At 41.0% G+C, this 135,361-nt stretch overlaps 7 protein-coding genes and 1 long non-coding RNA gene across 8 annotated transcripts; all 8 read right to left on the reverse strand.

The window, feature by feature from the left end:
* Nucleotides 1-1,070: 1,070 nt before the first annotated feature.
* On the reverse strand, nucleotides 1,071-10,243 carry LOC135786279 (uncharacterized). The gene is made up of 35 exons (XM_065295922.1): nucleotides 10,178-10,243; nucleotides 10,026-10,087; nucleotides 9,776-9,876; nucleotides 9,596-9,659; nucleotides 9,352-9,506; nucleotides 9,116-9,237; nucleotides 8,963-9,024; nucleotides 8,711-8,811; nucleotides 8,559-8,625; nucleotides 8,305-8,459; nucleotides 8,083-8,204; nucleotides 7,934-7,995; nucleotides 7,676-7,776; nucleotides 7,524-7,590; nucleotides 7,270-7,424; nucleotides 7,048-7,169; nucleotides 6,899-6,960; nucleotides 6,639-6,739; nucleotides 6,463-6,529; nucleotides 6,209-6,363; nucleotides 5,963-6,084; nucleotides 5,799-5,860; nucleotides 5,575-5,675; nucleotides 5,414-5,468; nucleotides 5,140-5,312; nucleotides 3,769-3,890; nucleotides 3,609-3,670; nucleotides 3,362-3,465; nucleotides 3,154-3,181; nucleotides 2,882-3,060; nucleotides 2,670-2,791; nucleotides 2,427-2,488; nucleotides 2,207-2,310; nucleotides 1,820-1,968; nucleotides 1,071-1,573 (listed from the first exon to the last, which is right to left on the reverse strand). Exons 1-35 carry the CDS (start codon nucleotides 10,241-10,243, stop codon nucleotides 1,478-1,480), a joined length of 3,510 nt encoding a protein of 1,169 aa, XP_065151994.1. The 3' UTR covers nucleotides 1,071-1,477.
* A 413-nt stretch (nucleotides 10,244-10,656) lies between these two features.
* LOC135786301 (uncharacterized) lies at nucleotides 10,657-11,179 on the reverse strand. The gene is made up of 3 exons (XR_010546935.1): nucleotides 11,117-11,179; nucleotides 10,836-10,936; nucleotides 10,657-10,720 (listed from the first exon to the last, which is right to left on the reverse strand). It is a non-coding gene; the product is annotated as an uncharacterized lncRNA (long non-coding RNA).
* A 63-nt stretch (nucleotides 11,180-11,242) lies between these two features.
* On the reverse strand, nucleotides 11,243-13,352 carry LOC135786278 (uncharacterized). The gene is made up of 10 exons (XM_065295921.1): nucleotides 13,270-13,352; nucleotides 12,988-13,088; nucleotides 12,808-12,871; nucleotides 12,563-12,717; nucleotides 12,328-12,449; nucleotides 12,176-12,237; nucleotides 11,924-12,024; nucleotides 11,740-11,803; nucleotides 11,496-11,650; nucleotides 11,243-11,382 (listed from the first exon to the last, which is right to left on the reverse strand). The coding sequence occupies exons 1-10, from the start codon at nucleotides 13,350-13,352 to the stop codon at nucleotides 11,243-11,245; spliced, it is 1,047 nt and encodes a 348-aa protein (XP_065151993.1).
* Nucleotides 13,353-14,693: 1,341 nt separating this feature from the next.
* On the reverse strand, nucleotides 14,694-29,196 carry LOC135786276 (uncharacterized). The gene is made up of 23 exons (XM_065295920.2): nucleotides 19,500-29,196; nucleotides 19,245-19,308; nucleotides 19,001-19,155; nucleotides 18,766-18,887; nucleotides 18,614-18,675; nucleotides 18,376-18,476; nucleotides 18,196-18,259; nucleotides 17,952-18,106; nucleotides 17,717-17,838; nucleotides 17,568-17,629; nucleotides 17,322-17,422; nucleotides 17,144-17,207; nucleotides 16,900-17,054; nucleotides 16,664-16,785; nucleotides 16,519-16,580; nucleotides 16,240-16,340; nucleotides 16,061-16,124; nucleotides 15,817-15,971; nucleotides 15,582-15,703; nucleotides 15,438-15,499; nucleotides 15,157-15,257; nucleotides 14,977-15,040; nucleotides 14,694-14,886 (listed from the first exon to the last, which is right to left on the reverse strand). The coding sequence occupies exons 1-23, from the start codon at nucleotides 29,194-29,196 to the stop codon at nucleotides 14,694-14,696; spliced, it is 11,970 nt and encodes a 3,989-aa protein (XP_065151992.1).
* A 16,733-nt stretch (nucleotides 29,197-45,929) lies between these two features.
* Nucleotides 45,930-54,517, reverse strand: LOC135786275 (uncharacterized). The gene is made up of 4 exons (XM_073814445.1): nucleotides 54,438-54,517; nucleotides 50,990-51,042; nucleotides 50,023-50,777; nucleotides 45,930-46,043 (listed from the first exon to the last, which is right to left on the reverse strand). The coding sequence occupies exons 1-4, from the start codon at nucleotides 54,464-54,466 to the stop codon at nucleotides 45,930-45,932; spliced, it is 951 nt and encodes a 316-aa protein (XP_073670546.1). The 5' UTR covers nucleotides 54,467-54,517.
* A 16,130-nt stretch (nucleotides 54,518-70,647) lies between these two features.
* Nucleotides 70,648-76,575, reverse strand: LOC141282008 (uncharacterized). Its single transcript, XM_073814184.1, has 20 exons — nucleotides 76,483-76,575; nucleotides 76,333-76,394; nucleotides 76,061-76,161; nucleotides 75,884-75,944; nucleotides 75,653-75,807; nucleotides 75,418-75,539; nucleotides 75,266-75,327; nucleotides 74,980-75,080; nucleotides 74,803-74,857; nucleotides 74,536-74,708; nucleotides 73,275-73,396; nucleotides 73,100-73,161; nucleotides 72,833-72,936; nucleotides 72,626-72,644; nucleotides 72,354-72,532; nucleotides 72,142-72,263; nucleotides 71,895-71,956; nucleotides 71,679-71,782; nucleotides 71,338-71,486; nucleotides 70,648-71,148 (listed from the first exon to the last, which is right to left on the reverse strand). The coding sequence occupies exons 1-20, from the start codon at nucleotides 76,546-76,548 to the stop codon at nucleotides 71,053-71,055; spliced, it is 1,977 nt and encodes a 658-aa protein (XP_073670285.1). The 5' UTR covers nucleotides 76,549-76,575; the 3' UTR covers nucleotides 70,648-71,052.
* A 127-nt stretch (nucleotides 76,576-76,702) lies between these two features.
* LOC135786274 (uncharacterized) lies at nucleotides 76,703-82,872 on the reverse strand. Its single transcript, XM_073814446.1, has 22 exons — nucleotides 82,868-82,872; nucleotides 82,656-82,810; nucleotides 82,421-82,542; nucleotides 82,269-82,330; nucleotides 81,980-82,080; nucleotides 81,783-81,849; nucleotides 81,528-81,682; nucleotides 81,299-81,420; nucleotides 81,146-81,207; nucleotides 80,863-80,963; nucleotides 79,141-79,207; nucleotides 78,887-79,041; nucleotides 78,652-78,773; nucleotides 78,499-78,560; nucleotides 78,212-78,312; nucleotides 78,029-78,095; nucleotides 77,787-77,941; nucleotides 77,552-77,673; nucleotides 77,399-77,460; nucleotides 77,147-77,247; nucleotides 76,967-77,030; nucleotides 76,703-76,877 (listed from the first exon to the last, which is right to left on the reverse strand). The coding sequence occupies exons 1-22, from the start codon at nucleotides 82,870-82,872 to the stop codon at nucleotides 76,703-76,705; spliced, it is 2,205 nt and encodes a 734-aa protein (XP_073670547.1).
* Nucleotides 82,873-86,696: 3,824 nt separating this feature from the next.
* On the reverse strand, nucleotides 86,697-119,135 carry LOC141282056 (uncharacterized). The gene is made up of 20 exons (XM_073814447.1): nucleotides 119,044-119,135; nucleotides 112,324-112,376; nucleotides 98,275-112,083; nucleotides 90,577-98,208; nucleotides 90,357-90,478; nucleotides 90,203-90,264; nucleotides 89,932-90,032; nucleotides 89,748-89,814; nucleotides 89,505-89,659; nucleotides 89,270-89,391; nucleotides 89,117-89,178; nucleotides 88,846-88,946; nucleotides 88,663-88,729; nucleotides 88,420-88,574; nucleotides 88,162-88,306; nucleotides 87,787-87,887; nucleotides 87,332-87,398; nucleotides 87,088-87,242; nucleotides 86,853-86,974; nucleotides 86,697-86,762 (listed from the first exon to the last, which is right to left on the reverse strand). Exons 1-20 carry the CDS (start codon nucleotides 119,070-119,072, stop codon nucleotides 86,697-86,699), a joined length of 23,193 nt encoding a protein of 7,730 aa, XP_073670548.1. The 5' UTR covers nucleotides 119,073-119,135.
* Between the last annotated feature and the right edge of the window lie 16,226 nt (nucleotides 119,136-135,361).

A 135,361-nucleotide genomic window follows, 5' to 3' on the forward strand; every position in this document is an offset into this window, starting at 1 on the left:
TAAGACCCTGGGGAATCCTTGGGAGGAGTGACGTAAGAGGGAATTTGAGCATAAATTGAATATCTTGAAATTAAACAACAGATAAATAAATCACGATAACAAAATCAGTCTTCAGATGTAATATATGTTATTTACAGCAATAATCTGACATTAAATCGATTTGCAGAGATTAATTAATACTTCACCTCTCACGTGACATCATCAACTATGTTTTTTAAGGAGCATTTCACCCATAGAAACATTAATCTTTATTGAAAGTGCGTCATATTTGTAGTCGAAATGTAACATACATTTCGAATTTGTTGCCTATTTGACAGAGAAGATGGGTGTTTGTAGTCTCATCCCCTCAACAAAGATATTGGACTTCCTGCTTTCAATGATGCAAAATTATGATTTTTACATCATTGAAAGAAGGAAGTGCAACACTGAAATCTGTATTTCTCCTGTCTCAGCCGCAACTGAGGAAATTATGCATAACCATTCAAAAACATGACTGGGGTTCTAACTATACAAAGCTTAATGCAAATGGGTGAAGTGTCCCTTAAAACCAACATGGTTCAAACGACGAATGTGCGACAAAGATGGTGGTTTCGGGAAACGCACCCCAGACCTACATTTTGACAAGATGTGTATTTATTACTGTTGGTACACGAATCTGATTAGAATCATTCAGACAGTGCATCGCAGGCCCTTTACATGCCACAACTTAGTTTAAAGTTTTTTATTATATTAATGGGTACACATGCATTGAAAATCTTAACAGTACAAAGTACTCAAAATAAGAGAACTGTACTCAACCTGTTTATTCAACTTTATGTGTGTTCAATGATTTCAGAGTCATTTCAATCCCAGAGCCTTGCAAATGTGCTTAAAATAAGACTTGCTAGTGTTAAACATTCATTTATGTTGGAGATTTTATGTTGGAGAGTTTTTGTTTGTGTGTGTGTGTGTGTGTGTGTGTGTGTGTGTGTGTGTGTGTGTGCGTGCGTGCGTGCGTGCGTGCGTGTGTGGCCACGTTATTGAATGTTTCACACAAAAAAAATGGAATCACATGAAGATAGAGGAAGATATTATTGTAAATAAATAAGTTTAATTTTGTTCACTACATTGAAATATATGACATCAAATAAATTAATTATTAAGAGGAAAAAAATCAACAATAAATATTGTACAAATTACACAAGTATTAAATAAATAATTTAATTTCATTAGACAATACATCTTGGGAAAAATTATATTCAGTAAAATTTTGTGTAAATCCTGTCTGTCCAGCAAAACAGGATGAAAATAAATAGTGCATACTAAAAGCTCAAAGTTAACATGTTCATTACATAATTTAAATAACAACATTAATAATAATCAATGCATAATTAATAATATAAGAATAAGTGATTTCTTAGATATAGTTGTGCTTTACAGTTGCAAATAAAAGATCACTTTTTCTGTACATATTTTTCTTTGTTGTCTCTCAACGCTACTAGAAGATGCTGTGTCGAGTCGTGTACTGTACATTGTATGACTGTCTTCTGTGCCAACGTCGTCTAATTCGTGCACAGCAACCACAAAGCAGACACTAAAGAGAGAGAGAGAGAGAGAGAGAGAGAGAGAGAGAGAGCAAGAAAGAGAGAACATTAGACAATCTTTCTCAGTCAAAAACAATGAACTGTCAAAACTGTGTTTTATGATTAAAACAATCACAGTAAAGTTATTAAGTTATTATTAAATATATATATGTAATAACAACATATAATGTTTTTATTATAAATAGTCACTTCATAGACAATACACATATTTTACATTCTGTCATCAAGAAACTTACACAAAGGAGAATCCAGCAAGGTATAAGCATGATGGCTATAGCACAAGGAACAATTATAGCCACAACCCACGCTGCAGTAGTGCTGTTTTTCGGCCCAGTAGTGTTCACAACAGACGGAAATGTGGTTGTAGCAGTTGTGTTACTGGCTTCTTTAGACCAATGTTTTGGGGGAAAAAGAAATAGTGTTAATAAAAAAAATCAGAAACTCTCAAGGAATAATATAAAAATGCTGGGTTATTTTCAACCCACTATTGGGTCTAAAAAGGAATTAACCGTTGGGTTAAATTACCCCAGAACATTTTCATATTTGGTCCAACGAAAATAATCCAAAAAAATTTTAGAGTGTAAAGAGCTATTAATATTTAAACTGAATGCAGAACAACATACCAATATTAACAGTGATAAGTGCACTGAGAAAAGGACTGGGAAACTTGAAGTCTTTGTCTGAGAAAACATACTCGACATTGGCCTTAATCACAGTGGTATTACCCCTGGGGAAATTCAAAATAAACAGTGTTGAACATTAGGAGATAATTTAAAGTGATCACATCATCATTAATAATACTTGTTCTTTCACATCTCATTAAAATATGAAGTCATGACTTACGTAAAATTGGCGTCTTTGAACACAAATGGAGTGGCATTTGGGTCATTTAGGATCTCGTTCAGCTAAACAGGTTGGCAAAAAACACATTAATATTGTGTATTATTTATGATTATTAAATATGTTAATGATATTTATGATTGTTTTATGCTGGGTTTCATTTAATATATCTTAATTTCATATTGAAATTTAAATTGTACATTATTTCATATGCATTAGCAGTCTTTCAAATACTTTCAAACTTACCAATTTATTTATTGAATCTTGGATTATTTTATATGTGCCGTTCCTGAGTACAAGTTTCTCAGACATGGTGACATTGCTGATTTCAAATCCAAAATTGAGGGCATACGAATTATCAGAAATTTCTTGAAAAAAAAAACAGATCAGACATTAGTGCATGTACAAATCTCTTTATTGTAATATGCAGTTATTGTTTCCTGGTGACACAAACTTACTTATATAGGTGACATTCACAAAGCTCACAGGATCACTGAGTTTTTGTACTGTCAGGTCTCGTTTGCTTCTTAGACGTTTGTCCAGCAGATTGTTGGCTACCTGTAGAACAGCGCTCTCGCTTGGTATGGGGCCTCTCGTTATAAAAACAAGCCGGATGTAAATAATTGCTTTTCCAAGTCTGAAAAAGGTGAATCAAAATAATTTTGAGAAAGAAAATAAACGGAAACAAAGCCAGTTTATTTGAGTATGCAAGTAAACTTTTTGAACTTACACAGTTGGAGTTGGAGTTGTTGTTAAGCCTGTAAAATAAAATTCAGTGTTTGGTGATTATGAAAATAAAAGCTGTTTGTGGAGTATGACATTTAAAACATTTAATTGCAGTTAGGAATGTGTTAAAGTAGTACATGTATTAAATGTTGTGTTGAATTATGTTTAATGTTGCATTCTTAGTACTAAAAAGTTGATTAAATGAGACATACTGTTTTCATTAAGAATTTTCTGGAGAAATGTACTCGGTGACTTGATGTCATTTTTTTGTGAGAGATTGTATTCCAGAACAGCCGTTATCGCAGTCAAATTATTCCTAGAAAAGATACAAAAATAAACTATTGTTAACAAAATAAATAAAAAAGCACTATATTACACAAAAATCTAATGATAAATTGATAATGATGATAATGATAAAAACATTATTTTGATTAATGAGTAAATTTAATCTTGACTTACAAGAATTTGGCCTCATCAAACTGGACTGGATTGGCTAAGGGATCATTTAGGATCTTGTTTAGCTACAAACAAAATAGGAATAATGCAGAAATTAATTGGATTATTCATTCATTTACTTTATGTGGGAACATTTATTGCAGAGAACAATGTCTAAACCCACCAATTCATTTATTTTGTTTTGGATGAGTTTGTAGGTGGTGTTCCTGTTTTCATATTTCGTTGACATTGATACATTGCTGATCACGTATCCAAAGTTAAGGGCATAAGAATGATCAGAAATTCCTGAAAAAATAAAAAAATAGTCAACATTAGTTTTCTATTTTTACTTAGGTAGACCTTCAATATATGTAGTCATTGACAATATTTTGTGCTGTGATGGTCATTATTACTATTACTTTTATGTATTTAACACAAGTAGCCATCTAGCCAAAAATAGTAATTTAGTGAGATTTAAAGGAGCATTTCACCCTTAGAAACATGAATCTTTATTGAAAGTGTGTCATATTTTAGTCGAAATGTAACATACATTTCGAATTTGGTGCCTATTTGACCAAGAAAATTGGTGTTTGTAGTCTCACCCCCTTAACAAAGATATTGGACTTCCTTCTTTCAATGATGCAAAACGATGATTTTTACATCATTGAAAGAAGGAAGTGCAACACTGAAATCTGTATTTCTCCTGTCTTCAGCTGCAACTGAGGAAATGATGCATGACCATTCAAAAACATAACTGGGGTTCTAACTATACAAAGCTTAATGCAAATGGGTGAAGTGTCCCTTTAAGTTGATGCCTACAATTATATGCATCCTTTGTAAATACATGGTCATACACTATTCATACAAAGATTTACATTTCAAGTTGTAAGGATGTTCATGTTTCAATTTTATTTTCATGTTTGGATTTATTAAAGTCTTTCATCTGCATTGAGATCCTGCCTCATCTCATGATTTTGGACAGCACTTTACAAAAATAGCATGAATTTCAATCTCTACTAAGTGTATACGGTATGTAAACATCTTTTCTCATTATTTAAATTCTCTCTTTTAATTTATTCACTACATGTAGCCTATTATTCTGGAGAGATCAGGGCATATATGGATGCCATTTATGATTGAAATTTAGACAGGAGTGGGATTTCTGTTCTGAATTCTATCCGCATGTTCAGTCGATTTGGATGTTTGAATACTTGCAAATGTGTAGCTTTATTAAATAACATAAATTGTTTAAAAGATTGTCTTGAAGTAATATAAAGAATAGTGTGTGTTGGTTGGTTGGTTAGTTAGTTAGTTTGTTTATTCTGAGTAAATCTGAGGTCCCGGAGTAAACCCACACTAACACAGGGCTCCACACTAAAAGGCCAAACAACAGTGTAACAAATTACTGTTGACAGGGAGTATTAAGAAGAGTAATGAGTAATTTATTCATTTATTTTAGTAACAAGCCCAACACTGTTAGCAACACAATGTTTCATTTGAAAGTAATAGAGCAAAAACACAGTTTCCCAAAATAATATATTAATAAAAAACTTACTGTTATAGGAGACATTCACGTTGCTCACAGGTTCACCAAACTGTGTTGCTCTGTCGTCTTGTTTAGTTGTGAGATTTGCATTCAGTATAGAAACCAACTCCATAATTTTACTTTCACTTGGCGTTAGTCCCAATGTTTCAAACACAAGCCGAATGCTAATAAAAGCCGTCCCCCTGTTCAAAAAGAAAAAAAAATGGATGAGGAAATAAAAATACAAAGAGCAAGAACAATAATGATTTCTTTATAAAAAAAAAATAATGAATTACTCTCTTACAGAATTGTTGCATCAGTAGTGGTCTGAGAATTGCTGGCAGAAGGAGTTGTTAGGCCTGAAAACACAAAGTTAGAACTGATGAATGGGAAACAAATAACAAGAAAAGGTAGGAACAATATGCTGTGAAAATTCATTGTTGTATTCTAATAGAATTGACATACTGTTTTGCAAACGAAGCTCGTTTAAGAAACTGACAGGTTGGATGTGATCTGTATCCGTAAAAACAACGTTCATGAAAACCTCAATCTGCTGTTCTTTTGTCCTGATGGAATAAAATGAATGTTAGAACTTTAATCATGATTGTAAAGGTTAATCTGACAGGGTTAAATGGTTCATGGTAAAAAAATGTAAAAAAAAAAAATTAGCTTAAGACTCCATAACTTACGTGACTTTGGAGAGTGTAGCATCAAAAGGAGGTTTAGCAGCATCATTCAGTAGAGTGTTAAGCTATAAGTAAAAAAAAATATTTAAAAAATGAAAACAGAAAACACGAAAACAGACTACAAAACATTATCATTTCTGACCATTGGTCTTGATGTTTATGCTTACCGCAGCATTGATAGTATTCTGAACTTGCTCGGCAGGGTTGCCTTTAGGTACATGACTGTTTGGGGTGCTGAGGTTACTCAGACTAAATTCAAAGATGACCTCGTAGGAGGTGTCCGAAATTTCTGTTTGTATGAAAATATTCATTATGTAAATTGTCCTAGTAGGTAAATAAACTTGTGATTTTTAATATAAGTATAGATAATAAAAAATGTAGAACTTTTAAAAGTTTAAAACGCTTAAACTTACTGTTATAGGTCACATTCAACAGCTTGAGTGATTTATCAAGTTGTGACTCTCTGGAGTCCCTGAGATTTTTGATAGCACTGAGCACATGAGCTTTACTGGGGACTGGAGATGAGGAGTTGAACGTCAATGTGCTCGTCACCACTGCAGAATCAATTCTGAAAAGGGCACCACTTTCATTTAATAAAGTTCAGGGCTTTACATTACAGAAAATGCTTCTTATGCAGTCTTTATGTTAATGTAACATCTACACTCACTGCTGCTCGATAGACGTCACATGGGAGACTTTTGTTGTCAGGGGAGAAATTGTTGTTGGGGTCAGACCTGACAAATCATAAATAAAAAAATTATACATTTTCATAAAAAAACTGCATGTTTTAGCATGTTCCACACTGCTGTTTAGGATGGCTGAAGGTCACCAATATGAACATACCTATCAGTTTATTGAGCTCATTTAGGTAGCTGACAGGTTGTATCTCATCTGTTTCCGTAAAGACATGGTTAATGGAAACCTCAATCTGTTGTTCTTTTGTCCTAATGGAATAAATAAAAAATGTTAGAACTTTAATCTTGTTAGAACAGAGCCGTAAAAACCTGAGTAAAAAGCAAAGGAGAGTATCATGATTGTAGAGGTTTAATGCATGGCAAAAGTTTTATGGTAAATTAAATTAAAAATTCAATTTCAAAGCTTACGTGACTTTGGAGAGTGTAGCAACAAATGGTGGTTTTTGTGGATCATTCAGAAGAGTGTTGAGCTATAAATAAAAATAATTATGAGCGAAAATCGAACAGATTAAAATACTGTGTAATTTCTGACCATTGGTCTTGATGTTTATGCTTACCGCAGCATTGATAGCATTCTGAACTTGCTCGGCAGGGTTGCCTTTGGGCACATGACTGTTTGGGGTGCTGAGGTTACTCAGACTAAATTCAAAGATGAGCTCATAGGAGGTGTCTGAGGTTTCTGTTTGTATAGAAATGTTCATAATGTATTTTGTCCTAGTACGTAAATAAACTTGAGATTTTTAATACAAGAACTTTTAAAAGAAAACAATTAAACTTACTGTTATAGGTCACATTCAACAGCTTGAGTGATTTATCAAGTTGTGACTCTCTGGAGTCCCTGAGCTTTTTGATAGCACTGAGCACCAGAGCTTCACTGGGGACTGGAGATGAGGAGCTGAACGTCAATGTGCTCGTCACCACTGCAGAATCAATTCTGAAAAGGGCACCACTTTCATTTAATACAGTTCAGGGCTTTACATTTATATGACGACTGTATAACAAACATTTTTTGTAATGTAACATCTACACTTACTGCTGCTGGAAAGACGTCACATGGGAGACTTTTGTTGTCAAGGGAGAAATTGTTGTTGGGGTCAGACCTGACAAATCATAAATAAAATATTATAAATTTCATGAAAAATACTGCATGTTTAGGATGGTTGAAGGTCACCAATATGAACATACCCATCAGTTGATTGAGCTCATTTAGGTAGCTGACAGGTTGTATCTCATCTGTTTCCATAAAGACATGGTTCATTGAAACCTCAATCTGCTGTTCTTTTGTCCTAATGGAATAAAATAAATGTTAGAACTTTAACCTTCTTAGAACAGAGACGTAAAACCTGAGTAAAAGGCAAAGGAGAGTATCTTGATTGTAGAGGTTTAATGCAGGGATAAATGTTTTATGGTAAATTAAATTAAAAATGTAATTTCAATGCTTACATGACTTTGGAGATTGTAGCAACAAATGGTGTTTTTTGTGGATCATTCACAAGAGTGTTGAGCTATAAATAAAAATAATGATAAGTGAAAAAAGAACAGATTACAATACAATGTGATTTCTGACCATTGATATTGATGTTTATGCTTACCGCAGCATTGGTAGCATTCTGAAATTGCTCGGCAGGGTTGCCTTTGGGCACATGACTGTTTGGGATGCTGAGGTTACTCAGATTAAATTCAAAGATGAGCTCATAGGAGGTGTCTGAGGTTTCTGTTTGCATAGAAATGTTCATAATGTATTTTGTCCTAGTACGTAAATAAACTTGAGAATTTTAATACAAGAACTTTTAAAAGAAAACGCTTAAACTTACTGTTATAGGTCACATTCAACAGCTTGAGTGATTTATCAAGTTGTGACTCTCTGGAGTCCCTGAGATTTTTGATAGCACTGAGCACCAGAGCTTCACTGGGGACTGGAGATGAGGAGTTGAACGTCAATGTGCTCGTCACCATTGCAGAATCAATTCTGAAAAGGGCACCACTTTCATTTAATACAGTTCAGGGCTTTACATTTACATGATGACTGTATAACAAGGATTTTTAGTAATGTAACATCTACACTCACTGTTGCTCGAAAGACGTCACATGGGAGACTTTTGTTGTCAGGGGAAAAATTGTTGTTGGGGTCAGACCTGACAAATCATAAATAAAAAATTATAAATGTCATGAAAAATACTGCATGTTTAGGATTGCTGAAGGTCACCAATATGAACATACCCATCAGTTTATTGAGCTCATTTAGGAAGCTGACAGGTTGTATCTTATTTCCCTCTTGGAAGATGTAATCCATTTTGCCATGTATTTGGTCTGTTGTGCTCCTATAAGAAGAGAAGCAAAGACTGTTGATATGAGCTTCAGTTTATGAGCTTTTAACAGTTTTTGAAGAGGAGCAGTTTAATAATGTCATAAATTGTGAAATGTCATATCGCATAAGTATCTTTCAGAGACAGAAGTTAGTTTAAATCTTACGTGAAGTTGGATGAGCTGGGTTCAAATTTCACACTGCTTGGATCATTCAGGAGAGTGTTCAGCTGGAGAGGAACAACAAACAATTCACCAAACTCTACAGAAGATTTGCACTGCACCAAAACGTTTTCACTGGGTATGTTTTTGAATGCTTACCACATCGTTGATCATGCCCTGCACTTGCTTGTAAGTGTTGTTTCTAAGCTCTGGGTCTTCTGGCATGCTGATGTTACTCAAGGTAAATGTAAAGAAGACTGCATAGGAGGTGTCTGAGACTTCTGTTTAAAAAAAAATATAGTCAATTTACATTTCCCCAAAGCTTGTAATTTGTTGCTGGTTGAAACGTTACACTGTATGAAGATAGTTTTTCACCTAAAAATGACAACACTTACTTTCATAGCTGACATTCACCAGCTTGACTGTTTCTTTCAGTTGTGAAACTCTGGATTCCAGGAGAATGTTGATAGCACTGAGCACCAAAGCTTCACTGGGGACTGGAGATGAGGAGTTGAACACCAGTTTGCTTGTAACCTCTGCTGAACCAGATCTACAAATGGCACAACTTACTTTTAATACAGTTCAGGGCTTTAGATTTAAATGAAGACTGCATAGCTGATCAATTTCTGTAACACTTACATTTGCTGGAAGGACGTCACAGGGAAGCTACTTGTTGTAAAAGGAGACATTGTAGAACTCAGTCCTGCAAAGTCAGATGGAAACATTAAAACTGAAATCAATTTAATTAAAAATACTGTATGTTTCAGCAATTTTCAAAGTTCACTTTAGAATGGTTTAAGATTGTCAATATGAACGTACCCATCAGTTTATTGAGCTCATTTAGGAAGCTGACAGGTTGTATCTTATTTCCTTCTTGAAAGATGTAATCCATTTTGACATGTATTTGGTCTGATGTGCTCCTATAAGAAGAGCAGCAAAGACTTGATATGAGCTTCAGTTTATGAGTATTTAACAGTTTTTGAAGAGGAGCAGTTTAATAATGTCATAAATCATAAAATGTCATACTGCATAAGTATCTTTCAGAGATAGAAATCAGTTTAAATCTTACGTGAAGTTGGAGGAGCTGGGGTTAAACTTCACACTGTTTGGATCATTCAGAAGAGTGTTCAGCTGCAGGATTAAAAGAAACCATCCATCAAACACTGGAGAAGATTTGCCCTGCAACCAACTTTTTTGCTGTGTAATTTTCTAAATGCTTACCGCCTCATTGATCATGTCCTGTACTTGCTGGTAAGTGTTGTTTCTAAGCTCTGGGTCTTCTGGCATGCTGATGTTACTCAAGGTAAATGTGAAGAAGACTGCATAAGAGGTGTCTGAGGTTTCTGTTTTAAAAAATCAATTTAATTTACATTTTCCCAAAGCTTGTAATCTATTACTGCTTGAAACATTAAAATTGTTTACAGACAGTGTTTCACTTGAAAATGACAACACTTACTTTCATAGCTGACATTCATCAGCTTGACTGTTTCTTTCAGTTGTGAAACTCTGGATTCCAGGAGAATGTTGATAGCACTGAGCACCAAAGCTTCACTGGGGACTGGAGATGAGGAGTTGAACACCAGTTTGCTTGTCACCTCTGCTGAACCAGGTCTACAAATGGCACAACTTACTTTTAATACAGTTCAGGGCTTTAGATTTAAATGAAGACTCCACAAATGATCAATTTCTGAAACACTTACATTGGCTGGAATGATGTCACAGAGAAGCTACTTGTTGTCAATGGAGTTGTTGTAGTACTCAGTCCTGCAAAGCCAGATGAAAACATTAAAGCTGAATTTATTTAATTAAAAATATTGTAGGTTTCAGCAAGTTACAAACTTCAATTTAGAATGGTTTAAGATTGTCAATATGAACATACCCATCAGTTTACGAAGCTCATTTAGGAAACTGATAGGTTGTATCTCAGCTCCATCTTGGAAGGTATAATAAATTTTGCCATGAATTTGGTCTAATGTGCTCCTGAAGGAAAAGCATAAAATACACTTGACTTGAGCTTCAGATGAAGTGTGTTAAACAGTATTATGGACTATTTATGCAAAAAAATCAAGAATTGATTCAATATCCCAAAGTGTCAGAATGCATTTAATAAGACCATAAGCATTAGTATCTTTCAGAGACAGAAGTCAGTTTAAATCTTACGTGAAGTTGGATGAGCTGGGTTCAAACTTCTTACTGCTTGGATCATTCAGAAGAGTGTTCAGCTGCAGAGGAATTACAAACCATCCATCAATCTCTACAGAAGATTTGCATTGCACCCAAACTTATTCACTTCTGAATACTTACCAAATCGTTAATCATGTCCTGCACTTGTTTGTAAGTGTTATTTTTAAGCTCTGGGTCTTCTGGCATGCTGATGTTACTCAATGTAAATGTAAAGAAGACTGCATAGGAGGTGTCTGAGATTTCTGTTTGGAAAGATATATTCAATTTACATTTCCCTAAAGCTTGTAATTTATCGCTGGTTGAAATGTTTATACTGTATGGATATAGTTTTTCACCTAAAAATGACAACACTTACTTTCATAGCTGACATTCATCAGCTTGACTGTTTCTTTCAGATGTGAAACTCTGGATTCCAGGAGAATGTTGATAGCACTGAGCACCAAAGCTTCACTGGGGACTGGAGATGAGGAGTTGAACACCACTTTGCTTGTAACCTCTGCTGAACCAGATCTACAAATGGCATAATTTACTTTTAATACAGTTAAGGACTTTAGATTTAAATGAAGACTGCATAACTGATCAATTTCTGAAACACTTACATTTGTTGGAAGGACGTCATAGGGAAGCTACTTGTTGTAAAAGGAGACATTGTAGAACTCACTCCTGCAAAGCCAGATGGAAACATTAAAACTTGATGAAATTAATTAAATCAAAATTACTGTATGTTTCAGCAATTTTCAAAGTTCACTTTAGAATGGCTTAAGATTGTCAATATGAACGTACCCATCAGTTTACGGAGCTCATTTAGGAAGCTGACAGGTTGTATCTTATTTCCTTCTTGGAAGATGTAATCCATTTTGCCATGTATTTGGTCTGATGTGCTCCTATAAGAAGAGAAGCAAAGACTGTTAATATGAGCTTCAGTTTATGAGTATTTAACAGTTTTTGAAAAGGAGCAGTTTAATAATGTCATAAATCATAAAAAGGCATATTGCATAAGTATATTTCAGAGACAGAAGTCAGTTTAAATCTTACGTGAAGTTGGAGGAGTTGGGTTCAAACTTCACACTGCTTGGATCATTGAGAAGGGTGTTCAGCTGCAAGGGAAAAACAAATCATCCATCAAACTCAGGAGAACATTTGCAGTGCAACCAAACTTTTTACCTGATATTTTTCTAAATGCTTACCGCCTCATTGATCATGTCCTGTACTTGCTGGTAAGTGTTGTTTCTAAACTCTGGGTCTTCTGGCATGCTGATGTTACTCAAGGCAAATGTGAAGAAGACTGCATATGAGGTGTCTGAGATTTCTGTTTGGAAAGATAAATTCAATTTACATTTCACCAAAGCTTGCCATCTATCGCTGGTTGAAACATTCAAACTGTTTACAGACAGTGTTTCACTTGAAAATGACAACACTTACTTTTATTGCTGACATTGACCAGCTTGACTGTTTCTTTCAGTTGTGAAACTCTGGATTCCAGGAGAATGTTGATAGCACTGAGCACCAAAGCTTCACTGGGGACTGGAGATGAGGAGTTGAACACCAGTTTGCTTGTCACCTCTGCTGAACCAGGTCTAAAAATGGCACAACTTACTTTTAATACAGTTCAGGGCTTTAGATTTTAAATGCAGACTCCACAAATGATCAATTTCTGAAACACTTACATTGGCTGGAATGATGTCACAGAGAAGCTACTTGTTGTCAATGGAGTTGTTGTAGTACTCAGTCCTGCAAAGCCAGATGACAACATTAAAACTGAATTTCATTTAATTAAAAATATTGTAGGTTTCAGCAAGTTACAAACTTCAATTTAGAATTGTTTAAGATTGTCAATATGAACATACCCATCAGTTTACGAAGCTCATTTAGGAAACTGACAGGTTGTATCTCAGCTCCATCTTGGAAGGTATAATCCATATTGCCATGAATTTGGTCTAATGTGCTCCTGAAGGAAAAGCATAAAATACACTTGACTTGAGCTTCAGATAAAGTGTGTTAAACAGTATTATGGACTATTTATGCAAAAAAAATCAAGAGTTGATTCAATGTCCCAAAATGTCGGAATGCATTTAATAAGACCATAAGCATGAGTATCTTTCAGAGACAGAAGTCAGTTTAAATCTTACGTGAAGTTGGATGAGCTGGGTTCTAACGTCTTACTGCTTGGATCATTCAGGAGAGTGTTCAGCTGCAGAGCAATTACAAACATTCAATCAAACTCTACAAAAGATTTGCACTGCACCTAAACCTTTTCACTGCTGAATGCTTACCGCCTCATTGATCATGTCCTGTACTTGCTGGTAAGTGTTGTTTCTAAACTCTGGGTCTTCTGGCATGCTGATTTTACTCAAGGCAAATGTGAAGAAGACTGCATATGAGGTGTCTGAGACTTCTGTTTGGAAAGATAAATTCAATTTACATTTCACCAAAGCTTGCCATCTATCGCTGGTTGAAACATTCAAACTGTTTACAGACAGTGTTTCACTTGAAAATGACAACACTTACTTTCATAGCTGACATTGACCAGCTTGACTGTTTCTTTCAGTTGTGAAACTCTGGATTCTAGGAGAATGTTGATAGCACTGAGCACCAAAGCTTCACCGGGGACTGGAGATGAGGAGTTGAACACCAGTTTGCTTGTCACCTCTGCTGAACCAGGTCTAAAAATGGCACAACTTACTTTTAATACAGTTCAGGGCTTTAGATTTAAATGAAGACTCCACAACTGATCAATTTCTGGAATACTTACATTGGCTGGAATGATGTCACAGAGAAGTTATTTGTTGTCAATGGAGTTGTTGTAGTACTCAGTCCTGCAAAGCCAGATGAAAACATTAAAGCTGAATTTATTTAATTAAAAATATTGTAGGTTTCAGCAAGTTACAAACTTCAATTTAGAATGGTTTAAGATTGTCAATATGAACATACCCATCAGTTTACGAAGCTCATTTTGGAAACTGACAGGTTGTATCTCAGCTCCATCTTGGAAGGTATAATCCATATTGCCATGGATTTGGTCTGATGTGCTCCTGAAGGAAAAGCATAAAATACACTTGACTTGAGCTTCAGATAAAGTGTGTTAAACAGTATTATGGACTATTTTGCAAGAAAATTAAGAGTTGATTCAATATCCCAAAATGTCGGAATGCATTTAATAAGACCATAAGCATGAGTATCTTTCAGAGACAGAAGTCAGTTTAAATCTTACGTGAAGTTGGATGAGCTGGGTTCAAACTTCTTACTGCTTGGATCATTCAGAAGAGTGTTCAGCTGCAGAGAAAATAACAAACCATCCATCAAAATCTGGAGAAGATTTGCACTGCAACCAAACCTTTTCACTCCTGAATGCTTACCACATTGTTGATCATGTCCTGCACTTGCTTGAAAGTGTTGTTTTTAAGCTCTGGGTCTTCTGGCATGCTTATGTTACTCAAGGTAAATGTAAAGAAGACTGCATAGGAGGTGTCTGAGATTTCTGTTTGGAAAGATAAATTCAATTTACATTTCACCAAAGCTTGCCATCTATCGCTGGTTGAAACATTCAAACTGTTTACAGACAGTGTTTCACCTGAAAATGACAACACTTACTTTCATAGCTGACATTCATCAGCTTGACTGTTTCTTTCAGTTGTGAAACTCTGGATTCCAGGAGAATGTTGATAGCACTGAGCACCAAAGCTTCACCGGGGACTGGAGATGAGGAGTTGAACACCAGTTTGCTTGTCACCTCTGCTGAACCAGGTCTAAAAATGGTACAACTTACTTTTAATACAGTTCAGGGCTTTAGATTTTAAATGAAGACTCCACAACTGATCAATTTCTGAAACCCTTACATTGGCTGGAATGATGTCACAGAGAAGCTACTTGTTGTCAATGGAGTTGTTGTAGTACTCAGTCCTGCAAAGCCAGATGACAACATTAAAACTGAATTTCATTTAATTAAAAATATTGTAGGTTTCAGCAAGTTACAACCTTCAATTTAGAATGGTTTAAGATTGTCAATATGAACATACCCATCAGTTTACGAAGCTCATTTAGGAAACTGACAGGTTGTATCTCAGCTCCATCTTGGAAGGTATAATCCATATTGCCATGAATTTGGTCTAATGTGCTCCTGAAGGAAAAGCATAAAATACACTTGACTTGAGCTTCAGATAAAGTGTGTTAAACAGTATTATGGACTATTTATGCAAAAAAATCAAGAGTTGATTCAATATCCCAAAATGTCGGAATGCATTTAATAAGATCATAAGCATGAGTATCTTTCAGAGACAGAAGTCAGTTTAAATCTTACGTGAAGTTGGATGAGCTGGGTTCTAACTTCTTACTGCTTGGATCATTCAGAAGAGTGTTTAGCTGCAGAGCAATTACAAACATTCAATCAAACTCTACAAAAGATTTGCACTGCACCTAAACCTTTTCACTGCTGAATGCTTACCGCCTCATTAATCATGTCCTGTACTTGCTGGTAAGTGTTGTTTCTAAACTCTGGGTCTTCTGGCATGCTGATTTTACTCAAGGCAAATGTGAAGAAGACTGCATATGAGGTGTCTGAGACTTCTGTTTGGAAAGATAAATTCAATTTACATTTCACCAAAGCTTGCCATCTATCGCTGGTTGAAACATTCAAACTGTTTACAGACAGTGTTTCACTTGAAAATGACAACACTTACTTTCATAGCTGACATTGACCAGCTTGACTGTTTCTTTCAGTTGTGAAACTCTGGATTCTAGGAGAATGTTGATAGCACTGAGCACCAAAGCTTCACCGGGGACTGGAGATGAGGAGTTGAACACCAGTTTGCTTGTCACCTCTGCTGAACCAGGTCTAAAAATGGCACAACTTACTTTTAATACAGTTCAGGGCTTTAGATTTAAATGAAGACTCCACAACTGATCAATTTCTGGAATACTTACATTGGCTGGAATGATGTCACAGAGAAGTTATTTGTTGTCAATGGAGTTGTTGTAGTACTCAGTCCTGCAAAGCCAGATGAAAACATTAAAGCTGAATTTATTTAATTAAAAATATTGTAGGTTTCAGCAAGTTACAAACTTCAATTTAGAATGGTTTAAGATTGTCAATATGAACATACCCATCAGTTTACGAAGCTCATTTAGGAAACTGACAGGTTGTATCTCAGCTCCATCTTGGAAGGTATAATCCATATTGCCATGGATTTGGTCTGATGTGCTCCTGAAGGAAAAGCATAAATACACTTGACTTGAGCTTCAGATAAAGTGTGTTAAACAGTATTATGGACTATTTTGCAAGAAAATTAAGAGTTGATTCAATATCCCAAAATGTCGGAATGCATTTAATAAGACCATAAGCATGAGTATCTTTCAGAGACAGAAGTCAGTTTAAATCTTACGTGAAGTTGGATGAGCTGGGTTCAAACTTCTTACTGCTTGGATCATTCAGAAGAGTGTTCAGCTGCAGAGAAAATAACAAACCATCCATCAAAATCTGGAGAAGATTTGCACTGCAACCAAACCTTTTCACTCCTGAATGCTTACCACATTGTTGATCATGTCCTGCACTTGCTTGAAAGTGTTGTTTTTAAGCTCTGGGTCTTCTGGCATGCTTATGTTACTCAAGGTAAATGTAAAGAAGACTGCATAGGAGGTGTCTGAGATTTCTGTTTGGAAAGATATATTCAATTTACATTTCCCCCAAAGCTTGTAATTCATTGCTGGTTGAAACGTTTATACTGTATGAAGTTAGTTTTTCACCTAAAAATGACAACACTTACTTTCATAGCTGACATTCATCAGCTTGACTGTTTCTTTCAGTTGTGAAACTCTGGATTCCAGGAGAATGTTGATAGCACTGAGCACCAAAGCTTCACTGGGGACTGAAGATGAGGAGTTGAACACCAGTTTGCTTGTCACCTCTGCTGAACCAGATCTACAAATGGCATATTTTACTTTTAATACAGTTCAGGATTTTAGATTTAAATGAAGACTGCATAACTGATCAATTCCTGTAACACTTACATTTGCTGGAAGGACGTCACAGGGAAGCTACTTGTTGTAAGTGGAGACATTGTAGAACTTACACCTGCAAAGCCAGATGGAAACATTAAAACTGAAATCAATTTAATCAAAATTACTGAATGTTTCAGCAATAATCAAAGTACACTTTAGAATGGCTTAGGATTGTCAATGAACATACCCATCAGTTTACGAAGCTCATTTAGATAACTGACAGGTTGTATCTCAGCTCCATCTTGGAAGGTATAATCCATATTGCCATGGATTTGGTCTGATGTGCTTCTGAAAGAAGAGCAGCAAAGACTGTTGATATGAGCTTCAGTTTATGAGTATTTAACAGTTTTTGAAGAGCAGCAGTTTAATAATGTCATAAATCTTAAAATGTCATATAGTATCTTTCAGAGACAGAAGTCAGATTAATTCTTACATGAAGTTGGAAGAGTTGGGTTCAAACTTCACACTGCTTGGATCATTGAGAAGGGTGTTCAGCTGCAGGGGAAAAAAACATCCATCAAACTTAGGAGAAGATTTGCACTGCAACCAAACTCTTTACCTGATATTTTTATGAATGCTTACCGCATCATTGATCATGTCCTGAACTTGCTTGTAAGTGTTGTTTTTAAGCTCTGAGTCTTCTGGCATGCTGATGTTACTCAAGGTAAATGTAAAGAAGACTGCATAGAAGGTGTCCGAGATTTCTGTTTGGAAAGATATATTCAATTTACATTTCCCCAAAGCTTGTAATTTATCGCTGGTTGAAACGTTTAGACTGTATGAAGATAGTTTTTCACCTGAAAATGACAACACTTACTTTCATAGCTGACATTCATCAGCTTGACTGTTTCTTTCAGTTGTGAAACTCTGGATTCCAGGAGAATGTTGATAGCACTGAGCACCAAAGTTTCACTGGGGACTGGAGATGAGGAGTTGAACACCAGTTTGCTTGTCACCTCTGCTGAACCAAATCTACAAATGGCATAATTTACTTTTAATAAAGTTCAGGAATTTAGATTTAAATGAAGACTGCATAACTGATCAATTTCTGTAACATTTACATTTGCTGGAAGGACGTCACAGGGAAGCTACTTGTTGTAAGTGGAGACATTGTAGAACTCACTCCTGCAAAGCCAGATGAAAACATTAAAACTGAAATCAATTTAATCAAAACCACTGTATGTTGCAGCAATTTTCAAAGTTCACTTTAGAATGGCTTAAGATTGTCAATATGAACATACCCATCAGTTTATTGAGCTCATTTAGGAAGCTGACAGGTTGTATCTTATTTCCCTCTTGAAAGATGTAATCCATTTTGCCATGTATTTGGTCTGGTGTGCTCCTATAAGAAGAGCAGCAAAGACTGTTGATATGAGCTTCAGTTTATGAGAATTTAACAGTTTTTGAAGAGGAGCAGTCATAAATCATAAAAAGGCATATTGCATATCCTTCAGAGACAGAAGTCAGTTTAAATCTTACGTGAAGTTGGAGGAGTTGGGTTCAAACTTCACACTGCTTGGATCATTGAGAAGGGTGTTCAGCTGCAGGGGAAAAACAAATCATCCATCAAACTCAGGAGAAGATTTGCACTGCAACCAAACTCTTTACCTGACATTTTTCTGAATGCTTACCGCATCATTGATCATGTCCTGAACTTGCTTGTAAGTGTTGTTTCTAAACTCTGGGTCTTCTGGCATGCTGATGTTACTCAAGGTAAATGTAAAGAAGACTGCATATGAGGTGTCTGAGATTTCTGTTTGGAAAGATAAATTCAATTTACATTTCCCCAAAACTTGTAATTTATCGCTGGTTGAAACATTTATACTATATGAAGATAGTTTTTCACCTAAAAATGACAACACTTACTCTCATAGCTGACATTCATCAGCTTGACTGTTTCTTTCAGTTGTGAAACTCTGGATTCAAGAAGAATGTTGATAGCACTGAGCACCAAAGCTTCACTGGGGACTGGAGATGAGGAGTTGAACACCAGTTTGCTTGTCACCTCTGCTGAACCAGGTCTACAAATGGCACAACTTACTTTTAATACAGTTCAGGGCTTTAGATTTAAATGAAGACTCCACAACTGATCAATTTCTGAAACACTTACATTGGCTGGATTGATGTCACAGAGAAGCTATTTGTTGTCAATGGAGTTGTTGTAGTACTCAGTCCTGCAAAGCCAGATGAAAACATTAAAACTGAATTTATGTAATTGAAAAAAATATTGTAGGTTTCAGCAAGTTACAAACTTTAGAATTTTTTACCCATCAGTTTACGAATCTCATTTAAAAAAGCAAGAGTTGTGTATGTCTTTGTTTTAGTTGATAAAGTGAGATATGATGATGTTTGCAAAAGGGTGTACCTGTTGCAGAGACAGTTGTGCTTGCCAGATCAGAAGTTGTGATTTTTGGAGTTAGTGTTGTTTTTGTTAAAGCAACTGTTGTAGTTGTTGCTGGAGCATTGGTTGTGATTGTTGGGGCATCAGTTGTGGTTGTTGGAGCATTAGTTTTGGTTGTTTGAGCAACAGTTGTGGTTGTTTGAGCATTAATGGTGGTAATTGGAGCCACAATTGTGGTCAATGGAACAACTCTAGTTGTTAGAGGAACTGTTGTGGTCGTTGGAGCTACAGTTTTATTTGTTGAAGCAACTGTTGGGCTGGTTGGAGCAACTGTTGTGCTGGTTGGTGCAACTGTTGTGCTGGTTGGAGCAACTATTGTGGTTGTTGCAACAGTTGTTGTTGTTGGAGCAACAGTTGTGGTCGTTGGAGCAACAGATGTGCTTGTTGGAAAAACAATTGTGGTTCTTTGAGCAATACTTCTGGTTGTTGAAGGAACTGTTGTGCTGGTTGGAGCAACTAGTGTGCTTTTTGGACCAACTGTTGTGGTCGTTGGAGCAACAATTGTGGTCGTTGGACCAACAGTTGTGGTTGTTTGAGCAACTGTTGTGGTCGTTGGAGGAACTGTTGTGGTAGTTGGAGCAACTGTGGTAGTTGTTGAAGGAACTGTTGTGGTTGTTGGAGCAGCAGTGATGGTCGTTTGAGCAACAGCTGTGGTAGTTGGAGCAATTGTGGTAGTTGTTAGAAGAACTGTTTTGGTCGTTGGAGCAACAGTTATAGTGTTTGGAGCAACAGTTGTGGTCATTTGAGCAGCAGTTGTGGTCATTTGAGCAGCAGCTGTGGTCTTTGGACCAACAGTTGTGGTTATTTGAGCCACTGTTGCGGTTTTTGGAGGAACTGTTGTGGTAGTTGGAGCAACAGTTGTGGTCTTTGGACCAAGAGTTGTTGTTATTTGAGCAACTGTGGTGGTTGTTGAAGCAACTGTTGTGGTAGTTGGAGCAACTGTTGTGGTGTTGGCAGCAACAGTTGTTGTTGTTTGAGCAGTAGTCTTGGTTGTTGGAGGAAAAGTTGTGGTAGTTGGACCAACAGTTGTGGTTGTTTGAGCAACACTTGTGGTTGTTGGAGTAACAGTTGTGGTAGTTGGAGCAACTGTATTAGTTGTTGGAGGAATAGTTGTTGTCGTTGGAGCAACAGTTTTGGTTGTTGGAGCAACAGTTGTGGTCGTTGGAGCAGCAGTTGGGCTCGTTGGAGCAGCAGTTCTGGTCGTTGGAGCAACATTTGTGATAGTTGGAGCAACAGTTGTGGTTGTTTGAGCAACTGTTGTGGTTGTTGGAGTTACAGTTGTGGTAGTTGGAGCAACTGTGGTAGTTTTTGAAGGAACTGTTGTGGTTGTTTGAGCAACTGTTGTGGTTGTTGGGGCAGCAGTTCGGGTCGTTGGAGCAACAGTTGTGGGTGTTGGAGCAACAGTGGTGGTCGTTTGAGCAGCAGCTGTGGTTTTTGGAGCAACAGTTGTGGTTATTTGAGCAGCATTAGTAGTCGTTGGAGCAACAGTTGTGGTAGTTGGAGCAACAGTTGCGGTTGTTTGAGCAACTGTTGTGGTTGTTAGAGTTGCAGTTGTGGTCGTTGGAGCAACTGTGATGGTTGTTGGAACAACTGTTGTGGTCATTGGACCAACTGTGGTGGTGCTTGGAGAAACCGTTGTGGTAGTTGGAGTAACTGTTGTGGTGATGGCAGCAACAGTTGTTGTTGTTGGAGCAACAGTTGTGGTAGTTGGAGCAACAGTTGTGGTTTTTGGACCAACAGTTGTGGTTATTTGAGCAACTGTTGTGGTTGTTGAAGGAAATGTTGTGGTAGTTGGAGTAAGAATTGTTGTTGGAGCAACTGTTTTAGTTTTTGGATGAATAGTTGTGGTCGTTGGAGCAGCAGTTGGGCTTGTTGGAGCAGCAGTTCTGGTCGTTGGAGCAACAGTTCTGATAGTTGGAGCAACAGTTGTGGTTGTTTGAGCAACTGTTGTGGTTGTTGGAGTTACAGTTGTGGTAGTTGGAGCAACTGTGGTAGTTTTTGAAGGAACTGTTGTGGTTGTTGGAGTAACAGTGGTGGTCGTTTGAGCAACAGCTGTGGTTTTTGGACCAGCAGTTGTGGTTTTTTGAGCAGCAGTTGTGGTCGTTGGAGCAACAGTTGTGGTAGTTGGAGCAACAGTTGTGGTTGTTTGAGCAACCTTTGTGATTGTTGGAGTTGCAGTTGTGGTAGTTGGAGCAACTATGGTAGTTGTTGAAGGAACTGTTGTGGTCATTGGGGCTACTGTTGTGGTGCTTGGAGCAACCGTTGTGGTAGTTGGAGAAACTGTTGTGGTGGTGGCAGCAACAGTTGTTGTTGTTTGAGAAGTAGTTGTGGTTGTTGGACCAATAGTTGTTGTTGTTTGAGCAATTGTTGTGGTTGTTGGAGTTACAGTTGTGGTAGTTGGAGCAACTGTGGTAGTTGTTGAAGGAACTGTTGTGGTCGTTGGAGTAAGAGTTGTTTTTGTTGGAGAAACTGTGGTAGTAGTTGGAGGAATAGTTGTGGTCGTTGGACCAACAGTTTTGATTGTTGGGGCAACAGTTTTGGTCGTTGGAACAGCAGCTGTGGTTTTTGGACTAACAGTTGTGGTTATTTGCGCAACTGTTTTGGTTGTTGGAGGAACTGATGAGGTAGTTGGAGTAAGAGTTGTTGTTGTTGGAGCAACTGTTTTAGTTGTTGAAGGAATAGTTGTGGTGGTTGGAGCAACAGTTTTGGTTGTTGGAGCAACAGTTGTGGTTGTTGGAGCAGCAGTTGGGCTCGTTGGAGCAGCAGTTCTGGTTGTTGGAGCAACAGTTGTGGTCATTGGAGCAATTGTGGTGGTCGTTTGAGCAACAGTTGTGGTTGTTTGAGCAACTGTTGTGGTTGTTGGAGTTGCAGTTGTGGTCGTTGGAGCAACAGTTGTGGTCATTGGACCAACTGTGGTGGTGCTTGGAGCAACCGTTGTGGTAGTTGGAGCAACTGTTGTGGTGATGGCAGCAACAGTTGTTGTTGTTGGAGCAACAGTTGTGGTACTTGGAGCAACAGTTGTGGTACTTGGAGCAACAGTTGTGGTTGTTGGACCAACAGTTGTGGTTGTTTGAGTAACTGCTGTGGTTTTTGGACCAACAGTTGTGGTTATTTGAGCAACTGTTGTGATTGTTGGAGTTGCAGTTGTGGTAGTTGGAGCAACTATGGTAGTTGTTGAAGGAACTGTTGTGGTCATTGGGGCTACTGTTGTGGTCGTTGGAGCAACTGTGATGGTTGTTGGAACAACTGTTGTGGTCATTGGACCAACTGTTGTGGTGTTTGGAGCAACCGTTGTGGTAGTTGGAGAAACTGTTGTGGTGGTGGCAGCAACAGTTGTTGTTGTTTGAGCAGGAGTTGTGGTTGTTGGAGCAACAGTTGTGGTAGTTGGACCAACAGTTGTTGTTGTTTGAGCAGTAGTTGTGGTTGTTGGAGCAACAGTTGTGGTAGTTGGACCAACAGTTGTGGTACTGGGACCAACAGTTGTGGTTGTTTGAGCAACTGTTGTGGTTGTTGGAGTTACAGTTGTGGTAGTTGGAGCAACTGTGGTAGTTGTTGAAGGAACTGTTGTGGTCGTTGGAGTAAGAGTTGTTTTTGTTGGAGAAACTGTGGTAGTAGTTGGAGGAACAGTTTTGGTCGTTGGACCAACAGTTTTGATTGTTGGAGCAACAGTTGTGGTTGTTGGAGCAGCAGCTGTGGTTTTTGGAATAACAGTTGTGGTTATTTGCGCAACTGTTGTGGTTGTTGGAGGAACTGATGAGGTAGTTGGAGTAAGAGTTGTTGTTGTTGGAGCAACAGTTTTGGTTGTTGGAGCAACAGTTGTGGTTGTTGGAGCAGCAGTTGGGCTCGTTGGAGCAGCAGTTCTGGTTGTTGGAGCAACAGTTGTGGTCATTGGAGCAATTGTGGTGGTCGTTTGAGCAACAGTTGTGGTTGTTTGAGCAAATGTTGTGGTTGTTGGAGGAACTGTAGTGGTAGTTGAAATAACAGTTGTTGTCGTTGAAGCAACTGTTGTGGTTTTTGGAGGCACTGTAGTGGTAGTTGAAGCAACAGTTTTTGTCGTTGGAGCAACTGTGGTGGTTGTTGGAACAACAGTTGTGGTCATTGGAGCAACAGTTGTGGTTGTTGGAGCAACAGTTGTGGCCATTGGACCAACAGTTGTGGTCATTTGAGCAGCAGCTGTGGTCTTTGGACCAACATTTGTGGTTTTTTGAGCTATTGTTGTGTTTGTTGGAGGAACTGTTGGGGTCGATGGAGCAACTGTGGTAGTTGTAGAATGAACTGTTGTGGTCGTTGGAGCAACTGTTGTGGTGGTTGGAGCAACAGTTGTGGTCGTTTGAGTAGCAGTTGTGGTCGTTGGAGCAACAGTTGTGGTCGTTGGACCAACCGTTGTGGTTGTTTTAGCAACTGTTGCGGTGGTTGGAGGAACTGTTGTGGTAGTTGGAGGAACTGTTGTGGTAGTAGGAGCAACTGTGGTAGTTGTTGGAGGAACTGTTGTGGTTGTTGGACCAACATTTGTTGTTGTTTGAGAAACTGTTGTGGTTGTTGGAGGAACTGTTGTTGTCGTTGGAGCAACTGTGGTGGTTGTTGGAACAACAGTTGTGGTTGTTTTTGCAACTGTTGTGGTGGTTAGAGCAGCAGTTGTGGTTGTTGGAGCAACAGTTGTCATCGTTGGAGCAACTGTGGTCGTAAAGGCAACTGTTGTGATCGTTGGAGCAGCAGTTGTGGATGTTGGAGCAACAGTTGTGGTTGTTTGATCAACTTTTGTTGTCGTTGGAGCAACTTTGGTTGTGGTTGGAGCAACTGTTGTGGTTGTTGGAGTAACAGTTGTCCTGGTTGTTGAAGGAACTGTTGTGGTCATTGGTGCTACAGTTGTGGTCGTTGGAGCAACAGTTGTGGACGTTAGAGCAACTGTGGTGGTTGGGGCAACTGTTGTAGTCGTTGAAGCAACAGTTGTGGTTGTTGGAACAACAGTTGTGGTCGTTGGAACAACTGTGGTGGTCGTTGGTGTAACAGTTGTGGTTGTTGGAGCAACAGTTGTGGTCGTTGGAGCAACTGTGGTGGTGGAAGGAGCAATGGTTGTGGTTGTTGGAGTAACAGTTGTTGTCGTTGGAGCAACTGTGGTTGTTGGGGCAACTGTTGTGGTCGTAAAAGCAGCAGTTGTGGTTGTTGGAGCAACTGTGGTGGTTGGAGCAACGGTTGTGGTCGTTGGAGCAACAGTTGTGGTTGTTGGAGGAACTGTTGTGGTCGTTGTTGCTATAGTTGTGGTCGTTGGAGCAACAGTTGTTGTTGTTGGAGCAACTGTGGTGGTTGGGGCAACTGTTGTGGTCGATAGAGCAGCAGTTGTGGTTGTTGGAGCAACAGTTGTGGTCGTTGGAGCGACAGTTGTGGTTGTTGGTATAACGGTGGTGGTGGTTGGAGCAACAGTGGTGGTTGGTAGAGCAACAGTTGTCGTCGTTGGAGCAACAGTAGTGGTTGGGGCAACTGTTGTAGTCGTTGGAGCAGCAGTTTTGGTTGTTGGAGCAACTGTGGTGGTCGTTGGTGTAACAGCTGTGGTTGTTTGAGCAAATGTGGTGGTGGCTTTAGCAACTGTTGTGGTTGTTGGAGCAACAGTTGTGGTTGTTGGAGCAACTGTGGTGGTGGTTGGAACAACTGTGGTGGTGGTTGGAGCAACCGTGGTGGTCGTTGGAGCAGCAGTTGTGGTTGTTTGAGCAAATGTGGTGGTTGTTTGAGGAACTGTTGTGGTCGTTCGTGCTATAGTTGTGGTCATTGGAGCAACAGTTGTTGTTGTTGGAGCAACTGTGGTGGTTGGAGCAACGGTTGTGGTCGTTGCAGCAACAGTTGTGGTCGTTGGAGCAACAGTTGTGGTTGTTGGAGGAACTGTTGTGGTCGTTGGTGCTATAGTTGTAGTCGTTGGAGCAACAGTTGTTGTTTTTGGAGCAACTGTGGTGGTTGGGGCAACTGTTGTGGTCGATGGAGCAGCAGTTGTGGTTGTTGGAGCAACAGTTGTGGTCGTTGGAGCGACAGTTGTGGTTGTTGGAATAACTGTGGTGGTGGTTGGAGCAACAGTGGTGGTTGATGGAGCAACAGTTGTCGTTGTTGGAGCAACTGTGGTGGTTGGTGCAACTGTTGTGGTCGTTGGAGCAGCAGTTTTGGTTGTTGGAGCAACTGTGGTGGTCGTTGGAGCAACTGTGGTGGTCGTTGGTGTAACAGTTGTGGTTGTTGGAGCAACAGTTGTGGTCATTGGAGCAAGAGCTGTGGTCGTTGGAGCAACTGTGGTGGTGGTTGGAGCAACCGTAGTCATAATTGGAGCAACAGTTGTCGTTGTTGGAGCAACTGTGGTGGTTGGGGCAACTGTTGTGGTCGTTGGAGCAGCAGTTGTGGCTGTTGGAGCACCTGTGGTGGTTGGGGCACCGGTTGTGGTCGTTGGAGCAGTAGTTGTGCTTGTTGAAGCAACTGTGGTGGTGGATGGAGCAACTGTGGTGGTTGTTGCAGCAACAGTTGTTGTCGTTGGAGCAACAGTGGTCTTTGGTGCTACAGTTGTAGTCGTTGGAGCAACAGTTTTGGTTGTTAGAGCAACTGTGGTGGTTGGGGCAACTGTTGTAGTCGTTGGCGCAGCACTTGTGGTTGTTGGAGCAACAGTTGTGGATGTTTGAGCAACTGTGGTGGTGGTTGGAGCAACTGTGGTGGTGGTTGGAGCAACTGTTGTGGTTGTTGGAGCAACTGTGTTGGTTGTGGAAACTGTTGTGGTGGTTGGAGCAGCAGTTGTGGTTGTTTGAGCAACAGTTGTGGTCGTTGGAGCAGAAGTTGTGGTTGTTGTAGCAACTGTGGTGGTTGGGGCAACGGTTGTGGTTGTTGGAGCAACTGTGGTGGTGGTTGGAGCAACTGTGGTGGTGGTTGGAGCAACTGTGGTGGTGGTTGGGGCAGCAGTTGTGGATGTTGGAGCAACAGTTGTCATTGTTGGAGCAACTGTGGTGGTGGTTGGAGCAACAGTTGTGGTTGTTGGAGCAACAGTTGTGGTTGTTGGAGCAACGGTTGTGGTCATTGAAGCAAAAGTTGTGGTTGTTGGAGGAACTGTTGTGGTCGTTGGTGCTATAGTTGTGGCCGTTGAAGCAACAGTTGTGGTTGTTAGAGCAACTGTGGTGGTTGGGGCAACTGTTGTAGTCGTTGGAACAGCAGTTGTGGTTGTTGGAGCAACAGTTGTGGTTTTTTGACCAACTGTTGTGGTGGTTGGAGCAACTGTGGTGGTGGTTGGAGCAACAGTTGTAGATGTTGGAGGAACTTTGGTAGTCGTTGGTGCTTCAGTTGTGGTCGTTGGAGCAACAGTTGTTGTCGTTGGAGCAAATGTGGTGGTGTTTGGAGCAACCGTGGTGGTTGTTGGAGCAACAGTGTTCATTGTTGAAGCAACTTTGGTGGTTGGGGCAACAGTTGTGGTCGTTGGAGCAACTGTGGTGGTGGTTGGAGCAACCGTGGTGGTTGTTGGAGCAACAGTTGTCGTTGTTGGAGCAACTGTGGTTGTTGGGGCAACTGTTGTGGTCGTTGGAGCAGCAGTTGTGGTTGTGGTTGTTGGAGCAACAACTGTGGTCGTTGGAACAACTGTGGTGGTGGTCGGAGCAACCGTAGTGGTTGTTGGAGCAACATTTATTGTCGTTGGAGCAACTGTGGTGGTTGGGGCACCTGTGGTGGTCGTTGGTGAAACAGTTGAGGTCGTTGCAGCAACTGTGGTGGTCGTTGGTGTAACAGTTGTGATTGTTGGAGCAACAGTTGTGGTTGTTGGAGCAACAGTTGTGGTTGGGGCAACTGTTGTGGTTGTTGGAGCAGCAGTTGTGGTTGTTGAAGCAACTGTGGTGGTTGGGGCAACGGTTGTGGTTGTTGGAACAGCAGTTGTGGCTGTTGGAGCAACAGTTGTGGTTGTTTGAGCAATAGGGGTGGTGGTTGGAGCAACTGTGGTGGTGGTTGGAGCAGCAGTTTTGGTCGTTGGAGCAACAGTTGTGATTGGGGCAACTGTTGTGGTGGTTGGAGCAGCAGTTTTGGTTGTTGGAGGAACTGTGGTGGTTGGGCCAACAGTTGTGGTCATTGGAGCAACAGTTGTGGTTGTTTGAGCAACAGTGATGGTGGTTGGAGCAACTGTGGTGGTGGTTGGAGCAGCAGTTGTGGTCGTTGGAGCAACTGTGGTGGTTGGGGCAACTGTTGTGGTCGTTGGAGCAGCAGTTGTGGTTGTTGGAGCAACTTTGGTGGTTGGGGCAACGGTTGTGGTCGTTGGAGCAGCAGTTGTGGTTGTTGGAGAAACAGTTGTGGTTGCTTGAGCAACAGTGGTGGTGGTTGGAGCAACTGTGGTGGTGGTTGGAGCAACTGTGGTGGTGGTTGGAGCAGCAGTTGTGGTTGTTGGAGCAACTGTGGTGGTTGGGGCAACGGTTGTGGTCGTTAGAGCAGCAGTTGTGGTTGTTGGAGCAACAGTTGTGGTTACTTGAGCAACAGTGGTGGTGGTTGGAGCAACTGTGGTGGTGGTTGGAGCAACTGTGGTGGTGGTTGGGGCAGCAGTTGTGGATATTGGAGCAACAGTTGTCATTGTTGGAGCAACTGTGGTGGTGGTTGGAGCAACAGTTGTGGTTGTTGGAGCAACAGTTGTGGTTGTTGTAGCAACGGTTGTGGTCATTGAAGCAAAAGTTGTGGTTGTTGGAGGAACTGTTGTGGTCGTTGGTGCTATAATTGTGGCCGTTGAAGCAACAGTTGTGATTGTTAGAGCAACTGTGGTGGTTGGGGCAACTGTTGTAGTCGTTGGAACAGCAGTTGTGGTTGTTGGAGCAACAGTTGTGGTTTTTTGACCAACTGTTGTGGTGGTTGGAGCAACTGTGGTGGTGGTTGGAGCAACAGTTGTAGATGTTGGAGGAACTTTGGTGGTCGTTGGTGCTTCAGTTGTGGTCGTTGGAGCAACAGTTGTTGTTGTTGGAGCAAATGTGGTGGTGTTTGGAGCAACCGTGGTGGTTGTTGGAGCAACAGTGGTCATTGTTGGAGCAACTTTGGTGGTTGGGGCAACAGTTGTGGTCGTTGGAGCAACTGTGGTGGTGGTTGGAGCAACCGTGGTGGTTGTTGGAGCAACTGTGGTTGTTGGGGCAACTGTTGTGGTCGTTGGAGCAGCAGTTGTGGTTGTGGTTGTTGGAGCAACAACTGTGGTCGTTGGAACAACTGTGGTGGTGGTCGGAGCAACCGTAGTGGTTGTTGGAGCAACATTTATTGTCGTTGGAGCAACTGTGGTGGTTGGGGCACCTGTGGTGGTCGTTGGTGAAACAGTTGAGGTCGTTGCAGCAACTGTGGTGGTCGTTGGTGTAACAGTTGTGGTTGTTGGAGCAACAGTTGTGGTCGTTGGAGCAACAGTTGTGGTTGGGGCAACTGTTGTGGTTGTTGGAGCAGCAGTTGTGGTTGTTGAAGCAACTGTGGTGGTTGGGGCAACGGTTGTGGTTGTTGGAGCAGCAGTTGTGGCTGTTGGAGCAACAGTTGTGGTTGTTTGAGCAATAGGGGTGGTGGTTGGAGCAACTGTGGTGGTGGTTGGAGCAGCAGTTTTGGTCGTTGGAGCAACAGTTGTGATTGGGGCAACTGTTGTGGTGGTTGGAGCAGCAGTTTTGGTTGTTGGAGGAACTGTGGTGGTTGGGGCAACAGTTGTGGTCATTGGAGCAACAGTTGTGGTTGTTTGAGCAACAGTGATGGTGGTTGGAGCAACTGTGGTGGTGGTTGGAGCAGCAGTTGTGGTCGTTGGAGCAACTGTGGTGGTTGGGGCAACTGTTGTGGTCGTTGGAGCAGCAGTTGTGGTTGTTGGAGCAACAGTTGTGGTTGCTTGAGCAACAGTGGTGGTGGTTGGAGCAACTGTGGTGGTGGTTGGAGCAGCAGTTGTGGTTGTTGGAGCAACTGTGGTGGTTGGGGCAACGGTTGTGGTCGTTAGAGCAGCAGTTGTGGTTGTTGGAGCAACAGTAGTGGTTGCTTGAGCAACAGTGGTGGTGGTTGGAGCAACTGTGGTGGTGGTTGGAGCAACTGTGGTGGTGGTTGGAGCAACTGTGGTGGTGGTTGGAGCAACCGTGGTGGTTGTTGGAGCAACAGTTGTCGTTGTTGGAGCAAATGTGGTTGTTGGGGCAACTGTTGTGGTCGTTGGAGCAGCAGTTGTGGTTGTGGTTGTTGGAGCAACAACTGTGGTCGTTGGAACAACTGTGGTGGTGGTCGGAGCAACCGTAGTGGTTGTTGGAGCAACATTTGTTGTCGTTGGAGCAACTGTGGTGGTTGGGGCACCTGTGGTGGTCGTTGGTAAAACAGTTGAGGTCGTTGCAGCAACTGTGGTGGTCGTTGGTGTAACAGTAGTGGTTGTTGGAGCAACAGTTGTGGTCGTTGGAGCAACAGTTGTGGTTGGGGCAACTGTTGTGATCGTTGGAGCAGCAGTTGTGGTTGTTGGAGCAACTGTGGTGGTTGGGGCAACGGTTGTGGTCGTTGGAGCAGCAGTTGTGGCTGTTGGAGCAACAGTTGTGGTTGTTTGAGCAATAGTGGTGGTGGTTGGAGCAACTGTGGTGGTGGTTGGAGCAGCAGTTGTGGTCGTTGGAGCAACAGTTGTGGTTGGGGCAACTGTTGTGGTGGTTGGAGCAGCAGTTGTGGTCGTTGGAGCAACTGTGGTGGTTGGGGCAACTGTTGTGGTCGTTGGAGCAGCAGTTGTGGTTGTTGGAGCAACTGCGGTGGTTGGGGCAACGGTTGTGGTTGTTGGAGCAGCAGTTGTGGTTGTTGGAGCAACAGTTGTGGTTGCTTGAGCAACAGTGGTGGTGGTTGGAGCAACTGTGGTGGTGGTTGGAGCAGCAGTTGTGGTTGTTGGAGCAACTGTGGTGGTTGGGGCAACGGTTGTGGTCGTTGGAGCAGCAGTCGTGGTTGTTGGAGCAACAGTTGTGGTTGCTTGAGCAACATTGGTGGTGGTTGGAGCAACTGTGGTGGTGGTTGGAGCAACTGTGGTGGTGGTTGGAGCAACTGTGGTGGTGGTAGGAGCAACTGTTGTGGTCTTAGTAGCTACAATTTTTGTCGTTTGAGCAACTGTGGTTGTTGGAGCAACAGTTGTGGTCGTTGGAGCAACAGTTGTGGTCGTTGGAGCAACTGTGGTGGTCGTTGGAGCAACTGTGGTGGTCGTTGGAGCAACTGTGGGGGTCGTTGGAGCAACTGTGGTGGTCGTTGGAGCAACTGTGGTGGTTGTTGGAGCAACAGTAGTGGTTGTTAGAGCAACAGTTGTGGTCGTTGGAGCAACAGTTGTGTTTGCTTGAGCAACATTGGTGGTGGTTGGAGCAACTGTGGTGGTGGTTAGAGCAACTGTGGTGGTGGTTGGAGCAACCATGGTGGTTGTTGGAGCAACAGTGGTCGTTGTTGGAGCAATTTTGGTGGTTGGAACAACTGTGGTGGTGGTTGGAGCAACCGTGGTGGTTGTTGGAGCAACGGTTGTGGTCGTTGGAGCAGCAGTTGTGGTTGTTTGAGCAACTGTGGTGGTGGTTGGAGCAACTGTGGTGGTGGTTGAAACAACTGTGGCGGTGGTTGGAGCAGCAGTTGTGGTTGTTGGGGCAACAGTTGTCCTTGTAAGAGCAACAGTTGTGGTCGTTGGAGCAACTGTGATGGTGGTTGGAGCAACTGTGGTGGTTGGGGCAACTGTTGTGGTCGTTGGAGCAGCAGTTGTGGTTGTTGGAGCAACTGTTGTGGTCATTGGTGCTACAGTTGTGGTCGTTGGAGCAACAGTTGTGGTCGTTAGAACAACTGTGGTGGTGGTTGGAGCAGCCGTGGTGGTTGTTGGAGCAACAGTTGTCGTCGTTGGAGCAACTGTGGTGGTTGGGGCAACTGTTGTGGTCGTTGGAGCAACAGTTGTGGTTGTTAGAGGAACTGTTGTGGTCATTGGTGCTACAGTTGTGGTCGTTGGAGCAACAGTTGTGGTTGTGAGAGCAACTGTGGTGGTTGGGGCAACTGTTGTAGTCGTTGGAGCAGCAGTTGTGGTTGATGGAGCAACAGTTGTGGTCGTTGGAGCAACTGTGGTGGTCGTTGGAGCAACTGTGGTGGTCGTTGGTGCAACAGTTGTGGTCGTTGGTGCAACAGTTGTGGTCGTTGGAGCAACTGTTGTAGTCGTTGGAGCAGCAGTTGTGGTTGTTGGAGCAACAGTTGTGGTCATTGGAGCAACTGTGGTAGTCGTTGGTGCAACAGTTGTGGTCGTTGGTGCAACAGTTGTGGTCGTTGGTGCAACAGTTGTGGTCGTTGGAGCAACAGTAGTGGTCGTTAGAGCAACAGTTGTGGTCGTTGGAAAAACAGTTGTAGTCGTTGGAGCAACTGTGGTGGTGGTTGGAGCAATTGTGGTGGTTGTTGGAGCAACAGTGGTCGTTGTTGGAGCAACTGTGGTGGTTGGGGCAACTGTTGTGGTCGTTGGTGCAACAGTTGTGGTCGTTGGTGCAACAGTTGTGGTCGTTGGAGCAACAGTAGTGGTCGTTAGAGGAACAGTTGTGGTCATTGGAGCAACAGTTGTGGTCGTTGGAGCAACAGTTGTGGTCGTTAGAACAACTGTGGTGGTGGTTGGAGCAGCCGTGGTGGTTGTTGGAGCAACAGTTGTCGTCGTTGGATCAACTGTGGTGGTTGGGGCAACTGTTGTGGTCGTTGGAGCAACAGTTGTGGTTGTTAGAGGAACTGTTGTGGTCATTGGTGCTACAGTTGTGGTCGTTGGAGCAACAGTTGTGGTTGTGAGAGCAACTGTGGTGGTTGGGGCAACTGTTGTAGTCGTTGGAGCAGCAGTTGTGGTTGATGGAGCAACAGTTGTGGTCGTTGGAGCAACTGTGGTGGTCGTTGGAGCAACTGTGGTGGTCGTTGGTGCAACAGTTGTGGTCGTTGGTGCAACAGTTGTGGTCGTTGGAGCAACTGTTGTAGTCGTTGGAGCAGCAGTTGTGGTTGTTGGAGCAACAGTTGTGGTCATTGGAGCAACTGTGGTGGTCGTTGGTGCAACAGTTGTGGTCGTTGGTGCAACAGTTGTGGTCGTTGGTGCAACAGTTGTGGTCGTTGGAGCAACAGTAGTGGTCGTTAGAGCAACAGTTGTGGTCGTTGGAAAAACAGTTGTAGTCGTTGGAGCAACTGTGGTGGTGGTTGGAGCAACCGTGGTAGTTGTTGGAGCAACAGTGGTCGTTGTCGGAGCAACTGTGGTGGTTAGGGCAACTGTTGTGGTCGTTGGAGCAGCAGTTGTGGTTGTTGGAGCAACAGTTGTGGTCGTTGGAGAAACAGTTGTGGTCGTTGGAACAATTGTGGTGGTGGTTGGAGCAGCCGTGGTGGTTGTTGGAGCAACGGTTGTGGTCGTTGGAGCAGCAGTTGTAGTTGTTGGAGCAACAGTTGTGGTTTTTTGAGTAACTGTGGTGGTGGTTGGAGCAACTGTGGTGGTGGTTGGTGCAACTGTGGTGGTGGTTGGAGCAACTGTGGTGGTGGTTGGAGCAGCAGTTGTGGTTGTTGGAGCAACAGTTGTCATTGTTGGAGCAACAGTTGTGGTCGTTGGAGCAACCGTGGTGGTGCTTGGAGCAACCGTGGTGGTTGTTGGAGCAACCGTGGTGGTTAGGGCAACTGTTGTGGTCGTTGGAGCAGCAGTTGTGGTTGTTGGAGCAACAGTTGTGGTCGTTGGAGAAACAGTTGTGGTCGTTGGAACAATTGTGGTGGTGGTTGGAGCAGCCGTGGTGGTTGTTGGAGCAACGGTTGTGGTCGTTGGAGCAGCAGTTGTAGTTGTTGGAGCAACAGTTGTGGTTTTTTGAGTAACTGTGGTGGTGGTTGGAGCAACTGTGGTGGTGGTTGGTGCAACTGTGGTGGTGGTTGGAGCAACTGTGGTGGTGGTTGGAGCAGCAGTTGTGGTTGTTGGAGCAACAGTTGTCATTGTTGGAGCAACAGTTGTGGTCGTTGGAGCAACCGTGGTGGTGCTTGGAGCAACCGTGGTGGTTGTTGGAGCAACCGTGGTGGTTGTTGGAGCAACCGTGGTGGTTGTTGGAGCAACAGTTGTCGTTGTTGGAGCAACTGTGGTGATTGTGGCAACTGTTGTGGTCGTTGGAGCAGCAGTTGTGGTTGTTGGAGCAACAGTTGTGGTCGTTGGAACAACTGTGGTGGTGGTTGGAGCAGCCGTGGTGGTTGTTGGAGCAACAGTTGTCGTCGTTGGAGCAACTGTGGTGGTTGGGGCAACTGTTGTGGTCGTTGGAGCAACAGTTGTGGTTGTTGGAGGAACTGTTGTGGTCATTGGTGCTACAGTTGTGGTCGTTGGAGCAACAGTTGTGGTCGTTGGAGCATCTGTGGTGGTCGTTGGTGCAACAGTTGTGGTCGTTGGTGCAACAGTTGTGGTTGTTGGAGCAACAGTTGTAGTCGTTGGAGCAACTGTGGTGGTGCTTGGAGCAACCGTGGTGGTTGTTGGAGCAACAGTTGTCGTTGTTGGAGCAACTGTGGTGGTTGGGGCAACTGTTGTGGTCGTTGGAGCAGCAGTTGTGGTTGTTGGAGCAACAGTTGTGGTCGTTGGAGCATCTGTGGTGGTCGTTGGTGCAACAGTTGTGGTCGTTGGTGCAACAGTTGTGGTTGTTGGAGCAACAGTTGTAGTCGTTGGAGCAACTGTGGTGGTGCTTGGAGCAACCGTGGTGGTTGTTGGAGCAACAGTTGTCGTTGTTGGAGCAACTGTGGTGGTTGGGGCAACTGTTGTGGTCGTTGGAGCAGCAGTTGTGGTTGTTGGAGCAACAGTTGTGGTCGTTGGAGCAACAGTTGTGGTCGTTGGAACAACTGTGGTGGTGGTTGGAGCAGCCGTGGTGGTTGTTGGAGCAACAGTTGTCGTCGTTGGAGCAACTGTGGTGGTTGGGGCAACTGTTGTGGTCGTTGGAGCAACATTTGTGGTTGTTGGAGGAACTGTTGTGGTCATTGGTGCTACAGTTGTGGTCGTTGGAGCAACAGTTGTAGTTGTTGGAGCAACTGTGGTGGTGGTTGGAGCCACCATGGTGGTTGTTGGAGCAACAGTGGTCGTTGTTGGAGCAACTGTGGTGGTTGGGGCAACTGTTGTGGTCGTTGGAGCAGCAGTTGTGGTTGTTGGAACAACAGTTGTGGTCGTTGGAGCAACAGTTGTGGTCGTTGGAACAACTGTGGTGATGGTTTGAGCAGCCTTGGTGGTTGTTGGAGCAACGGTTGTGATCGTTGGAGCAGCAGTTGTAGTTGTTGGAACAACTGTTGTGGTTGTTTGAGCAACTGTGGTGGTGGTTGAAGCAAATGTGGTGGTGGTGGGAGCAACTGTGGTGGTGGTTGGAGCAGCAGTTGTGGTTGTTGGAGAAACAGTTGTCGTTGTTGGAGCAACAGTTGTGGTCGTTGGAGCAACTTTGGTGGTGGTTGGAGCAACTGTTGTAGTCGGTGGAGCAGCAGTTGTGGTTGTTGGAGCAACAGTTGTGGTCGTTGGAGCAACTGTGGTGGTCGTTGGTGCAACAGTTGTGGTCGTTTGTGCAACAGTTGTGGTCGTTGGAGCAACAGTTGTGGTTGGGGCAACTGTTGAAGTCGTTGGAGCAGCAGTTGTGGTTGTTGGAGCAACAGTTGTGGTCGTTGGAGCAACTGTGGTGGTCGTTGGTGCAACAGTTGTGGTCGTTGGTGCAACAGTTGTGGTCGTTGGAGCAACAGTAGTGGTCGTTAGAGCAACAGTTGTGGTCGTTGGAGCAACAGTTGTAGTTGTTGGAGCAACTGTGGTGGTGGTTGGAGCCACCATGGCGGTTGTTGGAGCAACAGTGGTCGTTGTTGGAGCAACTGTGGTGGTTGGGGCAACTGTTGTGGTCGTTGGAGCAGCAGTTGTGGTTGTTGGAGCAACAGTTGTGGTCGTTGGAGCAACAGTTGTGGTCGTTGGAACAACTGTGGTGATGGTTTGAGCAGCCTTGGTGGTTGTTGGAGCAACGGTTGTGGTCGTTGGAGCAGCAGTTGTAGTTGTTGGAACAACTGTTGTGGTTGTTTGAGCAACTGTGGTGGTGGTTGAAGCAACTGTGGTGGTGGTTGGAGCAACTGTGGTGGTGGTTGGAGCAGCAGTTGTGGTTGTTGGAGAAACAGTTGTCGTTGTTGGAGCAACAGTTGTGGTCGTTGGAGCAACTTTGGTGGTGGTTGGAGCAACAGTTGTGGTCGTTGGAGCAACTGTGGTGGTGGTTGGAGCAACCGTGGTGGTTGTTGGAGCAACCGTGGTGGTTGTTGGAGCAACAGTGGTTGTTGTTGGAGCAACTGTGGTGGTTGGGGCAACTGTTGTGGTCGTTGGAGCAGCAGTTGTGGTTGTTGGAGCAAGAGTTGTGGTCGTTGGAGTAACAGTTGTGGTCGTTGGAACAACTGTGGTGGTGGTTGGAGCAGCCGTGGTGGTTGTTGGAGCAACGGTTGTGGTCGTTGGAGCAGCAGTTGTAGTTGTTGGAACAACTGTTGTGGTTGTTTGAGCAACTGTGGTGGTGGTTGAAGCAACTGTGGTGGTGGTTGGAGCAACTGTGGTGGTGGTTGGAGCAGCAGTTGTGGTTGTTGGAGAAACAGTTGTCGTTGTTGGAGCAACAGTTGTGGTCGTTGGAGCAACTTTGGTGGTGGTTGGAGCAACAGTTGTGGTCGATGGAGCAACTGTGGGGGTGGTTGGAGCAATCGTGGTGGTTGTTGGAGCAACAGTGGTTGTTGTTGGAGCAACTGTGGTGGTTGGGGCAACTGTTGTGGTCGTTGGAGCAGCAGTTGTGGTTGTTGGAGCAACAGTTGTGGTCGTTGGAGTAACAGTTGTGGTCGTTGGAACAACTGTGGTGGTGGTTGGAGCAGCCTTGGTGGTTGTTGGAGCAACGGTTGTGGTCGTTGGAGCAGCAGTTGTAGTTGTTGTAGCAACAGTTGTGGTTGTTGGAGCAACGTTTGTGGTCGTTGGAGCAGCAGTTGTAGTTGTTGTAGCAACAGTTGTGGTTGTTTGAGCAACTGTGGTGGTGGTTGGAGCAACAGTGGTGGTGGTTGGAGCAACTGTGGTAGTGGTTGGAACAACTGTGGTGGTGGTTTGAGCAGCAGTTGTGGTTGTTGGAGCAACAGTTGTCGTTGTTGGAGCAACAGTTGTGATCGTTGGAGCAACAGTTGTGGTCGTTGGAGCAACTGTGGTGGTGGTTGGAGCAACCGTGGTGGTTGTTGGAACAACAGTTGTCGTTGTTGGAGCAACTGTGGTGGTTGGGGCAACTGTTGTGGTCGTTGGATAAGCAGTTGTGGTTGTTGGAGCTACAGTTGTGGTCGTTGGAACAACTGTGGTGGTGGTTGGTGCAACCGTGGTTGTTGTATGAGCAACAGTTGTCGTCGTTGGAGCAACTGTGGTTGTTGAAGGAACTGTTGTGGTCATTGGTGCTACAGTTGTGGTCGTTGGAGCAACAGTTGTGGTCGTTGGAGCAACAGTAGTGGTCGTTGGAGCAACAGTAGTGGTCGTTAGAGCAACAGTTCTGGTCGTTGGAGCAACAGTTGTGGTCGTTGGTGCAACAGTTGTGGTCGTTGGAGCAACAGTAGTGGTCGTTAGAGCAACAGTTGTGGTCGTTGGAGCAACATTTGTGGTCGTTGGAGCAACAGTTGTGGTCGTTGGAGCAACTGTGGTGGTCGTTGGTGCAACAGTTGTGGTCGTTGGTGCAACAGTTGTGGTTGTTGGAGCAACAGTTGTAGTCGTTGGAGCAACTATGGTAGTGCTTGGAGCAACGGTGGTGGTTGTTGGAGCAACAGTTGTCGTTGTTGGAGCAACTGTGGTGGTTGGGGCAACTGTTGTGGTCGTTGGAGCAGCAGTTGTGGTTGTTGGAGCAACAGTTGTGGTCGTTGGAGCAACAGTTGTGGTCGTTGGAACAACTGTGGTAGTGGTTGGAGCAGCCGTGGTGGTTGTTGGAGCAGCCGTGGTGGTTGTTGGAGCAACAGTTGTCGTCGTTGGAGCAACTGTGGTGGTTGGGGCAACTGTTGTGGTCGTTGGAGCAACAGTTGTGGTTGTTGGAGGAACTGTTGTGGTCATTGGTGCTACAGTTGTGGTCGTTGGTACAACAGTTGTGGTCGTTTGTGCAACAGTTGTGGTCGTTGGAGCAGTAGTTGTGGTTGGGGCAACTGTTGTAGTCGTTGGGGCAGCAGTTGTGGTTGTTGGAGCAACAGTTGTGGTCGTTGGAGCAACTGTGGTGGTGCTTGGAGCAACCGTGGTGGTTGTTGGAGCAACCGTGGTGGTTGTTGGAGCAACAGTTGTCGTTGTTGGAGCAACTGTGGTGGTTGGGGCAACTGTTGTGGTCGTTGGAGCAGCAGTTGTGGTTGATGGAGCAACAGTGGTTGTTGTTGGAGCAACTGTGGTGGTTGGGGCAACTGTTGTGGTCGTTGGAGCAGCAGTTGTGGTTGTTGGAGCAACAGTTGTGGTCGTTGGAGCAACAGTTGTGGTCGTTGGAACAACTGTGGTGGTGGTTGGAGCAGCCGTGGTGGTCGTTGGAGCAACGGTTGTGGTCGTTGGAGCAGCAGTTGGAGCTGTTTGAGCAACAGTTGTGGTCGTTGGAGCAACAGTAGTGGTCGTTAGAGCAACAGTTGTGGTCGTTGGAGCAACAGTTGTGGTCGTTGGTGCAACAGTTGTGGTCGTTGGAGCAGCAGTTGTGGTCGTTGGAGCAACAGTTGTGGTCGTTGGAGCAACAGTTGTAGTTGTTGGAGCAACAGTTGTGGTTGTTTGAGCAACTGTGGTGGTGGTTGGAGCAACTGTGGTGGTGGTTGGAGCAACTGTGGTGGTTGTTGGAGCAGCAGTTGTGGTTGTTGGAGCAACAGTTGTCGTTGTTGGAGAAACAGTTGTGGTCGTTGGAGCAACAGCTGTGGTTGGGGCAACTGTTGTAGTCGTTGGAGCAGCAGTTGTGGTTGTTGGAGCAACAGTTGTGGTCGTTGGAGCAACTGTGGTGGTCGTTGGTTCAACAGTTGTGGTTGTTGGTGCAACAGTTGTGGTCGTTGGAGCAATAGTAGTGGTCGTTAGAGCAACAGATGTGCTCGTTGGAGCAACAGTTGTAGTCGTTGGAGCAACTGTGGTGGTGGTTGGAGCAACCGTGGTGGTTGATGGAGCAACAGTGGTTGTTGTTGGAGCAACAGTTGTGGTCGTTGGAGCAACAGTTGTGGTCATTGGAACAACTGTGGTGGTGGTTGGAGCAGCCGTGGTGGTTGTTGGAGCAACGTTTGTGGTCGTTGGAGCAGCAGTTGTAGTTGTTGGAGCAACAGTTGTGGTCGTTGGAGCAACAGTAGTGGTCATTAGAGCAACAGTTGTGGTCGTTGGAGCAACAGTTGTGGTCGTTGGTGCAACAGTTGTGGTCGTTGGAGCAGCAGTTGTGGTTGTTGGAGCAACAGTTGTGGTCGTTGGAGCAACAGTTGTAGTTGTTGGAGCAACAGTTGTGGTTGTTTGAGCAACTGTGGTGGTGGTTGGAGCAACTGTGGTGGTGGTTGGAGCAACTGTGGTGGTTGTTGGAGCAGCAGTTGTGGTTGTTGGAGCAACAGTTGTCGTTGTTGGAGAAACAGTTGTGGTCGTTGGAGCAACAGTTGTGGTTGGGGCAACTGTTGTAGTCGTTGGAGCAGCAGTTGTGGTTGTTGGAGCAACAGTTGTGGTCGTTGGAGCAACTGTGGTGGTCGTTGGTTCAACAGTTGTGGTTGTTGGTGCAACAGTTGTGGTCGTTGGAGCAACAGTTGTAGTCGTTGGAGCAACAGTTGTAGTCGTTGGAGCAACTGTGGTGGTGGTTGGAGCAACCGTGGTGGTTGATGGAGCAACAATGGTTGTTGTTGGAGCAACTGTGGTGGTTGGGGCAACTGTTGTGGTCGTTGGAGCAGCAGTTGTGGTTGTTGGAGCAACAGTTGTGGTTGTTTGAGCAACTGTGGTGGTGGTTGGAGCAACTGTGGTGGTGGTTGGAGCAACTGTGGTGGTTGTTGGAGCAGCAGTTGTGGTTGTTGGAGCAACAGTTGTCGTTGTTGGAGAAACAGTTGTGGTCGTTGGAGCAACAGTTGTGGTTGGGGCAACTGTTGTAGTCGTTGGAGCAGCAGTTGTGGTTGTTGGAGCAACAGTTGTGGTCGTTGGAGCAACTGTGGTGGTCGTTGGTTCAACAGTTGTGGTTGTTGGTGCAACAGTTGTGGTCGTTGGAGCAATAGTAGTGGTCGTAAGAGCAACAGTTGTGCTCGTTGGAGCAACAGTTGTAGTCGTTGGAGCAACTGTGGTGGTGGTTGGAGCAACCGTGGTGGTTGATGGAGCAACAGTGGTTGTTGTTGGAGCAACTGTGGTGGTTGGGGCAACTGTTGTGGTCGTTGGAGCAGCAGTTGTGGTTGTTGGAGCAACAGTTGTGGTCGTTGGAGCAACAGTTGTGGTCGTTGGAACAACTGTGGTGGTGGTTGGAGCAGCCGTGGTGGTTGTTGGAGCAACGTTTGTGGTCGTTGGAGCAGCAGTTGTAGTTGTTGGAGCAACAGTTGTGGTCGTTGGAGCAACAGTAGTGGTCGTTAGAGCAACAGTTGTGGTCGTTGGAGCAACAGTTGTGGTCGTTGGTGCAACAGTTGTGATCGTTGGAGCAGCAGTTGTGGTTGTTGGAGCAACAGTTGTGGTCGTTGGAGCAACAGTTGTAGTTGTTGGAGTAACAGTTGTGGTTGTTTGAGCAACTGTGGTGGTGGTTGGAGCAACTGTGGTGGTGGTTGGAGCAACTGTGGTGGTTGTTGGAGCAGCAGTTGTGGTTGTTGGAGCAACAGTTGTCGTTGTTGGAGAAACAGTTGTGGTCGTTGGAGCAACAGTTGTGGTTGGTGCAACTGTTGTAGTCGTTGGAGCAGCAGTTGTGGTTGTTGGAGCAACAGTTGTGGTCGTTGGAGCAACTGTGGTGGTCGTTGGTTCAACAGTTGTGGTTGTTGGTGCAACAGTTGTGGTCGTTGGAGCAACAGTTGTAGTCGTTGGAGCAACTGTGGTGGTGGTTGGAGCAACCGTGGTGGTTGATGGAGCAACAGTGGTTGTTGTTGGAGCAACTGTGGTGGTTGGGGCAACTGTTGTGGTCGTTGGAGCAGCAGTTGTGGTTGTTGGAGCAACAGTTGTCGTCGTTGGAGCAACAGTTGTGGTCGTTGGAACAACTGTGGTGGTGGTTGGAGCAGCCGTGGTGGTTGTTGGAGCAACGGTTGTGGTCGTTGGAGCAGCAGTTGTAGTTGTTGGAGCAACAGTTGTGGTCGTTGGAGCAACAGTAGTTGTCGTTAGAGCAACAGTTGTGGTCGTTGGAGCAACAATTGTGGTCGTTGGTGCAACAGTTGTGGTCGTTGGAGCAGCAGTTGTGGTTGTTGGAGCAACAGTTGTGGTCGTTGGAGCAACAGTTTTAGTTGTTGGAGCAACAGTTGTGGTTGTTTGAGCAACTGTGGTGGTGGTTGGAGCAACTGTGGTGGTGATTGGAGCAACTGTGGTGGTTGTTGGAGCAGCAGTTGTGGTTGTTGGAGCAACAGTTGTCGTTGTTGGAGAAACAGTTGTGGTCGTTGGAGCAACAGTTGTGGTTGGGGCAACTGTTGTAGTCGTTGGAGCAGCAGTTGTGGTTGTTGGAGCAACAGTTGTGGTCGTTGGAGCAACTGTGGTGGTCGTTGGTTCAACAGTTGTGGTTGTTGGAGCAATAGTAGTGGTCGTTAGAGCAACAGTTGTGCTCGTTGGAGCAACAGTTGTAGTCGTTGGAGCAACTGTGGTGGTGGTTGGAGCAACCGTGGTGGTTGATGGAGCAACAGTGGTTGTTGTTGGAGCAACTGTGGTGGTTGGGGCAACTGTTGTGGTCGTTGGAGCACCAGTTGTGGTTGATGGAGCAACAGTGGTTGTTGTTGGAGCAACTGTGGTGGTTGGGGCAACTGTTGTGGTCGTTGGAGCAGCAGTTGTGGTTGTTGGAGCAACAGTTGTGGTCGTTGGAGCAACAGTTGTGGTCGTTGGAACAACTGTGGTGGTGGTTGGAGCAGCCGTGGTGGTGGTTGGAGCAGCCGTGGTGGTTGTTGGAGCAACGGTTGTGGTCGTTGGAGCAGCAGTTGTAGTTGTTGGAGCAACAGTTGTGGTCGTTGGAGCAACAGTAGTGGTCGTTAGAGCAACAGTTGTGGTGGTTGGAGCAACCGTGGTGGTTGATGGAGCAACAGTGGTTGTTGTTGGAGCAACTGTGGTGGTTGGGGCAACTGTTGTGGTCGTTGGAGCAGCAGTTGTGGTTGTTGGAGCAACAGTTGTGGTCTTTGGAGCAACAGTTGTGGTCGTTGGAACAACTGTGGTGGTGGTTGGAGCAGCCGTGGTGGTTGTTGGAGCAACGGTTGTGGTCGTTGGAGCAGCAGTTGTAGTTGTTGGAGCAACAGTTGTGGTCGTTGGAGCAACAGTAGTTGTCGTTAGAGCAACAGTTGTGGTCGTTGGAGCAACAGTTGTGGTCGTTGGTGCAACAGTTGTGGTCGTTGGAGCAGCAGTTGTGGTTGTTGGAGCAACAGTTGTGGTCGTTGGAGCAACAGTTGTAGTTGTTGGAGCAACAGTTGTGGTTGTTTGAGCAACTGTGGTGGTGGTTGGAGCAACTGTGGTGGTGGTTGGAGCAACTGTGGTGGTTGTTGGAGCAGCAGTTGTAGTTGTTGGAGCAACAGTTGTGGTCGTTGGAGCAACAGTAGTTGTCGTTAGAGCAACAGTTGTGGTCGTTGGAGCAACAGTTGTGGTCGTTGGTGCAACAGTTGTGGTCGTTGGAGCAGCAGTTGTGGTTGTTGGAGCAACAGTTGTGGTCGTTGGAGCAACAGTTGTAGTTGTTGGAGCAACAGTTGTGGTTGTTTGAGCAACTGTGGTGGTGGTTGGAGCAACTGTGGTGGTGGTTGGAGCAACTGTGGTGGTTGTTGGAGCAGCAGTTGTGGTTGTTGGAGCAACAGTTGTCGTTGTTGGAGAAACAGTTGTGGTCGTTGGAGCAACTGTGGTGGTCGTTGGTTCAAAAGTTGTTGTTGTTGGAGCAATAGTAGTGGTCGTTAGAGCAACAGTTGTGCTCGTTGGAGCAACAGTTGTAGTTTTTGGAGCAACCGTGGTGGTTGATGGAGCAACAGTGGTTGTTGTTGGAGCAACTGTGGTGGTTGGGGCAACTGTTGTGGTCGTTGGAGCAGCAGTTGTGGTTGTTGGAGCAACAGTTGTCGTCGTTGGAGCAACAGTTGTGGTCGTTGGAACAACTGTGGTGGTGGTTGGAGCAGCCGTGGTGGTTGGGGCAACTGTTGTGGTCGTTGGAGCAGCAGTTGTGGTTGTTGGAGCAACAGTTGTGGTCGTTGGAGCAACAGTTGTGGTCGTTGGAACAACTGTGGTGGTGGTTGGAGCAGCCGTGGTGGTTGTTGGAGCAACGGTTGTGGTCGTTGGAGCAGCAGTTGTAGTTGTTGGAGCAACAGTTGTGGTCGTTGGAGCAACAGTAGTGGTCGTTAGAGCAACAGTTGTGGTGGTTGGAGCAACCGTGGTGGTTGATGGAGCAACAGTGGTTGTTGTTGGAGCAACTGTGGTGGTTGGGGCAACTGTTGTGGTCGTTGGAGCAGCAGTTGTGGTTGTTGGAGCAACAGTTGTGGTCGTTGGAGCAACAGTTGTGGTCGTTGGAGCAACAGTTGTGGTCGTTGGAACAACTGTGGTGGTGGTTGGAGCAGCCGTGGTGGTTGTTGGAGCAACGGTTGTGGTCGTTGGAGCAGCAGTTGTAGTTGTTGGAGCAACAGTTGTGGTCGTTGGAGCAACAGTAGTTGTCGTTAGAGCAACAGTTGTGGTCGTTGGAGCAACAGTTGTGGTCGTTGGTGCAACAGTTGTGGTCGTTGGAGCAGCAGTTGTGGTTGTTGGAGCAACAGTTGTGGTCGTTGGAGCAACAGTTGTAGTTGTTGGAGCAACAGTTGTGGTTGTTTGAGCAACTGTGGTGGTGGTTGGAGCAACTGTGGTGGTGGTTGGAGCAACTGTGGTGGTTGTTGGAGCAGCAGTTGTGGTTGTTGGAGCAACAGTTGTCGTTGTTGGAGAAACAGTTGTGGTCGTTGGAGCAACATTTGTGGTTGGTACAACTGTTGTAGTCGTTGGAGCAGCAGTTGTGGTTGTTGGAGCAATAGTAGTGGTCGTTAGAGCAACAGTTGTGCTCGTTGGAGCAACAGTTGTAGTCGTTGGAACAACTGTGGTGGTGGTTGGAGCAACCGTGGTGGTTGATGGAGCAACAGTGGTTGTTGTTGGAGCAACTGTGGTGGTTGGGGCAACTGTTGTGGTCGTTGGAGCAGCAGTTGTGGTTGATGGAGCAACTGTGGTGGTCGTTGGTTCAACAGTTGTGGTTGTTGGAGCAATAGTAGTGGTCGTTAGAGCAACAGTTGTGCTCGTTGGAGCAACAGTTGTAGTCGTTGGAACAACTGTGGTGGTGGTTGGAGCAACCGTGGTGGTTGATGGAGCAACAGTGGTTGTTGTTGGAGCAACTGTGGTGGTTGGGGCAACTGTTGTGGTCGTTGGAGCAGCAGTTGTGGTTGATGGAGCAACAGTGGTTGTTGTTGGAGCAACTGTGGTGGTTGGGGCAACTGTTGTGGTCGTTGGAGCAGCAGTTGTGGTTGTTGGAGCAACAGTTGTGGTCGTTGGAGCAACAGTTGTGGTCGTTGGAACAACTGTGGTGGTGGTTGGAGTAGCCGTGGTGGTTGTTGGAGCAACGGTTGTGGTCGTTGGAGCAGCAGTTGTAGTTGTTGGAGCAACAGTTGTGGTCGTTGGAGCAACAGTAGTGGTCGTTAGAGCAACAGTTGTGGTCGTTGGAGCAACAGTTGTGGTCGTTGGTGCAACAGTTGTGGTCGTTGGAGCAGCAGTTGTGGTTGTTGGAGCAACAGTTGTGGTCGTTGGAGCAACAGTTGTAGTTGTTGGAGCAACAGTTGTGGTTGTTTGAGCAACTGTGGTGGTGGTTGGAGCAACTGTGGTGGTGGTTGGAGCAACTGTGGTGGTTGTTGGAGCAGCAGTTGTGGTTGTTGGAGCAACAGTTGTCGTTGTTGGAGAAACAGTTGTGGTCGTTGGAGCAACAGTTGTGGTTGGGGCAACTGTTGTAGTCGTTGGAGCAGCAGTTGTGGTTGTTGGAGCAACAGTTGTGGTCGTTGGAGCAACTGTGGTGGTCGTTGGTTCAACAGTTGTGGTTGTTGGTGCAACAGTTGTGGTCGTTGGAGCAATAGTAGTGGTCGTTAGAGCAACAGTTGTGCTCGTTGGAGCAACAGTTGTAGTCGTTGGAGCAACTGTGGTGGTTGGGGCAACTGTTGTGGTCATTGGAGCAGCAGTTGTGGTTGTTGGAGCAACAGTTGTGGTCGTTGGAGCAACAGTTGTGGTCGTTGGAACAACTGTGGTGGTGGTTGGAGCAGCCGTGGTGGTTGTTGGAGCAACGGTTGTGGTCGTTGGTGCAACAGTTGTGGTCGTTGGAGCAATAGTAGTGGTCGTTAGAGCAACAGTTGTGCTCGTTGGAGCAACAGTGGTTGTTGTTGGAGCAACTGTGGTGGTTGGGGCAACTGTTGTGGTCATTGGAGCAGCAGTTGTGGTTGTTGGAGCAACAGTTGTGGTCGTTGGAGCAACAGTTGTGGTCGTTGGAACAACTGTGGTGGTGGTTGGAGCAGCCGTGGTGGTTGTTGGAGCAACGGTTGTGGTCGTTGGAGCAGCAGTTGTAGTTGTTGGAGCAACAGTTGTGGTCGTTGGAGGAACAGTAGTGGTCGTTAGAGTAACAGTTGTGGTCGTTGGAGCAACAGTTGTGGTCGTTGGTGCAACAGTTGTGGTCGTTGGAGCAGCAGTTGTGGTTGTTGGAGCAACAGTTGTGGTCGTTGGAGCAACAGTTGTAGTTGTTGGAGCAACAGTTGTGGTTGTTTGAGCAACTGTGGTGGTGGTTGGAGCAACTGTGGTGGTGGTTGGAGCAACTGTGGTGGTTGTTGGAGCAGCAGTTGTGGTTGTTGGAGCAACAGTTGTCGTTGTTGGAGAAACAGTTGTGGTCGTTGGAGCAACAGTTGTGGTTGGGGCAACTGTTGTAGTCGTTGGAGCAGCAGTTGTGGTTGTTGGAGCAACAGTTGTGGTCGTTGGAGCAACTGTGGTGGTCGTTGGTTCAACAGTTGTGGTTGTTGGTGCAACAGTTGTGGTCGTTGGAGCAACAGTTGTAGTCGTTGGAGCAGCAGTTGTGGTCGTTGGAGCAACAGTTGTAGTTGTTGGAGCAACAGTTGTGGTTGTTTGAGCAACTGTGGTGGTGGTTGGAGCAACTGTGGTGGTGGTTGGAGCAACTGTGGTGGTTGTTGGAGCAGCAGTTGTGGTTGTTGGAGCAACAGTTGTCGTTGTTGGAGAAACAGTTGTAGTCGTTGGAGCAGCAGTTGTGGTTGTTGGAGCAACAGTTGTGGTCGTTGGAGCAACTGTGGTGGTCGTTGGTTCAACAGTTGTGGTTGTTGGTGCAACAGTTGTGGTCGTTGGAGCAATAGTAGTGGTCGTTAGAGCAACAGTTGTGCTCGTTGGAGCAACAGTTGTAGTCGTTGGAGCAACTGTGGTGGTGGATGGAGCAACCGTGGTAGTTGATGGAGCAACAGTGGTTGTTGTTGGAGCAACTGTGGTGGTTGGGGCAACTGTTGTGGTCATTGGAGCAGCAGTTGTGGTTGTTGGAGCAACAGTTGTGGTCGTTGGAGCAACAGTTGTGGTCGTTGGAACAACTGTGGTGGTGGTTGGAGGAGCCGTGGTGGTTGTTGGAGCAACGGTTGTGGTCGTTGGAGCAGCAGTTGTAGTTGTTGGAGCAACCGTTGTGGTCGTTGGAGCAACAGTAGTGGTCGTTAGAGTAACAGTTGTGGTCGTTGAAGCAACAGTTGTGGTCGTTGGTGCAACAGTTGTGGTCGTTGGAGCAGCAGTTGTGGTTGTTGGAGCAACAGTTGTGGTCGTTGGAGCAACAGTTGTAGTTGTTGGAGCAACAGTTGTGGTTGTTTGAGCAACTGTGGTGGTGGTTGGAGCAACTGTGGTGGTGGTTGGAGCAACTGTGGTGGTTGTTGGAGCAGCAGTTGTGGTTGTTGGAGCAACAGTTGCCGTTGTTGGAGAAACAGTTGTGGTCGTTGGAGCAACAGTTGTGGTTGGGGCAACTGTTGTAGTCGTTGGAGCAGCAGTTGTGGTTGTTGGAGCAACAGTTGTGGTCGTTGGAGCAACTGTGGTGGTCGTTGGTTCAACAGTTGTGGTTGTTGGTGCAACAGTTGTGGTCGTTGGAGCAACAGTTGTAGTCGTTGGAGCAACTGTGGTGGTGGTTGGAGCAACCGTGGTGGTTGATGGAGCAACAGTGGTTGTTGTTGGAGCAACTGTGGTGGTTGGGGCAACTGTTGTGGTTGTTGGAGCAACAGTTGTGGTCGTTGGAGCAACAGTTGTGGTCGTTGGAACAACTGTGGTGGTGGTTGGAGCAGCCGTGGTGGTTGTTGGGGCAACTGTTGTGGTCGTTGGAGCAACAGTTGTGGTCGTTGGAGCAACAGTTGTGGTCGTTGGAGCAACAGTAGTGGTCGTTAGAGCAACAGTTGTGGTCGTTGGAGCAACAGTTGTGGTCGTTGGTGCAACAGTTGTGGTCGTTGGAGCAGCAGTTGTGGTTGTTGGAGCAACAGTTGTGGTCGTTGGAGCAACAGTTGTAGTTGTTGGAGCAACAGTTGTGGTTGTTTGATCAACTGTGGTGGTGGTTGGAGCAACTGTGGTGGTGGTTGGAGCAACTGTGGTGGTTGTTGGAGCAGCAGTTGTGGTTGTTGGAACAACAGTTGTCGTTGTTGGAGCAACAGTTGTGGTCGTTGGAACAACTGTGGTGGTGGTTGGAGCAACCGTGGTGGTTGTTGGAGCAACAGTTGTCGTAGCAACTGTGGTGGTTGGGGCAACTGTTGTGGTTGTTGGAGCAACAGTTGTGGTCGTTGGAGCAACAGTTGTGGTCGTTGGAACAACTGTGGTGGTGGTTGGAGCAGCCGGGGTGGTTGTTGGAGCAACAGTTGTCGTCGTTGAAGCAACTGTGGTGGTTGGGGCAGCTGTGGTGGTGGTTGGAGCAGCCGTGGTGGTTGTTGGAGCAACGGTTGTGGTCGTTGGAGCAGCAGTTGTAGTTGTTGGAGCAACAGTTGTGGTCGTTGGAGCAACTGTGGTGGTCGTTGGTGCAACTGTTGTGGTCATTTGTGCAACAGTTGTGGTCGTTGGAGCAACAGTTGTGGTTGGGGCAACTGTTGTAGTCGTTGGAGCAGCAGTTGTGGTTGTTAAAGCAACAGTTGTGGTCGTTGGAGCAACTGTGGTGGTCGTTGGTGCAACAGTTGTGGTCGTTGGTGCAACAGTTGTGGTCGTTGGAGCAACAGTAGTGGTCGTTAGAGCAACAGTTGTGGTCGTTGGAGCAACAGTTGTAGTTGTTGGAGCAACTGTGGTGGTGGTAGGAGCAACCGTGGTGGTTGTTGGAGCAACAGTTGTCGTTGTTGGAGCAACTGTGGTGGTTGGGGCAACTGTTGTGGTCGTTGGAGCAGCAGTTGTGGTTGTTGGAGCGACAGTTGTGGTCGTTGGAGCAACAGTTGTGGTCGTTGGAACAACTGTGGTGGTGGTTGGAGCAGCCGTGGTGGTTGTTGGAGCAACGGTGGTGGTCGTTGGAGCAACGGTGGTGGTCGTTGGAGCAGCAGTTGTAGTTGTTGGAGCAACAGTTGTGGTTGTTTGAGCAACTGTGGTGGTGGTTGGAGCAACTGTGGTGGTGGTTGAAGCAACTGTGGTGGTGGTTGGAGCAGCAGTTGTGGTTGTTGAAGCAACAGTTGTCGTTGTTGGAGCAACAGTTGTGGTCGTTGGAGCAACTGTGGTGGTGGTTGGAGCAACCGTGGTGGTTGTTGGAGCAACAGTTGTCGTAGCAACTGTGGTGGTTGGGGCAACTGTTGTGGTTGTTGGAGCAACAGTTGTGGTCGTTGGAGCAACAGTTGTGGTCGTTGGAACAACTGTGGTGGTGGTTGGAGCAGCCGTGGTGGTTGTTGGAGCAACAGTTGTCGTCGTTGAAGCGACTGTGGTGGTTGGAGCAACTGTGGTGGTTGGAGCAACGGTTGTAGTCGTTGGAGCAGCAGTTGTAGTTGTTGGAGCAACAGTTGTGGTTGTTTGAGCAACTGTGGTGGTGGTTGGAGAAACTGTGGTGGTGGTTGGAGCAGCAGTTGTGGTTGTTGGAGCAACAGTTGTGATCATTGGAGCAACAGTTGTGGTCGTTGGAGCAACAGTTGTGGTCGTTGGAACAACCGTGGTGGTTGTTGGAGCAGCCGTGGTGGTTGTTGGAGCAACAGTTGTCGTCGTTGGAGCAACTGTGGTGGTTGGGGCAACTGTGGTGGTCGTTGGAGCAACAGTTGTCGTTGTTGGAGGAACTGTTGTGGTCATTGGTGCTACAGTTGTGGTCGTTGGAGCAACAGTTGTGGTTGTTAGAGCAACTGTGCTGGTTGGGGCAACAGTCGTTGGAGCAGCAGTTGTGGTTGTTGGAGCAACAGTTGTGGTCGTTGGAGCAACTGTGGTGGTCGTTGGTGCAACAGTTGTGGTCGTTTGTGCAACAGGTATGGTCGTTGGAGCAACAGTTGTGGTTGGGGCAACTGTTGTAGTCGTTGGAGCAGCAGTTGTTGTTGTTGGAGCAACAGTTGTGGTCGTTGGAGCAACTGTGGTGGTCGTTGGTGCAACAGTTGTGGTTGTTGGTGCAACAGTTGTGGTCGTTGGAGCAACAGTAGTGGTCGTTAGAGCAACAGTTGTGGTCGTTGGAGCAACAGTTGTGGTCGTTGGAGCAACTGTGGTCGTGGTTGGAGCAACCGTGGTGGTTGTTGGAGCAACAGTGATCGTTGTTGGAGCAACTGTGGTGGTTGGGGCAACTGTTGTGGTCGTTGGAGCAGCAGTTGTGGTTGTTGGAGCAACAGTTGTGGTCGTTGGAGCAACAGTTGTGGTCGTTGGAACAACTGTGGTGGTGGTTGGAGCAGCCGTGGTGGTTGTTGGAGCAACGGTTGTGGTCGTTGGAGCAGCAGTTGTAGTTGTTGGAGCAACAGTTGTGGTTGTTTGAGCAACTGTGGTGGTGGTTGGAGCAACAGTTGTGGTCGTTGGAGCAACTGTGGTGGTGGTTGGAGCAACCGTGGTGGTTGTTGGAGCAACAGTTGTCGTTGTTGGAGCAACTGTGGTGGTTGGGGCAACTGTTGTGGTCGTTGGAGCAGCAGTTGTGGTTGTAGGAGCAACAGTTGTGGTCGTTGGAGCAACAGTTGTGGTCGTTGGAACAACTGTGGTGGTGGTTGGAGCAGCCGTGGTGGTTTTTGGAGCAACAGTTGTCGTCGTTGGAGCAACTGTGGTGGTTGGGGCAACTGTGGTGGTCGTTGGAGCAATAGTTGTGGTTGTTGGAGGAACTGTTGTGGTCATTGGTGCTACAGTTGTGGTCGTTGGAGCAACAGTTGTGGTTGTGAGAGCAAGTGTGGTGGTTGGGGAAACTGTTGTGGTCGTTGGTGCAACAGTTGTGGTCGTTGGAGCAACAGTTGTGGTTGGGGCAACTGTTGTAGTCCTTGGAGCAGCAGTTGTGGTTGTGAGAGCAAGTGTGGTGGTTGGGGCAACTGTTGTGGTTGTTGGTGCAACAGTTGTGGTCGTTGGAGCAACAGTTGTGGTTGGGGCAACTGTTGTAGTCCTTGGAGCAGCAGTTGTGGTTGTTGGAGCAACTGTGGTGGTTGTTAGTGCAACAGTTGTGGTCGTTGGTGCAACAGTTGTGGTCGTTGGAGCAACAGTTGTGGTCGTTGGAGCAACTGTGGTGGTCGTTGGTGTAACAGTTGTGGGTGTTGGAGCAACAGTTGTGGTCGTTGGAGCAACAGTTGTGGTTGTTGGAACAACTGTGGTGGTGGTTGGAGCAACCGTGGTGGTTGTTGGAGCAACAGTTGTCGTTGTTGGAGCAACTGTGGTGGTTGGGGCAACTGTTGTGGTCGTTGGAGAAGCAGTTGTGGTTGTTTGAGCAACTGTGGTGGTGGTTGGAGCAACTGTGGTGGTGGTTGGAGCAACAGTTGTGGTTGTTGGAGCAACAGTTGTCGTCGTTGGAGCAACTGTGGTTGTTGGGGCAACTGTTGTGGTCGTTGGAGTAGCAGTTGTGGTTGTTGGAGCAACTGTGGTGGTTGGGGCAACAGTTGTGGTCGTTAGAGCAGCAGTTGTGGTTGTTGGAGCAACAGTTGTGGTTGTTGGAGCAACAGTTGTGGTTGTTTGAGCAACTGTGGTGGTGGTTGGAGCATCTGTGGTGGTGGTTGGATCAACTGTTGTGGTTGTTGGAGCAACAGTTGTGGTTGTTGAAGCATCAGTTCCTCCACACAATGTCCACCATATACATACTATTAAATAAAATAAAAACATTTGTATAAGATGTTATTTAAGAGTGTTTATCTAAAAATAAATATTTAATTGATATTATCTATTTTATGAAAAATAATTTCAATCATCAATATTTAATGTCATATTATATTATTTACATACATATTATTTAAGTTCATTTTATACATATTGTATATATACAAAGAAACAAAATGTAAAAAGATTCACTTACATATGGTGAGGAAAGTTTTTCTTTTGCCATTATACTTTGAAATAAAGGACCTGCTAAAATTAAAAAAATATAATTTGTAAAATGCATAGTATTGTAGTTACATTTGAGGAGTGAAAGAAAGTGAAAAATAGATACAGGCGAAAAAAAGGAAAAAGATTTCAGTGATTTGAGTGAGACTTTCTTTGACTGACAATTTACATTTTCAATTGTGAGCAACCTATTTAAAAAAATGTGATCCTTGGTATATTCTGAGAGGGAATTAATAATGGCTTGAGTACCCAACCGCTCGAAAGTGACATCAACGAGCGTTTATAAAAATGATGATTATGTAGGTTACTTTTTTGCTAGTTGGTTATTTTGACGTCTTACTGGTTAGCTTTACAAGTCTATATTGTCTTTAGTCAATATTTTGTGAGTTTGGTTGTATTGTGTATGTGATACTGCACAGTCTAAATGGCATTTGCTATCACAGTACCCCAAGATTTATTGGAAAGCATGCAGAGAAATTTGCTGCCAGTCTGCTCTGTTTTCATGTACTCTCATGTTTTTTTTTCAAATGTGCTTGTCAGCGGAAAACATTTAGGCCTGTTTAAACATCTTTTATAAACTTGCTTTAGGAAAAGACGTTACTGGTGTGTATCTATTTTAAGATTTGTAAGTAATTTTTCAGTTGAGATACCTAAAACGTTTTAGTTTAGGACTTGCCTTTTCTCTGAAACTGCGGGGTTAATATATGCACTATTTGTTCGATAAAGTTCAACATCACCTGCTCTTAAAGCTGAGTCCCGCTCTCTCAACCAAAGCTTAATGTCCTGTGTCATCCATGGCTTATTACTAGGATAACATCTGATGATTTTCTCAACAGTAACATTGTCGATGCAGAATTGCAGGTATGACAGGACAGTAGAGGTGTCATTTATACTCAATTTATATGCAAATAAATTCCACTGAGTACAATCAAAAAAGTCCAGGAGTTGAGTAGACGCCCCTTGTGGCCAAGTTCTTATGGTTCTCAAAGAAGGCTTGGTTCTTTTGATGAGAGATGTATTATGTAGACGTGAGACAGAGGGATAAATGGTCAGACTGATCCAGGTGAAGGAGAGTAGTGACTGTTTACTAATCCTTTATGTAAGCAATAAGGTACCAGGGGCTGTGCTGTATTGTGAAGTTATTCAAGATACAGCACTTGCCTCGAGTACCTTATTGCTTTTATAAAACGGTTACAACACAATATTAAAGTAAAAAAAATATATTAGTGCAACTTTCATGAAGTTAAATCAATAAAAGCATTCCTTCCCCTGGAAAAAATAGTCCCTGACCATGAACAACAACGTTCCAATTTGTAATTTGCATGAAAGCTCAAATAAAAACAACAAACCGTTCTCAAACTGATACGTGTGGTTGCTAAGGGTGTTGCTAAGGGCGCAGTGATAAATAGAACCGTTGAGTGAAGCGGTCATAGCCGTGTTTTATCATAAATAAAGCTAAACAGCTATTGTGAAAAAAGTGAGATGGTTTACCTTATCCTGGATAGCAAAAAAAAAAAAAACTGGATTTCCAAATCTGGATCATTTTGATCCAGATTAAACTTTACCATAAAGTAACCATGACTGTGCTCGAGTAATTTTAAGTTATGTCTGTATTTAATCCAATTTTATTTAATTAGGAACACATTTATACATTATTTTTTATTATTATATTGTGAAGGTATTGGTATTTTAAAAAAAAACATAGCCTTATTTTTAGCGAAAGTTTTAGCTTTGTTTTAATAAAAAAATGACTTGATGATTTAAATGCTGTAGGGCGGTGATTTTCAAATTGTGGGCCAGCAGATGGCGCCAGGAGGGCCACTGTTTTATGTGTGAATTTACCATGGATCCTTAGTAATCGGACTTAATTAAAATTCCAAGTTTAAGATTGTTTTGTCTCTTTTTCTTTGGGCTGCACCAGAAAATAACTGTCGTACAAATAACTTTTCAGGTCAAAGCATTATAAATAAAAATCATAGTCATGGAGCATTTCCTGTCAAAACATCAGCCAATCATATTCTTGTTTATTTTTATTCCAGAGTGATTATTGATATTAATTGAGGTTTTGTTTATTTTCATTGTTGTCCAAATGTTTCTATAAAAACCATTCAACATCCGAAGAACCATTCTGTTTATTAAAAAGATTCATTGTGTCAAAAAAAGATTTTCAGATTATATAAATGTAAGAAATAAATGGTTCTTTAAAGAACCTTTGACTAAATGGTTTTTTTGAGGAAATAAAAAAGTTGGCATTCTATGGCATTACTGTAAAGAACCTTTCAACCTTTTTTAATATTTAAAAAGGGGATTGCTACCTTAAAATACAACTGTATGATTTATGTAATATGTATGCTATGTTTTGTGTTTAAAGGCTGCGTAGTTTATTAAGCATTTCAAAATATAAAGTTTGACTTAGGACATCTAGTATTAGTGGTTTTGTGGATCATTCAACAAACTGAGTGCAAATTGCATTATTGTAGTTAGGAGCAAGTTGCTTTCGCATATAAAGTTTCATCTGTATCTTTATCACATTACCTGCATAAAAAACTAACCCTTGGCTATGTGTACTGTGTTATACTTGATGAGACTAGTTTAATTGCAGTTATGTATTGGTGTTCTCTAATTTTCTCTAATTGCTTCTATTGTTCACCTCATTTGTAAGTCGCTTTGGACAAAAGCGTCTGCTAAATGAGTTAAAGCCAGTTTTCTTTAAAATAGCTTATCTGAGCGGTGTATAAGCAGGTATAAAACAATAATGCGCTCATAGATGTGCGTTCGCATTTTTAAAGAGACACCAGCTTAAAAATAGACTTCAAGCATTATCTTTACTAAAATAAAAATACTTGAGGGACCCCCTAAGTATATTTTTTTACTTCTTATAGGGGGTTCTAATGCCTTATGAGGGTTCCCGGATCCCCCAAGCCCCCCCCAAACCCCCTCAATTCAGTCTAAACATATTCAACCAACAGATCAATTCATAAATATCTAAGCAGTATCTCTTTTAAAAAAAATAAAATTAAGAATGCAAAGATTGTAATGTAGCATTAGGCTACAATAAGTAGGAGTTAAGTCACATTTCATATCTCTAGAAGCAAAAAATTTTATCAATTTGGGTATGGCTTGTGATCATCATTTTAATTTATTTGACAGAAAACAACGCTCTCTTCTGTGTGGTTGTTTAAAATTCCATCAACTTAATAACTACCCAAATGTTTCATTACATGTATAAACTAAATAAAAAAATACGATCATCAAAGGCGACAGGACAAACAGAAGGATTTTTAAGATGTTTTAAATGATTATTTTTCAGCCCTAAATGTTATACATTATTAAATTATCTTAAATAAATAAATAACAACTTTTAATGTAAAGATTAAAGATAAGACTTTAATCAACAAATAAGATTTGATCTATCCTACCTTTTATTGCTGTACAAATTCATAACCATGCGGACTAATAGGTGTAATTGTCCTTGCAGAGCGTCCCGTGATTTGTCCTCTTTGAGGTAAATTGTCAAACTAGGGAGAACATTTTTTAGATGATGTTTTAAACGTTGACGTTTGTAAGGTGTGGTAATTTGGTGACTGATTGCTTTAGCGCGCATACCAAAAGAGACTGACACAGTGTTATTCTTTTTTCCTGTCAACAATACAGGGTGTATATCCAAACAATGTGTATCAGCTAATGTTGAAGCGTTCAAATTGAAAGGGGGGCTGGGGTGGACCCTAAGCATTAAGGGACCCCCTTTAAAGCAAAAAATCTAAATTAGGGTGGTCCTCTGGTTTTTACTAAGATTAAAATACTACATGAATTTAAAATTCTCCTGCAGCGCTGGCACAAAGCGATACTGTCAATTATTTGTCCAAATTCCGCAACTTATCCAAAAGATTTCTGTCTGAAATCAATGTAAACTCTCAAGTGCACATCACGTTGTTTTATGGAGGAATTGACAGACGAGTCAATGTCTCTGAGTGTGAATTATTTTCACCTTATTGATGGTAAGAGTCTTTAATTATTATCTTTAGTCATCTTTTAGGGGCTTTTCAAAAAATCTTCTCAAAGTATTATTCTACACTAATATGAGGGGTAGCAAATGATCATGGTTTATGGGTTTCAGTTCAGGGTATTTTTTATTATAAAAATGTTGATCTAGGACATCTTACTTTGTAAAACCACAGCTACGCTATTAGCTAGGGAACCCCCCCAAATCTTTAACATCATTCAAACACTGATAAGAATCAGATATTTTGTCTCATAAAATATTTAATTTAAACCACCTTATCTGACATCTGTCTTTTAATTTTGTGCTCAACACAGTAGGTTACATAAACTGGTTATAAATAAGTTTTGTTTAAAGAATCATAGTTTGAACTAAATTTGTTTTAAGAAAAAGCGCATGTGTTTTGTGATTATGAAACGGATAAGCATGTCTGTTGTGAAACTGACGGAGAATCTCCTTAATGCAGATGCCGAAGGAGTACTGACCAGATTAAAAATGAAATGCAGGCTCATGATGACACGAAGTATAAATAAATTAATAAATCAATTCCAAATTACCAAAGGCACGTATTTCACAGGTAGCCTATACCTTATTTCTTTAATACATGTTTGGGTGTGAACAGAGTTTACAACAACTTTTAATATAGGCATATCCGAACATATACTGTACACAATGATTTTTGTTATCATGCATGACTATTGCTGTCAGTTGTCAACAGTTGTTGTTTTGAAGTCATTGGGTGTGTCCATCACACATTTGAGTCCCACCGTGTAGTTTCTTCTTATTTGTTATTAATGAGATTTGTAATGTAATACCTGAAGATACTTTTAACAAAAATGTCAGAACATGTTTGCTTATAAAAGCTGTTCAGCCATGAAATTTGGCACTTAAATAGGGATAGTGGAAAGATAAAATAACTTTCTAATATCCTATAATATCTTAAAGCTATAAGAAACTCTAAAATGTTTGTTATTTCACCTCATAACTCTTTATTTTTTAATTTTAAATTTATGGACCAGGTAAGAATATTTTAACTAAAATGTTTTGTACTGATTTATGTTCCTTCATATTATTATGTTTTAGTCAAGGACATCTTATAATTATCAAGACGTGCATACCTATTGTCATGGCACACCCATTGTGGCATGACAGGTCTTTATTTATTTGTAATTTTGAATTGCAGCATATACGTATGGAGCCTTTGGTTCTACGCAATGAAGTAGACAATTTCTAACAATGCGAGCCTAAATATGTCATAAACAATTTTAGACCTGTCTAATAATGACATTTCTGACACTTGTAAAACTGGACCAGGTTAGACTATTTTGTAGTGGTTTACAAATTTAAATTATTGCATTGACCATGATACTGAGGAAAGTGTAAGTAAGATTGAGACTTATTGCACTTTTTGAGACTTTGATCTTTTCTGATACAGGATGCATGAATGAAAAACACAGAACAAAATGATGCCATGGAGAGACATAGGGAAGCAGATTAAGTGATTTGACATTAAATGAAAGTAAATGCTGTGGTGATACCAGAAGTGTGTATAAGGTGGCTCTGGTGTTTGCCAATCTGAAGTTGTGAGGCAAGTTTCTCAAATTACTTCAATAAGTAAGTCTAAAATAACAAAGAAGGCCTTGGTAGAGTTAGTTATTTTCCTTGACTGTTGTTTGGCCAAAGGCACAGGCAAGAAAGAAGAGGGAGTGTAAGGTAAGAAACGACAGTATAAAGGATAAGGACAATCACTTTAGAGGAACATATTTTAGTGGGTGGAAATTTATGACAAGATAATGACAGCAGGAATGACATTGAGCGTTCATTGCGTAAAACAGCAGCTATAAAAAAGTTAAGGTGGATTCTGTTTTTATTTCAGTGTTTCAAAAATCGCATATTAAAAACACAGCACTTTTTATATTCATATTAGAATTAGTATTCTATTAGGTTTTTTTCAAATATGCAACTTTTAATACTTAATCACTTAGCACTAGATTTGGGATAAAAAATTACATAATATAAGGCAAAATCAGCTAAATGCCTTTTCTAGATTTTGTTGACATAAAAAAAACTTATTTACAAGGTGGTATATTCTTGAAGCCATTTGCATACTTTTAGTTACATATAACAAAATATTAAAACATAATCAAAGTCTCTTGGAAAAGTATGGAAATGTTCTACCATCAACTTAAGGGACACAAAGTCCTAATAAAAAAACAAATCATAAATATTCTGTACTCTATCAAAAATAATTGTTAATTTAATATTAATAATTTCATCATGATTATCATTTGATTTTAAAAATCATTTCACACTTCCTATTGTTATATGTTTGCATAGTTGGCTGCTTCAGAATTTTCCTGTTTGAGTTGTTGACGTAAATGTGTTTATGAATGCATTTGAATTTCTTAAATAAAGAAATGAAATGTACCATGTACTGAAACGTCTGAAGGCGTAGAAACCAGTTCAGCATAATTCTGTAGCAATTCAAAAGAGTTATTCTGTATTATCCACTGTATCGCATGTACTATATTAGTATGCCATTGTGCTTGTCCTACTCTGTTTTTATTCTAAGATTTTATTATATGACATATCTTTGTGTGTTTCCACGGTGGGTGTTTATACCCAGATAGTATTTTATATTAAAATCAAAATCATAGGGAAATCACTGTAAGTGTCATAATGCAGCAATGAAGAACCCACTGATCTTTATAAATTACTTGATTGCGCACGATTTCACAATACTGCAGCCACCACACCTCCATACTGGTATGCACAAACATTCTATTAAATTAATAGGATGCATTTTAGTCCAGGCAAACTAACTCATTTTGGAGCAAAAAATAGAAGTAATTGTAAAAGAATTTTTTTCAGCATAGATCATTTCTATGAGATGTTCAGAACAACATACTAAAAGTCCTAAGAAATCCTAGTTGAGGAAATATGTTAATTTCTCATCAATCCGAAATGTGTGCCAATAAGGCCAGACTACAATACACCCCAATGGGGCTATTTTTTTCCTTTACTCCTATCAAAATGAAACTTTACACAATGAAAGTACCCATGAAAAGTAAATTTTTTTGTATTACAAGTTGCTTTGAAAATTAAATTTAATATGCATATGAGCTATACACTAATCGAATATGCCCAAAATACACCCAAAAGTAACTTTTTGGTATTACAAGTTTCTTTTGAAATGAATTTGAATATCCACATGAGCTTTACACTTATTTAATATGTCCTAATTTGCATAGGCAGAAACATCATTCATATGTTTTTATAAATATATCAGCCCAATGTTCATCCAATCATCCTGCTGCTTTTAGACTGGCCTCTAACCTGAAAACTGCCTGGCTTGGTAAGTCCTGCCAGCTGTATAACCCCCACCGGTATAATCTTCAGGGTCACGGAGTAACACAAGCCTGAACAGAAGGGGAGAGTTGTGTTTTTTGTGTGTGTTTTTGTTATTACATTTTTTTATGTTTTTTATCCAGCCTGGATCCTCAACCCCTTCTCTGTGGCTTTTGGTTCGGGCACCCCCATATCATTTCCTGGTTTGTTCTTTACTTGGTTCTTCCACTCTGGGTTATATTCATCTGATAAAATTGCCTCACTAAAGCAATCTGAATTGCAGCACTAGCAAAATCTGTACAATTTAAATGCATGTTAAGCTAAAAAATAGATCAATACAGTAAATTTATTAACAAAACACAAGAAAGACTGATTCCTTTTTTCTTAAGGTCACTAGTATAACAGCATAAATGTACCTGAGGTTTCCTTGCAGCATTGATATGGGTAAAAAAAATTGCATTACAAAATACATTCATTACAATGCAGTGCAATTGGCCATTTATTTTGTTGGGGCACTATTATGAGTCAGTGCTGAAACAATTTATATAAAATCCTCTTATGTTTCAGAATTTAAATGACATTTTTATTAAGAATGTGTAATTGATTGTTTTCCATACTTACATTTTAATTAGGGAACGAAAACCTATACCATATTATAGATTTTTATTTAAAAGCAACTAAATGATTTCAGACTTTTTCCATTCAAGATGACACATCGAGCTCTTCAAACAATCCAACCACAATCATTTTGAGGCTGTAATTCTACATCTCGTCTATTTGGCATAGGAAGGGGATGGCACTGAAAAAAGTAAAGAATGACACAAGCTTTCTCAAACAAGCTAAGGTGTTTAGCCAGTCACAGGAAAATGTGGGAAAAGGCATCATCATTGCAGGTGAAAAAGCTCTAGTATCACTGTATGGGGGCAAAAGGATGAATCACTGGACATGCTGAGATAACAGGCAATTCTTTATTAAAGTAACTCAGAACTCATCTCCAGTGGAAGCTCAATCTCTTCCTCCAACGTCAGCAGCTGCAAAGTTCCATAGTCGTTGGGTCTTTTACCAAATGATGAAGTGGAAAGGGGGAAGTGAACCTATGGACCCAAAACCTTGGGGGTGCCATGTTTTGGATGGGAGATTAATGCCAATAATGACTGATCAGCCAAGCAGCGTAACGAGCCAACACCATGTCAATTTTTTCCCAGGCTGGGAGGACCAGCTTAAACCAGCTACTGCCACCTTAAATCAGCAAAAACCAGTTACCAGCTTATGCTGGTCTTAGCCGAATTTTTGTTAATCACTGCTGTGACTAAACCAATACGCATAGGTCTAAAAGGTACCAAATTGTGAAAAGCGCTATATAAATAAAATTGAATCGAAAAAAATTAAATACATAAATAAGATGCTCACTTACATTTTAGGCTATAGCGTTACATTATAACCACATTATACTTTATAGCGGCATTTTCCGGGCTTCAGATCTGGATGGCATGATGCACACAGCAGCTCTAAACTTCAGCTCAATCATTACATTTGCAGAAAGATTGATCCATACCATTTAAAATCATGTTTACTTACTGCTGCACTTTTGGAGTTGATAGTTACGTCCACTGTAGTTGCAAGAAAGACTGCAGCACAAAGAGATGCACATGCAAAAAACATGGACCCCCTTGCACTAACATTTGTGGAAAATGTTGTGGTAATAGCTGTACAAACTCACAGGTGCCTGATTTATCAGATGAATATGACCCAGAGGGGAAGAACTAAGCAAAGAACAAACCAGGAACTGATATAGGAGGTGCCAGAACCATGAGCCACAGAGAAGGGGTCGAGGATCCAGGCTGGATTTAAAAAAAGATGTAAAAACAAAATCACCAAAAAACAAAAACACGAAAAAGGCCTCCCCTTCTGTTGCTACCTTGTTGTGGTGGGGAGGCTTGTGTTCCTCCGTGACCCTGAAGATTATACCGGTGGGGGTTATACAGCTGGCAGGAACTACCAAGCCAGGCAGTTTTCAGGTTAGAGGCCAGTCTAAAAGCAGCAGGATGATTGGATGAACATTGGGCTGATATATTTATCAAACATATGAATGATGTTTCTGCCTATGCAAATTAGGACATATTAAATAAGTGTAAAGCTCATGTGGATATTCAAATTCATTTCAAAAGAAACTTGTAATACCAAAAAGTTACTTTTGGGTGTATTTTGGGCATATTCGATTAGTGTATAGCTCATTTGCATATTAAATTTAATTTTCAAAGCAACTTGTAATACAAAAAAATTTACTTTTCATGGGTACTTTCATTGTGTAAAGTTTCATTTTGATAGGAGTAAAGGGAAAAAATAGCCCCATTGGGTTGTACTGTAGTATGGCCTTATTGACACACATTTCGGATTGATGAGAAATTAACATATTTCCTCAACTAGGATTTCTTAGGACTTTTAGTATGTTGTTCTGGACACCTCATAGAAATGATCTATGGTGAAAAAAATTCTTTTACAATTAGTCTGTCGTAAAACGCTATTTTGCCTGGACTATTTCAATGGTAAAACAGCACCTTTACTAGTCTCTGTTTTCATATGTGAAGTCTCTCTGTTCATTCTTACAGCGCAAACGTATATATACAAATGTATACATTGTATACAATGTTAACTACAAACCGGCTGCCAAACCTCCCTTCACATACAGTAGTGGCGATTTATGATCGTCATCTCCCCCTGTCTATAGGATACCAAAACATTTGTTATTTTTGACAAGGTTTTTGTTCCAGAGTTCAGTTTAGCCACTAGTTAGACCATTAAACAAGGAAGTAAAGTTTCGACCAGATGCGTAATTGCGTCACTGCACGTGCGTCCGATGAAACCATCTATATATTCCTTATCTTGCCCGAGTGAAACTCATGATTTTGAATGTATGTCAATGACGTTTACTTTAGTCTTCTATGCGCAATCCATTCATTTATATAGATCAGTTGTAGAACCATAAGTGGTGCTATAGCACGAGAGATCCTCTTGCCTGGCTGGCAAATCTGCACAGCGGGGATCTATGCTCACCATCTTCTCTCATCTTTTGGAAACTGAAACATTTTATTTCCACAAGGTATTTGTTCCAGAGGTCAGTTTAGTCATCAGCCAGACCGATAAATAAGCATAGACCGGAAGTTAACTCTAGTCCATGTGCGTAACCGCAGCAATGACACCGATAAAACCGTTCATAAGTGCTTATAGCACGTAAAGTGGTTACCTTGTGATTAAAAGGCAGTAAACCAGAGCAATTGTTTCAAAGTGCTGTTTGTTTTATCTATCCTCTCCCACCAAGTTTCAATTTCAAATTTTGATAATGGCGATAGTTTCAGGTGAGGACACACTCAAGCTGTAGTCAGTGCAATCTGTGGAGAAGCTGATCTACAACCTTTTGAAAAAGTACGCAACGAAAGCGGAGAGCTGCACTCAAAACACTCCGACCTGACCTCTCCCCTTGTGGCACCATCAGTCTAGTATGAGATCCCCAACAGGAACCGCTTTGTGAGACAGAAAGCGATGCTTTGATCATCAGAGAATTCATCTTCCTGAACGTATTTAACGGTGCACACTCATTGCTTTCTTGATGCACGTGCTCTTGATGTTGCTGGCCAAGTACCCATGATCAAAGATACAATTACGCAGGATAGCACAGAGCCACACTCTCATTGTCCCACAGATGGTCTGCGTAGTGCTGAAATTCTTTAGCATGTTCCTTTATTCTTTTGGACATGCAGAAACCTCAATAGAGAAACAAGTTGCAAGAAGAAATATCTAGCACTGAATTCACTAGCCCACATATTTATCACTTTCCCTGGCCACAGAAGATTCATCCACATCAAGCAGGAGTTCTAAAAGATTACAAGTAACATGAATTACAACAGATTACTCCATAAAGTTATACATTAGCACAGTCACAATGGTGTTACAGATTTCCATAATGTCATTGGTGCAGTAGATTGCACTCACCCCGTTCCAGAAATATTATACTTTTTAAATGCTAAAATCAGTACAGACAAATAAATATGTCAACAGACACGATTTACCTAATGTTAAGATTTTTATGTAATCAAGTCACCAGCTTGCAAAATGTTCTTGTAATTAATCTTGACTTGCTGTCAGGTATTATATATTATTTTTTTATTCAGTTTGTTCTTTAAGATATAGTGAAGTGTTTGAAGATACTCTTTATGATACATTTCTTGAGTAACATGGTACAGAACTGGTTATTTGGACTATAGCCTACTTAGGCATTCAATCGGTCCGCTATTGTCTTTTGCTTTTGTCTTTGTTTCATTATAGCAGCATAATTTCCCTTTTTGTATATTAAGCCTACAGTATATGTTTTATTCTATTAACATTGTTGCTGTTGTGGCAATATGCATTGAGGCGTTGGAGGTTAAATCATTAGCTAATTGGTGAATCAGAGAAATCCTCGTTAAGTATGATATAAAAGGGGTGATTGTGTGCCACTTGGATGCACGTCATCTGAGCGTTACTGTTTCTGTGTGACCGTGCACCACCCAGATCTGCGTCATCTATGCGTTGCGGTTTCTGTTTGCCTGTGTATCGTGGCCCGAGAGTTTAGCCTTGACTATTTTCACAGCTTTATGGTCTGACAAAGTGTTTAAGTATATTTTGAGTATTAGTGTATGTTTGTATTTAATGTTTAATGTTGTGTTTGTGTATTTTTGTGTACTATGTCTGTAGTGTAGCCACGTATCGGCCGATGCCGATACACATAAAACTCGCAAAAATTGCGCCGATATATTGGTCTATCACTACTTTTAAATAAACATAACTTGCTCAATTTTCTACCGATTTGGTTTGTTATAAATGTCAGAGATGTACCTATGACACTGCACACTTATGCATAATTTTCATGAAACATGTTAAAGCGCCCAGAATTATAGCCACGTTAATAACGTTTATAAGAAACCAAACCATTTGAAAATGGGTAGAAAATGTAGCAAGTTATGGTCATTTAAAAGTACATGCACCATTAAAACACAATGCAACGAGTGAGAGAGCTTGTTTGAGGTGATGGCCAGGTGATGACGTTATAGACTCCGCCTACATCTAGCCTTTATAGATGGATTTCAGTCACGTGATCTTTTACATCATGCCGCCATCTTTAGGACCTACCGAGTACCAGTAGGCTATTGACAAGCATTGGCTACCTTGCTAAGATTTACGGATCTCTTATCTTTTACTGTCTATGATTCTTACGGATACAGTAAAGGGCTAAGAAAGACAACATGTCGGATCTCGACTGTCATGAAAATTAACGCTACTTTAAAAAAAATATATCTTGGTTAGGGTGTGATGCCTTCTCGATCCCTGATGCGTTCTTCCAGCCGCTGTCCGCTGCTACCGAACTACCACTATTTTACAACATAAGAAAGCGCAACACAACATGAAACTTTGCTCGAAGTATCACCTGGATCTCTACACATGAACGCGAGCATTGAGAACATTGTTTGTGTACACAGAGTTTACTAAAAAGAAAGGTTTTGTACAACTGACTTTGGCTGTTATGGTGTCCGCTTGTCATCTCTGCCAGACGTAAATAATCGATTTCCGAGGGGGAATGAATGAATCTCATATGAGGCTCCTTTTTCAACTAGAATGTCAATATTGTTTTTCACTTGCGACAAAACAACGACTTCTCCGTGCATTTTTATGGAACTATGCTTTAGGAGATATCAATCTTTACAATCCTCCCTCCTTACGTCGCAATTGGAGATTGAAACATCTTGACTGTGAAGAAGGCGACGAGCGGACGCCAAATCATCCAAAGTCAGTTGTTCAAAACCTTCTTTTTAGTTAACTCTCTGTTCACAAACAATGTTCTCAATGCTCGAGTTCATGTGTAGAGACATAGGCGATACTTCGAGCAAAATATCATGTTGTGTTGAGCCTTCTTAGTGTTGTTAAAATAGCGATTTTGATGCTCACAGCATATTGAAGGCATAGCTTCTAGTTCTTTTGTGACCACTTCAAGTCCTTAAAATGGCGGAAGACAAGTGAGTGATGTCAGCTGATATCCATGTATAGAGACAGAGCGAAGTTATGCAAATTTGAAAACCACGCCTACCGAGGGAAACAATCCAGCCGTCTCCATTGACTTTGTATTGCGAGAGGCTGCCTCCTTGTCATTTCTGGCTTATAACAAAAACAGAATAATGCCTAAAAGCTGCTGTGTGACAATATGTACAGCTAACGAGCCAAAAAACACAGAAATAAGTTTTTATAAGCTGTCGAGCCGTAAAACTCAGCCTTTAAGGAGAAAAAAGTGGATTGCCGACAACATTTCCCCCTAGTGGACGCAGTTCTACTAATATGAGTACTATGAAAAGTTGCCCGTTTCCACTTTTTTGTCTTTAAACACTCATTTTTTGAGGTCGACAGCTTATAAAAACTTATTTCAGGGTTTTTTTTGGCTTGTTAGCTGTACTTTGTCACACAGCAGCTTTTAAGTATTATTCTGTTTTTAAGTTTAATCTGTAAATAAGTTTTTATAAGCTGTCGATCACAAAAAACGAGCAAAAGACACAAAAGTGGAAACAGGCAACTTTTCATTGTACTCATATTAGTAGAACTGCGTCCACTAGGGGGAAACGTAGCCGGCGATCCACTTGCCATATTGTTATTGTCCATTTTCCAATTTTCAGTCAGTATCTGTCAAATGCAAGTCTTCACAATAAACCTTTTTTTTTGTGATATTCTGAAAATAACATTTGTTATATTTCTCTTGACTTTTAAACGAATCAGAATCATAACAAAATGTAATTTTCAAACATTACAAATAAACATTTATGTTCACTTTTAATTATTTACAATGATGCACAAATTTCCCCAAATATTCTAATTAAATTATATTAATAATCTCGGCTCCAGTCAGAGAAAGTTTACTCCAACTCTTAACACATAACGGGTCTCTCCCTTATTGCTTAGAATTAAACATCCATGTGGATCACATTGTAAACAACATATTCAACAATCATTTTCAGCATGCTTCTTTCAAATGGTAGATAAATGCTAGTGTTTCTTTGAACATTTCTCATTAACTAGAGAAACTTTTAATTCCAGATACCTTTCAAATTTACTTGTAAATACTGAACAATACACTTTTGTAAATGCAGTGCATCTCATTCTTCAACGGGATTTCGCTAGTCTTTAAATTCTGGTAGTTTTAGTTGTCTATCTGGTCTCATTTGTGGAGTAATCGCGCCACCTATTGGCTCACTCTGGGTTGGCATTTTATTAGGAATTCCCTCTTTAGGATTCACCGTCCTTAATTTGACAGGTTCAGTTTCTAGTTTTTGCAGTTCTACTGGATTGTCATTTGTATTCTCACTTAAGAATTTCTTCACATACGTGGTTTTCTTTTATATTGTGTTCATTAGTCATCAATGATCACATCATATTATTTTCTGGAGTGTATGAAACTTGAATGTACAGTAGTTGTCATGTTGTCTCGCCAGAACAGTGAATCTTTTGCCCTGTGGCAATGATCAGCTGATCAAGGATTGTTTGCAATTCGCTTACAAGTACAGTTCGTGTGACGCACTTTAGGGTCAGAAGAGTGCGTGCTTACTGCGTACGCACCACCGGATTTTTGAAATCCAGCGTACATTGTAGGCATATGTGTATGCGCCTACAGGAGAATGTAGTCGAACGACTGTGTACACGTAAGAGTCAGATAAAAAACATGACTGTCTCTGACTACTAATTGAGACTTGGTTGTTTTGGTCTCCTTTCTGTGTCATTGTTTGTCACGACCAGGGTCGTCGATTTGGGTAGGGACGCTAGGGACATGTCCCTACAGGGAACCCTGAATTGTCTCTAGAAATCATTTCAGCCAAACAAATGATCTTTATTTATATATTTAAAACAAACTGATGTCTGTCTGTTTCTTGTGTTTTTTTTTTATTATTAATAATTATTTAATTTAACATGAATTTATTCAGGAATCATTTAAATGAGATTTAAACTCTTATAAAAAGAAAAACAGCGTATTTGTGCTACACAAACTGTTAACAGATGAGTCCCGCCTCCACAGACCACAACTCACATCGCTAATACGATTGGCTTTACCTTTCTTAAGTCCCGCCTCTCTAACTTACTTCGCTTTATGATTGGTTTGTCTTTCCTCGTGTAATTTAGGCTGCATTCGCGCTTGTAGCGCCAAAGCTCAGCCTGAACGAGACGCGATGTGAATGATTATGCAGACAGGCTACCGGTAAGTGAGTGAGGAAGAAAAAAATCTTATATTAACAGTTTTATGCACAAAATATCGGACACGCTGTTACACATAACGATTGAGGGACATTGTTTTGAAGAGTTGCAAACTTGTAACAGTATATGTAGTTTAAACAGACTGTTCAGAAAATAAGAAAGCACGAACTATAAAATAATTTTGTTTTTTTGTGATCACTGTTAAATAAGTATAACGTGTTGTACTGGAGTGCGGAGTAGATTGGGAAGAAATCTGATGGTTCAGTATTTTACTTGCCCAGTCAGAATTTTCACTGACATCACAAAAAATGTAAAATATAAAATAAAAATAAAATAGGCCTATTCTATATTTGTTGTTTTTTACATGTGTAACCATAATAAATAGACAACTTAGATTAAAGGTGCCAAAGAATGCATTGAAACAATATGTTAAATTGTTCTTTGATATTTACATAGAAGGTATGTGGCTTTATTGAGTGCAAAAATTATCCAGAAACGTTTTTACATGTCCATTTACAACCCCAGGATTTGTCACTTGAATGAAATGGTCTATTGGCCTATTTTTTTTTTTCAGTCAACAATAGTACAATGAGAAATATGCAATTAAACAAAAGTATACAATTATTTTACAATCAACAAAGCCAGAGTTATATAAAATAAATAAATTAACAAAGAGAGAGAGGAAAAAAAGACAAAAAGGTGTCATTCAACTAGCAATGTCATATTTGCTTCTAATCATGTGAGCTCTGTCAGATGTTTTTACTGTTACAGTTTTTTAGCATAATACAGTAATTCTTAAGCTCTTGTTTAAAGTGAAAGAAGTTTGGTTAGGAGTCAGACCATTTTACTTTATGAATGTGAAATTTCCCCAGTAAAATCAACATTTGAATAAGATAATCATTTTCTTAATCAAGTGTTTGATCATTGAAGTATATATATTAATATGTCCAGTCCAGTTAGCTGTAAAACAATGTTCAGTTTTTTCATAATAAATCTTTTCAATTCAACCCAAAACATCTTGTACAACACATGCTTAACCGGGTATATCCTATGCATTATTTTAAAAGAGACTTCTTTTATTTTATTATTAATAAAAAATTTGTCCACTGTTTGCCAAGCTTTTCACCAATTCAGAAGTCCCAAAAACAGAAGTCCAAAAAAAAAAAACGAGCTGGAGGATAAATGATTCTATTAAATTTGTTTTTAATATAGTTATTTGGGACTCTGTTTTGCAATATATTTATGTCACCAATAAATATTTTGCTCTTTATGTCAATAAGGTTTGGATCTCCATCTTGTGATGTATTTTTAAAAAGAATCAATACCTTTTTGGGAACCGCATCCATCAAAACAGCAAATTCCTTGGGTTTAATTGGTATTTTAAATCTATCCAAAAATTCCTTATACGTTAATACATTCCCATCTTTATTTAGTAACTGACTAACTAGTACAATATATTTTCATACCAATGGTCAAAGAAAAGTGTTTTGTTTTTATACAGCATATCTTTATTGTTCCAAATGTAGAATCTCCTAGGCGAAAAGTTGTATTCATAGGCCAGAGTTTAAGACAAGAGAGCTTGTTTATGAAAATTAGCGAGTTTAACTGGTAATTTTTCAATTGAATAATTACATTTTAATAAAAATGCAAGGTCACCCATTTGTTTAAACAAATAGTTTGGAAACTAATTCCATCTTTATTCTTTAGATATTGAATAATCCAATTTATTTTAAATACCTTGTTTAATGTGTCATAACTCAGTACTTCTAAGCCACCGTGATCTTTGAAATTACATAAGATTTCTTTTTTCAGATAGTGTGGTTTATTCCTCCAAATAAACTGAAAAAGCATTTGATCAAATTTTTTGTGACATTGGGAGGAACATCCAATGATTAAGATGTATACACTGACCTAGAAACCCCTTCAGCTTTGGACAATAATACCCGTCCCTGAATTATAATACCCCAAAGTCCCTTTGCATCCAAATATTAAACCTCTTACTAATTTGATCAATAATTGGGTTAAAATTTAAAATACAAATGAAGCGTTGTTATTTTATCATCTTATTATCGGCTCAATAAGAGCTGCAACTTGTGGGATAACTTTTAAGGTCCCAAAAGAGGACATATGCAAGTTGATCTGTTTGGTGTTGAATGACATGCAATTATTTTAGCCTACTTTCGTCATCTTCCACGTTGTCTCATCTATAATACTGCTTGTAGCTCCAGAATCATGTCCAGATCGACTCCAGGGACTATAAATGTGCACACACTCTGAAAACAAACGGTACTAAATAGCACTAAAAGTGGTTCTTGGCTCATAATCATAGAGTTTACCATTCATAAACCATTTTTAGTTCTGTATAGCACCTATGAAGCACCCATGAAGAACCATACGCGGTCATATAGCACCACATATGGTTCTACATAGCAGAATATGGTTCTACACCAGTGCTACACAGGTACTACATCGGTGCTATATGGCCCTTTAAATGGTTCCTCTATGATTACAAGCCAAGAATCACCTCTAGTGCTATTTAGCACCGTTTGCTTTTAGAGTGTATGTTCAGGTCACAGTCTCTCACTATGAATGCATACTGGTAATCATCAGTTCTCTTAGTTTCTCCACTGACATATTTAGCAGTCTTTTTAGTGATTTTTTTTTAGTTTTGCACATTTTGGCAAAGTATTTGTGTTTTTGCATTTTCCACATTTTTGGCCAGAAACACCTTTGGGTCTAGCTTAATAAATGTATCTATAACGACAAGAATGTTTTTTTATTTTGAAAATCTACTCTATGTAGTTTAATCCACTGTTTAAAGAGACCAAAAATAACAATTCTGTCATCATTTATTCACCCTCATGTTGTTCTAAACCCTCATGTTGTTCTAAGTTTCTTCTAAAAAGAAGACATTTTGAAACCACAGAGTTGATTGTACCCATTGACTGCCATAGTAGGACCAAAAAATACTATAAAAGTCAATGTAAACTGTGTGACCAACGTTTATCAAAAAACTCAAGCAGATGTAAACTTATATGAGTACATAAGGACTGAATTTTCATTCGTGGTGAACTTTCATTTGTGCTAACTTCAAATTTTTGGTTGGCATTTTGCCATGTTTGGCATGTTTCACTAGCCTGACTACGTCAGACTTTGTACTTCCGCTAAATTTCATTACGCTTCTGTACTCAGTCTGAAATAGCTCCCATTCTAACCGTTTTCCTCCGGTCTCAAAACGCCGGTCCAATCAACAAACAGAGGGCAGGCTGAGAGCCGTGACGTAGACGCTAAGCGCGAATGTACGGTTGTTGTTTGTGGACATGGAGGCACAGAAAGCTATTTGCTCTGTTGTGGAGAACCGGCACTTGCCGACTTAAGCCCGAACAAGAAGAGTGTTTGTTAAACATTTTGAATGGAGATTATGTTGTTGCCCTACTCCAGACAGGTTTTGGTAAAAGTTTAATTTATCAACTATTACCGATCGTCAGCGAGAAACTGTGTGCACCCCAGATTGAGAAATCATGGAAGGGAATTTCGTTGTTCACAGTTAATGGTGGAGGACGCGTGGGCAAACATTCTTTGGTGACGTTCCTGATTAACCAGAAAATAAGGTAGGAAGATTTAATTTACACCTCCACTTAGACGTGAGTGGAAAGACACCGTGAGGATCGTGTTCTAGCTCTGGCCCGATTTACTTTACATAATCTGCAAAAGTCGTTCATAACCATGTTAACTCCGGTATTTCGCTCGTTGGGTTTGTTTTCACATCATACATGTGTTTTACTGCAGAAATTCGATGCGGCTGAGTCGGCGCATAACGCACATCATGTCCAAACGTTATGTGATTGACTTACGTTTAGACCAATGATTTTAAACTTCAGACTAGCCCCTCCCACGAGAAGGAAAACGATTGTCAATTATGCCCAGCCAGACTCTGTCTATGAAGCGAAGCAAAATAGCAGAGGATGGTATTACCAGGCTAATGTTTCACATAATTTGTCACATGAAGATAAAGGTCATAAAGTGTAAATAAATAAAATGTATTTTTTTCACAAAAACGAAATATGTGACATCAAATCAATTAATTATATAGAGAAAAAAATCTACATGAAATATTTTAAAAATGACACAAGTATTAAATAAATAATTTAATTTCATTAGATAATACAGCTTGGGGAAAATTACATTCAGTAAAATTTTGTGTAGCTCCTGTCTGTCCAGCAAAACAGGAAGAAAATAAATAGTGCATAATAAAAGCTCAAAGTTAACATATTCATTACATAATTTAAATAACAATATTAACAATAATCATTGCTCTGTAATAAATAACATAAGAATAAGTGATTTCAAAGAATAGTTGTGCGTTACAGTTGCAAAAAGATCACTTTTCCTGTACAATTTTTCTTTGTTGCCTCTCAAGTTCACTAGAAGATGCTGTGTCGAGTCGTGTACTGTACATTGTATGACTGTCTTCTGTGCCAACGTCGTCTTATTCGTGCACAGCAACCACAAAGCAGACACTAAAGAGAGAGAGATAGAGAGAGAGAGAAAGAGTGCATTAGACAAACTTTCTCAGTCAAAAAAGTATTATATTATATTACATTACATATTGCAGTATTATATAATATAACAAAGTTATATATAACAAATAATTATAAATCACTTAAAAAACAGTACACATATTTATGTTTTGTCATCAAGAAACTTACACAAAGGAGAATCCAGCAAGGTACAAGCAGGATGGCTATAGCACAAGGAACAATTATAGCCACAACCCACGCTGCACTAGTGCTGTTGTTTGGCCCAGTAGTGTTCACCACAGAGGGAAATGTGGTTGTAGCAGTTGGGTTACTGGCTTCTATAGACAAATGTTTTGGGGAAAATGGAAATAACTTTAATAATAAAAGAAAACAGAAACTCTCAGCTCAAGGAATACCATAAAAATGCTGCGTTATTTTCAACCCAACCAAAGGGATGACCCAAAAATAACCCAGCATTTTAAAGAATGTAAAGAGCTATTAATATTTCAATTGAATGCAGAACAACATACCAATATTAACAGTGATAAGTGCCTTGAGAAAAAGACTGGGTGACTTGAAGTCATCTTCTGAGAAAATGTACTCGACATCGGCCTTAATCACAGTGGTATTACCCCTGGGAAATTCAAAATAAACAGGGTTGAACATTAGGAGATAATTTAAAGTGATCACATCATCATTAATACTTGTTATTTCACGTCTCATTAAATTATGAAGTCATGACTTACGTAAAATTGGCCTTTTTGAACTCAAATGGACTGGCATTTGGGTCATTTAGGATCTCGTTCAGCTAAACAGGTTGGCAAAAAAAAAACACATTAATATTGTGTATTATTTATAATTAATAAATATGTTAATGATATTTATGATTGTTTTATGCTGGGTTTCATTTAATATATCTTAATTTCATATTGACATTTAAATTGTACATTATTTCATATGCATTAGCACTCTTTCAAATACTTTCAAACTTACCAATTTATTTATTGAAGATTGGATTATTGTGTATGTGTCGTCCCTGAGTACAAGATTCTCAGACATGGTGACATTGCTGATTTCAAATCCAAAATTGAGGGCATACGAGTTATCAGAAATTTCTTGAAGAAAAAAACACATTAGACATCAGTGCATGCACAAATCTCTTTATTGTAATATGGAGTTATTGTTTCCTGGTGACACAAACTTACTTGTATAGGTGACATTCACAAAGCTCACAGGATCACTGAGTTTTTGTTCTGTCAGGTCTCGTTTGCTTCTTAGACGTTTGTCCAGCAGGTTGTTGGCTACTTGTAGAACAGCGCTCTCGCTTGGTATGGTGCCTCTCGTTATAAAAACAAGCCGGATGTAAATAATTGCTCTTCCAAGTCTGAAAAAGGTGAATCAAAATAATTTTGAGAAAGAGAATAAACCAAAACAATGCCAGTTTATTCGAGTATGCAAGTAAACTTTTTGTACTTACACAGTTGGAGTTGTCAAGCCTGTAAAAAAAATTGTTTGATTATTATGATTATTATGCAAATAAATGCTATTTGTGGAGTATGACATTTAAAAAAATTTTTGCAGTTAATACATTCAGTAAAGTAGTAAATGTATTAAATGTTGTGTTGAATTATCTGTTTAATGTTGCATTCATATAGTACTAAAAAGCTGATTAAATGAGACGTACTATTTTCCTTAAGAATTGCCTGGAGAAATTTACTGGGTGACTGGATGTCATTTTTTTGTGAAATATTGTATTCCACAAAAGCCATGATCTCAGCGAAATTATTCCTAGGGAGGATACAAAAACAATTGTAAACAAAATAAATGAAAAAATAAGAAAACCATGAGCTCATTTTTCCCACAAGCACTATATTACACAAAAATCCAATGATAAATTGATAAGGTAAAAAAACACTATTTTGATTAATGAGTAAAATAAATTTTGACTTACGAGAATATGGTCTCATTAAACTGGACTGGATTGGCTGAGGGATCATTTAGGATCTCGTTTAGCTAGAAAATAGTAATAATACAGAAATTAATTGAATAATTCATTCATTTACTTTATGTGTGAACATTTATAGCAGAGAAAAATGTCTAAATTACATGAAATGTTGTAAACCCACCAGTTTATTTATTTTGTCTTGGATGAGTTTGTTGGTGCTGTTCCTGTTTTCAAATTTTTCTGACATCCATACATTGCTGATCACATATCCAAAGTTGAGGGCATATGAATGATTAGAAATACCTTGGGGAAAAAGAGTTGTCAATTTTTACATAGGTACACTAGCTGTCTATTTTTACATACAGTAAGTACAACTTAAAAATAAGTCATTGACTTGAACTAATTGTTTTTTGCTGTAATGTTCATTATTACTATTATTTTTATGTATTTAACACTAGCCATCTAGCCAATAATAGTCATTTAGTGAGATTTAAGTGTAACAAATTACTGTTAACAGGGAATAATGAGTAATTCATTCAACACTGTTGGCAACACTATAGCCTCTTTCACACAGTAATTCTGGTAAATTACCATGAATTTACCAGAATGAATTTACCAGTAAATACAAAAATGTGCTGTTCACACATGCAGTGACGTTCCGTCTTTTTACCAGCAAGACATCATTCACACATCAGTATCAAAATACCACTAAACTCAGAGAGAAAGCGGAAGTTACCTGTGGCGCGCGGTTGGCGAGCTCCGTGTCGTATTTGTAAACAATAGTGGGTTATTACTTAATATCGTCGGTCCGTATTTTGTTGTTTTCACATCTGTGGCAAACGGTCGCGAAGTTGCTCGTGACCAAACAACATTGCGTTTAACGGGCCCTGGGTTTGCACATTAGGCTTCACAGGGGGTGTGCTAAGGACGTCGGCAATTTGGCAAATAGATAGTAAGCTGTTTTAAACAACTTTGAAGAAATGTGGATGTTAACTTCAGGTGTACTCGACTTTTAAGCATCATGTGTGTGGAAATGTCCGTAAACAGTGCGGAGGTAAACGCGTCACCTGTATAAAAACGTTCTGATTGGCCCGATCTGTCAGCGCGGTCTGACGGCGTCCGTTCTAAATGCCGGTTATCCTATATTTTTCGTTCACACATAGCGCTTACTGGTAAATTACTGGTAATCGTACAACCTGTCTTACTGGTAAATTGGCAGCACTGATTTACCGGAAAGGTTCTGTTCACACATGACATGTTAACTGCAATTTACCAGTAAATTACCAGTAAAGACTGTATGTGTGAAAGGGACTTATCTTACATTTGAAAAAGTAGTAGAGAAAAAAATTACAAACTACCAAAGTACAAAAACTCTGTAAAATGGAGTACCTTGTTTGTATACCATTTATGTTCAGAGAATATATTCATTAAAAAAAACTTACTGTCAAATGAGACATTCACGTTGCTCACAGGTTCACCAAACTGTGTTGCTCTGTCATCTTGTTTAGTTGTGAGATTTGCATTCAGTATAGAAACCAACTCCATAATTTTACTTTCATTTGGCATTAGGCCCAACGTTTCAAACACAAGCCGAATGCTAATAACAGCCGTCCCACTGTTAAAAATGAAAAAAAAATGAGGAAATAAATAGACAAAGAGTAAAAACGATAATGATTTCCTTATAGAAAATTAATGAATTACTCTCTTACAGAATTGTTGCATCAGTAGTGGTCTGAGAATTGCTGGCAGGAGGAGTTGTTAGGCCTGAAAACACAAAGTTAGCACTGATGAATTGGAAAGAAATAAACAATGAAGGTAGGAACAATATGCTGTTAAAATCCACAAAAATTATTTTTGAATGTTGTATTGTAATAGAATTGACATACTGTTTTGCAAACGAAGCTCGTTTAAGAAACTGACAGGTTGTATGTCATCTCCATCTTGGAAAATGTAATCCATATTGCCATGGATTTGGTCTGATGTGCTACTGAAATAAGAGCAGCAAAGACAGTTGATATGGGCTTCAGTTTATGAATATTTAACAGTTTTTTTAAGGTTATAGCCAAATTAATTTTTCAAGAGGAGCAGTTTAAATATCGTTAAATGTCATATGGCATAAATATCTTTTAGAGACAGAAGTCAGTTTTCATCATCAGTTTTCGTCAATCTTACATGAAGTTGGAGGAGCTGGGGTTAAACTTCACACTGTTTGGATCATTCAGAAGAGTGTTCAGCTGCAGAGGATAACAAACCATCCATCAAACACTGGAGAAGATTTGCACTGCAACAAAACTTTTTTACTGGGTAAATTTCTAAGTGCTTACCGCATCGTTGATCATGTCCTGCACTTGCTGGTAAGTGTTGTTTCTAAGCTCTGGGTCTTCTGGCATGCTGATGTTACTCAAGGTAAATGTAAAGAAGACTGCATAGGTGGTGTCTGAGATTTCTGTTTGGAAAGATATTTTCAATTTACATTTCCCTTAAGTTTGCGATCTATCACTGCTTGATGGGTTCATACTGTATAAATAAAACTTTTCACCTGAAAATGACAACACTTACTTTCATAACTGACATTCATCAGCTTGACTGTTTCTTTCAGTTCTGAAACTCTGGATTCCAGGAGAATGTTGATAGCACTGAGCACCAAAGCTTCACTGGGGACTGGAGATGAGGAGTTGAACACCAGTTTGCTTGTCACCTCTGCTGAACCAGATCTACAAATGGCATAATTTACTTTTAATAAAGTTTTAAATAAAGACTCCATAACCAAGCAATTTCTGTAACACTTACATTTGCTGGAAGGACGTCACAGGGAAGCTACTTGGAAGCGGAGACGTTGTAGTGCTCAGTCCTGCAAAGCCAGATCGAAACATTACATTTAAATTTAATTCAATTAAAAATACTGTACATTTCAGCAATTTCCAAAGTTCACTTTAGAATGGCTTAAAATCGTCAATATGAACATACCCATCAGTTTATGAAGCTCATTGAGGAAGCTGACAGGTTGTATCACAGCTCCATCTTGGAAGGTGTAATCCATATTGCCAAAGATTTGGTCTGAGGTGCTCCTAAAAGAAGAGCATAAAATACACTTGAAATAAGCTTCAGGTTAAGTGTGTTAAACAGTATTATAGAGATTCTAGGCAAAGTTGTTTAAAAAATACCTAAATGTAATAATGCATTTAATATTATGATAAGCATAAATATCTTTCAGAGACAGAAGTCAGTTTAAATCTTACGTGAAGTTGGATGAGCTAGGTTCAAATTTCACACTGTTTGGATCATTCAGAAGAGTGTTCAGCTGCAGAGAAATAACAAACCATCAATCAAACTCTGGAGAAGATTTGCACGACACCAACACTTTTTGCTGGGATTTTCTAAATGCTTACTGCATCGTTGATCATGTCCTGCACTTGCTTGTAGGTGTTGTTTCTAAGCTCTGGGTCTTCTGGCATGCTGATGTTACTCAACGCAAATGTGAAGAAGACTGCATAGGAGGTGTCTGAGATTTCTGTTTGGAAAGATAAATTCAATTTACATTTCCACAAAGCTTGCAATCTATCACCGACTGAAACATTCATATTGTTTATACAGTAGATAGATTTTCACCTAAAAATGACAACACTTACTTTCATAGCTGACATTCATCAGCTTGACTGTTTCTTTCAGTTGTGAAACTCTGGATTCAAGAAGAATGTTGATAGCACTGAGCACCAAAGCTTCACTGGGGACTGGAGATGAGGAGTTGAACACCAGTTTGCTTGTCACTTCTGCTGATCCAGATCTACAAATGGCACAACATAATTTTAATACAGTTCAGGACTTTAGATTTAAATGAAGACTGCATAACTGATCAATTTCTGTAACACTTACATTTGCTGAAATGACGTCACAGGGAAGCTAATGGTTGTAAGTGGAGACATTGTAGAACTCACTCCTGCAAAGCCAGATGGAAACATTAAAACTGAAATCAATTTAATCAAAATGACTGTATGTTTCAGCAATTTTCAAAGTTTACTTTAAAATGGCTTCAGATTGTCAATATGAACGTACCCTTGAGTTTATTGAGCTCATTTAGGAAGCTGACAGGTTGTATCTTATTTTCTTCTTGGAAGATGTAATCCATTTTGCCATGTATTTGGTCTGATGTGCTCCTAAAAGAAGAGAAGCAAAGACTGTTGATATGAGCTTCAGTTTATGAGTATTTAAAAGTTTTTGAAGAGGAGCAGTTTAATAATGTCATAAATCATAAAAAGTCATATTGCATAAGTATCTTTCAGAGATAGAAGTCAGATTAAATCTTACGTGAAGTTGGAGGAGCTGGGGTTAAACTTCACACTGTTTGGATCATTCAGAAGAGTGTTCAGCTGCAGGATTAAATCAAACCATCCATCAAACACTGGAGAAGATTTGCACTGCAACCAAACTTTTTTGCTGTCTAATTTTCTAAATGCTTACCGCCTCATTGATCATGTCCTGCACTTGCTGGTAAGTGTTGTTTCTAAGCTCTGGGTCTTCTGGCATGCTGATGTTACTCAAGGTAAATGTGAAGAAGACTGCATAGGAGGTGTCTGAGATTTCTGTTTGGAAAGATAAATTCAATTTACATTTCCCTAAAGCTTGCAATCTATTACTGGTTGGAACATTTATACTGTATAAAGAAAACTTTTTGCCTGAAAATGACAACACTTACTTTCATAGCTGACATTCATCAGCTTGACTGTTTCTTTCAGTTGTGAAACTCTGGATTCCAGGAGAATGTTGATAGCACTGAGCACCAAAGCTTCACTGGGGACTGGAGATGAGGAGTTGAACACCAGTTTGCTTGTCACCTCTGCTGAACCAGATCTACAAATGGCACAACATAATTTTAATACAGTTCAGGGCTTTAGATTTGAATAAAGACTATAACTGATCAATTTCTGAAACACTTACATTTGCTGGAAAGAAGTCACAGGGAAGCTAATTGTTGAAAGCTGAGATGTTGTTGTAGTGCTCAGACCTGCAAGATCAGATAAAAAAATGTAACCTGAATTTCTTTCCAAGAAAAATACTGTAAGTTTCAGCAGGTTACAAACTTCACTTAAGAATGGCTGAAGATCGCCAATATGAACGTACCCATCAGTTTACGAAGCTCATTGAGGAAGCTAACAGGTTGTATCTCATCTCCATCTTGGAAGGTGTAATCCATATTGCCATGTATTTGGTCTGATGTGCTCCTAAAAGAAGACCAAAAAAATACACTTGAAATGAGCTTCGGGTAAAGTGTGTTCAACAGTATTATAGACTATTTAGGCAAAAAAAATATTCACAAGTTGTTTTAATATCTCAAAATGTCATGATGCATTAAATATGACCATAATGTATAAGAATCTTTCAGACACAGAAGTCAGTTTAAATCTTACGTGAAGTTGGTGGAGCTGAGGTTAAACTTCACACTGTTTGGATCATTCAGAAGAGTGTTCAGCTACAGGATTAAAAGAAACCATCCATCAAACACTGGAGAAGATTTGCACTGCAACCAAACTTTTTTGCTGGCTAATTTTCTAAATGCTTACCGCCTCATTGATCATGTCCTGTACTTGCTGGTAAGTGTTGTTTCTAAACTCTGGGTCTTCTGGCATGCTGATGTTACTCAAGGTAAATGTGAAGAAGACTGCATAGGAGGTGTCTGAGATTTCTGTTTTAAAAGATAAATTAAATTTACATTTTCCCAAAGCTTGTAATCTATTACTGCTTGAAACATTTATACTGTATAAAGAAAACTTTTCACCTGAAAATGACAACACTTACTTTCATAGCTGACATTCACCAGCTTGACTGTTTCTTTCAGTTGTGAAACTCTGGATTCCAGGAGAATGTTGATAGCACTGAGCACCAAAGCTTCACTGGGGACTGGAGATGAGGAGTTGAACACCAGTTTGCTTGTTACCTCTGCTGAACCAGATCTACAAGTGCACAACTTACTTTTAATACAGTTCAGAGCTTTAGATTTAAAAAAGACTCCATAACTAAGCATTTTTTGTAATGTATATATCTACACTTACATTTGCTGGAAAGAAGTCACAGGGACGCTGTTTGTTGAGAGTGGAGACAACGTTGTAGTGGTCAGACCTGCAAGATCAGATTGAAATATCACAAATGAAATCCTCTCTATGAAAAATTCGGTAGCACTTTATTTTACAGTACGTGTACTTACAGTGTACATATATGGTAAATAAGTTGTACTTACCGACAAATGTGTGGTACTTACTTTTAGGTATCTACATGGTAAGTAATTGGTATCATTACTGTACTTACCAGTAGTACATACTTGGTAGTTAAAATGTAACTCTAGATAAGTACTGGGTAATAACATATACATACGTATAGTGTAGGTATACTGTAACTAACTAGAAACACTACTGTACTTACAAATGAATGTACAATATAAGTATTTAGTATTTACATGCAAGTTAGGGTAAATGATAGGTATTTAAAGTGTATATATATGATAACTAATATCAAACACTACTGTACTTACAAATTGTATATACATGATAAGTGTATGGTACCTGTAGGTCATAAATAAATGACCGGCACATATGGTGTATGTATACTGTAACTAACAAGAAACACTACTGTACTTACAAATAGTATATACATGATAAGTGTGTTGTACCTGTAGGCCAGTGTAAGTTAATGAAAGGCATATATGGTGTATGTATGTATACTGTAACTAACTAGAAACCTACTGTACAATGGTTGATGCTATAGGTGGTAGGTCCTATATAATAACTGTGTAAAAAGCAACACTTTATTTTACAGTCCTGTTTCCATGTAGTTACCATGGACGTACTAGTGAATGTACCCAGTAGTTAATACGTATGATAGTCAATGGTTGGGTTTGCTTCACAGTGACATGTATATGATGCTATATCTTAGGTGGTAGGTCCTATATAATAACTGTGTAAAAAGCAACACTTTATTTTACAGTCCTATTTCCATGTAGTTACCATGGACGTACTAGTGAATGTACCCAGTAGTTAATGCGTAGGATAGTCAATGGTTGGGTTTGCCTCAAAGTGACATGTATATGATGCTATATCTTAGGTGGTAGGTCCTATATAATAACTGTGTAAAAAGCAACACTTTATTTTACAGTCCTGTTTCCATGTAGTTACCATGGACGTACTAGTGAATGTACCCAGTAGTTAATGCGTAGGATAGTCAATGGTTGGGTTTGCCTCAAAGTGACATGTATATGATGCTATATCTTAGGTGGTAGGTCCTATATAATAACTGTGTAAAAAGCAACACTTTATTTTACAGTCATGTTTCCATGTAGTTACCATGGATGTACTAGTGAATGTACCCAGTAGTTAATACGTATGATAGTCAATGGTTGGGTTTGCTTCACAGTGACATGTATATGATGCTATATCTTAGGTGGTAGGTCCTATATAATAACTGTGTAAAAAGCAACACTTTATTTTACAGTCCTGTTTCCATGTAGTTACCATGGACGTACTAGTGAATGTACCCAGTAGTTAATACGTATGATAGTCAATGGTTGGGTTTGCTTCACAGTGACATGTATATGATGCTATATCTTAGGTGGTAGGTCCTATATAATAACTGTGTAAAAAGCAACACTTTATTTTACAGTCCTGTTTCCATGTAGTTACCATGGACGTACTAGTGAATGTACCCAGTAGTTAATGCGTAGGATAGTCAATGGTTGGGTTAAGATTCACTTTATTGGTTTAAGATCACCAATATGAACGTACCCATCAGTTTACGAAGCTCATTGAGGAAGCTGACAGGTTGTATCTCAGCTCCATCTTGAAAGATGTAATCCATATTGCCGTTTATTTGATCTGATGTGCTCCTAAAAGAAGAAAAAAATACATTTGAAATGAGCTTCAGGTTAGGTGTATTAAACAGTATTGTAGACTATTTAGGCAAAAAAAATATTCAACAGTTGTTTTAGTATCCCAAAATTTCATGATTCATTAAATATGACCATAAGCAAAAGTATCTTTCAGAGACAGAAGTCAGTTTAAATCTTACGTAAAGTTGGAGGAGCTGGGGTTAAACGTCACACTGTTTGGATCATTCAGAAGAGTGTTCAGCTGCAGGATTAAAACAAACCATCCATCAAACACTGGAGAAGATTTGCACTGCAACCAAACTTTTTTGCTGGGTAATTTTCTAAATGCTTACCGCCTCATTGATCATGTCCTGTACTTGCTGGTAAGTGTTGTTTCTAAGCTCTGGTTCTTCTGGCATGCTGATGTTACTCAAGGTAAACGTAAAGAAGACTGCATAGGAAGTGTCTGAGATTTCTGTTTGGAAAGATATATTCAATTTCCCTTAAGCTTGCAATCTATCACTGCTTGAAACATTTATACTGTATAAAGAAAACTTTTCACCTGAAAATGACAACACTTACTTTCATAGCTGACATTCACCAGCTTGACTGTTTCTTTCAGTTGTGAAACTCTGGATTCCAGGAGAATGTTGATAGCACTGAGCACCAAAGCTTCACTGGGGACTGGAGATGAGGAGTTGAACACCAGTTTGCTTGTTACCTCTGCTGAACCAGATCTACAAGTGCACAACTTACTTTTAATACAGTTCAGAACTTTAGATTTAAATATAGATTGTATAACTAAGCATTGTTTGTTATGTATATATCTCCACTTACATTTGCTGGAAAGACGTCACAGGGAAACTGCTTGTTGAAAGTGGAGACAACGTTGTAGTGGTCAGACCTGCAAGATCAGATTGAAATATTACAAATGAAATCCTCTCGATGAAAAATACTATAAGTTTCAGCAAGTTACAAATTTCACTTAAGATTCACTTTATTGGTTTAAGATCACCAATATGAACCTAACCTACCCATTAGTTTACGAAGCTCATTGAGGAAGCTGACTGGTTGTATCTCATCTCCATCTTGGAAGGTGTAGTCCACATTGCCGTTTATTTGATCTGATGTGCTCCTGAAAGAACAACAAAAAAATACATTTGAAATAAACTTCAGGTTAGGTGTATTAAACAGTATTGTAGAATATTTAGGCAAAATAAAATATTCAAGAGATGTTTTTAATATCTCAAAATGTCATGATGCATTAAATATGATCGTAATGCATAAGCATATTTTAGGGACAGAAATCAGTTTAAATCTTACGTGAAGTTGGAGGAGCTGGGGTTAAACTTCACACTGTTTGGATCATTCAGAAGAGTGTTCAGCTGCAGGATTAAAACAAACCATCCTTCAAACACTGGAGAAGATTTGCACTGCAACCAAACTTTTTACTGGGTAATTTTCTAAATGCTTACCGCCTCATTGATCATGTCCTGTACTTGTTTGTAAGTGTTGTTTCTAAGCTCTGGTTCTTCTGGCATGCTGATGTTACTCAACGTAAACGTAAAGAAGACTGCATAGGAGGTGTCTGAGATTTCTGTTTGGAAAGATATATTCAATTTGCATTTCCCTAAAGCTTGCAATCTATTGCTGGTTGAAACGTTTATAATGTATAAAAATAGTTTTTCACCTGAAAATGACAACACTTACTTTCATAACTGACATTGACCAGCTTGACTGTTTCTTTCAGTTGTGAAACTCTGGATTCCAGAAGAATGTTGATAGCACTGAGCACCAAAGCTTCACTGGGGACTGGAGATGAGGAGTTGAACACCAGTTTGCTTGTCACCTCTGCTGAACCAGATCTACAAGTGCACAACTTACTTTTAATACAGTTCAGGGATTTAGATATAAATAAAGACTCCATAACTAAGCAATTTTTGTAATGTATATATCTCCACTTACATTTGCTGGAAAGACGTCACAGGGAAGCTGCTTGTCGAGAGTGGAGACAACGTTGTAGTGGTCAGACCTGCAAGATCAGATTGAAATATTAAAAATGAAATCCTCTCTATGAAAAATACTTTAAGTTTCAGCAAGTTACAAATTTCACTTAAGATTCACTTTATTGGTTTAAGATCACCAATATGAACGTACCCATCAGTTTACGAAGCTCATTGAGGAAGCTGACTGGTTGTATCTCATCTCCATCTTGGAAGATGTAGTCCATATTGCCGTTTATTTGATCTGATGTGCTCCTGAAAGAACAACAAAAAATACATTTGAAATAAACTTCAGGTTAGGTGTATTAAACAGTATTGTAGACTATTTAGGCAAAAAAAAATATTCAAGAGATGTTTTAATATCTCAAAATGTCATGATGCATTAAATATGACTATAATGCATAAGCATATTTTTAGGGTCAGAAATCAATTTAAATCTTACGTGAAGTTGGAGGAGCTGGAGTTAAACTTCACACTGTTTGGATCATTCAGAAGAGTGTTCAGCTGCAGAGAAATAACAAACCATCCATCAAACACTGGAGAAGATTTGCACTGCAACCAAACTTTTTACTGGCTAATTTTCTAAATGCTTACCGCCTCATTGATCATGTCCTGCACTTGCTTGTAAGTGTTGTTTCTAAGCTCTGGGTCTTCTGGCATGCTGATGTTACTCAAGGTAAACGAAAAGAAGACTGCATAGGAGGTGTCAGAGATTTCTGTTTGGAAAGATAAATTCAATTTACATTTCCCTTAAGCTTGCAGTCTATCGCTGGTTGAAACGTTTATACTGTATAAATAAAACTTTTCACCTGAAAATGACAACACTTACTTTCATAGCTGACATTGACCAGCTTGACTGTTTCTTTCAGTTGTGAAACTCTGGATTCCAGGAGAATGTTGATAGCACTGAGCACCAAAGCTTCACTGGGGACTGGAGATGAGGAGTTGAACACCAGTTTGCTTGTCACCTCTGCTGAACCAGATCTACAAGTGCACAACTTACTTTTAATACAGTTCAGGGATTTAGATATAAATAAAGACTCCATAACTAAGCAATTTTTGTAATGTATATATCTACACTTACATTTGCTGGAAAGACGTCACAGGGAAACTGCTTGTTGAGAGTGGAGACAACGTTGTAGTGGTCAGACCTGCAAGATCAGATTAAAATATTACAAATAAAATCATCTCTATGAAAAATACTATACGTTTCAGCAAGTTACAAATTTCACTTAAGATTCACTTTATTGGTTTAAGATCACCAATATGAACGTACCCATCAGTTTACGAAGCTCATTGAGGAAGCTGACTGGTTGTATCTCAGCTCCATCTTGAAAGATGTAATCCATATTGCCGTTTATTTGATCTGATGTGCTCCTAAAAGAAGAAAAAAATACATTTGAAATGAGCTTCAGGTTAGGTGTATTAAACAGTATTGTAGACTATTTAGGCAAAAAAAATATTCAACAGTTGTTTTAGTATCCCAAAATTTCATGATTCATTAAATATGACCATAAGCAAAAGTATCTTTCAGAGACAGAAGTCAGTTTAAATCTTACGTGAAGTTGGAGGAGCTGGGTTCAAACTTCACACTGTTTGGATCATTGAGAAGAGTGTTCAGCTGCAGAGATATAACAAACCATCCATCAAACACTGGAGAAGATTTGCACTGCAACCAAACTTTTTACTGGGTAATTTTCTAAATCCTTACCGCCTCATTGATCATGTCCTGCACTTGCTTGTAAGTGTTGTTTCTAAGCTCTGGGTCTTCTGGCATGCTGATGTTACTCAAGGTAAATGTAAAGAAGACTGCATAGGAGGTGTCTGAGATTTCTGTTTGGAAAGATATTTTCAATTTACATTTCCCCAAAGCTTGCAATCTATCGCAGCTTGAAACGTTTATTCTGTATAAAAATAGTTTTTCACCTGAAAATGACAACACTTACTTTCATAGCTGACATTCATCAGCTTGACTGTTTCTTTCAGTTGTGAAACTCTGGATTCCAGGAGAATGTTGATAGCACTGAGCACCAAAGCTTCACTGGGGACTGGAGATGAGGAGTTGAACACCAGTTTGCTTGTAACCTCTGCTGATCCAGATCTACAAATGGCACAACTTAGTTTAAGTACAGTTCAGGGCTTTAGATATGAATAAAGACTATAACTGATCAATTTCTGTAACACTCACATTTGCTGGAAATTAGTTACAGGGAAGCTACTTGTTGACAGCGGAGATGTTGTTGTAGTGCTCAGACCTGCAAGATCAGATTGAAAAATTTAAACTAAATTTCTTTCCATAAAAAATACTTCACTTAAGAATGGCTGAAGTTCGTTAATGTGAACATACCCATGAGTTTATGAAGCTCATTTAGGAAGCTGGCAGGTTGTATCTCATCTTCATCTTGGAAGGTGTAATCCATATTGCCAAAGATTTGATCTGATGTGCTCCTGTAAGAAGAGCAGAAAATACTTTTGAAATGAGCTTTAGGTTAAGTGTGTTAAACAGTATTATAGACTCTTTAGGCAAAATAAATATTCAAGAATTGTTTCAATATCCCAAAATATCATGATGCATTTAATATTAACATAAGCAAAAGTATCTTTTAGAGCAGAAGTCAGTTTAAATCTTACGTGAAGTTGGAGGAGCTGGGGTTAAACTTCACACTGTTTGGATCATTCAAAAGAGTGTTCAGCTGCAGGATTAAAACAAACCATCCATCAAACACTGGAGAAGATTTGCAATGCAACCAAACTTTTTACTGGGTAATTTTCTAAATGCTTACCGCCTCATTGATCATGTCCTGCACTTGCTTGTAAGTGTTGTTTCTAAGCTCTGGGTCTTCTGGCATGCTGATGTTACTCAAGGTAAATGTAAAGAAGACTGCATAGGAGGTGTCAGAGATTTCTGTTTGGAAAGATATTATTAATTTACATTTCCCCAAAGCTTGCAATCTACTGCTGTTTGAAACATTTATACTTTATAAAAATAGTTTTTCACCTGAAAATGACAATACTTACTTTCATAACTGACATTGACCAGCTTGACTGTTTCTTTCAGTTGTGAAACTCTGGATTCCAGGAGAATGTTGATAGCACTGAGCACCAAAGCTTCACTGGGGACTGGAGATGAGGAGTTGAACACCAGTTTGCTTGTCACCTCTGCTGAACCGGATCTACAAGTGCACAACTTACTTTTAATACAGTTCAGAACTTTAGATTTAAATATAGATTGTATAACTAAGCATTGTTTGTTATGTATATATCTCCACTTACATTTGCTGGAAAGACGTCACAGGGAAGCTGCTTGTCGAGAGTGGAGACAACGTTGTAGTGGTCAGACCTGCAAGATCAGATTGAAATATTAAAAATGAAATCCTCTCTATGAAAAATACTATAAGTTTCAGCAAGTTATAAATTTCACTTAAGATTCACTTTATTGGTTTAAGATCACCAATATGAACGTACCCATCAGTTTACGAAGCTCATTGAGGAAGCTGACTGGTTGTATCTCATCTCCATCTTGGAAGGTGTAGTCCATATTGCCGTTTATTTGATCTGATGTGCTCCTGAAAGAACAACAAAAAATACATTTGAAATAAACTTCAGGTTAGGTGTATTAAACAGTATTGTAGACTATTTAGGCAAAAAAAAATATTCAAGAGATGTTTTAATATCTCAAAATGTCATGATTCATTAAATATGACTATAATGCATAAGCATATTTTAGGGACAGAAATCAATTTAAATCTTACGTGAAGTTGGAGGAGCTGGGGTAAAACTTCACACTGTTTGGATCATTCAGAAGAGTGTTCAGCTGCAGAGAAATAACAAACCATCCATCAAACACTGGAGAAGATTTGCACTGCAACCAAACTTTTTTCTGGCTAATTTTCTAAATGCTTACCGCCTCATTGATCATGTCCTGCACTTGCTTGTAAGTGTTGTTTTTAAGCTCTGGGTCTTCTGGCATGCTGATGTTACTCAAGGTAAATGTAAAGAAGACTGCATAGGAGGTGTCCGAGATTTCTGTTTGGAAAGATGAACTCAAATTACATTTCCCCAAAGCTTGCAATCTACTGCTGTTTGAAACATTTATACTTTATAAAAATAGTTTTTCACCTGAAAATGACAACACTTACTTTCATAGCTGACATTCATCAGCTTGACTGTTTCTTTCAGTTCTAAAACTCTGGATTCCAGGAGAATGTTGATAGCACTGAGCACCAAAGCTTCACTGGGGACTGGAGATGAGGAGTTGAACACCAGTTTGCTTGTCACCTCTGCTGATCCAGATCTAGAAATGGCACAACTTATTTTTAATACAGTTCAGGGCTTCAGATTTAAGTAAAGACTCCATAACTGATTAATTTCTGAAACCCTTACATTTGCTGGAAAGACGTCACAGGGAAGCTACTTGTTGACAGTGGAGTCGTTGTTGTAGTGCTCAGTCCTGCAAAATCAGATTAAAATATTTAAACTGAATATCTTTCAATGAAAAATACTGTAGCTTTCAGCAAGTTACAAACTTCGGTAACACTTTAGTATGGGGAACACTTTTTAATTATTTATTATGACTTTTGCCTCAGTAAACACCCAATTTACTGCTAATTAATAGATAATAAGGTGGTTGTTGTAGCCGTTAGGTTTTGGTATTAGATTGGGTTAAGGGATGTGCAAAATGGTCACGCAGAATAAGGCATTAATATGTCCTTAATAAGCACTAATAAACACCCAATATGTAAGCTAATAAGACACTAGTTAAAAGTGAGAATTGGTCCCTATACTAAAGTGTTACCACTTAACTTAAGAATGGCTGAAGTTCATTAATGTGAACGTACCCATCAGTTTACGAAGCTCATTGAGGAAGCTGACAGGTTGTATCTCATCTCCATCTTGGAAGGTGTACTCCATATTGCCAAAGATTTGATCTGATGTGCTCCTGTAAGAAGAGCAGGAAATGCATTTGAAATGAGCTTCAACAAAATATTCAAGAGTTGTTTTAATATCCCAAATTGTCATGATGCATTCAATTTGAACATAAGCATAAGTATCTTTCAGAGACAGAAGTCAGTTTAAATCTTACATGAAGTTGGAGGAGCTGGGGTTAAACTTCACACTGTTTGGATCATTCAGAAGAGTGTTCAGCTGCAGAGGAATAACAAACCATCCATCAAACACTGGAGAAAATTTGCACTGCAACCAACATTTTTTACTGGGTAATTTTTGAAATGCTTACCGCCTCATTGATCATGTCCTGCACTTGCTTGTAAGTGTTGTTTTTAAGCTCTGGGTCTTCTGGCATGCTGATGTTACTCAAGGTAAATGTAAAGAAGACTGCATAGGAGGTGTCCGAGATTTCTGTTTGGAAAGATAAACTCAAATTACATTTCCTCAAAGCTTGCAATCTATCACTGTTTGAAACGTTTATACTGCATGAAGAAAACTTTTCACCTGAAAATGACAACACTTACTTTCATAGCTGACATTCACCAGCTTGACTGTTTCTTTCAGTTGTGAAACTCTGGATTCTAGAAGAATGTTAATAGCGCTGAGCACCAAAGCTTCACTAGGGACTGGAGATAAGGAGTTGAACACCAGTTTGCTGGTCACCTCTGCTGATCCAGATCTACAAATGGCACAACTTACTTTAATACAGTTCAGAGCTTTATATTTAAATAAAGACTCCGTAACAGATCAATTTCTGAAACACTTACATTTGCTGGAAAGACGTCACAGGGAAGCTACTTGTTGACAGTGGAGACGTTGTTGTAGTGCTCAGACCTGCAAGATCAGATTGAAATATTTATACTGATTTTTTCCCCATGCAAAATACTGTTAGTTTCATTAAGTTACAAACTTCACTTAAGAATGGCTGAAGTTCGTTAATGTAAACATACCCATCAGTTTACGAAGCTCATTGAGAAAGCTGACAGGTTGTATCTCATCTCCATCTTGGAAGGTGTAATCCATATTGCCAAAGATTTGATCTGTTGTGCTTCTGTAAGAAAAGCAGATAATACATTTGAAATAAGCTTCAGGTTAAGTGTGGTAAACATTTTTTGGCAAAACAAATTTTCAAGAGTTAAAAATCCCAAAATGTCATGATGCATTAAATATGACCATAATACATAAGCATCTTTCAGACACAGAAGTCAGTTTAAATCTTACGTGAAGTTGGATGAGTTGGGTTCAAATTTCACACTGTTTGGATCATTGAGAAGAGTGTTCAGCTGCAGAGGAATAAGAAACCATCCATCAAACTCTGGGGAAAATTTGCACTGCACCCAACTTTATCACTTGTGTATTTTTCTGAATGCTTACCGCATCATTGATCATGTCCTGAACTTGCTTGTAAGTTTTGTTTCTAAGCTCTGGGTCTTCTGGCATGCTGACGTTACTCAAGGTAAATGTAAAGAAGACTGCATAGGAGGTGTCAGAGATTTCTGTTTGGAAAGATATATTCATTTTACATTTCCTCAAAGCTTGCAATCTATCACTGGTTGAAACGTTTATACTGTATGAAGAAAACTTTTCACCTGAAAATGACAACACTTACTTTCATAGCTGACATTCACCAGCTTGACTGTTTCTTTCAGTAGTGAAACTCTGGATTCTAGAAGAATGTTGATAGCACTGAGCACCAAAGCTTCACTGGGGACCGGAGATGAGGAGTTGAACACCAGTTTGCTGGTCACCTCTGCTGATCCAGATCTACAAATGGCACAACTTACTTTAATACAGTTCAGAGCTTTATATTTAAATAAAGACTCCATAACTGATCAATTTCTGAAACACTTACATTTGCTGGAAAGACGTCACAGGGAAGCTACTTGTTGACAGTGGAGACGTTGTTGTAGTGCTCAGACCTGCAAGATCAGATTGAAATATTTATACTGAATTTTTTCCCCATGCAAAATACTGTTCGTTTCATTAAGTTACAAACTTCAATTAAGAATGGCTGAAGTTCGTTAATGTAAACGTACCCATCAGTTTACGAAGCTCATTTAGAAAGCTGACAGGTTGTATCTCATCTCCATCTTGGAAGGTGTAATCCATATAGCCAAAGATTTGATCTGATGTGCTTCTGTAAGAAAAGCAGATAATACATTTGAAATAAGCTTCAGGTTAAGTGTGGTAAACATTTTTTGGCAAAACAAACTTTCAAAAGTTTAAAATCCCAAAATGTCATGATGCATTAAATATGACCATAATACATAAGCATCTTTCAGACACAGAAGTCAGTTTAAATCTTACGTGAAGTTGGATGAGTTGGGTTCAAACTTCACACTGTTTGCATCATTGAGAAGAGTGTTCAGCTGCAGGGGAATAAGAAACCATCCATCAAACTCTGGGGAAGATTTGCACTGCACCCAAACTTTATCACTTGTGTATTTTTCTGAATGCTTACCGCATCATTGATCATGTCCTGAACTTGCTTGTTAGTGTTGTTTCTAAGCTCTGGGTCTTCTGGCATGCTGATGTTACTCAAGGTAAATGTAAAGAAGACTGCATAGGAGGTGTCCGAGATTTCTGTTTGGAAAGATATACTCAAATTACATTTCACCAAAGCTTGTCATTCATCGCTCATTAAACATTCACAATGTTCACCTGAAAATGACAACACTTACTCTCATAACTGACATTCACCAGCTTGACTAATTTGTTGAATTGTGAAACTCTGGATTCCAGGAGAATGTTGATAGCACTAAGCACGAGTGCTTCACTGGGGACTGGAGATGAAGAGTTAAACAGCAGTTTACTTGTCACTTCTGCTGAACCAGTTTCAATAGGTGTTCTGGATGTGAACACCATAGTTGTAGTTGTGGAAGCAACACTTTGTTCAGTTAGAAGTGTTGTTGTGGTTGGTGCTGTAGCTGTAGATGATGAAGTAAGAATTGTTGATGTTTCACCATAAGTTGTGCCTTTTGCAGAAGCAGTTGTGTTGGCTAGAACAAAAGTTGTGTTTGTTGTGCTTTGAGCTGCAGCTGTAATTGAGGAAGCAGGAATTGTTGATGTTTGACCAAAGGTAGGGCCTGTTGCTGAGAGAGTTGTGCTTGTTGAATCAGATGTGTTTTTTGCATTGGTTGTTGTGCTTGTTGGAGTAACAGTTGTGTTTGTTGTGGTTGGCGCTGTAGCTGTAATTGATGAAACGAGAGTTGTTGATACTTGACCAAAGGTAGCGCCTGTTGCAGAGACAGTTGTGCTGGATGGAGCAACAGTTGTCTTTGTTGGAAGTGTTGTTGTGTTTGGTTCTGTAGCTGTAGCTGTTAAAGTGGTATTTGTTGATGTTTCACTAAAAGTTGTGCCTGTTGTTGAGAAAGTTGTGCTTATTGAATCAGATGTATTTTTTGGATTTGTTGTTGTGCTTGTTGGAGCAACAGCTGTGTTTGTTGTGGTTGATGTTGAAGCTGTACTTGAAGCAGCGAGAATTGATGATGTTTGACCAAAGGTTGTGCCTGTTGCAGAGACAGATGTGCTGGCTGAAGCAACAGTTGTGTTTGTTGGGAGTGTTGTTGTGTTTGGGGCTTCAGCTGTAGTTGATGAATGGAGAATTGTTGATGTTTCACCAAAGGTTGTGCTTGTTGCAGAGACATTTGTGCTGGTTGAAGCAACAGTTGTGGTTGGTGTTGTAGCTGTAGATGATGAAGTAGGAATTGTTGATGTTTCAGCAAAAGTTGTGCCTGTTGCAGAAGCAGTTGTGTTGGCTGGAACAACAGTGGTGTTTGTTGTGCTTTGAGCTGCAGCTGTACTTGAAGAAGCAAGGACTGATGATGTTTGACCAAAGGTTGTGTCTGTTGCAGAGAAAGATGTGCTGGCTGGAGCAACAGATGTGTTTGTTGGGAGAGTTGTTGTGCTTAAACCTGAGGTTGTAGTTGATGAAGGGAGAATTGTTGATGTTTGATCAAAGGTTGTGCTTGTTGCAAATACATTTTTGCTTGTTGAAGCAACAGTTGTATTTGTTGTGGTTGGTGCTGTAGTTGATGTAGTGAGAGTTGCTGATGTTTCCCCAAAGGTTCTGCTTGTTATAGAGACAGTTGTGCTGGTTGAATCAGATATATTTTTTTGAATTGTTGTTTTGCCGGATGGAGCAACAGTTGTGTTTGTTGTGCTTGGAGCTGCAGCTTTACTTGAAGCAGCGATCATTGTTGTTGTTTGACCAAATGTTGGGCCTGTTGCAGAGACAGTTGTGCTGGATGGGGCAACAGTTGTGTTTGTTGAAAGTGTTGTTTTGCTTGGTGCTGTAGCTGTTAAAGTGAGAGTTGTTGGTATTTGACCAAAGGTTTGGCCTGTTGCAGTAACAGTTGTGCTTGTTAAATCAGATGTGTTCTTTGCATTTGTTGTTGTGCCAGATGGAGAAACATTTGTGTTTGTTGTGTTTGGAGCTGCAGGTGTACTTGAAGCAGCGATCATTGTTGATGCTTGACCAAAGGTTGCACCTGTTGCAGAGACAGTTCTGCTGGATGAAGCAACAGTTGTGTTTGTTGAAAGTGTTGTTTTGCTTGGTGCTGTAGCTGTAGCTGTTAAAGTGAGAGTTGTTGATGTTTGACCAAAGGTTTGGCCTGTTGCAGTAACAGTTGTGCTTGTTGAATCAGATGTGTTTTTTGGATTTGTTGTTGTGCCGGATGGAGCAACAGTTGTGTTTGTTGTGCTTGGAGCTGCAGCTGTACTTGAAGCAGCAAGCATTGTTGATGTTTGTCCAAAGGTTGTGCCTGTTGCAGAGACAGGTGTAGTTATTGTAGCAGCAGCTGTGTTTTTTGGAATTGTTGTTGTGCTTGTTGGAGCAACAGTTGTCTTTGTTGTTGATGGTGCTGTAATTGGTGAAGCAAGAGTGGTTGATGTTTGACCAAAAGTTGTGCCTGTTGCTGATACAGTTGTGCTGGTTGAATCAGATGTGTTTTTTGGATTTGCTGTTGTGCTTGTTAGAGCAACAGATGTGTTTGTTGTGGTTGGTGCTGTATTTGATGAAGTGAGAATTGTTGATGTTTGACCAAAGGTTGTGCCTGTTGCAGAGACAGGTGTAGTTATTGTAACAGCAGCTGTGGTTTTCGGAATTGTTGTTGTGCTTGTTGGAGCAACAGTTGTGTTTGTTGTTGATGGTGCTGTAATTGATAAAGCGAGAGTGGTTGATGTTTGATCAAAAGTTGTGCCTGTTGCTGATACAGTTGTGCTGGTTGAATCAGATGTGTTTTTTGGATTTGTTGTTTTGCTTGTTAGAGCAACAGATGTGTTTGTTGTGGTTGGTGCTGTAGCTGTATTTGATGAAGTGAGAATTGTTGATGTTTGACCAAAAGTTGTGCCTGTTACAGAGACAGGTGTAGTTATTGTAACAGCAGCTGTGGTTTTTGGAATTGTTGTTGTGCTTGTTGGAGCATCAGTTGTGTTTGTTGTTGATGGTGCTGTAATTGATGAAGCGAGAGTGGTTGATGTTTGATTAAAAGTTGTGCCTGTTGCTGATACAGTTGTGCTGGTTGAATCAGATGTGTTTTTTGGATTTGTTGTTGTGCTTGTTAGAGCAACAGATGTGTTTGTTGTGGTTGGTGCTGTAGCTGTATTTGATGAAGTGAGAATTGTTGATGTTTGACCAAAGGTTGTGCTTGTTACAGAGACAGTTGTGCTGGCTGGAGCAACAGTTGTGTTTGTTGTGCTTGAAGTTGCAGTTGTACTTGAAGCTGCAAGAATTGTTGATGTTTGACTAAAGGTTGGGCCTGTTGCAGAGACAGTTGTGCTGGTTGAATCAACAGTAATGTTTGTTGGAAGTGTTATTGTGCTTGAAACTGCAGTTGTACTTGAAGCAACAAGAATTGTTGATGTTTGATCAAAGATTGTGCCTGTTGCAGAGACAGGTGTGCTGGCTCGAACGACAGTTGTCTTTGTTGAGGTTGGTGCTGTAGCTGTAGTTGATGAAGTTAGAATTGTTGATGTTTGACCAAAGGTTGTGCCTGTTGCAGAGACAGTTGTGCTGACTGGAGCAAAAGTTGTGTCTCTTGTGGTTGGTGCTGTAGCTGTAGTTAATGAAGCAAGAGGTGCTGATGTTTGCCCAAAGGTTGTGCCTGTTGCAGAGACAGATGTGCTGGCTGGAGCAACAGCTGTGTTTGTTGTGGTTTGTGCTGTAGCTGTAGATGATGAAGCAAGAGTTGTTGATGTTTGCTCAAAGGTTGTACCTGTTGCTGAGACAGGTGTGCTGGATGGAACAACAGTTGTGTTTGTTGTGCTTGGAGCAGCCAATGTACTTGAAGCAGCAAGAATTGTTGATGTTTGATCAAAGGTTGTACCTGTTGCTGAGACAGGTGTGCTGGCTGGAGCAACAGTTGTGTTTGTTGTGCTTGAAGTTGCAGTTGTACTTGAAGCAACAAGAATTGTTGATGTTTGATCAAAGATTGTGCCTGTTGCAGAGACAGGTGTGCTGGCTCGAACGACAGTTGTCTTTGTTGAGGTTGGTGCTGTAGCTGTAGTTGATGAAGTTAGAATTGTTGATGTTTGACCAAAGGTTGTGCCTGTTGCAGAGACAGTTGTGCTGACTGGAGCAAAAGTTGTGTCTCTTGTGGTTGGTGCTGTAGCTGTAGTTAATGAAGCAAGAGGTGCTGATGTTTGCCCAAAGGTTGTGCCTGTTGCAGAGACAGATGTGCTGGCTGGAGCAACAGCTGTGTTTGTTGTGGTTTGTGCTGTAGCTGTAGATGATGAAGCAAGAGTTGTTGATGTTTGCTCAAAGGTTGTACCTGTTGCTGAGACAGGTGTGCTGGATGGAACAACAGTTGTGTTTGTTGTGCTTGGAGCAGCCAATGTACTTGAAGCAGCAAGAATTGTTGATGTTTGATCAAAGGTTGTACCTGTTGCTGAGACAGGTGTGCTGGATGGAACAACAGTTGCGTTTGTTGTGGTTGGTGCTGTAGCTGTGGTTGATGAAGCAAGAGTTGTTGATGTTTGTCCAAAGGTTGTGCCTGTTGCAGAGACAGTTGTGATGGTTGAAGCAACAGTTGTGTTTGTTTGAATTGTTGTTATGCTTGGAGCTGTAGCTGTAGTTGATGAAGCGAGAGTTGTTGATGTTTCACCAAAGGTTGTGCCTGTTGCAGAGACAGATGTGTTGGTTGAAGCAACATTTGTGTTTGTTGGAAGTGTTGTTGTGGTTGGTGCTGTAGCTGATGAAGCGAGAGTTGTTGATGTTTCACCAAAGGTTGTGCCAGTTCCAGAAACAGTTGTGCTAGTTGAAGCAACAGTTGTGTTTGTTGGAAGTGTTGTTGTGGTTGGTGCTGTAGCTGTAGTGGATGAAGTGAGAGTTGTTGATGTTTCACCAAAGGTTGTACCTGTTGCAGAGACAGATGTGTTGGTTGAAGCAACAGTTGTCTTTGTTGGAAGTGTTGTTATGGTTGGTGCTGTAGCTGTAGTTGATGAACCGAGAGTTGTTGATGTTTGACTAAAGGTTGTGTCTGTTACAGAAAAAGTTGTGCTTGTTGGAGCAACCGTTGTGTTTGTTGTTGTTTGTGCTGTAGCTGTAGTTGATGAAGTAATAATTGTTGATGTTTGACTAGAGGTTGTGCCTGTTGCAGTGACAGATGTGCTGGCTAGACCAACAATTGTGTTTGTTGGAAATGTTGTTGTGCTTGTTGGAGAAACAGTTGTGTTTGTTGTGGTTGGTGCTGTAGCTGTATTTGATGAAGTAATGATTATTGAGGTTTGACCAAATGTTGTGCCTGTTGCCAAGACAGTTGTGCTTGCCTGATCAGAAGTTGTAATTTTTGGAATTAGTGTTGTGCTTGTTAAAGGAACAGTTGTGTTTGTTGGACGTGTTGTTTTTGCTGTTGCTGCTGTAACTGTAGTTGTTGCAGAAAGTGTGTCTGTTGCAGAGGCAGTTGTACTTTTCGGAGCAAAAGTTGTGGTTGTTTGACGTGAGACTATAGTTGTACTTCTTGAAACAGCTGTTGTAGTTTTTTCAGGATTTGTTGTTGTTGTTGAAGATGTAGAAACTGTACCAATAGTTTTGGTAATTGCTGAAGTTGTTCTTACTGGAACAGTTGTTGTACGGGTTGCAGTTGATGATGTTGTTGTGCTTGTTGGAGTAACTGTTGTGCTTGTTAGAAGTGTTGTTGTGGTTGGTGCTGTAACTGTAGGTATTGGAGTGATAGTTGTTGTTGTTTGACCAAAGGTTGTGGTTGTTGGAGAGACAGTTGCAGTTGTCAGGGTCATGGTTTTGTACGTTTTTGTTGTAGTTGCAATTGTTGGAGCAATAACGGTGGTTGTTTCAACTGTTGTTGGTGACGCAGTAGTTATGATTATTTGAGAATCAGCTATAGTTGTTGGAAGTGGTGTTGTGGTAAGTGCCAAAGTTCTGCTAGTTTGAGCATTAGCTGTGGTAATTTCAATTGGTGATGTGGTCTGTGCTATACTTGTGGTAGCTGGTACATAATTAGTGGATGTTTGATGTGTTGTTGTTAATGTTCTTGGGGTATTTGGAGTTGTAGTTGTAGCTGAAGTGGTTGCTGAGATGTGTGTGGGATTTGGAACTATTGTCGTAGTTGTTGGAACATCTGTTGTGGGTTTTGTAAGTATTGCTGTTGTGTTCTGCATAGCTATGGTAATTGGGAGTTGGGATGTAGAGGGTTCCCTGGTTGTGGTTGTTTGAACTGGTGTTGTAGTTTTTGACATTGCAGTGTTTGGAACATTAGTTGCAGTTGTAAGAGCATCACTTGTGGTGGTTGTGGTCAAAGCAACTGTTGTAGTTTGAGAATCAGTTGTGTTTGTTGGAGCAACTGTTGTTGTTGTCAGAACATTGGTTGTGGCTGTCAAAGCATGAGTTGTTGTGGTAATAGCATCAGATTGGGTTGTCAGAGGATTAGTTGTGGTGGACAAGGCACGGGTTGTTGTGGTAAAAACATCAGATGTGGTTGTTGGGGCAATAGTTGTTGTGGTTGAAGCAAATAATGTGGTGGATTGAGCAACTGTTGTGGTGGTTGGAGCAATTGTTGTCGTGGTTGGAGCAACTGTTGTGGTGGTTAAAGTAACTTTTGTAGTTGATGGGGTATTGGTTGAGGTTTTTGTAGCATCGGTTGTTGTTGGACCAACGATTCTGGTTGTTGGCGTGTCAGTTCTGGTGGTTGGAGCAATGGTTGTGGTGGTTGGAGCAATGGTTGTGGTGGTTGGAGATATGGTTGTGGTGGTTGAAGGAACTGTTTTGGTGGTTGAAGTAACTGTTGTGGTTGTTGGAGCAACAGTTGTGGTGGTTGGAGCAATGGTTGTGGTGGTCGAAGCAACTGTTGTGGTGGTTAAAGTAACTTTTGTAGTTGTTGGGGTAGTGGTTGACGTTTTTGTAGCATCAGTTGTTGTTGGAGCAACGGTTCTGGTTGTTGGGGTATCAGTTGTGGTGGTTGGAGCAAAGATTGTGGTGGTTGGAGCACCGGATTTGGTGGTTGAAGTAACTGTTGTGGTGGTTGGAGCAACATTTGTGGTGGTTGGAGCAATGGTTGTGGTGGTTAAAGTAACTTTTGTAGTAGTTGGGGTATTGGTTGAGGTTTTTGTAGCATCAGTTGTTGTTGGAGCAACTGTTCTGGTTGTTGTGGTATCAGTTGTGGTGATTGGAGCAAAGGTTGTGGTGGTAGAAGTAACTGTTGTGGTGGTTGGAGCAACGGTTGTGGTGGTAGGTGCAACAGTTGTGGTGGTTGGAGCAACAATTGTGGTGGTTGGAGCAACAATTGTGGTGGTTGGAGCAATGGTTGTGGTGTTTGGAGCAATGGTTGTGGTGGTTGGAGCAACTGTTGTGGTGGTTAAAGTAACTTTTGTAGTTGTTGGGGTATTAGTTGATGTTTTTGTAGCATCGTTTGTTGAAGCAACTGTTCTGGTTGTTGGGGTATCAGTTGTGGTGGTTGGAGCACCGGTTGTGGTGGTTGAAGTAACTGTTGTGGTGGTTGGAGCAACGGTTGTGGAGGTTGGAGCAACTGTTGTGGTGGATAAAGTAACTTTTGTAGTTGTTGGAGTATTGGTTGAGGTTTTTGTAGCATCGGTTGTTGTTGGAGCAATGGTCATGGTTGTTGGGGTATCAGTTGTGGTGGTTGGAGCAAAGGTTGTGGTGGTCGGAGCACCTGTTGTGGTGGTTGCAGTAACTATTGTGGTGGTTGGAGCAACAGTTGTTGTGGGTGGAGCATCAGTTGTGGTGGTTGGAACAACTGTTGTGGTGGTTGCAGTAACTATTGTGGTGGTTGGAGCAACAGTTGTTGTGGGTGGAGCATCAGTTGTGGTGGTTGGAACAACTGTTGTGGTGGTTGCAGTAACTATTGTGGTGGTTGGAGCAACAGTTGTGGTGGTTGGAGCAACAATTGTGGTGGTTGGAGCAACAATTGTGGTGGTTGGAGCAAAGGTTGTGGTGGTCGGAGCACCTGTTGTGGTGGTTGCAGTAACTATTGTGGTGGTTGGAGCAACAGTTGTTGTGGGTGGAGCATCAGTTGTGGTGGTTGGAACAACTGTTGTGGTGGTTGAAGTAACTGTTGTGGTGGTTGGAGTAACTTTTGTGGTGGTTGGAGCAAGTGTTGTGGTGGTTAAAGTAACTTTTGTAGTTGTTGGGGTATTGGTTGAGGTTTTTGTAGCATCGGTTGTTGGAGCAACTGTTCTGGTTGTTGGGGTATCAGTTGTTATGGTTGAAGCAAAGCTTGGTGTGGTTGGAGCTCCGGTTGTGGTGGTTAAAGTAACTGTTGTGGTGGTTGGAGCAACAATTGTGGTGGTTGGAGCAACGGTTGTTGTGGTTGGAGCCACTGTTGTGGTGGATAAAGTAACTTTTGTAGTTGTTGGTGTAATGGTTGAGGTTTTTGTAGAATCAGTTGTTGTTGGAGCAATGGTTCTGGTTGTTGGGGTATCAGTTGTGGTGGTTGGAGCAAAGGTTGTGGTGGTTGGAGCAACTGTTGTGGTGGTTGCAGTAACTGTTGTGGTGGTTGGAGCAACAATTGTGGTGGGTGGAGCATCAGTTGTGGTGGTTGGAACAACTGTTGTGGTGGTTGAAGTAACTGTTGTGGTAGTTGGAGCAACTGTTGTGGTGGTTAAAGTAACATTTTTAGTTGTTGGGGTATTGGTTGAGGTTTTTGTAGCATCGGTTGTGGGAGCAACTGTTCTGGATGTTGGGGTATCAGTTGTGGTGGTTGGAGCAAAGGTTGTGGTGGTTGGAATTCCGGTTGTGGTGGTTGAAATAACTGTTGTGGTGGTTGGAGCAATGGTTGTCGTGGTTGGAGCAACTGTTGTGGTGGATAAAGTAACTTTTGTAGTTGTTGGGGTATTGGTTGAGGTTTTTGTAGCATTGGTTGTTGTTGATGTTGCAACGGTTGTGGTTGTTGGGGTATCAGTTGTGGTGGTTGGAGCAACGGTTGTGGTTGTTTGAGCATCAATTGTGGTGGTTGGAGCAACTGTTGTGGTGGTTGAAGTAACTGTTGTGGTGGTTGGAGCAACAATTGTGGTGGTTGGAGCAATGGTTGTGGTGGTTGGAGCAATGGTTGTGGTGGTTGGAGCAACTGTTGTGGTGGTTAAAGTAACTTTTGTAGTTGTTGGGGTAGTGGTTTTTGTTGCATCGGTTGTTGTTGGAGCAGTGATTCTGGTTGTTGGGGTATCAGTTGTGGTGGTTGGAGCAAAGGTTGTGGTGAATGGAGCACTGGATGTGGTGGTTGAAGTAACTGTTGTGGTGGTTGGAGCAACATTTGTGGTGGGTGGAGCATCGGTTGTGGTGGTTGGAGCAATGGTTGTGGTTGTTGGAGCAACTGTTGTGGTGGTTAAAGTAACTTTTGTAGTTGTTGGGGTATTAGTTGAGGATTGTGTAGCATCAGTTGTTGTTGGAGCAACTGTTCTGGTTGTTGGGGTATTAGTTGTGATGGTTGGAGCAAAGGTTGTGGTGGTTGGAGAACCGGTTGTGGTGGTTGGAGGAATGGTTGTGGTTGTTGGAGCAATGGTTGTTGTGGTTGGAGCAACTGTTGTGGTGGTTAAAGTAACTTTTGTAGTTGTTGGGGTATTGGTTGAGGATTGTGTAGCATCGGTTGTTGTTGGAGCAACTGTTCTGGTTGTTGGGGTATCAGTTGTGGTGGTTGGAGCAAAGATTGTGGTGGTTGGAGCACCGGTTGTGGTAGTTGGAGCACCGGTTGTGGTGGTTGGAGCTCCAGTTGTGGTGGTAGAAGTAACTTTTGTAGTTGTTGGAGTAGTGGTTGAGGTTTTTGTAGCATCGGTTGTTGTTGGAGCAACTGTTCTGGTTGTTGGCGTATCAGTTGTGGTGGTTGGAGCAAAGGTTGTGGTGGTTGGAGCACTGGATGTGGTGGATGAAGTAACTGTTGTGGTAGTTGGAGCAACATTTGTGGTGGGTGGAGCATCGGTTGTGGTGGTTGGAGCAATGGTTGTGGTTGTTGGAGCAACAGTTAAAGTAACTGTTGAAGTAGTTGGGGTATTGGTTGAGGTTTTTGTAGCATCGGTTGTTGTTGGAGCAACTGTTCTGGTTGTTGGGGTATCAGTTGTTGTGGTTGGAGGAATGGTTGTGGTGGTTGGAGCAATGGTTGTTGTGGTTGGAGCAACTGTTGTGGTGGTTAAAGTAACTTTTGTAGTTGTTGGAGCATTGGTTGAGAATTGTGTAGCATCGGTTGTTGTTGGAGCAACTGTTCCGGTTGTTGGGGTATCAGTTGTGGTGGTTGGAGCAAAGGTTGTGGTGGTTGGAGCACCAGTTGTGGTGGTTGGAGCTCCAGTTGTGGTTGTTGGAGCCACAATTTTGCTGGTTGGAGCAATGGTTGTGGTGGTTGGAGCAACTGTTGTGGTGGTTAAAGTAACTTTTGTAGTTGTTGGGGTAGTGGTTGAGGTTTTTGTAGCATCGGCTGTTGTTGTAGCAACTGTTCTAGTTGTTGGGGTATCAGTTGTGGTGGTTTGAGCAAAGGTTGTGGTGGTTGGAGCACCGGATGTGGTGGTTGAAGTAACTTTTGTAGTTATTGGGGTATTGGTTGAGGTTTTTGTAGCATCGCTTGTTGTTGGAGCAACTGTTCTGGTTGTTGGGGTATCAGTTGTGGTGGTTGGAGCAAAGGTTGTGGTGGTTGAAGAACCGGTTGTGGTGGTTGGAGGAATGGTTGTGGTGGTTGGAGCAATGGTTGTGGTTGTTGGGGCATCAGTTGAGGTGGTTGGAGCAACTGTTGTGGTGGTTAAAGTAACTTTTGTAGTTATTGGGGTATTGGTTGAGGTTTTTGTAGCATCGCTTGTTGTTGGAGCAACTGTTCTGGTTGTTGGGGTATCAGTTGTGGTGGTTGGAGCAAAGGTTGTGGTGGTTGGAGAACCGGTTGTGGTGGTTGGAGGAATGGTTGTGGTGGTTGGAGCAACGGTTGTGGTGGTTGGATCAACGGTTGTGGTGGTGGGAGCAATGGTTGTGGTGGTTGATTCAACGGTTGTGGTGGTTGGAGCAACCGTTGTGGTGGTTGGAGCAACGGTTGTGGTGGTTGGAGAAACGGTTGTGGTGGTTGGAGAAACGGTTGCGGTGGTTGGAGCAACGGTTGTGGTGGTTGGAGCAACCGTTGTGGTGGTTGGAGGAACCGTTGTGGTGGTTGGAGCAGCGGTTGTGGTGGTTGGAGCAGCGGTTGTAGTGGTTGGAGCAGCGGTTGTGGTGGATGGACCAACGGTTGTGGTGGTTGGACCCACGGTTGTGGTGGTTGGACCAACTGTTGTGGTGGTTGGAGAAACTGTTGTGGTTGTTGGAGCAACCGTTGTGGTGGTTGGAGGAACCGTTGTGGTGGTTGGAGCAACCGTTGTGGTGGTTGGAGCAACGGTTGTGGTGGTTGGAGAAACGGTTGTGGTGGTTGGAACAACCGTTGCGGTGGTTGGAGCAACGGTTGTGCTGGTTTGAGCAACCGTTGTGGTGGTTGGAGGAACCGTTGTGGTGGTTGGAGCAACTGTTGTGGTGGTTAGAGCAACTGTTGTGGTGGTTTGAGCAGCGGTTGTGGTGGTTGGAGCAGCGGTTCTGGTGGTTGAAGCAGCGGTTGTGGTGGTTGAAGCAGCGGTTGTGGTGGTTGAAGCAGCGGTTGTGGTGGTTGGAGCAGCGGTTGTGGTGGTTGGAGCAACCGTTGTGGTGGTTGGAGCAACCGTTGTGGTGGTTGGAGCAACCGTTGTGGTGGTTGGAGCAACCGTTGTGGTGGTTGGAGGAACCGTTGTGGTGGTTGGAGGAACCGTTGTGGTGGTTGGAGCTACCGTTGTGGTGGTTGGAGGAACCGTTGTGGTGGTTGAAGGAACTGTTGTGGTGGTTGGAGCAACTGTTGTGGTGGTTGGAGCAATTGTTGTGGTGGTTGGAGCAGCGGTTATAGTGGTTGGAGCAGCGGTTGTGGTGGTTGGAACAATGGTTGTGGAGGTTGGAGTGACCGTTGTGGTGGTTGGAGCAGCGGTTGTGGTGGTTGGATCAGCGGTTGTAGTGGTTGGAGCAGCGGTTGTGGTGGTTGGACCAACAGTTGTGGTGGTTGGAGCAACTGTTGTGGTGGTTGGAGCAACCATTGTGGTGGTTGGAGGAACCGTTGTGGTGGTTGGAGCTACCGTTGTGGTGGTTGGAGCTACCGTTGTGGTAGTTGAAGGAACCATTGTGGTGGTTGGAGCAACTGTTGTGGTGGTTGGAGCAACTGTTGTGGTGGTTGGAGCAGTGGTTGTGGTGGTTGGAGCAGCGGTTGTGGTGGTTGAAGCAGCGGTTGTGGTGGTTGGAGCAGCGGTTGTGGTGGTTGGAGCAGCTGTTGTGGTGGTTGGAGCAACCGTTGTGGTGGTTGGAGGAACCGTTGTGGTGGTTGGAGCAACTGTTGTGGTGGTTAGAGCAACTGTTGTGGTGGTTTGAGCAGCGGTTGTGGTGGTTGGAGCAGCGGTTGTGGTGGTTGAAGCAGAGGTTGTGGTGGTTGGAACAATGGTTGTGGTGGTTGGAGTGACCGTTGTGGTGGTTGGAGCAGCGGTTGTGGTGGTTGGAACAACCGTTGTGGTGGTTGGAGCAACGGTTGTGGTGGTTGCAGCAGCGGTTGTAGTGGTTGGAGCAGAGGTTGTAGTGGCTGGAGGAACCTTTATGTTGGTTGGATCTACCGTTGTGGTGGTTGGAGGAATCGTTGTGGTGGTTGAAGCAGCGGTTGTGGTGGTTGGAGTAGCGTTTGTGGTGGTTGGAGCAATGCTTGTCGTGGTTGGACCAACTGTTGTAATGGTTGGAGGATCCGTTGTGGTGGTTTGAGCAACCGTTGTGGTGGTTGGAGCAACTGTTGTGGTGGTTGGAGCAACTGTTGTGGTGGTTGGAGCAACTGTTGTGGTGGTTGGAACAATGGTTGTGGTGGTTGGAACAATGGTTGTGGTGGTTGGAGCGACCGTTGTGGTGGTTGGAGCAGGGGTTGTGGTGGTTGGAGCAGCGGTCGTGGTGGTTGGAGCAGCAGTTGTGGTGGTTGGTGCAACCGTTGTGGTGGTTGGAGCAGCAGTTGTGGTGGTTGGAGCAACGGTTGTGGTGGTTGGAGCAACCGTTGTGGTGGTTGGAGCAACCGTTGTGGTGGTTGGAGCAACCGTTGTGGTGGTTGGAGGAACCGTTGTGGTGGTTGGAGCTACCGTTGTGGTGGTTGAAGGAACCGTTGTGGTGGTTGGAGCAACTGTTGTGGTGGTTGGAGCAATCGTTGTGGTGGTTGGAGCAGCGGTTGTAGTGGTTGGAGCAGCGGTTGTGGTGGTTGGAACAATGGTTGTGGAGGTTGGAGTGACCGTTGTGGTGGTTGGAGCAGCGGTTGTGGTGGTTGGAGCAGCGGTTGTAGTGGTTGGAGCAGCGGTTGTGGTGGTTGGACCAACAGTTGTGGTGGTTGGAGCAACTGTTGTGGTGGTTGGAGCAACCGTTGTGGTGGTTGGAGGAATCGTTGTGGTGGTTGGAGCAACTGTTGTAGTGGTTGGAGCAGCGGTTGTGGTGGTTGGAGCAACTGTTGTGGTGGTTGGAGCAGCTGTTGTGGTGGTTGGACCAACGGTTGTGGTGGTTGGAGCAACTGTTGTGGTGGTTGGAGCAACCATTGTGGTGGTTGGAGGAACCGTTGTGGTGGTTGGAGCTACCGTTGTGGTAGTTGAAGGAACCATTGTGGTGGTTGGAGCAACTGTTGTGGTGGTTGGAGCAACTGTTGTGGTGGTTGGAGCAGTGGTTGTGGTGGTTGGAGCAGCGGTTGTGGTGGTTGAAGCAGCGGTTGTGGTGGTTAGAGCAGCGGTTTTGGTGGTTGGAGCAGCTGTTGTGGTGGTTGGAGGAACTGTTGTGGTGGTTGGAGCTACTGTTGTGGTGGTTGGAACAATGGTTGTGGTGGTTGGAGTGACCGTTGTGGCGGTTGGAGCAGCGGTTGTGGTGGTTGGAACAACCGTTGTGGTGGTTGGAGCAACGGTTGTGGTGGTTGCAGCAGCGGTTGTAGTGGTTGGAGCAGAGGTTGTAGTGGCTGGAGGAACCTTTATGTTGGTTGGATCTACCGTTGTGGTGGTTGGAGGAATCGTTGTGGTGGTTGAAGCAGCGGTTGTGGTGGTTGGAGTAGCGTTTGTGGTGGTTGGAGCAATGCTTGTCGTGGTTGGACCAACTGTTGTAATGGTTGGAGGATCCGTTGTGGTGGTTTGAGCAACCGTTGTGGTGGTTGGAGCAACTGTTGTGGTGGTTGGAGCAACTGTTGTGGTGGTTGGAGCAACTGTTGTGGTGGTTGGAACAATGGTTGTGGTGGTTGGAACAATGATTGTGGTGGTTGGAGCGACCGTTGTGGTGGTTGGAGCAGGGGTTGTGGTGGTTGGAGCAGCGGTTGTGGTGGTTGGAGCAGCAGTTGTGGTGGTTGGTGCAACCGTTGTGGTGGTTGGAGCAGCGGTTGTGGTGGTTGGAGCAACCGTTGTGGTGGTTGGAGCAACCGTTGTGGTGGTTGGAGCAACCGTTGTGGTGGTTGGAGCAACCGTTGTTGTGGTTGGAGCAACCGTTGTGGTGGTTGGAGCAACGGTTGTGGTGGTTGGAGCAGCGGTTGTGGTGGTTGGAGCAGCGGTTGTGGTGGTTGGAGCAACTGTTGTGGTGGTTGGAGCAACCGTTGTAGTGGTTGGAGGAACCGTTGTGGTGGTTGGATCTACCGTTGTGGTGGTTGGAGCAGCGGTTGTGGTGGTTGGAGCAGCGGTTGTGGTGGTTGGAGCAACTGTTGTGGTGGTTGGAGCAACCGTTGTAGTGGTTGGAGGAACCGTTGTGGTGGTTGGATCTACCGTTGTGGTGGTTGTATCTACCGTTGTGGTGGTTAGAGGAATTGTTGTGGTGGTTGGAGAAACTGTTGTGGTGGTTGGAGCAACGGTTGTCGTGGTTGGAGCAGTGGTTGTGGTAGTTGGAGCAGCGGTTGTGGTGGTTGGTGCAACCGTTGTGGTGGTTGGAGCAGCAGTTATGGTGGTTGGAGCAGCGGTTGTGGTGGTTGGAGCAACCATTGTGGTGGTTGGAGCAACCGTTGTGGTGGTTGGAACAGCGGTTGTTGTGGTCGGAGGAACCGTTGTGGTGGTTGGAGCAACCGTTGTGGTTGTTGGAGCAACGGTTGTCGTGGTTGGAGCAGCGGTTGTGGTGGTTGGAGCAGCGGTTGCAGTGGTTGAAGCAACTGTTGTGGTGGTTGGAGCAACCGTTGTAGTGGTTTGAGGAACCGTTGTGGTTGTTGGATCTACCGTTGTGGTGGTTGGAGGAATCGTTGTGGTGGTTGGAGCAACTGTTGTGGTGGTTGGAGCAGCAGTTGTGGTGGTTGGAGCAGCGGTTGTGGTGGTTGGAGCAACCATTGTGGTGGTTGGAGCAACCGTTGTGGTGGTTGGAACAGCGGTTGTTGTGGTCGGAGGAACCGTTGTGGTGGTTGGAGCAACCGTTGTGGTTGTTGGAGCAACGGTTGTCGTGGTTGGAGCAGCGGTTGTGGTGGTTGGAGCAGCGGTTGCAGTGGTTGAAGCAACTGTTGTGGTGGTTGGAGCAACCGTTGTAGTGGTTTGAGGAACCGTTGTGGTTGTTGGATCTACCGTTGTGGTGGTTGGAGGAATCGTTGTGGTGGTTGGAGCAACTGTTGTGGTGGTTGGAGCAACTGTTGTGGTGGTTGGAGCAGCGGTTGTGGTGGTTGGAACAGCGGTTGTGGTGGTTGGAGCAGCTGTTGTGGTGGTTGGAGCAACTGTTGTGGTGGTTGGAGGAACCGTTGTGGTTGATGGAGCTAACATTGTGGTAGTTGAAGGAATCGTTGTGGTGGTTGGAGCAACTGTTTTGGTGGTTGGAGCAACTGTTGTGGTGGTTGGAGCAGCGGTTGTGGTGGTTGGAGCAGCGGTTGTGGTGGTTGGAGCAGCGGTTGTAGTGGTTGGAGCAGCGGTTGTGGTGGTTGGAGCAGCCGTTGTGGTGGTTGGATCAACTGTTGTGGTGGTTGGAGGAACTGTTGTGGTGGTTGGAGCAACCGTTGTGGTGGTTGGAGGAACCGTTGTGGTGGTTGGAGGAACCGTTGTGGTGGTTGGAGCTACTGTTGTGGTGGTTGGAGCAGCGGTTCTTGTGGTCGGAGGAACCGTTGTGGTGGTTGGAGCAACTGTTGTGGTTGTTGGAGCAATGGTTGTCGTGGTTGGAGCAGCGGTTGTGGTGGTTGGAGCAGCGGTTGTAGTGGTTGGAGCAACTGTTGTGGTGGTTGGAGCAACCGTTGTAGTGGTTTGAGAAACTGTTGTGGTTGTTGGATCTACCGTTGTGGTGGTTGGAGGAATCGTTGTGGTGGTTGGAGCAACTGTTGTGGTGGTTGGAGCAACTGTTGTGGTGGTTTGAACAGCGTTTGTGGTGGTTGGAGCAGCGGTTGTGGTGGTTGGAGCAGCTGTTGTGGTGGTTGGAGCAACTATTGTGGTGGTTGGAGGAACCGTTGTGGTTGTTGGAGCTAACGTTGTGGTAGTTGAAGGAATCGTTGTGGTGGTTGGAGCAACTGTTGTGGTGGTTGGAGCAACTGTTGTGGTGGTTGGAGCAGCGGTTGTGTTGGTTGGACCAGCGGTTGTGGTGGTTGGAGCAGCTGTTGTGGTGGTTGCATCAACTGTTGTGGTGGTTGGAACAACTGTTGTGGTGGTTGGAGCAACCGTTGTGGTGGTTGGAGGAACTGTTGTGGTGGTTGGAGCAACCGTTGTGATGGTTGGAAGAACCGTTGTGGTTGTTGGAGCTAACGTTGTGGTAGTTGAAGGAATCGTTGTGGTGGTTGGAGCAACTGTTGTGGTGGTTGGAGCAGCGGTTGTGGTGGTTGGAGCAGCGGTTGTTGTGGATGGAGCAGCGGTTGTGGTGGTTGGACCAACGGTTGTGGTGGTTGGAGCAACGGTTGTGGTGGTTGGAGCAACTGTTGTGGTGGTTGGAGCAACCGTTGTGGCGGTTGGAGCAGCTGTTGTGGTGGTTGGAGCAACCGTTGTGGTGGTTGGAGGAACCGTTGTGGTTGTTGGAGCTAACGTTGTGGTAGTTGAAGGAATCGTTGTGGTGGTTGGAACAGCGGTTGTGGTGGTTGGAGCAGCGGTTGTGGTGGTTGGAGCAGCTGTTGTGGTGGTTGGACCAACGGTTGTGGTGGTTGGAGCAACCGTTGTGGTGGTTGGAGGAACCGTTGTGGTGGTTGGAGCTACCGTTGTGGTAGTTGAAGGAACCGTTGTGGTGGTTGGAGCAACTGTTGTGGTGGTTGGAGCAGTGGTTGTGGTGGTTGGAGCAGCGGTTGTGGTGGTTAGAGCAGCGGTTGTGGTGGTTGGAGCAGCGGTTGTGGTGGTTGGAGCAACTGTTGTGGTGGTTGGAGCAACTGTTGTGGTGGTTGGAGGAACCGTTGTGGTGGTTGGATCTACCGTTGTGGTGGTTGGAGCAACGGTTGTGGTGGTTGGAGGAATTGTTGTGGTGGTTGGAGCAACTGTTGTGGTGGTCCGAGCAACGGTTGTGGTGGTTGGAGCAGCGGTTGTGGTGGTTGGAGCAGCAGTTGTGGTGGTTGGTGCAACCGTTGTGGTGGTTGGAGCAGTGGTTGTGGTGGTTGGAGCAACCGTTGTGGTGGTTGGAGCAACCGTTGTGGTGGTTGGAGCAGCGGTTGTGGTGGTTGGAGCAACTGTTGTGGTGGTTGGAGCAACTGTTGTGGTGGTTGGAGCAGTGGTTGTGGTGGTTGGAGCAGCGGTTGTGGTGGTTGAAGCAGCGGTTGTGGTGGTTGGAGCAGCGGTTGTGGTGGTTGGAGCAATGCTTGTGGTGGTTGGACCAACTGTTGTAGTGGTTGGAGGAACCGTTGTGGTGCTTGGAGCAACCGTTGTGGTGGTTGGAGCAACTGTTGTGGTGGTTGGTGCAACCGTTTTGGTGGTCGGCGCAGCGGTTGTAGTGGTTGGTGCAACCGTTGTGGTGGTTGGAGCAGCAGTTGTGGTGGTTGGAGCAGCGGTTGTGGTGGTTGGAGCAACCGTTGTGGTGGTTGGGGCAACCGTTGTGGTGGTTGGAGCAGCAGTTGTTGTGGTTGGAGCAACGGTTGTGGTGGTTGGAGCAGCGGTTGTGGTGGTTGGAGCAGCGGTTGTAGTGGTTGGAGCAACTGTTGTGGTGGTCGGAGCAACCGTTGTAGTGGTTTGAGGAACCGTTGTGGTTGTTGGATCTACCGTTGTGGTGGTTGGAGGAATCGTTGTGGTGGTTGGAGCAACTGTTGTGGTGGTTGGAGCAACTGTTGTGGTGGTTGGAGCAACCGTTGTGGTGGTTGGAGCAGCGGTTGTGGTAGTTGAAGGAACCGTTGTGGTGGTTGTAGCAACTGTTGTGGTGGTTGGAGCAACTGTTGTGGTGGTTGGAGCAGTGGTTGTGGTGGTTGGAGCAGCGGTTGTGGTGGTTGGAGCAGCGGTTGTGGTGGTTGGAGGAACCGTTGTGGTGGTTGGAGCAACCGTTGTGGTGGTTGGAGCAACGGTTGTCGTGGTTGGAGCAACTGTTGTGGTGGTTGGAGCAGCTGTTGTGGTGGTTGGAGCAACTGTTGTGGTGGTTGGAGCAACCATTGTTGTGGTTGGAAGAACCGTTGTGGTGGTTGGAGCTAACGTTGTGGTAGTTGAAGGAATCGTTGTGGTGGTTGGAGCAACTGTTGTGGTGGTTGGAGCAACTGTTGTGGTGGTTGGAGCAGCAGTTGTGGTGGTTGGAGCAGCGGTTGTTGTGGTTGGAGCAGCGGTTGTGGTGGTTGGAGCATCTGTTGTGGTGGTTGGACCAACGGTTGTGGTGGTTGGAGCAATGGTTGTGGTGGTTGGAGCAACCGTTGTGGTGGTTGGAACAACTGTTGTGGTGGTTTGAGCAACCGTTGTGGTGGTTGGAGCAGCTGTTGTGGTGGTTGGAGCAACCGTTGTGGTGGTTGGAGGAACCGTTGTGGTTTTTGGAGCTAACGTTGTGGTAGTTGAAGGAATCGTTGTGGTGGTTGGAGCAACTGTTGTGGTGGTTGGAGCAGCGGTTGTGGTGGTTGGAGCAGTGGTTGTGGTGGTTGGAGCAGCGGTTGTGGTGGTTGGACCAACGGTTGTGGTGGTTGGACCAACGGTTGTGGTGGTTGGAGCAACGGTTGTGGTGGTTGGAGCAACCGTTGTGGTGGTTGGAGGAACCGTTGTGGTGGTTGGAGCTACCGTTGTGGTAGTTGAAGGAACCGTTGTGGTGGTTGGAGCTACCGTTGTGGTAGTTGAAGGAACCATTGTGGTGGTTGGAGCAACTGTTGTGGTGGTTGGAGCAACTGTTGTGGATGTTGGAGTAGTGGTTGTGGTGGTTGGAGCAGCGGTTGTGGTGGTTGGAGCAGCGGTTGTGGTGGTTGGAGCAACGCTTGTGGTGGTTGGAGCAACTGTTGTAGTGGTTGGAGGAACCGTTGTGGTGGTTTGAGCAACCGTTGTGGTGGTTGGAGCAACCGTTGTGGTGGTTGGAGCAACGGTTGTGGTGGTTGGAGCAACAGTTGTGGTGGTTGGAACAACTGTTGTGGTGGTTGGAGGAACCGTTGTGGTGGTTGGAGCTACCGTTGTGGTGGTTGGAGGAACCGTTGTGGTGGTTGGAGCAACTGTTGTGGTGGTTGGAGCAGCGGTTGTGGTGGTTGGAGCAGTGGTTGTGGAGGTTGGAGCAGCGGTTGTGCTGGTTTGAGCAACCGTTGTGGTGGTTGGAGCTACCGTTGTGGTAGTTGAAGGAACCATTGTGGTGGTTGGAGCAACTGTTGTGGTGGTTGGAGCAACTGTTGTGGATGTTGGAGCAGTGGTTGTGGTGGTTGGAGCAGCGGTTGTGGTGGTTGGAGCAGCGGTTGTGGTGGTTGGAGCAACGCTTGTGGTGGTTGGAGCAACTGTTGTAGTGGTTGGAGGAACCGTTGTGGTGGTTTGAGCAACCGTTGTGGTGGTTGGAGCAACGGTTGTGGTGGTTGGAGCAACGGTTGTGGTGGTTGGAGCAACAGTTGTGGTGGTTGGAACAACTGTTGTGGTGGTTGGAGGAACCGTTGTGGTGGTTGGAGCTACCGTTGTGGTGGTTGGAGGAACCGTTGTGGTGGTTGGAGCAACTGTTGTGGTGGTTGGAGCAACTGTTGTGGTGGTTGGAGCAGCGGTTGTGGTGGTTGGAACAGCGGTTGTGGAGGTTGGAGCAGCGGTTGTGCTGGTTTGAGCAACCGTTGTGGTGGTTGGAGCAACCGTTGTGGTGGTTGGAGCAACGGTTGTGGTGGTTGGAGCAACCGTTGTGGTGGTTGGAGCAACGGTCGTGGTGGTTGGAGCAGCGGTTGTGGTGGTTGGAGCAGCGGTTGTTGTAGTTGGAGCAGCGGTTGTGGTGGTTGGAGCAACGGTTGTGGTGGTTGGAGCAACGGTTGTGGTGGTTGGAGCAAAGGTTGTCGTGGTTGGAACAACTGTTGTAGTGGTTGGAGGAACGGTTGTGGTGGTTGGAGCTACCGTTGTGGTGGTTGGAGGAACCGTTGTGGTGGTTGGAGCAACTGTTGTGGTGGTTGGAGCAGCGGTTGTGGTGGTTGGAGCAGTGGTTGTGGAGGTTGGAGCAGTGGTTGTGCTGGTTTGAGCAACCGTTGTGGTTGTTGGAGCAACCGTTGTGGTGGTTGGAGCAACGGTTGTGGTGGTTGGAGCAACTGTTGTGGTGGTTGGAGCAACTGTTGTGGTGGTTGGAGCAACTGTTGTGGTGGTTGGACCAACAGTTGTGGTGGTTGGAGCAACTGTTGTGGTGGTTGGAGCAACCGTTGTAGTGGTTGGAGCAACGGTTGTGGTGGTTGGAGCAACTGTTGTGGTAGTTGGACCAACAGTTGTGGTGGTTGGAGCAACCGTTGTGGTGGTTGGAGCAACCGTTGTGGTGGTTGGAGCAACCGTTGTAGTGCTTGGAGGAACCGTTGGGGTGGTTGGAGCTACCGTTGTGGTGGTTGAAGGAACCGTTGTGGTGGTTGGAGCAACTGTTGTGGTGGTTGGAGCAATTGTTGTGGTGGTTGAAGCAGTGGTTGTGGTGGTTGGAGCAGCGGTTGTGGTGGTTGGAGCAACGCTTGTGGTGGTTGGAGCAACGCTTGTGGTGGTTGGAGCAACAGTTGTAGTTGTTGGAGGAACGGTTGTGGTGGTTGGAGCAGCTGTTGTGGTGGTTGGAGGAATTGTTGTGGTCGTTGGAGCAACCGTTGTGGTGGTTGGAGCAACCGTTGTGGTGGTTGGAGCAACCGTTGTGGTGGTTGAAGCAGCGGTTGTGGTGGTTGGAGCAGCGGTTGTGGTGATTGGAGCAACTGTTGTCGTGGTTGGAGCAACTGTTGTGGTGGTTGGAGCAACTGTTGTGGTGGTTGGAGCAACTGTTGTGGTGGTTGGAGCAACTGTTGTGGTGGTTGGAGCAACTGTTGTTGTGGTTGTTTTAGCAGCGGTTGTGGTGGTTTGAGCAGCGGTTGTGGTGGTTTGAGCAACCGTTGTGGTGGTTGGACTAATGGTTGTGGTGGTTGAAGCAACCGTTGTCGTGGTTGGAGCTATGGTTGTGGTGGTTGGTGCAGTGGTTGTGGTCGTTGGAGCAGCGGTTGTGGTGGTTGGAGCAACCGTTGTGGTGATTGGAGCATCGGTTGTAGTTGTTGGGGCAACAGTTGTACTCGTTGGAGCAACTGTTGTGGTGCTTGGAGCACCTGTTGTAGTTGTTGAGGCATGGATTGTGGTTGTTGGAACATTGGTTGTTGTAGTTGAAGCATCAGTTGTGTAGGTTAGAACGATTTCTATGGGTACATTAGTTCCTCCACACAAAGTCCACCATAAACAAACTATGTGAAAAAATACCACATTTTAAACATATTGTTATATTACAGTATTTATATGTTTTTATTGTAAGTTTTTTTCATCAAGTTGTATTCTGCTCTTAAAGGTAAGTCTGCCAAGCTTTCAACGTATTTTTGACGTATTTTTACACTTAAACTTATATTGTATATTAATTAATCACTTTTTGACTTCATATTATACATATGCTTTAAATACAAGTGCATTGTACATAAAGGTTCACTTACATATTGTGAGGAAAGTTTTTCTTTTGCCATCATACTTAGAAATAAAGGACCTGCTAAAATAAAATAAAACAAAAGGTTTTAGGTTTTGCATGAATACAGAAGTTCATTAACATGATGTATAATTATTACAGCTGATGAAGGAAAGAACTTTTATTAGGCTTATGTGTTTTTGATGGAATCAGGAAATGTGATGCAAACAAAAAAGGAAAAAAATACCCATTTAATAATTTCTGGTCCCTGGTATATGTTGAGAACCTAATTTCTTATAAATGAACATCAGAGACAATATTTATTGTTACAATTTTTTAATAATTGTGTGTGTGAATTCTGTGGGTAACTTTCAGCTCGCAAGATCATTTTTGTTTTAATCCATTCTCTTTTTATTAATTTAAGATGTATTATAAACGTTGGATACTAATGAGAACATAATTATAAATCTATCATTAACTCATACCAATGGAATTTTTAACATGTATATTACATCCTTCTACAGACGTATTCAAACGGATATGGACACCCTATTTGGACTATGTGTCTCTCACTTTGGATGATAGTTTATTTCTTTCTTGAAAGTTGCTGTAACAGCTCATAAAGAGAAGCCTATTCCTGTGAACATTGATACATCTTCCCTTGTAACCTATTTATTTTATTGACAGTTGATGTGAGAACTGTGTATTTAAGGTCTGCCTGAACTGTGTTTCTTTTTTTTCCTCTGTTTCTTTTGTTATAACAAAATGGACAAAAGTTTAATAAAAACATTCATAAAAAAAATCTATCATTAGTGATCACTGACCAATTTCCTCTTTCAGCAAATAGTGCTGCAGCGATGATGTATTTTTGTAGGCAGAACCCAAAAGCAAGTTAGCATTTTACTATTTCTGGTTTTATCGTCCTGAAGTTAATGGGTTTTATGAATGGGGTTGTGGTTAAAGCCTTAAATTATATACTGGGTTACAAACCCAAGATATTTTCACGTTTAACTCTATGAAATAAAACACACCAGTCTGCCTAATAACCCCACTCAGGATTTTTAAAGTTTTATCATGTTTTTAAAAGGGTGGTTGCTAACAAGTTGTAACATGGCACTACAAACGTTGTCAGGAACTTAAAACATCATCATCAAGCATGAATATCTAAAAAAAAACGCAACATTGGCACAATTTTCAACAAAAAATCATCCACACAGAGTATTTCCTTATCAGGGAACGTGATTTTAAATATGTTTAATAAAGTTTAAAAGAGCTGACAAAAGCTTGGTAGTAATGATGTTGATGTCGAGAGACCATCCCTGCAAAAAAAAACAAAAAAAAAACGATTTAAACCCAGGCTGGTCCTAGCTGGTCCAAGCAGATCAGGGCCCGGTTCCCCAAAACGTTCTTATCGCTAAGTAGTTCTTAACCTATTCCTTAACCTCTCTCTTAACTCTATGGCACGATTCCCAAAACGTTCGTACGCTAAGTATATCTTCTGTAAGTCACACTTTCGTAAGGTTGGTCTGGACCATTCGTAAGCTCTCTCTTAGCGTTGTTTGAGCGCAAAACGCTATCGCCGCTGTCTTTAGAAATCAGCGCAGCGCAGTACAATTCAAACTATGGTATGCTGACAATGATTTTATGTTATGGACATTTTTAAGACTTATAATAAAATATGTTTGCAATGGATAAAGGACTACCTGTATTTATGCAGTTGACTTTATTTGGTATCAGAACTAATGAATCAAAGACGGCGCCGGTGTTTGTTCCTCATTGAAGTCTGTTCCCTCTATGTTTATAGCGTTTTCATCACGTTACTTTATAATTTATTTAGAAAGATTAAAGATTTCAATTGGTTGTACTAAAAAGCAATAATATCATGTATTCTATTATACAATTTATTAAATATTTCATATTTGACAGTTTTATGTCTTTTAACATATAGCCTGTCATTTTCTTCTTTTCTCTACTGTTTGTTTTAAAACTGTTATGTTTCCAAACATAATAAATATATATTATACATATAATATGATTCATACTGTAAAAATAATTGACTTACAATCAAGAACAGTCAAGATACATTTCATAAATGCACACATATACATCTCAGTAGCCATTAAAACTTTCAATGTATATAGCCTAAAGAATAAACGTATCATGTGATAAAAATGCTATAAAAACACTATACACTAAAGGGAAACATATCAGACTTCCACACAACACCGGCCGCGTAACTGTTTAATCCATGCCAATTTTCTTATTCGTCAACCCTTAAACCTTTTGACATTGACGTGGCTAAATAAAAAAAACCGCCTTCCAAGACAACTCATTATGGAGCTGCTAGATCTTCTCAGACCATATTCTCTATCTAACTAGGTTGCTTTTTATTGAAAACATTAATGGTAAGCAATACCGCATTAAACAGAAATACTGCAGCTGCTTGCCTATCAATTCTGATTGTTAAGTACCTTAACATTCGTATAAAAGTGTATTACATATTTTTTTTAAGTCAAAACCCATGTCAAGAAGCGGCACAAGTGGCACAACGGGATAAGGAGGGTGGATAAATAGCGAGGGATACCCTGTTCGTCTACCCGTATTACTGACAATTTGATAATTTAATTAATAGTTTATATTTTACGGATAACTTAAACTATGTTAAAATAAATGTGACTGGAATAATTTGAGTAATGTTCCATTTGTATATAACGTGTTGTCTTTCTTAACGTCGTAATGCACCTTCGCGTGAAGTGGAAAATCGATCCCTGAATGATCGATCGCAAATAATTCAGCACCTTTACTTGGGACAGCGCCATTGTACGTCGTACTTAGAGGCAGCGTGTTAAGAAGCTTCCTAAGAGACACTTCGGGGAACACACTTAGGAACATCAACAACTTTGGTAAGATATATTTTTTTGAGTCTTCTTAGCACGCTAAGAGTGAACGTTATCGGGGAACCGGGCCCAGATCGGTCTTTCCCGCACCATATTTAAATAAGTTGACCTGCGAATGTAGACACAATGGCTGGATTGCGGACAACATCCGGAAACAGGTTGCATGTTAATGCCAAGTGTAAATGCAGCCTATTTTACCAAATTACTAATTAATCAGGGCCCGGTTCCCCGATAACGTTCACTCTTAGCGTGCTAAGAAGACTCAAAAAGATATATCTTACCAAAGTTGTTGATGTTCCTAAGTGTGTTCCCGGAAGTGTCTCTTAAGAAGCTTCTTAACACGCTGCCTTTAAGAACGACGTACAATGGCGCTGTCCCAAGTGAAGGTGCTGAATTATTTGCAATCGATCACTCAGGGATCGATTTTCCACTTCACGCGAAGGTGCATTACGACGTTAAGAAAGACAACACGTTATATACAAATGGAACATTACTCAAATTATTCCAGTCACATTTATTTTAACATAGTTTAAGTTATCCGTAAAATATAGACTATTAATTAAATGATAAAATTGTCAGTAATACGGGTAGACGAACCGGATATCCCTCGCTCTTTATTCACCCTCCTTATCCCGTTGTGCCACTTGTGCCGCTTCTTGACATGGGTTTTGACTTTTAAAAAATATGTAATACACTTTTATACGACTGTTAAGCTACTTAACAATCAGAATTGATTGCAGTATTTCTGTTTAATGCGGTAGGCTATTGCTTACCATTAATGTTTTCAATAAAAAGCAAACTAGGTAGAGAATATGGTCTGAGAAGATCTAGCAGCTCCATAATGAGTTGTCTTGGAAGGCGATTTTTTTATTTAGCCCCGTCAGGCAAAATGTCAAAAGGTTTAAGGGTTGACGAATAAATAAATTTGCATGGACTAAACAGTTACGCGGCCGGTGTTGTGTGGAAGTCTGTTCCCCCTATGTTTCCTTTTAGTGTAGTGTTTTTATAGCATTTTTATCACATTATACGTTTATTATTTATATACATTGAAAGTTTTAATGGCTACTGAGATGTATATGTGTGCATTTATGTAATGTATCTTGACTGTTCTTGATTGTAAGTCAATTATTTTTACAGTATGAATCATATTATATGTATAATATATATTTATTATGTTTGGAAACATAACAGTTTTAAAACAAACAGTAGAGAAAAAAAGAAAAGAAAAGAAAAAGACAGGCTATGTTAAAAGACATAAAACTGTCACATATGAAATATTTAATGAATTGTATAATAGAATACATGATATTTTTGCTTTTTAGTATAACCAATTGAAATCTTTAATCTTTCTAAATAAATTATAAATGTAACGTGATGAAAACGCTATAAACATAGAGGGAACAGACTTCAATGAGGAACAAACACCGGCGCCGTCTTTGATTCATTAGTTCTGATACCAAATAAAGTCAACTGCATAAATAGTCCTGTATCCATTGCAAACATATTTTATTACAAGTCTTAAAAATGTCCATAACATAAAATCATTGTCAGCATACCATAGTTTGACTTGTACTGCGCTGCGCTGATTTCTAAAGACTGCGACGATAGCGTTTTGCGCTCAAACAACGCTAAGAGAGAGCTTACGAATGGTCCAGACCAACCTTACGAAAGTGTGACTTACAGAAGATATACTTAGCGTACGAACGTTTTGGGAATCATGCCATAGAGTTAAGAGAGAGGTTAAGGAATAGGTTAAGAACTACTTAGCGATAAGAACGTTTTGGGGAACCGGGCCCTGATTTTTTCACTTACTGACAAGCTTAAATGACAAAATGAACAAAATTATAAAACTGGTTTTCACAAATAAATTATAGCATAATATAAAGCATGAATCTGTAGCATGCCCTGACTAAAATGAGATTAAATTATTGTCTGAAGAAATACATTCACCATAGTTGTATGACCACATATAATCAACTTAAGTACACTACACAAAATACAAATAAAACAAACACCACATTTCTATAATAAATAACAATTTTAATGTCATCAGTAATGAAACATACTACAAAAAACACAATATCTTAATAATCTGATACACAAGTTTATATTCATTTAATAACCATTCAGAGTTACACAGCTAAAACCAGCCAGCCTGACCATCTTAAAGCAGATAAAACCAGCCTGGCCAGCTTAAACCAGACAAGACCAGCCAGCCTGACCAACTAAGATCAGCCTGACCAGTTTAAACCAGCTACAACCAGCCTGACCAGCAAAAATCAGCCTGACCGGCTTAATCCAGCTAAGCCTGACCATCTTAAACCAGCTAAGATCAGCCTGACAAGCTTAAACCAGCCTTACCAGCTTAAACCAGCTTAAACCAGCCTGAACAGCTAAAATCAGCCTGACCAGCTAAGACCACCCATCCTGACCAGCTAAAACCAGCTAAGACCAGCCTGACCAGCTAAAACCAGCTAAAAAACCCTCTTAAACCAGCATGATAAACCAGCTATGACCAGGCTGGGAGACCAGCTAAAACCAGCTTGAGAGAGAGAGAGAGAGAGAGAGAGAGAGAGAGAGAGAGAGAGAGAGAGAGAGAGAGAGAGAGAGAGAGAGAGAGAGAGAGAGAGAGAAAGGTGGCATATGGGTTGCATAGTCTTGTTTGAAAACCACAATGCAGCGATCCAGTAGGGATCCAAACTATATTTTCCCTAAAGTGTGCATAATGTGTATGTGCCCGTTCAAGTGCAAAGCTTAAAAGGAGAACATTTAATTTCCGTTTCATGACAGAATATTACATCGTTTCATTTTTGTGATTTTTTTTGCGATGCAATGACAAATTATGCAGGATTACAAAAACGAGATCTTTTTTTGATTTTGCGCTGCGTTCAGCGATTGCGGAATCGCTATAAACTTGAGGTAGGTGGCAGTGGTCTTAAACGCAGTGGTCCTCAAACTGTGGGCCACCAGATGGCGACAGGAAGGCCACTGTTTTGTGATATTTTATGAAATATGTGAATTTATCCTAAATTCGGTCTAATCAAGCAACAAAAAATGGGTTTTTAAACAATGAAATTAACTGATGAATTTAACAAAAAATTATTGTTTTGCAAGGAATATTTCAAGTCACATCATCATTAATAAAAGTCAATCAATAAAGTCTTTCCAGACATCCGCCAATTATGGCAGTTTAATAATTACTGATATTAATTCTGGGTTAAGGTGATTGAATAAAAAATATGGATGCCAAACTAAGTGCTCATAAGGAAAATCAAAATACTTCCAGATTTCTTTAGCCATCTGTATCTGCTTTTGTATAACGTATAGCTTCTTAAGCAAAGGGGATGCTGTCTTGTGTGTGAATTTTCGTATCCAGCACTTTCAAATGCATTTCGCAGAAAAGGAGTCAAAAGTGATAATGATTTTTCTCCAAATAGAGGCTATTCTTTCGTTGAATCATATATCAGTCAGTCAATCATTTAATAAAAATTTAGGCAACATAACAATAAAAATAATATAATATAAAGTAAAAATACAAAATGTAGAGAATTCATACAATAAAATGACAGATGAACATCTCTTCCTACTTGTGTTTAATGAACTTAAATGTTTAACCCTAAACTAAATTATAAAACATTGTCCCCAATGGGGGAAAAGACTAAAGAAGAATCAAAAAATGTTTTCAATGATCGGCTCAGTGAAACAAAAAAGTTTTAAATATAGACATTGTTAAATGCAGAAAGATCTAAAATAAATAATAAATAACAATAATATTGAACTTAAAGATTATAGTAATTTCTGATAAACAATTTCTATTTTATCATTGTAATTTATTTTTGTTGTCAGTAACCTACCCTTTATTGCTGTTCAAATTCATAACCATACGCACTAAGAGGTAAAATTATCCTTGCAGAGCTTATCCTCGATTTGTCCTCTTAGATTTTAAATAATCAAACTGACGAGAAAAAACTGTAGAGGATGTTTTAAACGTTGACGTTTTTAAGGTGTGGCAATTTACTCACTGATGGCAATAGCGCGCATACCGAAACAGACTGACACAGTGATATTCTTTTCCCTGTCAACAATACAGGGTGTATATCCAAACCTTTTACAGTCTATGGTCCAAACATGCTTATTAATAAGCTAATGTACTCCATTTGTTAAGAATCAGATACATGTTTGTTACAATATTTAATTTAACCGGACATCCGTCTTTTAGTCCAAAGTTTGATTTTGTGCTCAACATACATTACATAAGCTGTGGTTTTAAATAATATTCTTTAGGGGTGAGCGAGAAAATCTGTGCTTTTGATCTTTTTCTCTCTGTCAGAAGACGGTCTCCTGTAAATTGTGAAAATATTTAGTTTTGTTAAAATACTGGACAAAGAGTGGGTTGGAGGCATAAATGTAAATTTCTTTATCATGCTAAATGTTTTTTTTTATTTTTTTTATAATTGGGTATGTAAGTCATCAAATCCTTGTTGCTTAAAACATTTCACAATTTGTTTAATAGGTCAACAACTCCTAGCATTTGTTAAGGGGCGGCGTCAAGAGGTTGCTGTGCCTCCTACACAGTTTTTTTTTATTAATTTAATATATATATATATATATATATATATATATTAAGAATAATTAAAATAAATTAAACATGATATGTTTCATAACTTTTAATGTTATAAAATGAAGAAAATATAGTTGATATTTTAAATTAAAATAGACCAGTTTCTCTGATTGGTTGCATTGCAGTGTCTCGTGCGTCATCTTTAGCATAATGTGACTTGATACTGGCAACGTGTTTTTTGCGGTATTTTATGGATCTCCTAAAATATGGATATAACATTTACGAACCAGCACTGTCTGCTCCATCTGACTTCATGCAAACACCGGTTGGCTCAAACTCGAAGATTAGCAACGGTAGAGGCGGGATTTTCAAATCTACAGACTGTTTTAAGGAAGTGTAATGTTTACATACATCGCCTTCAGCTTTTTTAAAGGTAAGTTGTGCGTTTTAATTTACATAAGCTTAATGTGAAGTGTGGCTTAGACGTTAACAGCATTGTGACGTGATTATGGTAATCCTGATTAGTTTGTGATCTTCTGCACTCTATACGGGAAATGAACTGACAGTCAACCCATTATCACGAAATTTGCGTGAACATGTCACGTATTTCTGTAAACCTGTCACTGTCACGTATTTGTTACTTAAATGTTTTGTCCTATTTTCTTACCATTGTTGCTTCGGTTTAGGGTTAGATTTACATAAAATGACATCCTTACCTAAACAAACTCTAACCCTAATGCCAGGCGACAATGGTTTAAAAATCAAAAATTATAAAAAATAAAGACAAAAAAGGTATAAACCAATACTTAAAATGATATATTTTGAATGAATGCAAACACCAAATCTAACCCTAAACTGAAGCTTCAATGGTTTGAAAATAGGACAAAACAGTTGAGTAACAAATGAAACAGTGACACGTTCACAGAAATACGTGACATGTTCACGCAAAAAGGCGGAAAAAACGTGTCAGTGTCACGGAAAACACTCACGCAATTCGTAATTTCGTGATACAGGGTTGGTCTGTACGTTACCAGTTGTATGAGTGTGTGCTTGCACTGTATTTGTTGTTTTATGCCTTTGGAACAAATTGGAACTTCCCCATTGGAAGTCGCGTGCCCCCCTGTTAGTTATGATCTGGCGCCGGCTCTCCATTTGTTATGACATAAAAACAATTTTACACGGCTCTAGTTGTAACACGGTGTTAAAACAAAGTCTCAAGTATACAATGATAATAAATCCACATTGGTATACAGTTAAAACCCAAAATATATGGTTACTATAGTTAAACAATTTAAAACGAAACGGCACTCTAGCCCATGAGTGGGGAACCCTGGGTCCTGGAGGGCCACTCTCCTTGAGACTCCTAGAGTTCCAACCCTAATCAAACACACCTGAATTTCCAAGTGATACTGAAGATTTTAATTAGATTTTTCAGGTTTGTTTAATTATGGTTGGAACAAAACTCTGCAGTACAGTGGCCCTCCAGGACCCAGGGTTCCCAATCCCTGCTCTAGCCCGTCTCCCCTGGAGTTCTAGTCGAGCTCGAGCATCCCACTTATCAGCCAATCAAAAAAAGAAAGAGGCTACACAATAGCCAATCAGAAAATAGCACTGTTGTATCTGGGTAAGATTTAACGCAACAACCAATACAAAAGCATATCCTCGTTCACCCACAGAGGAATGGAGCTCCGAGCATCACTTTGAGCAAAGAGAAAGTCTGATCTCCTGTTTTAATGTTACAACAAATGCACAACTTGTTTAACACAAACAATGACAACTTGACTGCTGTTAGTGAATGTTTCCCAGATAATCAGCATCAGTTGTTCATGAGTGTCTGTAACTTAGCCAACAGTTTTACAGCCTGTTAACTGACAACACTTCGGAACATGTAGTCTAGGCCTCGTTATATTTTCGTTATCACACGATGACTGACATTTTGTCACATTAAACATCTCCCTCCAAATAGGCTTAATAATTTTATAAGCAACTGCTTTGCAACCAAATTAAGCTTTAGCTTACCTGAAACTAGGGAACTTTTGTTGACTACAAGATCTTTTAAATAATAATTATTTCACTTGGTATTTCATGTTGTTGTGTAGTCATTTTATTGTAATTTTAGATTTCAGCATTTGCTTATTTACAGGGAACCTTTTTCTTTTTTTGACCACGGAGGGCTGGTGGTCTACGAAATTTTCTGGTAGATTTTTTTTTTTTTTTGGTCCCACCTCGCCCCTGCTGTTGTCAAGCTGTGCCATTATTATTTTTTTATTTTCCTTGTTGACTCATGACTCATTTAATAACACCATTTATAGGTATTAAAAATGGGTTTTATATGATTTTATAAAAGATTGGATATTTTCATTTCATATGTGTTGATGTAAAATGTCTCTTTAGATAGGGGATTATAAAATTGATATGCATGTCTATTATGTAATTAGGGAAGAATGCCACATTATCTCAAAGACTTGATGCAGATGCTAAGGATTTAGTACTTAAAAAGTGACAATTATGATCGCCAGAGGCATATGTTGCATTCAACACAACGCAACTAAAAATAAATGTTCTTTATTTCTTTAATACATTTTTAGGGTGTGAACAGAGATTTATGACACTTTTGTACGCATATGCACAGACATACGCAATATTTGTGTATGATCATCCACACAATTGCGTTTGATTGAGATTTTTTTTGTTCTAATGACATTGGGTGTGTTCAACACGCATTTGAAAGGATTAATAGGAATACACACTCTTAAAAATAAATATGCTACACAATGCTATGAAAACATTTTTTGTTGTATGGTTTGAAAGAACCTTTCTGTTTTACAAAACATTGTTGGTATAGTAGAATGTTTTTTTTTTAATAACTTTTGACCTAAAATGGTTCTTAAGTAGCATCACTTTTAAGAACGTGTTTAAGCAACTTTATTTTTAAGAGTGTATACACAGACTTTATGGTGTATCTTTGAGACTATTATTGCTTTCCATCAGCTTTCCATGTATATTTATCTTTTCTTGTTTAGCAAATTCAGAATTATTAAACATTAGTGCTCACGTATATGCTGTTGAGTCATGAATGTGGCACTCTGTCTTTATTAGGCAGGTACTCTCGGTACTTTGGGCAAAATAAATAGGGGAAGTAGAAAAATTAAATATCTTGTCAATATCCTATATAGAATCAAAGCTTTTTTAAAACATGATAAAAAGTTATTTTACATGAATAATTAATATTTTAATTTCAATACTAATAAAATTATTTTTGTTCAAGTCAGGAAGAGTGTGTAATTATTAAAACGTACACCCATTGTGAAATAAGTCAAGTTACATTTATTTATACAGTACTGAACTTCAAACTGTACTGTTTCTACAAAGCAGTTTTACAAGAAAAACAAAGAAAAACTGAAATATACTATATAAAATAAAATATATAAAATTATTGCAAATATTATTGTCCTCATAAAGAGATTATATTCAAATTTTATATACTTTTTTCTTGGACTGTCAAATATGTAGTCAATCAATTTGCTAAATAACAAGCGACATATAAAACTAAAATTGTAGCCTGACAATTACAAGAAAAGCTTTATTAACAGAATGTGCTTAACGTTTGTGGCAAAAGTGTAAGTGACTGAAAAATACTTACACAAAGACCAAAATTAGGGCCATTATATTGAAAAAAAAAATGCTTAAAGAGGCGGTTTCCAAACCCCAAAGTAAACGATGATGCAAGTTATCTTTTCCAACATAAATCTCTTTTCTTGCACTACAAACAAAGACACGAATTGTAGGCAACAGTTTACTTCCTGGGATTGGTGATGTAAACAAGACCGACATTATCATAATTCCTCCCACTTGGACTCACAGCCTGTAAGTTAACTCCTGTTAGCATTGCATTGTGCGCGAATCTTTCAAACATGGTAAGGAGCGTCACATTTCCGGCTGACGTCAGAGGTATTCAGGCCAATCACCACGTACAGATTAGCTGGCCAATCAGGGACACAGAGTTTTTTAAATCCTTGCGTTTCAAGAAGAGAGTGAAATCTGGAGCTACAAAAATATACGGTATGTGGAAAATAATGTGTTTTTTAATCATAAACCACGCTTTCACATTATATTAAATCAAATACACAAAATAACGTTGTTTTTAGGAATGAAATAGATGAACTTTAAATGTTAGGGCTGTCTTGATCAAACTAAGGCCTAGTCCTGGCTTAAGCTAATCCCTGTCCAGGAACCCTATAGTAATGAAATATAATGGTATTGCATTAAAATTTGTTAGCTTTGAGACAAATGTCAAGTGGTTGAGGAATGTTTTAAACAAAGATAACCGCACTGACACGAAAAATGTATTAGTTTATTCATGTCCATGGCACGACTTTCTTTTTCATGTCATTTAATGTATTGTTTTCTCATTGTTTTTCCTATTTTCTCAGGGTTGGGGTTAGAATGACTTTTTGTTACATGTTTAGACATCCTAACCCAAACCCCAACTCTAACCTCAACTCCAGGCGAGAATAGTTTTAGAAGAAAAACATGTAGAAACCAATACATAAAAGTACATCCTAACCCAAACCCCAAATCTTACCCCAAGCAACAATTATTTAAAAATAGGAAAAAAAATTGAAAACAATACATTAAATAAAATGAAAAAGAAAGTCGTGTGACGGACACGAAAAGCTATTTATAGAAATTTGTGCGAGTGACACGAAAAAAGACATTCGTGCTCAATGCACAAAAAAGCTGAATTTCGTGCCATGGACACAAATTAATTGCTCAAATTTTTTGTGACTATAACACGACTTTTCGTGAGATCATGTTGGACATGAAGTGCATGATACAATTACCAGAAAGCAATTACTTATTGCACAGATCTACAAAAAATATCCACCTCTAGTACATAGAATAGTATTGAATTATTTATGTTTAATTAGAATTTTCTAGCAACAAAACCTCTTTATTACAGTTCAAATAAAAAATTTTAAGGTAGCCCATAACCTTTTTGTAAAGCCGTCCGGCAACTCTGTCATGAACACATGATAAGTTTATAAAGCTTATAATTTAAATGTTTCCTTACAAAAACACATCACTTCACAACATTGTGTCAAAAGGATGAACCCAGACATTAAATTAACCCAGAAAATATTTGTATTTGACCGAACAATGGGTGAAAACAACCAAGCACTGGTTTTAAATTCAAAGTAATATGTTGGGTTCGTCCCTTTTTGACCTAAAGCATGGGTTAGAAATAACCCAACTTTTTAGAGTGTATAGCCCAGAGACAGTTTTGGGTAAACATTGGGTAAACAGGGGGCAGTCATAGCCATACATGGGGCAGTCCTAGCCTAATGGGCTCATTAAAGTTGTGCGTAGGTCCTACGGTGTAGCAGCGAAGGCTTAGGTTTATGCATCGGTATTCATTTATACTTTTGCGTCGTCGAAAAGTATAAAACGAAGGAGAAACAGCAACTTGTTTTGTATGTTTTGAGATGACCAGCAGTGATGAGAGTAAATAAACAGCGACTTTTGTTGCAGTTTCAGCTAAATCACTCCTCCACTTGGACCATGTTCTCACCGTCACAAACGGAAATACCTATGACACCTATCTTTTGTTTCCTGACAGGAGGGGCTCTAGTGGACCAATCACAGCACTTACTGTCAGCGTAGAACTGCAATCTGTTAAAAATTTGGCGAGGTGCACGTCAGGCTATACGCAGAGGCTATGAATAACCTACGGCATAGCTATGGGGTAGACCTTACGCATGACTAAAAATTGGACTTTACAGGGTGCAGTCATAGCCTTAAAGGGGGCAGTCATAGCCATAGCGTGTAACCTGAGAGTTGCAGGTTCGAATCTCACGACTTGTAGGTTGCGATGAGGTGCCCTTGAGCAAGGGGTGTGTGCGTGTGTGTTCATGATTTGCAGTGCCTGTGGATGGGTTAAATGCAGAGGTCACATATTGAGTATGCGTTCCATACTTGACAAACATGTCACTTTCACATGTCAATCAATTTTCGACCTATTCCCTAATATATGCTATCCTGACACTAGTAAAATGTAAAAAGAAGTTCTTCACTTATTTAAACCAAACCATGGACCAGGTTAGAATATGTTGTAGTGGTGTCATAATGATACTAAGGAAAGTGAAAACTAGTTTGAGACTTAAATTTTGTGTGATATTGAATATTTTTTCTTTTTTCTGACACAGGATAAATGAATGATAAACAATAAAAATGATGTTAATGAGAGACCTAAAATGAAGGAAGCATGCTGTGGTGAAACCAGAAATGCTTATGAGGAGTATGGTGGATCTGGTTTGCCAATCTGAAGTTGTGAGTCAAGTTTCTCCTATTTATTACATTTTGTAAGTCTAAAATATCAAATGAGGGGAAACAAAGTGAAGAGTGAGGGGTGAAGAAAAGGCAGGATGATGTCAAAGAAATTACAATTTCTGTATTAAGGTAATAAAATCATGGAGGCAGGTGTACCATAAGATTATAACAGGGAGGGAAAGTGAATATACAGGATAAGATTACACATAAAATATTTTGAAAGAAATTAAAATGTTTGTGTGTTCTGGGTTTCGGGCCATGGTATAAAATTAGTTTTTTTCCTTGGCTGTTGTGTGTCTAAAAGCACAGGTGAGAAAGAGGAGGGAGTGTTAGGTTCGAAAAGACAGCGTAAGGACAAATACTTCAAAGGAACATTTTTTAGTGGGTGGAATTTATGACAAGAGAATGACAACAAAAGAGCTATCATTACGTAAAACAGCAGCTATTAAAATTAAGGAGCATTCTATTTCCTTGTTAGGGTTTTATATTCATATATTATAACCCAGCACCTTTTGATATTAGGATTAATTTGATATTAGTATTTCCAAATTTCTAACTGTTAGTAACCTGATCCTAAATCACTTAGTGCTGGCTTTGGGTGGAAAGATAAAAGTTACATAACATCAGGCGAAATCAGCTTTATGCATTTTTAGATTTTGTTGGTGTAAAAAAGGAACTTACTGGGAAATGTAAATAGAATTAGACTGTAAAAAATGTGTAGAAATGAGCTGTTTGCCAGTAACTTACTGTAGATTTAAATGTATGCTATTTACTGGCAACAGATTGTTCAAAGTTAAATGAACATAAACATTAACAAGTCTTTGTCTTTACAAAATAAAAATAAAATAACAGCCTCATGCAAAGAATACTGGGAACCAAAATCTGAAGGGGAAAAAAACAGAAAAAAGGTTGATGAGGACTTCTGGTTCCCAGAATACTTTGCATGAGGCTGTTATTTTAGTTTTATTTCGTAAAGACAAAGACTTGTTAATGTTTAATGTTCATTTAACTTTGAACAAACTGCTGCCAGTAAATAACATAAATTTAAATCTACAGTAAGTTACTGGCAAATAGCTAACTACAGCAATTTATTTTGGTGTATATTTTTAAGCATAAGTTAGCTTTGAGTATTAAAGGTATACTAATATTAATTTATGGTATAAAATATATTTCATTATTTAACAGTATATAACAAAACATTTGATCAAAATCATTCAGAAAATGTTTCAACTGTTTTTCAATCCACTTAATGTGCTTATAAATAAAACTAACAAAGAATAAAGTTTCTGTACTGTAGAAAATAAATAAATAAATAAATATATAAGTTATACATTTGTGTAAGACTAATATAAAATCATTACACACTAAGTTATGCATAACATATTTAGTTTTGTCTGCGGTATGTTTTCCACACCACAAGTGTTTGTGATTGTACAACGGCACTAAGACACATCTATCGTCAGGCAAATTTCTTCCCACCGCGCAACACCAATGCTTCTTTTAGTTTCAAGGAACTAAACAAACCACATTTTTTCTAATAACTGTACAACTAAAACTAATACCGCACTTCTTGTGCAATCTTCACTGGAATCATTGCTTGTTAGATATCTCTATTAGATAATAATCTTGGTTAAAGACCAAGTATTTAATAGTGTAAATAAAAAAATACAGTACACTTCACTCATTGTGACAAAATTAAAAAGTGTGATAAAAAGTAATTGCAAACGAAATAATATCATGATAGGTAAAATGCCAAGGAAAGGTATCAAACTGCAGGATGATAAATATATTTCAGTAACTGCAAATGCCTAAAACGATATAAAACTTTCTGTGCTTTTATTAGCATTGTACAGATTCATACTCATAGCAGGGTTATAGAGGGTTACTCAAGTACGCATCAGATATTTCTTGTGTGAGTGGTTGACGTAAATGTTAATTATAAATGCAATTGAAATGAAAAAAGAACTTGAATGCTATCAGTTCTACGCATTGAAATGACGGAAGGCGTAGAAACCGGTTGAACATAATATTCCAACAATTCAAAGGAGCTGTTGTGTATCATGAACTTCACTGGTGATGTTTTTGGGTGGAGTGGATTGGCTGCACCCCTGAACATATCTGCTGTAAACATTCTTATACCTGATGATAGCAATGGTTGTTGCCTCTTTTCTTGACTTGGTATCACCTCATAATAAAAAATAAAAATAAAAAACTATAATAAAAATTAAAAAGCTATATTAATATTACATTTCACAGTTTTCATATAATGTATATCATTAAATGATTGTTATATTGTTATATTGTAATATTTTAAGTAAGATACCTTTGCAAGAGACTTTTTTTCCAAAAATCATGCTAATCATGATTTCTTAACCAATCAGGAAATTCAAAAGAATCATTTGGTACAAAGCAGACATTGCTCTCAGATTGCTCATAACAAAAATGCTTTGTGATTGAGTAAATTTGTTTTGATCCATTCCAGTCAAGGACATGACTGAATTAATAAAACAAGTATTCATCCATTGTCAATGACACACCCATTGTGGTGTAACAGATCTGTATTTATTTGTAATTTCAAAGAGCCTGTGGACGTACGATATGTGACACTGGTGCTGTGGAAAGAATTAGACAATTTTTAAGAATACTTATACCCTATACTGTAAAAATTATAGTATTACTGGGTATTACTGGCCACTTGCTGCCAGTAACTTACTGTAGATTTTACATGTATGTTAATTACTGGCAACAGTTTGTTCAAAGTTAAATGAACATAAAACATTTTCAGTCTTTATCTTCTACAGTAAGTTACTGGCAACCAGCTGCATAATTACAGCATTTTTTTTAAAGTGTAGACATAGTTTTGATTTTGTGAAAAAAGTTCCTAACATAGTTTTGACCTGTTTTTAACATGCTATTATGACACCTTTGTTGTCAATCAGTTCTACACGTGTATGCCGCAGCTGACTTTTTACCTTTAATGATTTTGGAGTTTGGAACTTAATTAATCTTGAATTTATCTACACTACTGTATATACTATATGGTATTGAGAGTATTGATCACCCCAAAACCTCAGACACAAAGACCAACGCTCATTGTACTCCAATCGCAATTAAAGAAAACATCATCTGGAGTTATGCCACACCACAAAGTGGTCATATGGAGGCCGGTATTTCGACATCGAGTGTCAGGCAAGCATTCCCAGGAAAGAACTTGGGGCAGGTCTCTGACAAATCCCCTAACCCCTATCCCAAACCTCCCACTAAATAACCTTAGAGCACCTATTACGTTGCTAAAATCAATGTTATTTTGTGCATTTGGTGTTATACAATGTGTTTGTGTGGTTTATGGTAAAAAAAAAACCATTACTTGCTGTACATTATTGTTGCTCCTCTATGCCGTACCACCCTGAAACCCGTCAAATTAGCAGCTCATCATTTTAAAAAGCGCAGTGTCCTCTGATTGGCCTGCTAACCAGAATAAATTGCGTTTGAATCATGGTTTAGCAGTAAATTCTTTAAATATAAAAGCATATGCGGAGCATATCAGAGGAACATGATAAGTGAAAACAATGGTCTAGAAACAACTAATCCTAAGCTTAAACTCAAAACAAACTGTAAACTTTTTTCTGAAATATGATTGGTTGATTGAAATGTTGTCCCAGGGTCAACATAATGTTGCCTTGAAGACATCAACCACTTGGCAAAATCAGGAGAGCCCCAAAGGCAATGTAAAATCGTGAATCAGATAATTGGTGCTCTTTAAGATGCGTTTTGCCAGATCGGATAACAAGTGGACGAGAGAGACACGTTCACATTTACACCTGGTGTTTTAATCACCCTCTTTTGTCCACTTTCGACCGCTTCTGTCCTGATTATTTTGAGGGGATGGTCTTTGGGGGAGTCCCTCTTCTTTCAGGTTGATGGGTTTAATCTGACGCGCACTAATATTATGTCAGAATCTGCTGCTTGTGCTGCACATGCTACACAGTGTTTTGTAAGTGTATAGGGAAGAGCTTTCTCTGATACTTTAGAGCAATTTATAAAAAGTTTGCATAACTTTCAACCGTTCGCTAAATTAAACAAAATAGGAGGAAAGCAACCACTTTAGTTCAATAATCGAACTTTCAACCACTTTAGTTCAATCAATAATCGCCTAAAGGCTGCGCTGAATGCTGTGGGTTTAAGCTAGAAGTCAGATGTAAATACATTGTGGTTGGTCTTTAACATTAGATCAATAGGCTGAGAGCAGGCAGTCTTTTGTGGCTGCTCGAACACATTCGACCACCACAAAAGCTATACGGTCGAATGCGTTTTCGACTATACCTCTGAATGTGGTCGAAAGTGAACAAGCTCAAAAAGTTTCACACCCTGTTAACACCTGTCTTTAGCGTCATCCACTTGTGACCAAAATTCATCTTAATACCATGTGTAAACAGCCTTTTACATTTACTGACCCTTTATACTATGCCCTAACCACAATCATGTGATTGCTGGCCTGACCCTGCTAATTAAAATGTGTTGATGATTGTTTCAAACAGCCCATAACAATGTTCAAAGTTGCGAATTTAAAAAACAGGAAATGTTTTAAACTTCACTCTAAAAATTGCTGGGTTATTTTTGACCCATGTTGGGCAAATATTGGACAAAATACATGCTGGGTTTAAAATGGCCCAATGTTGGGTTGTTGTTATGCAACAATGTGTTCTGTCCAATATTTACCCAGCATGGGTCAAAAATAACCCAGCCATTTTTAGAGTGTTGTATGTGAACAGTGATTTTTGGAGTTCAGTACTAAAGACAGAAACATGCACATGTCTATTTAATCTATTTTTCATATGCTATCATTCATGTACATAGTTTCATTGTTTGCTGTTAAAGAGAGGAGCATTTCACTAACTAATTGGTTTAAATTTAGAGCAATTAACTGTTTAATAGTTTAATGCAGCTTCTACCGCATCTGCTGAACTCATTTGCTTATCATAACCATATTTGTTTTGACATGCATGATTATTCTAAATCAGCATTATAAAGCTACACACCAAACATTTCTGGTGCTATATGTTCCTATACTTTTCTATAATTCTGAAGTCAGCATTGATTATTAAAAAAACCCTAAAATGAAATACCAAAATCTAAACTTTGAACATCTCACCTGCGGTCTTTAAACACAACTTGCAAATGCTTCTCATTGAACCTGTTTTCACGCACTTTCATGATTCACATAGGACCATACAGCATATCATTGTTCTGCATACTCTCTTTCATTCGAATGTGATTGTTCTTATTGTGTTGACTGAAATAGTCAAACTTTTCCCATGGTGCTCAAAAAACTCTCAACATTAATAATCTTCTCTGTATGCTTATTTTACGTTTTCATTTATTCTTTCAGACTGTGTAGTAAAAAACTTTTTTCAGGTTCATCTCATGTATGGTTCTGAACATCAGCAGGAACACTGCCAAAATTACTAATACTACTCTTGGCCTATTTGTTGGTTTAGTGTATGACAATATATGTGGATGCTTTAATAATTGCTCTGTGAAACAACACATGTTAGTCTCAAAAGAACAAAAGCGTCAATCTTGAGAACTTGATTAACTACTCAGCTTCACTTGTGCAAAATGTTTTTCATAAGGGTGTATAAAGCATTTCATTCTAAAGACAGACTCTGACTCATGGCTGGCGACGAGGTCTTTTACGAAGACATTTCAATTACTAAATAATATGAATCATATCTTGATTTTTGATTCTCATTGTGATCATACTTCTTAAAGGTTAACTCTGATAACACGTCACTTGAATGACAGCTTCTGCATTTTGTTACCCGAGCACCTGTTTTTAAATTTTGGGTGTTGCTTACAATAAAAGAGATCAAAGCATAACTTGTGTCTGTAGTCATTTACAAAGATTTTTTCCTGAAAGAGCGATCAGATTGTTTTATAATTATATTTGTCATGCAAATGTTTCAGAGGATAGTCAGATCTAAAAAGGTCTCGTCGAAGGAAAAATGCATTCAATTTTAGCAATAAAACTGTGGGAGGGAGAATTTGATTATTGAAAATGATTCAAAACTAAAATTTAAAATTTGCACTTCATAAACTTAATCAAACACAAATCTAAAATAAAATGTTTTTTTACACTGTTCATTTAATGGTTAATATATTAATACAATACCACTTAAATATTTTTGTTTTATTTTCATCATATTGAATAAACTTGATTAATTTGAGTTGGGACTACTCAAATAATAATTTGTGTTTTATTAAAGCAGTCATTGCTGTACTAGGTGGGGATTTTCAGTTTTGCCATATCTGAATTACTGTAATTACAAGATTTCATCGTGTAAAAGCATTCACGTCCTCGTTGAGCTTGTAATAAAGCTTGTACATCCGGAGTTTTCTAAGCACTACGATTTGTGGTTTGTGACTGCTGTAACCTTACACGGAAGCACTTACCAGTTTGCTATTATTGTTACCTGACGTGCTTTCTGTGCTATGCAATATTTAGTAGAGGCATTAAAATGTAATTTAATATTGTAGTTATGTATTTAACCAACAATTAATTTTCCTTTTGTAACTGTTAGTTTAGAAATTGTGCAAACTGTTTCGGGTTAAGCATCATTTGTTGTAAATTTTCCAAGTCTAGCCAATCATCACTTGACTCTTGGAGTATATATGTGCCTTACTAAACTTCTTTTTCGTGTGCAGATACTGACACTGACCTCCGACCTCCATCCTCCCCACCACCACCAGGTTGTCCCCGGTCTATGCATGTATGGGGTAGGATCCTCTCCCGCCTTTGTCTCAGGCAGGAGCAACAAGGATCTACAACCCTCCGGCTTTGAGTTATGGACAGGGTCTATGCCAAAGAACTATATCTTCGCTGCGTCCATTTGCTTATGAATTGTTTATATAAATACCATTGTAACATTAATTTTCCTCCTTGAGTCTTTCTGGTAGAATTAGCATTTTTGCATGCATGAGACTGAATAATAAGCACTTTTTTGGCCTGGTTCTTAAAAGAGCACATAGAGATGTTGATTGGTGCTTACACTATTCGCCATATCTCTTTGGTTTATATACATGATAGACAATGATGTACATAAGATAAATATGCCTGGTTATTGTTTTTCACTCATGTTATAACCTTCATAAATAACTACTAGCATAACTTTGGTAGTAACGTTGGTACGCAAAAGCGCCTTTTAGAGCAGTGTCTGGTGCACATTTTTTTATTTTAATCACGCATACGCGCCAGTTATGTGCACCCATATGCTTAATGATCTTTAAAATAAAAGATCAAAATCTAAACCATGCTGTCCTCAAACACATCTTTCAAGTGCTTCTCATTCAACCTGTTTTCATGCACTTTCATGACATAGGATCATACCATATATCTTTGTCCTTTCATATCTTTGTTTCATTTTCGTGTGATTGTTCTTATTATGTTGACTGAAATAATCACACATTTCCCATGGTGCTTATAAACTCCTAACGCTAATAATCATCTCTGTATGCTTATTTTATGTTGTTCCATTTATTCTTTCAAGCTGTAAAGGACTTTCTGTGTATATTTAAAAATATATATAACTTTGTTAGGTTCCTATCATGTACATTTAAAACATTATTGTGACTCTAATTACATTTAAAATAATGTACATTTGCACATATTCACAATATCATTTTTGAAAAATATTAGGTGGTTTCTAGGCATATCAAGTGTTTAAAATCAACATATGTGAACATGACTCATTTAAGTTGGGACTACATGAATAATTTGTGTTGTATTAAAGCAATATGGCTGAAACTGGGTGGGGATTTCCAGTTCCTAAATAATGAGACTGAAAAATGAGAGTAAATATCAAAATAGCAGGTTATTTTATGCTTTTTTTATTAAGATAAGAAAAGAGAGGGACTTATTAATGTTCAACATAGTAGTATGTTGTTAAATTAATATTTTAAAGAGTTTCTGTTTTGTTGTTGGGTTTTTAAATGGTTACCATTCTCATTAACATGTATTGGTTATTTAGTGTTCTTTTGATTAGAAAACATTACATTGAAAATGTTTATGCCATAATCAGCTTCTGTTTTCAATTAAGTGTTAGTTATGGTTAGCTTGCTAATGTGTGCTGTTGCTATATAACTTTATATTTCAAAGTTTAAGTGGAACACTCTTAAAACTAATGTGTTAAAATAACACATCTTAGTTAAGGACAACACATCCAGGGCTCAACATAAAGGACTCCCCGGTGGCCCGGGGCAAGCGTGAGAGACGTTCGGGCCAGTAAAAAGTATTGTCACTTGCCGATCAGGCCAGTGCTTTTAACCCTCAGTCACTAAAATATATTTTCATCAATGTATATTATTTAACATCTTGGAAGCAGACATATGGGAAGCAATATTTTGCACAATTTGCTGTCAGTTTACAAGTAAAGCAGAAAAGTTGGGAGCCTTTTTTCCTTGGAACTTGTCTTTTGTATATGTAAACAATTATATTTGACTTTTGAATTATTATTTTTAAATATGTGACACTGAATTTTCTTTATTGGGGCCAGTGAAAATTTTCGCAGGGCAAGTGAAAACCTGAACCACTGGCCCGACCGGGCCACTATAAAAATTATTTGCGTTGAGCTCTGACATCTCCGTGTTATTTTGAACACATCTTGTGTTGTCCCTTTTATTTATATGAACCCAACATCAACACGAAATGACACATAATGTGTTAAAATAGTTTAACACAAAACAATTTGTTAAAATTAACACATCCATGATAGACACAAGATGTGTTATTTTAACAGATTCGTTTTAAGAGTAAACTAACATGATTGTTGAATTTAACTTATTTTTACTCAAAAAAAAAAAAACAATTGAGTAAGTTCAACTAAATGCATATATCTAATTTTAGATAATTAATTGCATGCATCCACTAACTTGAAAAAGAGCAAATTCAATCAATATTTGATTTTAGTGTGCGGCTCCTAAACTCTTAAAAAGTTGTTTCCAAACATTTGGCAGGAGCTTAGACAAAATTACCAAGAGTTTTTGGCCATGTTGTCGGTTTAGTGATGACAAAAGATATTTGCATACTTTCAATAGCAGCTATGTAAAACAACAGACGGGAGAGGAAACGTTAGTCTGAAAAAACAAAAGAACAAATATGTCTAGGCCAATCTTGCCTATTGAGAACATGAATAACTACGCAGTACTCATGTGCTGAAAAAATGTCTTTCATAAGGGTGGATATGGCACTTTCATTCTATAGACAGACTCTGACTCATCACTGT

The sequence above is a fragment of the Paramisgurnus dabryanus genome, chromosome 4 (genome assembly GCF_030506205.2).
Source record: "Paramisgurnus dabryanus chromosome 4, PD_genome_1.1, whole genome shotgun sequence".
NCBI classification, from domain to species: domain Eukaryota; kingdom Metazoa; phylum Chordata; class Actinopteri; order Cypriniformes; family Cobitidae; genus Paramisgurnus; species Paramisgurnus dabryanus.

Coding starts and splice junctions, on each gene's coding strand:
- LOC135786279 (XM_065295922.1), bottom strand. CDS start 10,243: ATGCCAGAAGACCCAGAGCTTAGAAACAACACTTACCAGCAAGTACAG. Junction 9,507..9,595: donor GTGACGTCCTTCCAGCAAAT/GTAAGTGTTACA, acceptor TGCCATTTGTAG/ATCTGGTTCAGCAGAGGTTA. Junction 7,425..7,523: donor GTGACGTCTTTCCAGCAGCA/GTAAGTGTAGAT, acceptor TGCCCTTTTCAG/AATTGATTCTGCAGTGGTGA.
- LOC135786278 (XM_065295921.1), bottom strand. CDS start 13,352: ATGTTTGTAATTGCTCTGCAGCTGAACACTCTCCTGAATGATCCAAGC. Junction 12,450..12,562: donor GGTCAATGTCAGCAATAAAA/GTAAGTGTTGTC, acceptor CTTTCCAAACAG/AAATCTCAGACACCTCATAT. Junction 12,238..12,327: donor AGGACATGATCAATGAGGCG/GTAAGCATTTAG, acceptor TTTCCCTTGCAG/CTGAACACCCTTCTCAATGA.
- LOC135786276 (XM_065295920.2), bottom strand. CDS start 29,196: ATGACCACAACTGTTGCCCCAACCACCACAGTTCCTCCAACAACCAAA. Junction 18,477..18,613: donor CCCAACTCCTCCAACTTCAC/GTAAGATTTAAA, acceptor CTCTTCTTATAG/GAGCACACCAGACCAAATAC. Junction 15,041..15,156: donor TGAGCTTCGTAAACTGATGG/GTATGTTCATAT, acceptor CTGGCTTTGCAG/GACTGAGTACTACAACAACT.
- LOC135786275 (XM_073814445.1), bottom strand. CDS start 54,466: ATGGTTATGAATTTGTACAGCAATAAAAG. Junction 51,043..54,437: donor AATTTGTACAGCAATAAAAG/GTAGGATAGATC, acceptor TTTTAATTTTAG/CAGGTCCTTTATTTCAAAGT. Junction 46,044..50,022: donor TTGCACCAACAACCACAACA/GTTGCCCCAACC, acceptor CAACCACCACAG/TTGCTCCAACAACAACCACT.
- LOC141282008 (XM_073814184.1), bottom strand. CDS start 76,548: ATGCCAGAAGACCCAGAGCTTAGAAACAACACCTACAAGCAAGTGCAG. Junction 74,858..74,979: donor CGAGCTTCGTTTGCAAAACA/GTATGTCAATTC, acceptor TTGTGTTTTCAG/GCCTAACAACTCCTCCTGCC. Junction 72,937..73,099: donor TTTAATGAGACCATATTCTC/GTAAGTCAAAAT, acceptor TATCCTCCCTAG/GAATAATTTCGCTGAGATCA.
- LOC135786274 (XM_073814446.1), bottom strand. Junction 80,964..81,145: donor CCCAGCTCCTCCAACTTTAC/GTAAGATTTAAA, acceptor TTCTTCTTTTAG/GAGCACATCAGATCAAATAA. Junction 76,878..76,966: donor GTGACGTCATTTCAGCAAAT/GTAAGTGTTACA, acceptor TGCCATTTGTAG/ATCTGGATCAGCAGAAGTGA.
- LOC141282056 (XM_073814447.1), bottom strand. CDS start 119,072: ATGGTTATGAATTTGAACAGCAATAAAGG. Junction 98,209..98,274: donor CTTTGCTCCAACCACCACAA/TTGTTGCTCCAA, acceptor CCACCACAATAG/TTACTGCAACCACCACAACA. Junction 88,947..89,116: donor CCCAACTCATCCAACTTCAC/GTAAGATTTAAA, acceptor CTTTTCTTACAG/AAGCACAACAGATCAAATCT.